The following is a 139,949-nucleotide window of genomic DNA, read 5'->3' as shown; positions in this document are numbered from 1 at the left end:
AGCAGGTCCAGCAGGTACCAAGGCTTGTGTTTCCACAGCTGTTTCTTGGCCTTTTAAGCTTTTAAGCTAACTGACTGCTGGCTGTACCTTTGTATTTACTGTGCACACATGAGGATTGAATCACTCTTCTCATTCAACTATGGGCAAAAAAGTGCATAAGGACAAAATGTGCAATCCTTTAACAAACTATCCAAAAATTCCATGCATAAATCAATATATTTAGGTGTGATGTCATTTTAGTTTTGCCTGGATAATATCTAAATCTTTTACTTAGAAAAAGATTAAATCAAATAGCTTAGAATAACTGTAGAGTTTAAATCCTTCTTTAATAGTCCTAGAGGTAGAGACCAGCCCAAATACTTTCCTCTTTATTGCTGTATTTTGTGTTTTTGTGCATTGCGCTAATGGGTACATTTAAATATATTTTATTTTAGCTTAACACACTCTTGAAAACCTGATTAAACACATGTGATTAGTGAAGCAACGTTTTTTTGTTTCTGTTGTTTTATAGGATGTGTTGTTTTATCCGGTCATCAATCCAACAGGCCAAAGATGTGATCGCTCATCCTTTCTTGAGTGTGCAGGGTTGTAGTGCTGATCAAGGGTCCTAAACACACACACACAAAGCAAACACACACAAGCATTTACAATCCATTTTTATACCTTTTTCATTGAACTGTTCAGTGGCACAAAATCCACAGCTGTCAAGTCAAAGTGCAACTACCACCCATTTGTATTCATATTTTACTTCAGCACTATGTTACAATGTCTTCACAGTTCTAAACAGAATAATCAACATGTACACATAAAACATTGGTCATGGATTTCGGCATGTTGGATATTGGAAAGATTTTATGGCTGATCAGATAAGCCTGTAATCTTCTTCAGAGAAACACTTCAGCTCTGCAATATTCAGGATGTCTGAGCATTTCTTGGCTTGAGGTCTGGGCTCTGGCTGCACCAGTCAGAGCCCAGATGGATTTGTTGAACAGAGCTTCATCGTGTGCCTGGGTTCTTTGACTTTGTTAGCACCAGTACCAGAACATTTCTTAAGATTGGGTGAGAGGCGGGGTTCTTCCTGGACAGTCTATCACAGGGCCAACAAAGAGAGACATACACAGACAACTATTCAGTCACATTCACACCTTACAAGCAAATTAGAGGCAACAATTAACCTAACATGCATGTTTAAGGCCTGTGGAAGGAAACCAGAGGAAGCCCGCACAAAATGGGGAGAACATGCAAACTCCATGCAGAAATGCAGCAGCTGGCTGGTGAATTTAAGCCAGTGACCTTCAAGTTGTGATGCAGGGCAAACAACTCCACCTGTGCTGCAAGAGATGAGCTTCACTTCATCCATGTTCTTTTCACTATTAAAATCCAAAACCCACCAATATATATGTTAAATAAATATCATACAATGACAAGTCGTCTCCTTGTAAAACATTAAAGAGCGGCTTCACCCGTTTTCAACCTGCTCTGTATGGCTTTAGTTTAAGATGTAAATGTACATTAATGCTTTTAAACTGCTCTCTGACTTTCCTGTATTAAAATGGTTCCATGTTTCTAGCGGAAAAACTCCAGATGACATCACCCAGGGGAGTTTTTCATCGTTAGTAGATCAGATGATCTCATCTGGAGGAGCGCTGGAAAGGCAGCGAGCAGATTGACCATGATTACAAACTCGTGACATAATCTAAATCGAAGGTTCCTCCAAGTGATATTTTAATATAGGGAAGTCACAGGGAAGTTTAATGGCATGAATTTATATCTACAACCCAAACCAGATCCAAATGAAGCAAGTTAAATATCAGTAAAGGCTTCCTTTAATACTTTCGAAAGTGCTTTTGCACCTTCAGCATCATCATTATCACATGAAAGTGTTGAATCTCACCTTCAAGTCCAAGTCAGACTTTCTGTGGTTTCCATGATTGTCTCTCTTCCTTGTTACAGCTTTGTCAGCCTTTGCTAAATAGAAAGGGAAACAGAAGAAACCAACATTGTTTATACAACCATTACTGCTAACAAATCCAGGGGGCCTGGTGGCTCAGTGGTAGAGCATTGGGATGGGATGCAGAAGGCCGCAGGCTCGAATCCCACCCCACGGGCCACCAAGGGCCACCCTGGTGCTGGGCCCCGAGCCCAAATAAAAGAAATGGGAGGGTTGCGGCAGGAATGGCATCCTGAGTAAAAAAATATGCCACATCAACATGTGTGAATGAATAAATATAAATCATTCGATGAAAATTGTTTTACTTTTTACACCAGACTGTCTTCTCTGTGCATTTGCCGTTAGGCTTTAGTTTGCTCATGTTGATAAAGTCATCACAGTGCAGTTGTGGAGTCAAGCAGAGATGGTTCTAGTTCTGTTTTTAGCACAGCATCACTGAAAACACGCTTTGCATTTGTTTATTCAAAGTCAACAAACAATGAGAGAGCATTATCCTGATCAACCTCTCTCTCTCGCTCTCTCTCACTAGCTATTACAGATATATATAGCCAGTGTCTAATTAAAACAAGGTGCAAAATACAACTTATTTAATGCTCATCACTGGGCATGTAGTTTTCACTTGCTGGTGTGTGTATTTGTCAAAGAACAAAGTGCTAACCTAGATGGTTCTTAGAGACCCACTTTAGCAACTCATCAACTACAAACATGTGCCGTTCTCCACACTGCTACACTGAGAAAAAGATGTGATGCAAGATTAATAAGTCACAATTTAACCATGCACACACATCAGAGGTGCGTTCTAGTACGAAACAAAGTGCATGGGAAACAAGGGAACCCCTGTTACTAATGCTGTGACATGCAATATAATGATGTTAAAAAAAAGTGTTACCTTTGACATCTACTGATTGTGTCAGAGGGGACGACTCAGGGTGGTCTGGTTGAGCATCGTCTGACTTCTTATAGTAATACTGTTCCTCAGGGGGCCCAAACCTCTATATGCAAACACATTCATGCACAAATGCACAGACATCGTGCAATTAGTAATTTAGCTGCCTCTAGAGAGCCAGACCAGATCACCTGTTGTAGTTCAAATCCACACAGACACTGAAGGAAAATGATTCTACCTTGTCAGGCCACATGAAGCTTATGAAGAGAATGATGGGAAGTCCAACAGTGAACACATAGACACTCCAGAGCCAGGGACGCTGATGGGCGGCCAATAGGAGGCTCTCTATTATTCCCAGCTAGAGTACATACAAATTATGTATTTCATTTGGTACATAATGATATCAACAGTATATCTAGCCAAAAAATGCTAACTAGCAAGTGGTATTAAGGTCAAAGATGAAAACTACTGTATAATATCACAAGCCGATCGTGTGAAAGGCAAACTAGGTATTATGAAGTCAGTGTGACGAAATAGTAAAAGCATGTTATCATGTTTTAGGTTATGCAGATTATGTCCGTCTGGGGAGTTTAAAAATACTTCACTTTAGTTTTTAACTCTATTCATTTCTAGAAATAGTACAAACATACTGAGCAGTAGGAGAAGACAATTTTATCCAGCTCTTTACCTCTGGTGCATTTGCTAATGAAACAAACCTTTAGCCAAGTAGCATTATTACATTTCAGAACTATAAAGAGAACAAACATCTATCCTACAAAACATCTATTTTTTACCCCTGCCCAATGTTCGCATGATAAAAAGGATTTTGTATTTGGTTTTAAGTCTATGCGAGCCTGTAGTGTTGTCAACAAAAACTTGAAAAAAACAGGTCTTACCTGTGGTGCAGCAGACACTGGTGTCACAGCAGCACCAAGCGTCATAAACAACACGAAGCTGATCTCCATTTCTGAAACACACACTTTCACGTGCACAAAGTCCCCACATGTCCACATACACATGATAACCAGTCACAATACTGCAGGTGTACACGTGCAAACTCAAGTCAAGTCCACTGATAAGACCATAATCAAAGCGTCTGAATGAGAAGTGAACAAAGAAATATTGTTTTTCTATTGTAATCAGGAGATCTAAACATAAGACCAACAAAAAAGAGAGAGGAATGGAAGGATAAAATCGGACCGACTGCTCATTATGGAAATGATGCACAGCAGCATGCAGACATGACAAGAAGAAGTAAAGTGGAAGAAAAGAAAGAGAGCATCAAAAACAGAACAAAAAAGAAGTGAAAGTAAAAAAAGAGAACAGAGGAAGCAAACAATGTGTTTCTACCTTTTGTAATACAGTGATTTCTCACTGTTTCTAATAGTTGCTTCCTGAAATGCTAAAGTCATGTGATGTTGGACTTTGGTCCCATGCAACTTGCTGACATGCTGCAGATGCAATGGGGAAGTGCACTAGTTAATAAGACACACACTCACTCCCACATACACACAGTGTGTCATTGTTAGGGTTAATGCAGTTTTTTAACAGTATTTTATTGAGGAAGCCGCTGATACATTAAACATAAACAGAAACTGGATGGAGGGTTTTTAGAAAAAAAATTACTTTCCAAGTTTGTCCACGTTGCAGAGAAAAAGAATTATTGTAATCCATGCTTTTGGCCAAAAAAAAAAGAGAATAGCTTCAAAGAAAACACAAATGACATCCTTGCAGAAGACATATAATCCGGACAATCCGGAAATGTCCATTAACAAAAAAATCCCCTTCATTTGCAGTGAATGTTTTATTGGATATGTATAAGAGGTTTATGAAAAAGTGTTGTGTTCTCTTGGATTAAACAAAACATCTATCAGATGGAGTACAAATATGTGCCAGTGTATACATTATGTTTGCCATCTTTAATTCTACAAATCTTTATAGCAGACAGGAAATCACAAACATTTATGTTGATCGTTTTCTGCCCTTTAATTAATAAGGCATAAATGAGGACATGTCCAAAAACAAATAAATTGGATAGTTGTCATTGTAAATCCCTGTATAAACCCTTGTCTGTGATCAAAATATTAAGAATAGTTTGTTTTGAGGTTTATTTATTTAATGTATATACTGTTCATATATATAAATACATGACAGGTACAATAAATATAAATGAATTCAGTGAACACTTGTAGGACATTAATGTCCTGAAAAATTTTAAAAAGATAAATGTACAGACATTAGGGAAGCTTCAAAACACAATACAAATACATTATGTTAAATACTGAGACTTAGACATCAAAGAAAGAGAAATATGTATAGTACTTTTTAATCTTTTTCCATACCATAAACAATGCTTTGTGCTGTGTGTCCATGGATGTCCATCAGAGCCGGATGTTGACCTCACTGCGAACTCCTTCACCACCAGAAACACTCTCGGTGCCGTCAGCGTCTGAAAGGAAGCCGCTGCCTGTTGCTACTGTGGTGATGTTGTGTTCGAGGGCTGTGATTCGCTGTTTCATTCGAAGCTGGGAAGAGTTGTACTCACTCTGTAGACGGGCTAAACTTGTCTGAAAACAGTGTCATCATTAGTTTAGAGGCTTTCTTGCAACGAATGTTTGGAACCAACGGCAGCAGTTGCGGAATACGATTCACCAACCTGCAGCCGATCCAGACCGGTTTCCAGCCTCTCCACCTTTTCCTCGAGATCTTCACCTGCAGACACGTTAACTTCCTCCAAAAGTCCCTCCTTCTGCAGTATGTCCCGTCCCCTCTGCTCCAGCTGGGCCCTGGCATCGGGAAACTCTTGAAGTGCCTCCATCAGGTCTTGTTTGGAAAGGCAGAAGAGGTCCGAGTACCCCAGACTGCGAATATTAGCCGTGCGTCTGTTTCCCATCTTGCTGCCGCTGATGTTCAAGATGCTGATCTCTCCGAAGCAGCTTCCTCCTGTCAGAACAGCTAACTGAGTTGCTCCGTCCTCACCCACCACTGCCAGTTGCCCATCTTTAATTATATACATCTCCTTACCTACATCTCCCTTGAACCCAAAAGGCAAAGAATATAAATTAGTTCTTCTAATGTTCTTTCAAGTGAACAGCAGAAAATGGCTAGATCTTTATGTGGTAAAGCCAATCATTTACCAAAATGTGGACAGCAATAAGCAATAATCGTTGGTGTTCTCTGATGGGTCAGTAGGGTGAGCTTCATTTAACAAAACTTTTGGAAGTGAATATCTCTCCACCACTGCCTGGGCTGCTGAGTGAGTCTGTGTCACAGAAGGTTTTCACCACACATATCCACATTTTAAAAACTGTCGCAGCATTTTTCTATTAAAATATATGAGAAAAGTGTGGCATGTGGGCTTGAAAGTGCAGTAAATTTATAGTTGTCAATTATAAAAGCAAGCTCAACTGGCACTGGAGATGTTGTTTGAAGAAGGAAATATTTGTCACCTTTGGACATCCTCATGGATACACAATATGTGGGCATAATGTAAAAATGGCCTTGTTTGATTACAAGAAAATTCCAAGGGAAGATTGAACTAGGAGTAGTAGGAATCACAAAATAGGCAGTGGATATTTTGTTATGTCACATTTCTGCGTTTATAGTGAAAAGGCAGACAGGAAACATGAGGAGAGAGAGAGAGAGAGAGGGAGTACGACATGCAACAATAGTCTCTAAAATATTATTTCCGTGGCATCAATGTGGGCATGGAGTTGGGCGGGTGGAACAAGCGAAATACATTAATGTGCACTCTGTGACTGAAATGTGCAGCATTTCAAGCAAGAGGCAGCACTTCACATTATGTTATCGATACAAGTAAATACAATACTGACCTTTCTACAGATATAGTCTCCAGGACTGAAAACCTGTGGTTGAAGTTTTAACACCAACTCCACAAGGAGGCCAGCCTCACAATCCTGGAAAATGCGCACCTATGTTCACACACACATACAAATGCAAACTATAAAGTTTAAAGTTAAAAAAAACACTTCCACCAGAAATAGAACCAAACATACTGTAACTCTGTGAAAAGTAAATAAAGTTGGGTCACATTGTATAAGGCTTCTTTACCTTCTTCAGTGTATCCAGGTGGACATTAATAGCAATCTCAGCTCTCAGTTTATTGGGAAGGTTCCTCAACACTTCCTGTTCATCTATTGTCTTCTGATTGGTCCAGAGGTAGTCGAACCAGCGGATTACACGATGCTCCAGCACCTTGCTGACATGTCGGAAATGCATGTAGTGTTTCAGGGCATCTACACGGCTCTGAAAGGCCGCTCTTGTAGCATTCATGTTAGAAATCATGGATCCAACGTTTCCCACAATGGATGCAAATATCAGAACACCAACCTAGGACAGAATATGAGAATAAGTTGTTTGGATAGACTGGGACAAGTGACCCACTGTGGATCCAGTCTACTGTTGGTTAAATGTGAGATCATTTTAACCAATGTTGCATCATTGCAAAGGACTTACTAAAAAGTCAAATATCAAGAACAAGTATTCCTCATCTCTAACAGGGGGAGGTGTCTCTCCAATAGTAGTCAGTGTCAGAGTGGACCAGTACAGACAATATATGTAACTTCTGGTCAGGGAGCCAAACTCAGGATCAGATGCATTGGGATAAACCCAAGAATCAGAGCCTAGTCCAAGAACCTTGGAGAAGCTGTAGTATCCACAGGCATTCCAGTGAATGATCACCAAGATGTACAGAACCAGTTTACAGATGCGGAAGGTGTTGGGGTAGCCTGTTCGTGTTTCGGTACGTTCAAAGAACTCAAAGAGGCGTGTCAGGCGCAGGAGCCGGTTAAAGCGAAGCAGAGGGGTGTAGCTGGCTCCAGTGGTCAAATAGAAAAGATCAGTGGGAAGGATGGAGCAGATGTCGAGTTTGCACTGCAAGGTTCGAACATAGGTTTCTCTCAGACGCCGCACGTCTTTGACCATCAAGCCTTGATCCAAGAAACCTTTATAAACATAAAGATAGGAATTAAAAATGTAGGCAAAATTCAGACAGATGGCTAAAAGAAAAAAAAGTATATTTAGTGTCATTGTTTTCAGTGCCTGTGTGGAGTCGAACGGCTATATCCAGGATGTAGACTCCATCACAGATGTAGTCCAGTACCAACCACACCAGCACAGTTCTCATTTGAAGCTCATCGAAACAGGCTCTAAAGAAACACATAGACTTTTGAACAGAAACTCTGGTGGCCCCTGTGATCTGTGTGATGCTGACACGTCACATTTTCTATTATCATTTAAAGGTTACAGCCCAAAATGTTTTTTCCACGAGGAATTACTAAACACATTTTTGCAAATGGGATGGAAATACTAAATAATGAACGGGCCATTCTGCATGCTCACGTTCAGCTTAATGCATAAAGAGTCATTCAGCACAGTACAAACTGAAAGGGAAGCTAAGCAATGAAATATTCTTTGATGTAATTGATAGAAAAGTGGAACAAGGAATAGGAATAGCGGCATGGCCACAAGTACTATTAGTGAAAATAATCATTTCCAACCTGGCAACTAACAGGGTCCAGTTGTAAAAAACAGCAGTAGCAATCACCATCAGCCAGTGGTAGTATGTGTCATCAGATGGGGATAAGACCACGACCTTAAACTTTCTTTTCCTGAGAGAAAGGGATAAGAGTTTTACAGGTGTATCTAGGTGGCAGGTGGGGTCATGTGCTTTTTGTTTGTGTTGCCTTACGTGCGTCTGGATTGTCTGACTTCATTATCTGCGTCTGAGCCAGTGTGGGTGTGGCTGAACCTGCTGGGCGGGGCCTGTATGTCCATGTTGGCGGGACCTCTGAAACGTTCCAAGAACGAATCGGGCCTCTCCGTCTCTTCGGCCAGGCTCTTCTGAGCCCATTCTCTAAGAGTCATCACCATACTTACTATCCTATAGACAGACAAAAAGCACATTTACATTCAGATCATCAGACTCCAATTTCCCTGATATTAAGCCATAGTGGGAAAAAAGTCACATTTAAATTCACACTTGAATACGTACACAAATGAAAAAAATATACGTTACACTAAGGAGGAGGTTATTTATCATCTACCATACCTGGACAGAGCTCCTCGCCCACGAAAGGAATTCTGGGAATTAATATCTTTCCTGTCATTGGCTGCCATTCTCTGCAGCTCTGAAGAACTGTCATCACACATCGACTGTGCTCTACACACATATTACCACACAGAGAAAACAAAATGATAAAAAATCTACAGAATAATTCACCAACAGCAGCTACTCTTCATTACATTGATTAGATTTAAATTGAGGTCTAAAACCATAAGATAGGTGCTAATTCTACTGTGTGTCTATTACAGAGGTTATTGTGGGGATGGGACACAGTGGAGTGCATTATTTTAAGAAGTGGTTTTAAGGTTTCATTTTAAATAGGAAACACAGATTTGTCATGGAGCATAAAAGAACACATATTGAACAAGACACCTTTAATGCTGCAGATAAAAAAGGAAATATACATATACAATATACAAATCTAATATTTACTTTTGTTTTTGTTCTGTTTTGGTCTCTAGCAGTCCCTGTGTCTTCCTGCCCTGGACTTTTATTTTGTTCCCCTTTTTCTCCACTCTCTGTCCCCCATTTATTTCTACAGCCTTACCACTCATCATCAGTCACAATTGTTTTCCTTTTTAAAACCAGCTCTCCCTCTTTTCCTGGTTGGATCATTGCCGTTGTTTGGTGCTGCCATTCATGCAACACACTGTCTTTCCTAATAACTCAAAGTTCTTGGACTCATGACCCTGGTCTAGTGGACTCTGTTTTCTGTTCCTTTGGTCTGAGGTTTGTTTCTGGTTTTTCGTTCTGCGACAGTCCTTCCCTGTTTGTGGGCTTTTTTCGAGTGTGGGTAGGATTTTGTTTTCTAGTGTTGGTTTAGTTTATGGGTTTCATGAAGGTTTCGTTTTCCAGTTTTCTGTTGTTCCTGGGGATTGTTGTTTTAGTTTCCCTTACTGACCTTATTTCAGCTTTGTCCTTTTACAGGAGTGAACTTATGTTAGTTGTTGGTTCTTGTCTTTTCCTATAATGGTTAATAAAGTCCTTTATTTACTCAACCCCTCTCACCTTGTTGCTCTTGAGTCCACCTTTAAAAACTAATCCTGACAGCCTGAATATCTGTCTCTTTATACACTATACAGTTCCAATGGGAAGGTTATATGCTAATATGCGAACTAATTTTTATTTTACGATAGAATTAGATTCAGAGGGTTAAATTATTTGGGGTTTTCTGACATTCAGTGAGCTCCACTTTATACATACAGGGTGACAATTGCACACAATGCAGAAGACACAATGCACACTCTTGGCAGAATTGGTGTAGATCAAGTCAAATTGTTGTTTGTCTGGCAAAGACCTGATGACTTTTTACTCTGGACAATTTTCAAGCTTACATAAATGTGGTGACATTGTTCTGTTATTTGTTCTGGCTCTCTCAGTGTTAAGGAATATAAGTTAATTAAAATGGCTTGACAAATGCGGCAGTAAAGTGATTGGAAATCGAGCAAGTCTATATGAGCTCCATAAAAAGAAGCTGCTTAGTCCTTCCTGTGTGGCAGCTCTCATCTCCTAAATCCACAATTCCATCTCTTGGCTTCTGGCTTTCTCTTAAGGAGGCCACCAGTCAGAACCAACAGATACAAGCATTCTTTTCTAACCTCTACAATCACCACAGTAAATTTACAGAGAATATGCTAATGTAAGTTATAGGGGACTTAGTGGTAGAGCATTGGGTTAGGATGCAGAAGGCCACGGGTTTGAAACCAACCCTACCAGGTGTGGCTCAGCTACCAAAGGGCCACCTTGGTGAAGGTCCTGAGCCAAAATTAAAAAAAAAAAAATGGGAGGGTTGCATCTGGAAGGGCATCTGGCATAAAAACTGCTTGTGTGTTTGGTGCCAGTGTCCTGATGAAACAATGTGACCGAGTTTTAACCATCTAGCTGACAGTTTAAGTTCATGCTGAAGAACTGACAAACTAAAATTAATTTGAGAACTCAGAGAAATCTGAGTGGATGTATGTGTAGTTCTGACCCTGCTTGTATAATTTGTAGCTTGCATTAGCACTAGTAAACCCCTGTACACCACAATCCTGGTGTTTTTGTTCACTGAAGATGTGGGTTGTAGCTTCTTGCTAAAAGGGTTAATGACAATTGTGAGACTGAACAATGTTGCAGGCTAGAAAAGTGAATCAATATGTAGAATTATGATTTGCTCTGTACAGGGTCTGGGATATTTCGTTCAACAGGATCGTTCACATTTTAAATTAACTTGCAATTGCTAATGTAAATATATGTATTAATGCTGCTTTTAATATGAAATGTAAATTATGTCCATGACCTAGCAAATTTCAAACACACATAACTAAAATAAGCTAATTGGCATAAAATAAAATACTTAAAAACATAACTGGTAAAGTTATGGGATGGAGTTTGAGCTGTACATCAGTGTGTGGGACTGAGGATGGACAGGGTAAGGAAGAAAAATTACATTTGATCAACTGTAACCATTTGACTTCCCATGTTACCAGGGAATCACCAATGACAATGTGGAAAAAAAAAATAGCATTTCATCTTAGGAAGATTGTAACACTTTCACTTTGTTGCCTCATCCTCCATTTCTAGTTTTTGTCCTTCTATTCCACTAGTGACTGTATTATTCATTTTTCCTGCTAAGATTCTTATGGCATTTTTGCAAAATTTACAATTTGTATCTCGCCTGGATGCTACTCTTAAACTAGATTGTTTCCAGCCTCGCAACCAGCACCAAGGAAAATCAGTTTTAAGACATTATTGGAAAATGTGTAATGCATTTTATCATCATTATGATGATAGTTGATTCTTAAATACTATAGACAAAAACCTTTTAAATATTACTAAGCTGTGACACAATGTGTACAGGACTTCAACACTGTGAAGTAGTTACATCTAGTTTAATGTTTCCTGAATCTTTTCTCTGCAAAACAGTGATTTGTAGTAATTTAACTCATTGTATGAATATGCAGGAAAACATACCCCCAACTGACACGATCAAGGTCTTAGGGTGGTCCTACTTTATTATCTGACCTTGAGACCATATCTTGTATCAAAATCTACTTTTAAAACCAGCATCATTTTAAAAACTAAAAATAATATTAATGGAAACTACCAGTCAATTTCAAGGAGAGACTTTTACAGGAAATTGTTAAGTTACCGCACAGTATTCACTCCAGATGCTGCATTTAATGTCTTAGCCTCATTGTGTCTTGTGTGTGTATTGTTTTAGGCCATCAACCTTCAGGACCCTGAGTTTTATCAAGGACGGAGAACCTCTGCAAACCAGGCAGAGAATGGAAGGAAGCCTGCAGTGTCCATGCTGCAGGGACAGCCAGGTTGGAAAAAGACTAATATGGTCCATATGGAGTAAAATGTAATTCCTGAATAACTAGAGAATAAAACAGCTTTAAAAAAAACATGTACCATTTGGACATTATACTGTAAATACTGCTTATTGCACTGCTTAGATCCCATGTTTATCAATTATCACCACTCTGTGAGAGCTTTTGTTATTGCAATTTCATGTTCACAATTATTGTATCCTATACTGAATCTTTCATCCAACTGAGTAACAACAAGATATTGTTTGTCTAAAATCAGAATCTATAAAAAGTTCACTGAAGCCTCATGTCCTCATGTGTTTCTGACACCCACCAGGTCCTGAATTACCAACCAAAGCACCAACAGGCTGTTTCGGTTGCCAACCCTTCCCGCAAGAGGAAGGGGGCCTCTGAGTCCTGTCCTTCTAAACTTCTTACTGAAGAACAAGGGGAGATAACTCTGGATACAACTTCTCAGACTTCCAGCCCAGCTCAGCACATTTCATGGTTGATGAATCTGGTCCCAGGCCTCCCTCCACCAACCCACACGCTGAGCTGCCAGTCCTCCCCACAGTTTCCCCTAGCTCCCAGCCCTCCACTGCCCTAGTGCAGCACAACAACGGCCCTCTAAAGATCCACAACCACTCAGTGGAGGAGTACCAGGACATCTACCATGAAGTGGAGGATGATATGGTGAAGTATGTTTGTGGGATTTGCCGCGTGTTAATTAATGAATCACATGTTTCATCCTGATTTAATTTGTGTTTTTTTCTGCCCCTCACAGGTATAACAGTGGTCGGGTTTGTCCCTACAGTCCTGACCTGCGAGACCGTGTTAAGTACAGGCTGTGTGAGAGACTGAACCGTCCCCACGGAAATACGCCAGGGTTGGAGTCTATCCTCCTCTTTATGGTGTTGATGTTTTACGGGCACCAACGCCTCAGCATTCAGAAAACAAAAGAGCAAAGAAGTGAAGCTGACATAAGGCTTTTTAGTTCCAAACATCACATTTGTAAATGGAGAGTTAGAGCAACAGTACATTGTACCTGCAGTACCACATCCATCCTCCTCCTACAACCCTTCTCTGCTGCATTTAACATCCACCATCTATCCACCATCTCTTGCCTCCACACTAGTTATACAATTCACGGAAAACTGGCTCTTCTCATAATTTTCTCATTTCTGTTGTTAACTTCCTTTTCCTGTTTTTTCTGCAGCTTAATGTAATGAGTCAATTTTATCTCAGGCTCTCTCTCTTATATTTTACATCATTTCAGTTAGATATGAGCCGGTACATCAGTGCAATTCCTGTGTAACCTGCTTGATGTGTCCTCTACAGAGCTGCTAGAATGTAACCAAGAACCACAAGAGTCCTTGAATCATTTGCATGTTTAATAGAAATGTACTTACTAAGCAAGATGATTTGATCGTGAATGCAACAGAGAAGATTCACTGCATGCCAAAAACATTGAAGAGGATCTGTCATTTTGACACGTCAACACATAAGTGGAGAAGCAGGGGGCAGAGATCCACTCAGTATTGTCACATTACCCTTCACATAATGTGTTAACAGGTAAATATTTATTTAGAACCTTTTACCCAATAAATTACATTTCTGTTTTAATTAAATCAAAACCATATTTTTTCAGACAGGTATATCCATGTTCTGCATGAATGAAGACCACACAGCTATCAACACGTATCTACATTATCTGAATACCAGGACTGAATTTCATCAAAATAACTTTTGCTTCTGCTACTCAGCCTTGCAGTTAACGTAATAATCAATGACATGTAGCATTAACCCTCTACATATTCATAATGGAAATGAGGATGCTACAGTAGACAGGAAATATATCTGTAGATTGGCAACATCCAACCAGCCACTAGCCAAAACTTCCAGATATTCCCAGAAGTGAACAACAATCACAAGGAAAAGTCCTTTTTCAGAACTGTGTATCACCCCTTATTTTCCTCCTCTCCATCCTCAGTGTTCAATGTTTGCTCCCAACTCCATCACCTCTCCAAAGTAAATCCCTCTATACATGGTCCCTGTCACACAGTTGTGAGAAAATACAAATATTCCCCACATCTCCTCTGATCTACGAGATTCTTTATTATCTGTGCTCAGTCCTCATCAACATCTGACACACAACAACTTTAAATTGAACCTTTCATATCCTATATTTAAATTGATTTTTTTTTTTTTTATGTTTGCCTGCAGTTCTCTGTTCCTGTTAGTTACATATTAAGAGAAGCTATGGTAATAGATATGTTTCCACCTACCGGGACTAATGTCAGACACTGTAAACTGCAATTTATATTCAGAGACATGAAAAACGGTTAGATGTTATTTAGTTATGAATATATTGACACAACAACATACTGTAATAGGGGCCATACTGTGATACAATCTAGGAATACAACCTGAAAATGATTTGCTATAGATAAATAAAGACACTTCTAGCAATTCTTTAGGGGACTGGTTGAAGATGTCTTTGGAAATGATGGGTACTGATGGGCCTGCACATATTTAAATGAAATGATGTAAACCTGAAAAAGACTAATCACATTAACCCGCGGGAAAAACAGTAAAAGCAGAGTTAAGAAATAAATTACACTAAATGAGAAAATTGAAGAATGTAAAGTTTGCAGCAGGAGATGGCAGCCTCCACTTGGACCCCACAGTTGTTTGTGGTAAATGGTCTTAGAGCACGTTCACTCTGTTCACATTGACCTCACATCTTGTTCAACACACAATCTGAACGTCTTCCACAAACGTCCTCATGAACCCATGTATGAACTAATTAAAATTTGGACAGACATCTAAACTGAACACAACCTTGAGTACAAATTCTACTGAAGTTTTTGTTTTCTCCCTGACAGCACTTTGTAGTATAAACTGGTATTTTCCACTACTTATAAGAAAATGAGAATCAGGGCACATCAGAGAGAAGAGTTTATTTTGCAAACTTTCTGCAGATTATATTTTACTGAATTTTCTAACCATATCAGAGTACAACTTAAGAATCTACTCCACTGTTTAAAAGCATAAAAACCCTGGAAAAGCTCTACACAGCATTGACCTGTATAATGTAGCATCAATTCGTGTGTTTATATGTTTCAGTGGTGGGTTCTGGTGCTGACCAACACTGCAATTTGATGAGCAGTTCAAAGTGAGCAAGCAGAATGTTTAAAACACGTGACCAAGCATTTATGTCAATGAAGGTTCTCACATAAAACAGTGCAAAGGTGTGTTTGTGTTTGTGTGTGTGTGTGTGTACCTGCTAAGTGCGCTGTCAGCCCGTTCGCTCTCCTCCTCTGCCCATGTTTTTACAGACAGCCTGTGTGAGTCCTGCATTAGACCTGCCATGCTAAACACATACCATGACTTAAGACTCTGTGCATTTTTTTATTTTGTTCGTGAAATAAAGCAACAAGCACATGACCATCATAAACACACAGACTAACACATTAGTTGAAAAGGAAGGTCATCCAGTGTGAGGTTATCCAACATCTCTATCAGCATTACCATGGAAACCAACAGGCCCAGCATAGAGCTATAGCATTAGATAGGCTCATAAAGCTATGACAACAGATCACAAGAGAGATAAACAAACCTGATAAATGTCCTGTTATCTCACGTCAGGTCATCTATCCACCACATCCGCTCACGTCTTCAGTTGAGTTTCATCTCTTGTGTTTAGGCACCTATATGTCGACCTCCACATTCGCATTTACAAGCTGAATGACAGCGAAAGACAGACAAACACTGATGTGAAGGGATGGATCAGTGAGTCGAGCCAATGTAACCGATAAAAGGAACGATCACATGGCACTGGACAAAAACGCTGTTTAAATTGCAAATTGTGTGTCTGTGTGCATCTGTGTTCCCTTTAACCACACGCTCATCTGAATTCAAGAACCTCGTTTCAAGTGGCCTCTGAACCACAAGTGTGTCTTGGTGTGTGTGTGCATTCTGCTGATTGCTGAGGGGGAAGTGTCTTTTACTCACACACCTGCACAAAATGACTTAGACATTATTTTTTAGATTCTAATCTAAATAGCTGGTCTGGTTTTCCACTGCTGTGTCATAATGAAGTGAAGCATACAGTAAATCGTTAAATGAAGTAGACACAAATGTGCTCTGTGTGTGTTCTGAATTTACTAAAAGGAAAAAACACCTTCTCTTGTACTCTGATGTTCACACATACACAAAAGATGAAAGCAAATTCAAGATAATGGCACGTTTGAATTGTTTTTCATTCATTGTCACATATTATTGGTTGAATGAGACCCAGGAAAACCTCCAACAAGCTCAATAGCTGCCTCTCAATATTAATTATAATTAGTCATACTATTATCCCGATGTGATGAAGTGAACCACACTGCTGACAACAGCAGCAAGGCATCAGTTTTTCCTTTTTAATCCAACTGATTCAGTCAATTCTGTTATTTTTATAGACTAACCACAGAACTTTCCATTAAAGAAAAGCATTTATTGGACTAATGCACTAGAGAGAAATGTTCCCTGACTTTGTTCTTCTCGTTATTGGTTTATGTTCATTGCTTTTTTTTTTGTGTATAGTTTATTCTAACCACTTTACCAACTTAAAGGAGGAGTTCACTTTTCTATGTGTGTCTTACACCAACATTCATGTTCCCATAGAAACACTGAAACAGGTTTACATCCATCTATGCATTTTAACTGCTTATGCTGTTCATGTTTGTGGGCTGCTGAAGCCTTTCCCAGAGGTGGGGTTACAGTCTGGACAGGCTACCAGTCTCTCTCAGGGCCAACACAGAGACATACACAGCCAGACAACCATTCAGACTCACATTCATCTTTTTGGAGTCACCAATAAACCTAACATGCATGTCTTTGGACTCTGGGAGGAAGCTGAAGTACCCACGCAAGCAGATGCAAACTCTTCATATCTAGTGATTCACACTCAGGATGGAAACAGACCAAAAACAAACAGTGACATCAAACATTACTGAAAATGCTTGTATTTACCATTGATTTGGTTTAACAAACTAAATTACGATAAGTATTGGCAGCATGTAAGGCAACATTTGGTTGCTTACATTGGAAATTCAAAGTTAAAAATAAAGTAACTAGAAAGTATCTTATGGGAAATATTTAGTTAACCGATGAAACATATTTACTGTGAATTGTTATCATCAACATACCTGAAGAACCTTTAAACTGTACTGGTTGTTGAAAGTTACTTCAAGACAAGTAACGGTGGCTTTTTCTAGAACTGGTTTCAAAAACAAACAGTTATTGAGATACATGTATACATCTACATCTGAGATACACTTAATCTAGCACAGCTTTTGCCATAAACATTATGGCTTAAGTACAATTAATACTCGTACTGTGAAATAACAGGCACATTACTGGAAACAGAGATGAAGTTTTATCTCATTAGACGGCATAAAAAAAGAAGAAAAACAAACATTACCACCTCGAGCTTTGCATAGGACTGAGAAATTGGTCGAGGTATGTGTCACTACTTTAACATAAAGAAACAAAACCTTTATACATCTTCTCCCTCAGCGTGCACTGGTCTCTTCCTCTACGCCCATGTGCAATGGTCGGACCCTGTGCTGATAACCAGATTAACACACTTAAGTTTATATCTAAATTGAAATTGTATTCTTTTTAAAATTGTATTTTTTAAATTCTAGGTTTTTACATTGAAACTGTCAGAAAGGTGACACTTCTGGGGCTAGTGGAGTCGTAGTGGAGTGCATTATAAGAAGAGGTGGTTATAATGTTTTGGCCACCACATTAATTTAAAATAGGGTGGAGGGTCATGGACACCACACTGCCTCTTTTGTTAAAGCCTGGGGCAATTCTAGACTCTGAGGTGTCCCAGGCTAAGAAATGAATTGACTTTTGACTTTTTCTCCTGCAGACCAGAAAGATATTCTTGTTCCATTGACATGGCAATTAGACCTAACTTTGTATGTTTGATAGTCACAGGTAGCTAAATGATTATCCAGCGGCCATACAGAGGCTAGATGGGGGTTTTGGGGCAGCTGCATTGCACTGCGGAGGAGAGATCACAGGGGGGAGCACCACTGGTTCATCAATGAGCTTCACCTGGATGATGGTCACTTTGTGGTTTTTTTTAGAATCATTCAGGAACAATTTTAAAATCTAATGTTAACTGCCAGGGCTCTAAATTCATTTGATAGGGAAAAAAACTGAAATAATTTCAGGCTCTAGTCTGCTCTGTGAACACAAGCTGATAGTCAAGTGGGAAACAGTCTGCACTTATTCGCGTGTCCAAGGTCTTCAATTACTTTTAATGTGTACTTGAGTATAAATGAGTTACAGTAAGTTCTAATGTTTTCTTAAATAAATTAAATCTGCTTTGTTCAGATGCAGTTTTGTGAAACTCAGTCATGCTTTTTATGTTATTTTTAGACGAAAGAGACTTTCTCATGGCAACCTGTCCAAACAAACTGTACTTGTTCAGTCTTTTTTTAATTGTGCCGTCATTGACTTTTGCCATTTAACATGCTAAAGGAGGCCTGTAGAGTCTCAGATGAGGCTCTCTTGCTTTTCCTGTATTTCTCTGAGCACTGCATGCTCTGACCTTAGGGTGGATTTATGTTTGTGTTGTTCATAATAGCTCCTAGCACTAAGAACCTTTTTTAAATGTCCTCCTTGATGTTTGACTCTGTGGTCTCAGTCCACTGGCCCTTTAAGCTTTTCATAAAGCTGTAGAATGACCATCCTTTACATCGCTGCATTAAAACACAAATCCCACGGACGTGAGCATTCACGTGTATATATTTAAACAGGAAATGTCCATTAGTGTGGCCTTACACACAGTGCAGCAAGTAAGAGAGAGAGACTGTGGTAAGGAACTGAACATCAGTCTGCAGCAATACCTCCATCCTCCACCTATAGTATTTAACATCCATCTGCAGCTCTGTGGCTCTGCCTACAGCTGTAATATCATTATGAAAGCAATTGCAAAACTCGTGTCATCTACGGTGGCACAAAAACATGTGCACAGAACATTACCTGGGAACACCTGAACATCTATAAACTTCTGGTACTCACTTGCTTTCCTGTTATATACTTGGACAATAGGCAGCTATGGGGGGGTTGTAGCTGAGTTGGTAAGGCACTTGACCATGGATCACAGGGTCAGTGGTTCAATCTCTGCTCCTGGCTACATGTCAAAGTGTCCTTGGGCAAGACCCAGAACCCCAAGTTGTTCCCAGTGGGTCAGGTGAGTACCTAGCATGGAAGCCACCAACATCAGTGTGTGAATGGGTGAATGGGAAGCAACATTGTAAAGCACTTTGGATAAAAGCGCTATATAAGCACAATTTACCATTTACCACGAGGAAGCTAATGGGTGATTGACTGAGGTGCCCGCATGCTGTAGACTTTCCACGTGCTGCACCCAGCGTCCAGCAATAGTTTCCATTTGATTAATAATTATTATATTATTTATTTAATGTAGTTAATTGTTTTTTTTATTTCCTTTACCAACACAAAAACTTTATTATACATTGAACATGAAGTTGACGCAGACAACCGATGACGTCATACACGAAAGCCGTACACCATGACGCATTAAAGCAAAAATCAAAAATGCCGTGTCACTATAAGTCAAATGTCAACAGACTTACAGAGGCCCGTCAGAAGTGAAAGTAATAGAACAGAAACACTACAGGCGGCGACATGGTGGCACCGGTTGAATACGTTGGAGAAGGTACCTTGGACACCACAATGGAGTACGAGGGACAGTACGACACCCAGGAACGATTCGGAATCATACAGGAGGCTCTAAACAGCCTGCTTAAAGAGACAGAAAGCGTCGCTGACAGGGTGGCTCGTCTCATCTCTTCGAGAAAGACAGAGAATGAAAATCTGTCCGCAGATGTTGATTATCTGCAGGAGGAAGTGGAGTTTCTGCAGAAGAAGAACTACGAGGACTGTAACAACCTGAACAAAGCTATAAAGAAGTTCCAGTACCAAGTGGAGGAAGCTCGCCAGGTAATTATGGAGAAAGAGGAGATAATAAAAGTTCAGCAGAGGTTTGTTGCTTCTAAACAGGAAGAGATAGAGGAGCAATATGTCTTTATTGATGATTTGAGACAAAACGTTCGTGATCTCAGAAACCAGCTGGAAATAAAGCAGATAGAGAAAATACTAGCTCAACAGAGTGTTGAGGAGGAATTTAGGGCTTTGGGTGAAATTGATGAACAACTGCACGCGGTGGACAAAGAGAATGTCCCAGAACGTCCTGCTTCTAAACTCAGGCCCAAAGGTTTCTTGGGTTGTCTTTCGAAAAGATTGCTTAAAGTAGGTTTGTGTGTCGCCATTTCCACTGTGAGCGCAGCTAACCAGGCCCGAACCTTCCTTTACAGCTGCGGTGCTTATCGGGACACGTGCCTGTGGAGCTGCGCCCACGAGCTGCTGGACACGTGCTGCAGCATCGCCTGCGCAGTGAGTGGTCACTTTTAAACCAATGTATTAATGGCACCCATTCACAGTTTGCTGGGGGGGAAAAGAAACGTATTTCAGACAAATTATGGTGATGCTGCAGAAGACGCAAAATAATAATAATTGTGTGGGAGTTTGCATGTAACAGGTAGAGGACCTGTTACTGTGGTTCCCTCCTTTACTCACAATTCATACACATGAGCTTAAATGTTGGTAATTCCTATGTGTCCATTATGAACATTGCAAAACTAATAAAATAATAAACGGTTAAACTTGAATAATAATAAGTTTCTTTGGTACTTTGTTATAATTTCTTTTAATGAAGTAATACAACAGGCCTTTTGTAGAAGCTTTCTTTGCAGATTCCCTCGGTGTGTGTGGCCGTATCACGTTTTTTATATTAATATTATTGTCTTTTGATTATACTTATCTTGCCCTTAGATTGACTGACTTATTTAGCCATTTATTTCCTTAGTCCTTATTACCTTATTCTGTTTGTTTCACTCAGTAAAGATTTTTAAGTAAGACCAGTAAACGAGCTGTCCAGTGACCAGCTCAATTAGACGAAATCTCTAAACCTAAACCACAACTATATGAAATGCTCCTAAACACTAATATTGATTCATTTACAACAGTTGGGCCTGTTCACCCTTGATCAATTAATTGTTGAACAAATCCAATCAAATTTAATAAACATTACAGCCAAAGACCACATGCAGGAGTCACTCGTGTTTTTGTTGTAGAGAGGCAAATGCAATTACTAAATAAAACACAGACTTATGTGTAAGTCTGTGTTTTATTACACATAATTATCACAATTATAATGCACATAATTATTTTAGACAAGCCTTAGTGCATTGAACATAAATATTTGAGATTAGAAAAGGAGATTATTAATCTGGGTTTTTAAAGTTCAACATGTTTCTGCCTAACAGTTGGGGAAAATGTATTGAAAAGAAGTAAAATAGTTTTGGCCAGGTGATGATCTGGATCTTCTGTTGGGGCGGAGGTTGAGTTAGTGGACCTCCAGTATTTATTACTGAATAGTCCTGGTCTAGACTCTTCTATCAGGATGGCTGGTTTTGAGAAGGTTGCTCCAAATGTTAAAATACTGCTACTATGTATCTGTGATAGACAGTAGTAGTAGCCCACTTCAAGCAAAGGGCGAGGGACGTCTATTCCTGTGATAGACACAAAAACCCAAGCAATTTCTAATACATCAATCCCACCAATATTTACAACAATAATAATTATAATTTAATAATTCACTTACTGCATGGACTGCATGTTCTCCTCTGCCTGCATGGGTTTACTCCAGGTGCTCTGGGTTCCTCCCACAGTCTAAAAATACAATTCAAATACAATTACTACAACCCCCCTTTTATTTCAGTGCATTTTGAACATTCCAAATCAAAACAAACGTGAATACCTGCAACATATGCAACCTGTAGGTAATATAACCTATACACCCACCATGTGCTACATGTGCTGATTTTATGCCATGTACAGTACCTGTTGTATCCTGAGGAGTATCTGAGGTTTGTGAAAGCACGCAGCTAAGAAGAAAGGATCATCACCGCTGGCCTGGCTCTTCAGTAACCTCACTGCCTCCTCTGTGCTGTCCAGGTCAGGGAGGGTTCCCCCAGGCTGCTCGGTCACATTCACTGCACAGAGCAAGTTGGCATGGAGCTTACCATCCTCTCACTTACAGGGATATTTTTTGCTTGGTTTGGTAAAGTGATGCCACATTGGAAATAGTTTAGATAAAGTCAAAATAAAAATATATTAATACATTCACTTACAAAGCATTGCAGAAAGATTTATCATGGACAATGCAGATATTTGTACGTCCTAGCTGATTTTTGGCCACTTGGGGGCAGCAGTTGTTTGAGTCTCTTGAAAATGTGGAGCTACAGGGAAAGAAGATGCTCCTGAGGGGAGTAAGAAAGGATAAAAGTTTTTACATCTTACTAAAAGAATGATACATCACTAAGCTGCAGTGGGGAAGATTATAAAAAGCCATCATCCAAAGACTCCTGCAAGAGATTTAGACATTCCAGGAGTTTAATAATGATTAAGCCATATCAGATTACATTAGTACCCATTTGAGGTACGTTGAGGATTTGTATATTTCCAAAAGAACATGAACACACTGGTAAATGTAATAGTGTTCGAGTACAGTTAATTCTATCAGTTTAATAACTGATTAACTGACAGACTGAAATGTGTGTATTTTGATAGTCATAATTCTTCACAAAATATTAAATGTTTCAAGCTTATCAAATGTTAGGACATTGATATTCTTTGTGCTTTGTGAATGTCATTCCGAATATCAGCTGATGAATGAGCTCCACACCAACAAACAAACGAGAAATGATTTTCACACATTATTGCATCAGTAATATTGATGTTGATGCACAAACCTATCAGACTTACAAAAGCTATTAGCTTGACCAGATTCCTAAAGCACTGGGACAAAGTGTTAACCTACAGTCTATTGTTGACCAACTGCATCTAGGATGTTGTGTGTACTATATCACTTTGCTGGGAGCAGTATAATGCATGAAAACAATGACACACAATGCCATAAATCAAAGCCTATTAGAGATTTGAAATTATTACCAAACCTGCTAGTAACTAAACTGACCAACTACACAAGCTATAAAATAGATTACGTGGCTATTGTTATGAAAAGAGTGAATATCACTGGAGCCAGACATTTTTTGAGGGGGTGGGCAGGCTGAGTATGTACTCCCCTTTGGCATGACACATATAATTTGCTATTAGTTTTTTTTTTTCCATTTTTTAATGCTTACCTACAAGCTTTGCTCTCAGTGAATATGTTTTATGTTTGCCGGGTTTTAAGTGCCATTACCCCCACCTCCAACTTCTGGCTCACTAGTTATACACTTCATGGAAAACTGGCTCCAGGGTAACACTTTTTCACATTTATCAATTTTCTCATTTCTGTTGTTAACTTCCTTTCACTCTTTTTCCTGCAGCATAATGTGATGAGACACGTTTTTCTCAGACTCTCTCTCTTATATTTTACCTCATTTCAGTTAGATATAAGCTGGTCCATCATTGCATTTCCAAAAGACATCCTAAAGTCCAGCTTGTGTAATCTGTCAACGTGTCCCGTAAAGAATTGCTACCATATTCTTCCACTCACAGATATGGAGTACGAAATGATGTAAAATACAAGAGACAGAGTCTGAAACGGACTTGTCTCATAACATTAACCTGCAGTAAAAACATTAAAAGAAATTTACCAAAAGACATGAGAAATGAGAAAATCCAGCATAATATTAAAATGGGTCTTGGTATGTGTTTAGTATGGCAGGTCTAATGCAGGATTCACACAGGCTGTCTGTAAAAACATAGGCAGAGGAGGAGAGCGAGCAGACTGACAGCGCACTTAGCAGGTACACACTCAAACAAACAAGCCTCTGCATAGCAACGTTTGTGAGCACATTCATTAACATAAGGCATTTAGGCTACTGTTCACGCAGTAATAAACTGTTTTATCAGGAACGTTAAATGCTTGATCACGTGTTTTAAACATTCTGCTTGCTCACTTTGAACTGCTCATCAAATTACAGTGTTGGTCAGCACCAGAACCCACCACTGAAACATAGAAACACAAGAACTGACGCTACATTTGACAGGTCAATAACAGGTCTTTAACACTGTGTTTGGCCAATGCTTTGTAGACCTTAACGAGTCTTTTACATGGTAAACGTCTGCTCTCTCACTAACATCCGCTCTCTCCATCTGCTCTTGCTGAGTATTAGCGTTTGCTTGAGTCTTTTTCTCACAGGGTCACCAGGGCAGAGACTGAATGCTACCAGGACAAGCTCAGCAACACCACGAACACCAGAAAGCTGTTCTCCACTTTCAAATCACTTATCTACCCACCTCCACCTTCGCCATCTACCTCTCTCACTGCCGACAACTTTGCCGGCTTCTTTACTAACAAGATGGCAGCCATCAGCTCATGGTTCTCTCCTCCAGATGATGACATCCAGCTAAATTCTTCCAACACTTTCTAAGACACTGTGGTGGCCTTGGAAAACACCTCCCACCCCCTGCACCAAACTCTGGAGGCTCTGGGTGTGTAACAGCACAAGACTGTTACACACCCAGTGTATGAAGGATCGTTATTGCAGGTAGTTCCTCCCCACAGCCATCAGACTATACCACACATCAACACAGTGAAACACAAACGGGAGAAGCTTTTTGCATTTTTGTTACGTGTATGGTTATTATGGGAGAACTGTTTGTCTGTGCATGTAACTTTTTTGTGCTCTTGTGCCATATTTGTTTAGATGTGAGGAAATATCTTTGATTTAATGTGTGGTGCAATATCTGGTGCTTGTGTTTTTGCTGCTGGAAAACTGGAATTTCCCCATCGTGGGATCAAAAAAGTATTTTTGGTTTATGTTTATTATTTTGTATAATTCAGGAGGAGTTGACATTTTTGTGTTTTAAACTAACAGTCAAGTTCCCATATGAACACTGAAACAGGTTTTCATCCATCTATTCATTCATATAACCACTTATTCTCTTCATAGTTGCGGAGCCCTCCTGCCCTGGAGCCCATCACAGAGGCAGGGATACACCCAGGAGGGGGGCACCAGTTTATTTCAAGCTCCACACAGAAAGACAACTACTCAGTTACATCTAAAGGCTATTTAGAGTTAACAATTAGCCTGACATATATGTCTTTGGATTGTGGAAGGAAACCCACGCAAGTAGAGGGAGAACATGCAAACTCTACATTTCTAGTGATTCACACTCAAGACTTCATATGTTACAGAAACGAACAGAACACAGAAACTAAACAGTACTGAAAATGCTTTTATTTAACATTGATTTGAATGAACAAACTTTCAATAAGTGTTTGCAGCTGATAAAGCAACATCTGGTTGCTCACAGTGTCAAAGTTAAAAATAAACTAACTAGAAAGTATCTATTGGGAAACATTTAGTGTAGTCAGTGACACAGATTGAATGCAAATTGTTAAACAAACCTGAAGATTATATTATTACCATTATACTTTGAATGTACTGGTTGTTAAAGGTTAGTTCAAGAGCAGTAACTGTACCTTTTTCAAGAACTGATTTCAGCTGTTTAATCAGCAAGAGTGAAGTAATCAAGTTTTCATGGGCTTTAATGGGCTTCAACTAAAGCCGTTTCTAAATGATACAATCCTAAACCTTTACACACCAATTAAGATATGACTTTTCATGTCATTCTGTTGATTTTGTTTTATTTTCCTTTAAAAGCCTCAAACTATGCAGATGATCAATTAAGATTCCTTAAACATTTGTATCTTTAAAATCCCAGAGAAAATACCTTAAGAGTAAGTTTCTGATTTATGATTTTTAGCATAAAGCCAGAAGACCTGGCTTTAATCTAGCACAGCTTTCGCCCCGAAGGTTATGGTTTAAGTACAATTAATGCTCATACTGTGAAATAACAGGCACATTACGAGACACAGCAAACTGAGTCTGTGCATCATAAGGTGATTGCATGGGAAACTGGAACCAGAGATGAAGTTATAATCTCATTAGTAACCAAAGGGAAAAACAAAACAAAACAAAAAAAAAGCCCAACTATCTTTGCACAGGGCTGAAAAATCGGTCGAGGTATGTGTCACAACCTTAACATAAAGAAACAAAACCTTTATACATCTTTATACAACACACAGACACATTTAAGATTATAGCTAAAGTATTAATGTTGAACAGTGTTTAAAAAGTGAAACTGCTAATTACTCAGCTACTTAACTGTCCCAAAGCAAAACTGAGACCAAGAAAAAAAACCCAGAATGCTAAACATTTATCATATAGATATTACAGACGTCCTACTTCACTGCAAACTTCCAAAATTTCTATTCCTTTAGAGCCCTCAGAGGCACTTCTATTTTGGCTAATGCTAAATAATTATTTTTTAAAAAAAGATCATATCACTATATTCATTCTCTTCTTGTTTCAACTTGTCAAACCGGCAGAATCAGTGAGCGGGTGTCTCTCTCTTTAAGCCTTCTTCATGCCTCTGCCCATCAGGCAGGCAAAGATGGTCATTACCATTTTGGGGTTGACTTCTACCAAGTCTTCAGGCAGGGCATAGACTTTCGCTCCAATCTTCCTCGACATGGAAATGGCATACCTGGTGAAGGGGGGGGGGGGGGGGGGGGGGTACATAGTTAGAGTCACTACAGTAACATATCCATTTCGTGTTATATGCAAGTTTCGATGAATTCTTTCATGATTATCTTAAAGTATATGCTGTACATCGCTGTTGCCTTTGACAGTCGGAGCTTTACCACAGAAAATATCTGCAAATCTTGAATCCATGTTCAGTTATATATTTTGTCTGAAGTTTTGATGGACAATTCTTTTCCTTTTTGACTTTTTTCTCCTAACTAATTTGTGTGTATGAGAGTTACAGGTTAGGTAGATGATTATATTATAAGTGTATCCACCGATCATACAGTAGCTAGAGGCTACTGCAGCTAGACCCACTTAATGAGTTTTGCACAGCATGGCTCATCAGTGAGCTTCACCTGGATGATGGTCGCTTCGTGAATCGTGAACAGATTTACAATCTATTGTTAACTGTCAGGGCTCTAAATTCATTTGACTGGGAAAAAAAAAAAAATAATTTCAGGCTCTGTTCTGCTCTGAGTTGAACTCAATCCTGAAAAAAAGTGAGGGGCTAGCTCATAGTTAAATGGGAAATGGTCTGCACTTATTTTAGGACTGGATGTTGTGGGTCTCATCTGTCACTATGATTGGTAGGTGTGTGTGTGAGTGCGTGCACATCAGTGAGGTGCATTAGGTAGATAGAATGTAATTACTTGGCGTTGTTTAGTTTGTCCTCATCTGACAGGGTTCCTGTTTTAACCACATCAAAGTTCACACTTTGTGGCTGGATGGCATCAATCAGTTCCAGCACTGGAATACTGCTGTTAATTGCTCTGTCCTGTGAGACACAGATAAATCCACACAATGAGACATAAGCCAGGTCCACAGCCAGCTGTTATCTGTTAATGGAATAGTATTATGCTGATATTTCCTTTAAAAAAAAAAGAAAAAGAACACCACATATGAAATGCTCTTACCTTAAAGCTTTTGATAGATGAACTCTTGCCAGCCTCAGCCAGGGTCTTATTGACCCATGAAATTATCAAATCATCTCCAGCAACATGTCCGTGTCCAAGGTCTTCAAGTACATTTAATGTGTACCTAAGTATAAATGAGTTACAGTAAGTTCTAATGTTTTACTAAATAAATACGATTTAACTAAATTTATACTGCATTTCCCATTAACTATACACAGGACTGATTTTCTAGTTTTTTCTGGATGCGTTTGTTTGAAACACGTTAGAAGTAGTGGGACGTTTTCAGATGCTCTGACAGAAATGCTGAGACAATAGCATCCTCTCCCTGTTTTGTCTCAAATAACAACCTTAACATGCAAAGGGTAAAAGGTCAATAGAACCTGACTTCTGTTTTTGTTGGTGGTAGTTTTCTTAAAATGTGTAAAGACTTTAAGTCCCAGTATAATGAATAAGTCACCTCCTCATCAGCTGCCAAACCAGTGCCAGGGTTAGAGTAGCATTCCCATCGTAGAGGTCCTGTCCAGCAATTCCCACCAGGGAAAAACCTGCTTTTTTCTTACCCAGCTCCACGGCATAGTTACAGTTTTCCACCTGTTGTAGATACACACATGCAGGTATGGTTTAGGCAGTTTTTATAAAATAAATTAAGGCTTGTAGTGTTCATAATAGTTCCTAGCACTGAGCACTGAGGCCAGACAACTCCACTTAATGTGCATCAACAACTGCTACTCTAAGACCACTGCTGATGTCTTTCCCTCTTGGCTTTGTTGTAACAAACACCTGATTCTCCAGACCAGCAAACTGCTAAAACTTCTGGTCTGCAGACCTGCTGATGATTAATTAATTAATGGCACCTGGCTCCAAATTACCCTCTTAAATCCCCATGGCAGCAGTACTTAGTATTGCCCCAGTATTTTTTTATTTTTAATTTTTTTTGGCTGGTATGCAGTAATTTTGCTCTTTGACTTCCATAACTTGATCTTGGCGTTGCCTACCTCTTCTTCTCATTCAACATGAGTAGTTTAGGAATAAAACTGGAAAAAGCATCAGATCTTTCTCATCATTTATGTCTATTAACATTAAGTATTTAATGCTCTCCCAAACATGAAGCGGTAGTGCTCCACAGAAAAGTATACAGAAAAAAAAGACAAGTACTTTTACTTTTAATACTCCAAGTAAAATATAAATTACGTACTTACTAACTTTTACTTTAGTACATTATTGTATGTTTATTTGTGCTTTTGCAGTTTTTGAGCACTTCATCCACCAATGGTCTGAGGTTGTATTTGCCTAATATTTAGACCCAGGTGTTTTTTTTTTACAAAACTTTTGCACATGACTGAACAGGATTTTAGATTATACTGCATATGAGAAATAGTGTGTAAAAGAAAATGTTTTGCTTCTTAAATTGTGGTTGGATTTTAAATTAAATTTCTTCCTTGTCTTGTTCACCTTTTTTAAATGTCCTCCTCCTACGCCCTTGAATGGAGGATGGTTGACTTTGTGGTCCCAGTCCACTGGCACTTTAATCTTTTCATAAAGCTGGAGAATGACCATGGCATCTTGCAGATCGCTGCAATAAAACACAAATCCCACAGACGTGAACATTCACATGTATCTATTTAAGCAGTAAATGTCCATCAGTGTGGCCTTACACACAGTGCAGCAAGTCATTTCACCGAAAGATACTGACCCGTAGATATGGTGAACACGTGGATTGACTCCGAGAGAGTTCATCCAGTTTCTGAAGGTTCTCTCCTCTCTGGTCTCACCTACAGAGACAATAAGCAACAGACGTTAAGCTCCCAGATACATGACGTCCAGAATTTTACATAAGATTTTGACTTAATATTATTTTACATAACATTTTTACTTTTATAAGCAACGCTATGCAAGCTTGTGTGTATGTGTGTGCACGAGAGAAGGGAATTACTAATGTCCATGCTTACTTTCTAGATGCCAGTCTTGGTTCTCTGGCTTGGTGAGAGCTGGGTGTTTGTTGAAGAGTGTGGCTACAAAGGCCATGTTGAGCTTGGCGTTACCTGACACCACATCAGTTGCAGTAACAAACTGTCGACAACCAAGTTGGTCAGCCTGTTTGAGCATACACTCCGCTCTCTTTGTAAGATCCTTGTCCTAGAAACAAACATAGAGGCAAATATACGTTTATAAATGCACAACTCCAGATTTAGCAGTGGAGCATTTATATGTGGTTTTCTAACAAGAAAATCATTCACTAAGAAACCTCTTCCATTTAATAGTAGTCTTAATTGTAGAGAAAATGTAACTTTAAACCAAAAATATGTACAGTATATACAGTAAACAGTGTACATTAAATGCACTACTGTATATGTGGCCTTTCACAAGGGGGTTTCTGTAAAAAAATAAAGCAAAATGTTTCTAAAGATGATTTGAAAATGGTCCATATTATCACTCCTTGTTGCATCTGCATGTAGTAGACTAACTCTTCATATAAGACAATAGGTGTGTTTTTTTTATTATTTAGAATCTAAAGCTTTTGTCCGTTATAGAGACGCAGCTGGCTGCTGTAGAGGGAAAAAAAGAAAAGGAAAAAAAAAAAACACAAGTCACAGGCTGATATCATGATCCCAGTATAAATCTACAGGAAGCAGAAAGAAGCTCAATAGGAAGTCAGCTTTAATTTGGCCTCTGATAGCCAAATGTGAAGCAACAAGTGAGTTTAGACTGGACGGCAAATTGAGTGTTTAGTCTGAATGACATGCTCAAGCGTGTGTGTGTGTTTAGCTTTAAAACATAGCTCTTGTTATTTTGTTTGTTGCTACTAAATGTGTTGATAAGTTGGGGCTCAAATTGATTGTAAAGCCAGACAGATATTAGACTCAATAAGTAAATGGTTATGCAACACGGAGCTTTATTGCCAGAAAATAAAAAGTTGAATATTATAGCTATAACGGTTGCTTTTGCAACTCACATATAGAGCAGTCATATCGATCTCAACCCGAGGAACACCCTCTTTGCTGCCATCTGGAGCAATCTGCTCCAGCAGGTGGAAATATGCCCTAGAATCCTGTATAGAGACAGAAAGGCATAAAACATAAAGCTGAGTGTAAGATTTATTTCTTCATTTGTCAAATATTATGCTGTGTTTTCCTATGGGAGTCATTAAATATTGCAGAAATGCAATGTGTAATATAAGTACTGTTTTGCTAAAAATTCTCTTTGAAACCCAGCTTTAAAGAGGATTGGTAGTGTGGAGCTCTGCTAAGTTACAGCAGAAGTTTTATTTTAACCATCACCCAAACATGCTGTAGTACCTCCAGGGATTTGTAATGTTTTGATCGCTACAATCCTTGCAGTTTAAAACATCATAAAAACAGTGTGACATGCATTGCAGTTTTTTTGAAATCAGACATTGTAGGTCGCCACAGGTCTGGGACTGATTTTGTTTCAGTTTACCTTAATATCTCCAGAAAAGTTTGAAATGGACATGCCAACTTTCTTTAAATGATGATTGGCCCAGCGCAGCAGTAGCTCCTCGGGACTGAGTTTCATCAACTCCTCCAGGGTCTCCCCTTCTTCTAGCAAGGCTGCAATGGCTGCACACGGAAAGACAAGAAATACTAAGGTAAGTACCATGTTACCTTTATGCCACTGTTTTGTGTTTCTGTGACAATCGTTCGGTGTTTCAAGCTGTACTAACGCTAAAGTTTTGACTCTGTGTGTGTTAACTACCTTCATTGCGGCTCAACTCTATAATAGCAAATAATCCAATCTTGATAATCTGCCACAGGAGTCCAAGCACCAGGTGAGGTTTTCCCTCCTTTAGATCTTGAGCTCCAATGTTGACAACCTGGCAGCCAATGGCTGAAGCTGAATTCAAAGCCAAGTTCAGATTTTCCTGTAGGGGCAACGAAGTTAAGAGAAGAACGAGAACGTCATCACTACAATATGGTGTTATGGATTGTTTTTAATTATGTGCAGCTGTGATATCACACTAAGTAAGTGGTAACTCACTAATTAGTTAAGCCACTAACACTAACCAACCTGTGTGGTGAAAGCAGTGAGCTTTTTTTTATTTATGGTTCTCTCATCAATGGTGTCAGGGACAGAGTGGTTGATGAGTTTACTGCAAAAGCACATGGGAGAAGAAACACACTGGCACAATGAATTGACACAGTGACCAAAACCAGACATGACAACGGCTTAAAGTTACGTAATAGATGAGCGTGAGGACCAGTGGAGCTGAATATACAGTAAAATTAGAGATGCATGTAAAAATCTCGGCAATAAATGGATGTAAAGTTAATAGATATTTAAAAAGTGACTGATCTATATGCTGAAAAACATAAAGATATAAGTTTAGAGTTTACCAAAGCAGGATGCCATCTGCCACTGCTTTAAACAGAGCTTCAGTGCTGGGGTTGATGGGAAGGACGTGTTTAAGATCTGGATCATTCTTCAAAGTAGTGTTGATATAGTTGGCAAAGGCAAAGCGTTCCTGCTCTACAATACAGTGGAGGTAAGTGTCACAACTTTTCCTTTGTCAGTCAACTCTGTCTTCTTTTAGTAGCATTGCAAACATTATGAATATCTTTAGTATTGGTGTTATATACAAGGCCTACGGAGTGATCTGGCTTTACTAACCAGAAATTGAATGCTGAGTTCCTTCACTAGAGATCTCACTGGTGCCCCCGATGGCAACAATGCCTTCTTTCTTGTTGAGAGCTTTCTTGAAACCCTGGGCCATGCGGTCATCCTTCAGTTCCTGGAAAATCTGGATGTGCGCAGAATAGTACACACCAAGGTTTAAAGTCTGTCACTCTGTGATTATCACATAGTTATCATGTAGGTTATTTTGCCCTTTTCCCAGTTAGTCCCTGGTCTCTTCAGTTAGTTTCAAAATGAACGGACGCTGCATAAACGATCAACTTGTTTTTATTAGTATTTAGTAGCAGGACTTTGTACAGTCAACACTAACAGTGGGTTTCCACTGTGGAAAAGTATTTTAACCATTATCTAACTTAATTTAGTACTAATTGTTGAGGTGTTGTGAAATTTATGTCTCACAACTTCTCCAAAGAAGTCAGAAGGCAGTGAAAAGAAGGACTGAGCCTAACCCAAGTGGATAAAATTCAGTTCTGGCTCACTAAGGTCATGAGACAGAAACCCACCGTTAGTCGACTGTAAGCACATTTTAGCAGAACTGTGAGTAGTTAGTTGGTTAGTTAGTTGGTTAGTGTTACCTACAGCCGTGAATTCATCTAAGCTGATGCGGCTGTCTTTGTCTCGGTCCAGCTTCTGAAGCAGTTCTCTGATCTGATACCCAGGCAAAGGGCAGCCCACCTCACGGAAGAGATTACTGAGCTCAGAGGCGCAAATGTACCCGTTACAATCAATATCTGGAGAGATGAGGTGGAGGTAGGACGGACAAAGATACAGAGGGAAAAGAGCAAAAATAATACTTAATTTTGGGAAATGTATTCAATCAAAGAAGGAGTTTGCCAGGAGGAGTGTGCCTTTGTCCAAAAGTAACAGAATCTAACTACCAGCACCTCCAAAAGTCCAAAACTAAATTCTCACTTATTAGATAAAAAAAAACAAAATTAGCAGTTTTAGCTGCAGTTAATTGGACTTTCTTATAGTGGCATCAATCTTCTCATTTGGTAAAGTTTCAGTAGGAAACCCAGTAACTATATTTTACAAACTCTCAGATGATTAGTTTGAGTGATAACTAAGATGTGCGTATTAAAGGTTTAAATTTGCTCCATAAGTTTCGAGAAAAACGTCTCTTTCTCATATGTAACAACATGTCATCCTACTTTACACAATGGCTAATCACGGCTATGTTATCATGGCTTATCTGCAATATCTCTACACAAACACACACACACACACACACATTTCTTACTTACCAACTTTACTGAAGGCCTCCCTGATCTCCTCCATCTGCTCAGTGCTCACCGTTTGTGACATACTGACAGCTATAAAATAGTTCAGCAGAACACACAAAGATACTGTTTTTATATACTAGAAAAAGGAAATGTATTTAATTTGTTCAATGCATGTCAACTTTTCTCATTAACAATCTTTTGGAAATGCCTCTTTGGCTGTGTGGATGCTTAATCTTTATCCTCAGAGTGACATTTCAACTATGGGTTCCCAGGTGAATAGACTGGTGCATTTCAACGTCTCAAATTTTAGCCACTTTGCATCATTGCAGGAAAATGATGATGTACCATAGTGCAGCTTTCATACAGCACAGCTTTGCTAAAATCACCTAGAAAAATGAATAGCAGCTGGATCTTCAGTAGAATCTGAAATTGCCTGTGGGTGTAAATGTGAATGGTTGTCTGTCTGTGTATGTCTCTCCTTGGACCTGCGATAGAGTGGCAATATGTCCTGGGTGTACCCCGCCTCTTGCCCGATGACACCTGGGATATGCTCCAGCCCCCTCGTGATCCATGTAGGATAAGCGTTGACAGATGATGGATGGATTAATCTATAATACTATAAGCCATTTCCTGTAGTATTATAACTACCAACATCAAATGTTTACTGTATGTACATTGTCTTGGTGTAATATGAGTCGACATGTTAACAATCGTCAGTGTAATGTCTCAATTAGTATTTGGTCAAAGCTTCCACAAGGCGAAACAAAGGAAGTATTTACTTATGCTCATCAGAGACATATGAGAAAATGATATATTAGATAGTTTTAGATAATTGACCCTTCATGTCCCCTTTAATGAAATGATGGAGCTGAATCCAGCCATTTTCACATGCAGTAACAAATGAATGGCTTTAGATGTTAGACTAGCATGATGCTTTCAGCAGCTCAGCAACAAGAGATGATTAGATTAAGATGAGAGAGAAGTTTCTGCTGCACAGAGCAGAGCCCTGCTGACTGGTGGTCGAACATCCACCACACATGCAGCCATTCAGACAAGCTTTATTAGAGTCAGATATCAGTTGCATCTAACTCCAAATATCATTTCGATAAGGAACTTGCGTTTGTCACGAAATTCCCTCTGTTCCCATCCAGTGTCTCGTCTCACACACATTCCGTGATCGTGTTACAACATAGAATAAACAAATAGGTTTCGCTTCAGGGAAAACATGCAAACACAGTGGCTGTGCAGCCTGGGCAGACACACACAGACACGCAAGCTGGCTTTCACAGGGCCATGAGTGCCTCCAAAAACACCTACATAAATATACACAGTTTGTTTCAGACCCTAAGTAAATACCAGCAATGGTCAGGTGACACATTATATATCAGTTATGTATTCCCAAGGTTATTTGAATAATGACAGATCACATCCCCCTCATGGCCACAGATGCTGTTCAATCCTAAACCAACAATTACTGAGTCTATGTCCTGTCCATTAGAAATGCAATATACTCAAACTATGTTTGTAATCTCTAAGGGACATGTCTGTGCTTGGTGTTGTGGCAGTTATCATAATTACATTAGTGAACGAAATAACCACTACTGCTGATTTATAGATGTCAGAAGTAAGGTTTAGTTTTACTGCCACCAGATGTCACTGCTCCAGGAAAGATCATCTCCACTGTACAGATTGTAATGTTAATTACTGCTGTTTTCTTTCTTAAGTGGAGGCAGCTTATAGCCTGTAGTACTGTTTATCCCAGTATGATAAGAAAACTAGTTTAAATTGATCTTTTGTTAAAATCAGCATGAAATCAAAAGTACATGATGTATTGAAAACAACACCCATCACCTGTAAATAAAAATCCAATCCCCCCCTAAGTGGTTTAACTCTGACTCAGTGACTCCGAAGTGTCTGGACACTGTTTGTCGTCCAGGTTTCCAATAAGTCTATTCATGCAACCCCACAAGTACCTGACTGGAGGAGTGTGTGTATGACCGACAAAGGTCCTGATGGACCCTCACACACATGCACACGTCTGTTTTCAGAATGACGGTGCATTTAATATCATATTCATCTGGACACACCTGCTGCTGCCCTGTCAGCCAACACGCCAACATTATTCATTTCCAGCATTTATCAAGAAGAAAAGCGACCTTCTGTTAAGTGCACATGAAAACAACAGAAAACATATCAAGCTGACCATGTTTGAAACTATTTTATAAATGAGGTTGTCAGCATTTATATATGTTTTTAATCTTTAAGGTTTAATAGCATACTCTCCATGATATAGCTAGCATATAAAATGCAAATTTGAAAAAAATATCAATAGTCTTACAACTGTGAGAAAAGTGTAAACGTTGATTCGATTTCAGTGATGACACTAACAGTGTTTTGTGTGGTAGGAAATCACATGCAAACTGTCCCAACCCGTCTTTTCTGCTACATACAACAATATTTTTGTGCTTTTCTTTTTGCATATTTTTGACTCACATTTGTAAACGTAAATGAATTGAATCTGTGATTTGTAAAATACGAATTTTTTTTCTCTATTATTAGAAGCTATTTTCTCTTCTGCCCAACTCAAGACTTCGAGCGAAAACGCCCTAACAGACGGTGCCTCCTCTTACCTGAACTCCGCTGGTGCAAGTCAGTAAAATCCCCTCGGGATGAGAGTCTCTGTGGCGGCGTGTCTCTGCCCCTCTGCCCGCTTTTCTTCAGCTGACACCGCCCGGTTAATGGACCGCTCCGCCCTTCCGCGGCACTCCTTCCCTAACCTACCCTCCTCCTCCTCATGTCTGCCCACCTAGTTAGCAAAAAAAAAAAAAACACAACAACGTCTGTTCACTGGTGTAGCACTGTCCTAACGTTTATTTGAGAGGTAAGAAAAAAAAAAGAAAGAAAGAAAAATACACTATATAAGTAGTCTGTATATAAGGGAGACAAAAATTGTAACAGTTATAAAAATGTGGCCAATTTTTAGTAACTTGCACTGCTAATGCTAACTAATTTGTATGTAGGTAAAAACTGTAGGCTCAGACAGTAGCATTCGAAGGTAATTAGCAAGATGCTAACAGTTTTGTTTAAAGGTCTGAAAGTACATTTACTCAACTAATGTACTTAAGTACACGTTTGTGGTACTTTACTGCAGTAAAAACTATGTCCATCTTAAACTACTTTAAATGTTATTGCGCTACAATTCAAATGTAAATCATTCAGATGTAAATATTGTATTTTAACTCCACTAAATTTATTTTACAGCTTTAATTATTAATTTGTTTTTGTTTGTTTTTTTACTTTTTCTCAATACAGAATCTGATTAACTAATAAATTATGATGTATTACTATGGATCCTCCGCAATAAAAACATAAAGTGGTTAAAATCACGTTGAACATTAACAGCCACATTCAATACTCATTGTTTCCTTAGTTGGGTACATATGTACTGTTGTACACTAGAATCTGAAGTGGTAGTAGAGTATTTGTTGAGTAAAACATTTGCACTTGAGTATTGAAATTGTGTACTTTTACCACCTCTGGTAAAAACAGAGAAGCTGGACACATATAGTCCACCTCTACGGGAAGCGTTGTAAATAAAATACCGTATTTAATGAAAAAGAAATAACAATTTAAATAGTTGATGCAAAGTTTCTAACATAATTTAAGGAACTGGAAAGATCGTCAGTTAGGGTTGACCATTCTGAACAGTGTACTTCAGATTGTAACACACAATTTGAACATTTGCAAAACATTTGCAAAACATTCATTGCCCCTCAGGGTCAGCCTCACCCATCTAGCATTTAATAAGCAAAATTACCCAATACCGAAATTAAAGCCCTTTGCAGTAAGACATTATCATGCTGAGCATCCTATTGCAACAGATTACTGATTATTCATGCTTTAGACAAACTTTGTGAGTGTAATTCTGTGTGTGTGTGTGTGTGTGTGTGAACTGTCAGAGCTCTGCTGCTGCCACCACCAGTCTCTACATGCAGGAATTCTTCTTTTTCCTTCCTCCTCCCCTCATTCCTACTCCTGTCATACCTCTCCTTCCTATCCCAACCCCGTTTTTTTCTCCTCTTTATCTCTCTGTTGTATCTCCCTCTGGAGTGATGTGATGTGCTGAATCTTGTCTGGGTAAATTTCTCCTCTGTGGCAGAAACCCAGGAAGACACTTCTAAAGGGGGCTCTGCTTTTTCTGTTTATCGTTGTTTTCTGGCGGTGGGCTTTAAAACATAGCGATTTATTCAGTGTCCTGCTGTATAAACGTATTGTTTAACGCATCGCATGATTTACAAAAGATTTATTCTATAGAAATAAAGACAAAAGGCAGAAGACTCTTTTCAGGCTGGTCGGAAATACAACGAACTAAAACGTGCCACGTGACCAAAATTACCCAATTTAAGTTATGAATTTGCATCCAACTATTAAAAAGAAGACTAGACAATGACGTTAGTGAATAGCAGAGCGTGAGTCTTGACACACAAAGGAAATAGTTTCTACATCTGTTGAAGAAACAGAAATTAATATACTGACATTCCCCGTCAAAGTCCACGTTCAGTAAAAGACCTCTAATTATAAAAGCATATTCTGCAGCTGCCACAGTGCTGAGCCAGCGCCGATATACGAAGCTTTAAGTATTTTTGTTCATTAAAATCTGTTGATGATTTATTTTTTTTGATTAACCATTTTATCTAGGAAATATTCAAAAGACAACATTCAATCCTCACATTTGAAAACCTGGAAACCTACGAATGTTCGGTATTTAACTTCATTCAATTTTCTGTTGGTTGAAAATGATGATAAGTTCCGCATGTCATGCAGTAGATTTGTTGTCATAATTTAAAAAAAAAACAAAAAAAAACATGGCCCCCTCGACCACTGCACAGATGCTGATAATGATGTATTTGAACAGACATTTGGTAGGAAAACTACCGTCAATGTGAGCGAGTGACGAAACAGGGAGAGACAGGCAACGCAGACAGAAAGAGTGAGAAACTGACCATTGTGCTGTTCTGGCAGGGTACAGTAAATGCTTTTAACACATGCTTCTGTGACTCATAAACCACTCACATACATAAACCACAGAACAGAATGGTGCGTGCAAAGTGTGGCTCCTATGCATTTGAATGGATGGATTTGAATATCCTATAGAGCGGCATTATCCTGGGAAACATTAGTTAACCATTAAGCTGTTTTGCACCGCCAGGAATCACTGAGGTAACATATGCGTGGCAAAAAGAAGTCAATGCCGGAAGGACAGTTCTGTTACCATAATAGGTCAAGCACATGTGGAACCGATAACAAAGGCGCTTTTCAATTCAGGTGTCTATACCAACAAGGCATCATGCGGAAAAAAGAATGTGAAGGTGACGTCACACCTTGTGAACCGATAGGGGATTTGGGAGCCATGGTGTCAGGATCCCCCCTCCTGTGTTTTGACTTGGTGTCATAATTCTGCAAAAGTGCTGCGTTACCTTGGCGGCCGGCTTGATCTGAATTAGCAGAGCCGTGGAAAAACTGTTCCAATTACCGTTGCTTGTTATTTAAATTGAATTTTTCCAGGTAGAGTCAATTTTCTTGCTTTTTATCGCTTCACATTTCCATCAAATTTAAATGATTCGGAGCTCCCAGATAGCCACCGACTTAGAGAGCATGTCACAAACCTCTAGTGTCTTCAGTCCAAGTCCTGCTCGGCATCTTAACTGAATGTCATGCTCCATCTGTCTCTCTCCATTTCATGTCTGCATTCTACTTTGAACTATCCAATAAAAAAGCAAAAATGAAAATGTGTTTGACTGATTTAAACCACTTTTTAGCCAAATAAAAGCTCTGCAGTAACCTAATGTGACCTGCAACAGTTAACACAGCATTGTGTAAGATCTCTATACCATGGTGCTTAAGAAAATATATATACCTAAATGGAATTCAGCTGCTTTGATGACTAAAAATGGCAGCTTATTAAACCCCTCAGTGTGATATGAGGTGTATTTAAACTTTACTAATGTTTTCATTAGCACTAGCACTGTGTATCATTTGATTAAGAAAAAAGGTTCCATCATTTCCTAAAACCCTTGTAGTTTTAACAAGAGTTACTGTAATATCGTTTAGTACTGAAGGGACTTTTTTCATCTGTGGATTGACTTTTAGTGCTCTGGTGGGTAAGTCTAAGACGAGGATGAGGACTCAGTCCTGTCACTACAGCTCGTAGCAAGGAACATATGTCCCAGTGACAATGAGGCTTTAGGGTGGAAGAGAAACACGTACTATATCACAATATAGAATATCACCACACTTAGCCCTTAAACATTTTTGAATGTTACATTTTTTCCATTCGAATACAGATATAGATAGTATTTATATATTAAAGAAAACTAAAAAGATATCAAATATTGAGATCAACGCTGCGTTTAAAAGTCTTATTTCAGACATAATTTTTATTCTCTCAAGACTGTGTTAGAGAATGTCAACAGCAACTACATATGTATGTTACATCTTAACAAACTTAGTCATAAATGATTAGCATAAAATATCCATGTGATCCTCTGGGATGGTGATGACTGTCTGAATAATCTAGCCGGCACATGTAGGATCCTAGATCCTAGCTCTTCTCGCCCTGATGATTGCTGAAAAGTTGCAGACTTAATTAAACGTCTCGGATGTAACACACTGTGTGCAGGTGAAGAAGAACTGTGGTATATTTTTATATAAAGTAAGGGTTTTTTGCAGGAATGCACGAAGCCATAAAATAGTGTTAGACATTACAGATAATGTGACTTGGCTTTTTCTCCTGTGTGGTATCGGCGGTAATTTTCTGGGGCTGCTTTGCTGCATCTGGCACTGGGCCCTTGAATCTGTGTAAAGCAAAATGAAATCTCAAGACTATCAAGAGTGAAGCGCACTGTCGAGTATCACAAAACTCTGTGTCAGTCGCATGTAGTGGGTCAAAACACGCAGCTCAAAGAACCAAAAAGGGATAAGAACTTTATATATTACCTTTCCAACACAGGGGAAATTCATGAGCTAATACTTTTGACTTGGGCCTTTTTTTCGCGGTGTATTCTGGGAAAGATGCTGTATTTCAGTAGCTAAACTTCCAAAAGGCAAATTAAGGAAATACCTACATTTGAATGTGCTTTGCATTTGAATGTCATCCTTAAACTTGAAAACACATGGTACACAGTTGAAATGTGGCTGATGCAGGCCATGATGGTGTGAATGGGAATAGCCATGTTTTAAAAACTTCCCGCTCTGGACCCGCATGTAATAAATTTGTATTTATTTTCTGTATTACGTGGGAAGTTACATTTGTAACAAACCTTTTTCTTGAAACTTGTTACATTTTTTATGTGATGTTTCGTCAGACATTTATCACAGACACAAGGACCCATTCAATTTTAAATTGTCCTCTTCAGTCATTGCTATCTTTTTCATCTTCTTCCTTCTGCCACTTGTTTAGTCTCCTCTCTTATCTTCCCTCTCTTCCTCTTGGCTCAGTAAACAACATTTAAGAGAAGAAAGCATTTACCGTTTTTAGTTGGAGTTGCTAGAGTTAATGCCAACCTTGGGTTAAGAAGTCACAGAGCTCCATGTCCCGTTAAGTAAGGAGTGGGGAGAAGAATGCTTGGACTGGTTACTTCCAGAGTGGTTTCTTGCAGGATGAATGCAAACTATTTTATGACAAATCAAACTCCCCCAACTCCCTGAGTTCCCCAGTTATTCTAGGGTCTTTGAGTTTCAGCATTTACAGAACTTCGACTGAAGGCAAGTTTACGTGTGATCATCCAAATCACTGCATTATTAATAATTATATTTGGTGAGAAAATGTGACATTTACAACAAATTTAAGGTGATTTTTTAAAGTGCCTGTGTATGAGCATGCGTGATTTAATAAATGTATGAAAAGCTTGTGCAGGTCAACGGAGATAAGAATACAGTGAGAGTGAGACTGTGTTGGGCCTGAAAGGTAACAGCGTTTATCAGTGTGCATCAGGGAATAGAATTCTCTGTGGCTTTCGGCAGGTTCTCTGGGGAACAATACACTCTGTTCACAAACCACACCCATTGCAAAGTGCCCCCTCCTCCACTCATTTTAGTCCATTTGTCCTTATTTGGTTGTGCTGGCAACTCGGCCGATGATTGGTTGAGGAGAAAAAGTATTTTGATTGAAGAATAATCACACCTGTGCAGGCTTGCACACACACACACACACACACACCCACTTTTGCTCCAGCATCTCCCATGAACACACACACACGTACAGACATGACACACATGCTTCCTCTATATTTAAGAGTGTCAATGCTGTTACACTGCATTATAGCTTGTATTCAACTGAAGTGTAAAATATTCTTTTCAAGCACTAGTTCAAAAGGCTGGGTGCTGTTGTCATTCCAAAAGAAATAAAAATAAAAAAAGAAACTTAGGTACTTATCTTATATAGACTATAAATACAGTAAACCGTTGTTTTCCATGCAAACTTGTACACATTTATATACTAATTTAAAACCTGTTTGAGGGAAATGATGGAAAAGACACTGAAAAGTTTAAAGCTGCAGTCCATATCCATTGATTATTGACATACATGCTGCATTTATAGGAAATAGCTTTTAAGTAAAATCAGGAAATTGGGTCACCAGGAGAAATTTGCATTTCTCTTTTCCTCCTGGCCACACATTTAATGGAATCAGACTGTGCAGTAAATATTAAAGGGCAATTTCACCAATTTTCAACTTGCTTTCTATGGCTTTAGTTTAGGCTGAAAAACTCCTCCAGACGACATCATCCAGAGACGTTTTACATCATTAGGAGTTCAGATAACGTCATCTGGAGTTGACCATGATTAGAAAGACCATAGTGTGATCAACAACGTGACAAAAACTGAACTGAGGGCTTCTCCAAGTGATGTCATCTGGAGAAGTTTTTCAGTTAGAAGTAAAGAGATATTTTAAGTCACAGGGAAGTTTATTGGCGTTCATTTAACATGTATACTACTCAAACCAGATCCAAAAGAAGCAAGATCCATAAGAGTGAAGGCGTCATTTAAATGGGATGTTTTGTCCTGGGATTAAATTTCATTTGATTTTGTAGAATTAATCAGGAAAACAATTACCCAGTGTGTAAAAAGTGTTAAATAAGCTGTTAAAAAAATAATTAAAGAACAAAGCATCAGGAGAGGTTTAGGTTGTATTCTTGACATGCAGTTTTATTACATATGTATATAAAGAGTTAAATGATGAATGTGCCGGATATTCCACCCGATGGATTTTATATTTAGTTAGGAGATATTACTGGTATATTAAATGTTCTTCCAGTGTGGACTCATTTAGTCAAAGGTCTCTCCGGCAGACTCCAGCTCAGATAAAATGGATCTGAAAAGAGAGAAACGAGGGCATTTAGAAAATGAAGCCACGTCGTACAGTAAGACATCATGAAACCAGAAACATTTCATCTGCTGTTTAAATTTAAATCGTTAATGTGATGTCAAGAGGATCCCTAACTTTTCTAAAAACATATTCATGAAAAAAGCTCTGATAACAAATGTATTTCCAGCTCCAATAACCCAAGGAAACTATAAGTACAAATATACTGTATATACCAAGTAATTCTAAACCTAACTGTAGATCAGTTGTTCACAGTGCTAAGTCCCTACCAGCACAAAAAAAAAACATTCTTTATATAGTCTTATTAAACAAATGTAGACAATTAGTTATTTGTTTCTTTCACGAAACAAACAAGACAGATTGTTCGGACTGTCCCAAAATAAAGATGAGCTGTACTGCTCCATAGCTCTCACCTTTGCTCCTCGGTCAGATCAAACTCGGCCAGCGTTCGCTTTGCCAGTTTTGATGTTGCTGGCAGACAAAAGGCTGCAGACAACTGAACCAGGTCCACTGCTCCACGGGCAGAGCCATTGTTGTGACACACTGACAGGAACTCGTTCATCAGCCCCTCACTAGACAAACAAACAGTAAAATCGAAACATTTATACCACATTTCTGTCAACGGAAAAACGGATAGAATTGATTATATTTTACTACTCTTTGGAACATATTTATTTGGGTTTGCCACAAAATACTAATGTAAACGTTCCCGATGTGAAATTTTAGGTTTCCCCAGTATATTAACTGACTGTGGTTGTCTTCTGGACACTTACGGAGGAACTCTGTTGTTGGATTGGAAGAGCTGTAGCATTGCCCTATAGAGAGAAGAATCGATGGAAGGAGTCAGATACTTTGCACTTTAACATCATTTGGCAGTGAGCATTAGTAGAGTCAGACTACGGTAAAAACTCTACTGTCAAAGCACCGGCAGACAGAAAGACAGACAGTCGGACATGCATCTGTCTCTCTTACCAGGCCTGCTGGGTCTTGTTTGCTCGCAGCAGCAGGGAGGTGATGTTTGAGAGGGTGGAAGTGCTCCACTCCAGACTGGGTCTTCCTCTGTTGCCATCAAACACGGTCTTTACATCCAGAGCACACTGGGCAAAAGACTCCTGAACCTGAAGACAAACAGTCAGCTTGACATATTCTTACATACTACACCCTACATTCATGTCTTCAGATCTTTACATGTGACATACATAAATAAATAATAAAATCAAATGCTGCCTCACTGACCTCTGGACTGTGTTTCTCTCTGGCCATCAGGGTGAGGACCTCCTCCACCACATCCAACTTATTATCATGACCTAGAGAGCGGATATCTAGAAAACACCGGATTCAGAAAATAGAAAGCAGATATGTGGCTCTTATCGTGATTTTTCTAGTAGCGTGTCTGGGGTTACTAGGACGTCACATTCACTGCGTGTTCAATCTCTCAAGATACATCCTAAAGTGACATTAGACTCCTTTAATAGTTGCAGCATCGTTGGACTCACCTTTCCATATTGCAGGGAGCAAATCGAGACGACTGTCTGTCTCCAGAGCCTGTAGCAAGTCCTTTAGCCCCTGTGGGTTCGGGTAGTATAACTACCAACACAGATCAGAGAACATTACTGTAGAATATCACCCATCACTTTAGTTTCACAAATCTCTACAAAGACTTCTAGCCTCTGAAACATGAGGACATTAGGTTTCTGATCTGCAAGCTCTGCCCATATCAAACTTGTTTCCAGGTAGACATGTTAGCAACGAGCTGGCAAACAATTTGAAGCATTTAGCAGGATGCCAATTCACTCCCTCCTGGTATTTACAATGTTGCAATTGCAACAACTGACAAACATTATACTAATTGTGCACAACCTTGCACTTATCTAAATCACTGCATATACACTCCATACTGTCCCAGAACCTCTCATACAAAGGGGGCACCACAGCTGCTGATCAGACCCTTTTAATGCTATGTGTTATTACCCACTTAAAAGTAAAGTCAACAAAAAGGGGCAATGCAAACATGTACTGACCGAGGGAATGAGTCGTCTGTACCACTTCATCACTACGTCAATGTGCTCCATCATACACAACAGGTTAAAAAAGCGACCGCTGGAGAGGAGAGAGGACATGTCCAGTTATAGACAATAACATGGAATTATTATTATTATTTAGCTTATTAGAGTTTTACTACTTACTAGTAAATACTGCACTGGTAGGAATCTCCCAGCATCCTCCAGTTCTCCCCCACTTCTACTAGACTCTGAACTTTATAACTCAGCTCCAGATCTTTATTGTCCAGACACTAATGACAAAAAGGAACAGAGAGAACAAAACGGTGCAATTCATTTTTTAACATTAATTCTATATAACTCTGATAATTGGCCATGACCGCATGATCTGAAATAACATCTTTTTTTATAACTTTTTTGGCCTTTGTCATACCTTATAAAACGAATAATAAACAAAACAAAAATTAACTTACTATCCGCATTGCGCTAGAGAAGAACAGAACTGGAAAGAAGACGAGAGAGGAAAATAAGTAAATGTTAAAGCCACCTCTTAATAAACAAATCTCTTTGCTTTGTTATGACAACTATAACTGCTAATGTTTTTTTTTTTTTTTAAACATATCCACTTTGAACATTAAAGAAAATCAGACATGTTAAATTAACGCATTATACACATCCACCCCAACATACCATCATCAGGGTCCTGACAGGTTAATGTGCCTCCATCCACCTCTGACATCACTTCCTGTAAAATGTCAGTGTCACTTTCCCCAGAGTTGGCTGGAGAGAAAAACAAACAAAAAAAAAAGACTTCCTTAGAATAATTTAGCAACAGCACAAAGGTTTGTACTCGTAATGTTCAAACTCCTGTTTACCTGCTCTGTAGAAGACTGCCAGGATGTGGTCGAAGGTAGCCAAGCTGGGCGCTGAAGAAAAATTATTTAATTAATTAATTAAAGAAACACACACGAAACAGTGTTATAGCACAAAATGAATGAGGAATTACATTTACAGTAAATGTTTGGGTTCGTGGTGCACAAAGTGCACGTGGGTGGGGGGCTAATAATTACCTATTCCCAAAGCCTTCATTTCATTCAGCGTTTGCAGAGATTGTGTTCTGGCCAAAGGGCCACAGCGTCTCAAAGCTTTCAGAACGCTGTTGAAGGTCAGCAGGTTGGGCTGAACTTTCTGTTGACTCATCTGTTTCAGCAACTCCTACAGACAAAGGAGGACACGCATGTCTTTACTTGTGTGTAGAAACGTCCACCTTTCTGCTGACACGGCTACAATGAAGCTGGGGACAGTTCTGCTCTGAGATACCATTGTGTTAGATGTCATCTTAACATTACTGCCACAGAGGCCTGACAAAAGTTCAAAAAGTTTGAACATTATACACAACTATACTTTAAGAAAATTGGAAATAAAATGCTTCATTTCTGAAAAATCAGTATGAGTATGTAACACTGTACGTTTATCAGTTCACATCATCGAGCTTTCACGTTTAGGCAATGTTTCCACATTTTATTTGTAACCATACAGTATACAGAGTCCAAACGTGCTCGGTTTAAAGAAAATATTAGAATATGAAATAATAACATGAAGAAATGTTGTGATATACATATATTAGACAAAAATAGGCTAATCTTTAAATGTATTTGTTATCTATCCATCCATCCAGCATCATACCCGCTTATCTTGTTGCGGAGCCTATTCCACCAGTCAATGGACAGGAGGTGGGGATTTGTAACGGGGACTTTCTGGCTGTGAGGTGGGAGCAATAACCCCTCCCCCACTGTGCTGCCTCTTTAGAATGTTTTCAAAAGAATGCTTTGGTTTTATAATGTGCTTTTAAAAATCATTTCACAATTAACTGTATTCAATTTTAAACAATATATTTGATTTTTTATGTCTTTCATGTCTTTATTTAGTTGATATAAAAAAAAAAAAAAAACTGTAAAGGTTCTTACAGCAACAAGGTCCCATCTCTCTGTGTATTTGTCTCTGACATCTGGAGCTGCTGAGATTAGAGCGTTGAAGATGTGGACATCAGCTGGAGATAAAGGGTGGGCTTATTAGTCATCTGCTTCCAAGTTACACAAAGAAAATACATTCAATATTAATATTAAAGAAAGACCAAATCTGCAGTACTTTTTGAGAATCAAGTTTAACACTATGACTTGAAATTTTGTGACGCCATCTAGTGGCACAGTTAAGAAAAGCCAACAGACAAAACACAATTGCAAAGCTAACATACTATATTTTTGAAATAAATATCTAGATTTATCAAGATCTTAATATATTAATATAAAAGCATTTGTATCATATTTGCTACGTGAGTTTCTGAAACCTCTATCAACATGATCAATACTTTCTTTAAGAACCTGTTGTATATGACCTGATACACGTACTCTGCCCCATAGTGGATTTTCATGCCACTGCAGGCAGTGAAAGTCTTTTTTTTTTTCAAAATGGCCACTCTCATTAAATCATCCCTCACTTTTGGCAAAAAAACCTTTATGTGTCTGATGATGCAAAGAAAGATAAACTGTGGAAGCTCAGGCCATGGTTACTTAAACTGTGATAAGAGTTTCGTTGCACATCTCCCAAAGAAAGTCATGCAATTGATGAAATTATGGTGCCACTCAAGGGGAAATGTCATCACCTGTCTACATGCTTGCAAAACCTCACAAATGAGGTTTCAGAATGTGAGGACGTGCTGGACAAAGCGGCTTTACTTAATAACTTTGGTGTTTGTCAAGATGCAAAAAATCTAGACAGAGAAATGTCTAAAGTTGGTGGCCAAAATCCACCATCCTCTCCAGAAGTGAGTCCTACAACACCCCATAAAAGGCCAAGCTGCAGTGTGCCGCTTGATTCAAGAAGAGATGCCTTGATCATTTTCTAACATGGGAAACGCAACAGAGATGCAAGCACTCGACTGGCAACATGAGGTGCAAGAACATGCTAAACTAACAGTAAAGAATCATGATCTATCACCCTGGTGCAGACCCTTTTCTACTGTGGGGACTCTTAAGGTGGGTTAGATACCTTTTGAGGGAAGCAGGGTCTAAATTTAGTTTGGTGGCCATAGTTTTAGTATTAGTATTAGTCTATTTAAGTATCAGCATTGGCATCAGCTTCTACCTTTCTGTCTTACAGCTAATGCTTCTTCTTCCATATAAACTCTCTTAAAACTCCATTTACCTCCTATTGATAGATTTTCACCTTAGGAGCTCTTTGAAGGGCCAACACGACAACTTTTTAGACTAGGGAAGCTTTGTGAATAAACTAACACCATTTTAATTATTTTACTGTTAAATAAATGGAACACAAATCGAAAAACTCCGTCTCAAAAATCTGTCTCCACTTTTATGAATTACATTAACTATGCAGCCCTGAAGCCATAAATGAAACATTTTACATTGTGTAAGGAAATTCAGAAAATTAATCCAAAATTTCACCTGCAAATGCTGTTGTAACAATCCTGTTAGTATATACAACTAAGGATCCACAACCCCAATTCAAAAAAGGCTTCAGTCAAGAATCAGGCAAGAATGGGACAGCATTCAATTCCTAAAACTCCGGCAACTGGTCTCCTCACTTCCCTACACATCACCCTCTTCCAAACCTTTTGAGATGTGGCTGCTATCAAATTAAAAATGGCTAATATTCTCCAAGAAATAGTAAAATGTCTCAGTTTCAACATCTGATACGTTGTTTATGTTCTATTGTGAATAAAACATGAGTTGACGATATTTGCAAATCTTTGCATTCTGTTTTTATTTACGTTTCACACATTGTCCCAATGTTTTTTTTTTTTTTTTTTTTTAAATGGGGTTGTATTTTCCTTCCTTTTGTCTTTTACAACTCACCAGTCAGCCTGTTGTTAAGCAGGTCTGTGTATACGTTGAAGGCCTTTGCATGGGCCCCATGCTAGGGACGAACAAAAAAAACAAAAACAAAGATAACATAAGGATAAAGGTTACCATTTTTCTTCCATTACAGTTCCTAAACAAAATAATAACCATGCAGTATTTCTGCATGGTTATTATAGTAATGAAAAAGAAGTAATGAAACTGTTACCTTCACCATCCCTCTTATCAGAGCAGAGTAACACCGTGTGTCTCTGTCAGGCAGCAGGTTAAAGATTCTTTCTGCATTGTTGCCATCTTTCCAAATGGACCTCAGGTAGTCTGTGGCCCGACGAACTCTACCTTTCCTCCTCTTCACCTCCTCTCCTGACTCCTCCTAAACACACACACGGACATGCAGTTCACACAAATAAAACACATGTGGACGCTAAGAGGACTCTTAAGACATAACTGAATGAGTCTGGTGTAGTAATTTCCCTGAGCTTTGAAAAAGGAATAACTCACTGAGTCCTCTGTCTGTGGTCCCCCGTCCTGGACAGGGTTTTTGTCACAGTAGAGAGAGATTAGATCCAGCAGGTCATGAATTGTTTCCATGGAGACTGCCGTGCCTAGAGGCATTAAATTGAAGAGAAATGTACAGTTTAGGGGTGTGCAACACAGACTTCAACTATCTCATGATATTTTAAAAATATTTTTGGAGTAGACAAGTAACACAATCCATGATCACAGAAATCTTGGGCATCATCATATACTCAGCAAAATAACACCAACTAAGTTGGTTAAACACAGCAGTGTACATGGTCCAAATGTCTCTTTCTGCCAAGTCTCTCCTTGTGAATAGGTTTGAGTGGCATGTCTTTACCATGCTTGTTCTACTTGTGGGATGTGAGACATATTATGGTACATATGCGGCTGTATCATCATATCTTCAACATCATGGGAGGAATTATATCATAAGCTTTAAAATATAACAAAGCTCTAGTACAATTTCAGTCACATTTGCGAGTGTGTGTGTTCTCACCAGCTTGCAGCAGCTGATCATACATGTCAACGGCAGCTGAAACTTTCCTCAAGTTTATTCGTTCCTTTAGTGCTTCCTCGCTCACCTCCTCAAGATGCAAGGACACTGTCTCTGGCATCAGACACTACACACACACACACACACACACACACAAAGCAGCATTTATGTAATGATTATTCAAAAGAAATATCAACTTTGAATGCCTTGATTATTCAACTTCAAAAAATTTCTAATGCCCGTCACTAGTGCCTCCTAATATTTAGACAGATGTACGTGTCTGTGTATTTGTGTGTTTCTTACTGGTATATGTGGTTCTGCAAAATCTTTGGTGAAGAACTTGGGATTGTTGTTGACAAAGTATTTGGCTGCAGCTCTTCCAGACTCTTGTGACAGAGAGTACAACTTCTGCAGAGTAAAAAAAGAATAATGTTACAAAACAATATTTCTACAGCATCTGTAAAAACATATATAGCAAATTAGTAATATATAATATATAAGATTAGATCTTTCTGACGGCATCTTTGAAATGTCAGTTGCCCAGAGACACTTCAACATATAGCCGGGACCGAGGAACCACTGACCCTGTGGTCCGTGGACGACTTCCTTAACAACTGAGCTACAGCCACCCCTTTCAAATTGACTTAACCATAAAACCTATATATCCCTAACACTCCAAAATATATTTATTTTAAGAAAAGAACAACAACTTACAACAAAATAAAATAGCGTAAGACAATTTAAAGTAATATTTGACGTACAAACTCAGATGAGGTCCTTGGGGAGAGGTAAGGATCATCCTGGAACTGGTAAGGATATGCTGTGGGGTCCTGGTAGGAAAGGAAAGCACAGGATGAGACAAACACTTTCATCTCCTCACTGACAGATAAATTAAAACATTTAAAAATCTCACCCTGCTGACAGTTGAAGCCAAAGCCTCCAGTACTGCTTCTTTGTTCCTGTTTATTAGGAAAAACCTATTAGTTTTATTGTTCAAAGTACACTTAATCCAAAGATAAACATTTTCTAAAAGATTTAAAAAGGAGCAGTTTGCCAGGTGTCAGAAGTACTGTTTGAAACAGCTCACAGCTTAAGCACATACCATGTTTTCTTCCGGGGGATAACAATAGTTTCTGTAGAGTCTGCAATGTCATTGGGAAAAGAGGTATAGATTTATGTAAGTTTATCAAGTTGAAGGAAAATGCTTTAATTTTAGTTGCAAACAAAAGCAATAATCATAGAGGCTTTAAAGAAAACGTACTTTAAATAAAAGGGTGAAGGCACTTGGATTGATTTCATATTCTCTGACAGTTTAGTTTTGGTAACACTGGTATTGTCGGTGCTGTTATTGTTTCAGTTGTGACCAAAAATCTTATTTCAGATTACCTTCATTAGCTTCAGCAGCTTGTTGTTGCAAAGCTGAAGTGCAACCAAAACCCCTGGGAAAAAAAAGAAACTTTAAACAATGCCAGTCATAGTCATATGGTAAAGACTAATTCAGCCCTTTGATAGGGTGTATGCATTCATAGATTCCCTTGGTGTCTAGTTATTTTAAGTTTATTAAAAGGTTAGGTCTAGGTGCTTAAAGGAGTCTTGACAAAGACGATCATACCATTATATACAGGTGCCGAGGTTTATTCAGTGTGATCAATGTATCAGTGCATTGAAGCTTGATGATAGACACCATTTGCCCTTTGGCAAAGTCACGTGTTCAACCCACTGACAAATTGTATAAAAACATGCAGGTAAAATAAATATTTTACAAATATGCCCACTCATTTAATATAAAACATTTAACAACATATGCTCCAGTGATAAGTAAGCGATTTATAACGTTAGAGAAATGACCTCCTGTCAAACGATGCTGGCTGCAGCGGCCTCACGTAACAACAACAACTGCATGACTACTACTACTTGCCAGAGTAACAATATGTTTTAAACACAGCTGTAAAACGTTTCTCACCTGCGACCCAACAACTGCTCTAAGCTGTTTAGCAAAAAACGGCTGTTTCTCGAGATGTAATGCCCTACATGCCTACCGGGCGCCGCCATGTTGGTTACAAACTGAAGGGTTCTGGGAGGAAGAAACCATGTATAATAAAATAGGGGAGATAAAATTGTAAGAGTCCGCCTTTTCAGACACAGTACAATTTTGACACACTTTGACATAAGACAACTCTAATATTGTCCAATATACATGACACCTATAAACGTAAATCTCTGACACATTTGTAAAAAAGAATAGTCACATGCATTTGTGTCTCCCCTGTAATGGGAAGTTTGGTGTGACGATCCCACGTGCGAAACGGGAGCCAGTTTGTGTCGCATGTGCTTAAACTGTACGCCATGAATTCATATCAGTAAATAGTAAAGTCTGGATAATTCCCTAAAATGTTGTTTGGAAAAGACGTGCCATGGCGGCGTTTGGAGGGCATGTCGTTTGGCATATATTCTTCGGAAGAGATAAGGTGAGAGATAGCTTGGCAACTTTTTGCTCAACGTTACTACCGTCGTTCAACAGTTCAAAAACATGTTTGCTCCTGGCAGCCCGCTACATCTTTATGTTTCAATAGGTTCATTAGCAGATCATACACACATTTTAGCTAGAAGTTGATGGATCATTGCTATTTTGCACCAAATATGATTCTCTTGGGGCAAGTGCGTATGCCAATGGAGTAAAGTAATAACGTTATATGTCATTTTGTCATGGTCATACTTTACAATCCAACCACATTAGCTTACTCTAAACACTATTGTGGTATAATAGAATATAATCAATACTATCAGGGGGATATAAATCATTCTAACCCATTGTGTTCCTTCGTTTTAAGTGTTCCATAATAACTGGGGTTCACATACTTGTACTTGTAGGCTGTACAGCTCTGGATTAATTGATGCTTTAGGGACTTATCCAATGGACAAACTTTCAGTGGTTTGTCTCTGTGGTCAAATGGCCTAAAAGATGCTCATAAATCAGAAAAACTAATATACTAATGCATTCATTTCATCCCGTCTAGGAAGTTGAGTGTGAAGGTAATCACCAACTCTAGGTTTCTTGATGCTGTTGGGAATGTGGCTCCAAACAGCCTGTACGATCTGGCACTGGGACCAGCAGACAGCAAAGAGGTACATTTCTGCTGGATCATATCCTATTACATACATTCAGGGTGTTGCACAATACAGTAATGAATGCCACATCTTTAAAATGACTTAAATCTGTTCCTCACTTGTTGTTGTACATTTGCGTCAGGTTTACTATTATTTGGCTGTTGTCATTTTCTGCAGGTCTGCTCAACCTGTTGTCAGGACTTCAACAACTGTCCGGGACACTTGGGGCATGTAGAGCTACCTCTTCCTGTTTACAACCCAATGTTCTTTGATGTAAGTCTGTCCACAAATACACTACACACGTACTCATACATGCACTTTAGTTCACAGTAGTTTATTACTAAATGTTATTGGATGTAACACTGGTAACGATCGATCAGCCTGAGGGATTAAGTTCTCGTAAATTTTACGACTTTTAAATTACTTCCTAAAACTTGCTACTTTATTTGTTTACTCCTGCATTAGAAACTCTACCTGTTGATTCGTGGATCGTGTTTGGCCTGTCACATGTTAACTTGTCCCAGAGCTGCCATGCACTTGCTGTTGAACCAGCTGAAGTTAATGGAACATGGAGCCCTGCAGGAGGTCTACCAAATAGAGCAAGTTCTCAATCAGGTGTGGTTGGATTTACTGTGAAAACCAATTTTCTCATGGTCAGGTAGACAAGGAACCCATAACTATTATCATTACAGTACTAACTGATTTATGTAGATGAAATATTGTTATGATATATTGAGTTTCTGAGTGGATGCATTGTATTGTCATTCACCTAATGATTGGCTCTGTTGAAACGTGGAATTTCATTGTTTAGTATTAATCACAGACCAATGTGCTCCGTTTTTACTTCATTCATGAATTTGTGTAAACATTGGATTTTTATATATTAGTATCTGGAGGAAAACCCTAAAGCCACTGGAGACGAGATTGAGCAGGTGCTTAAGGAGTTTACAGACACAGTAGTTGGAGTTAACACTGAAGGTTCAGAGAACCTCCGACCGGTGAGCATTCAAATTCACAGACTTAAAATGACTTGAATACTGGTTCACATGATTACAGACATACTGGTGGCACGCTGGCTTATTTTTGTGTCTGTGTGTTTTACAGATTAAACACCTTGTTGAAAAGAAGAGCAGTTTGATAAACGATTTCTGGAAGATCCACATGAAAACAAGGAAATGTCCTTACTGCAGGTAACTTGGTAAAATGATGATGAAGTGAACTTGTCTAAAATACTCCGTATGAAACCTTTACTCTCAACTAGTCCAGTCGAACAAGGTGTACAGTACTTGCATATTATCAGTAGGACAATGAATTAGCTACCAGAAGCATTTTTATGTATGACTATAACAATAACAGGCTTACCGATTATTATGTATCTAAAAATCTGACCAAAGTTTAAAAGTGTGTGTGTGTGTGTGTGTGTGTGTGTGTGTGTGTAGGAGTGGCAGATTTACAGTGCGTCGTGAACACAACAGCAAGCTGATTGTCACAATGCCGTCTGGAGCGCAGACCAGTGACAGTACTGATGGTGAGAAGTTATTTGGGGAAAGGAGCCTGTTTGGGTCTGTTGTTGTGGAAGCAGTGTATAATGTGTTGAACATTCTGGTTAAACCCTGCCTATACCAGTGTACAAAACCTAAATACATCTTGTCTGGTTGTGCTTTTTGTCTCCTTGTACAAGATTTGATGGCTGGAAAGAGAGTCTACCTGACTGCTAGTACTGCTAGAGAACACATCAACCAGCTGTGGGAAAAAGAAGGTAGGCCACTGGTAGCGTCCTCCTTATGACCAAAACCTTTTATGGATGCCTTTTATATATTCCACATGACATCACACTAAAAATGATGTTATTTGGTAAGATTGTACACTTTATAAAAATGGAGGTACAAATTAATACTTTAATTAATTCATTTGTAAAAGGCATCTTAATTGTTGCTTTGTGTTTTCCGTTACAACTTCTGCTTGACTCTTGCTTTGATTAATTAATTCATTAACAAGAACTCATGTAAAGGGATAGTTTTACAAACATAACCATTCGAGGCTTTATTTTCTTCTTTCTTTCTTTCTTTTTTTGCTGCAGGTTTCTTCCTTAAGTGTCTTTTCTCTGGGCTAGAGGAGGGCACAGAATCGCAGGAGGGAAAAAAAGCCTGCTGTCCTGACTTGTTCTTCCTGGAGTTGCTGGTGGTCCCACCTTGCAGGTAAAGGAGCTTAATGTAAAAATCAAAAGCATAATATGGCTGTGTGTTATCTTACATCTACCTCGTCCTGTCCCTGTCAGGTATCGGCCAATCAATCGACTGGGCGACCAGATGTTTACTAATGGCCAGACTGTCAATATGCAGGCCGTCATGAAGGACTGTGAAATCACAAGGAAACTACTGGCTCTGATAGCAGGGGAGAAAATGACCCAAGAAGAAGAGGTAGGATAATGTGTACATGTGGTAAATTGACAAATTCAGTTAAAGCATCTTTTTACAGTCCCTTCAGAGAAAACATCAACCTGTCCTCTGTCATCTTTGCTAGGCTCCTGATCAGACAGACCAGTCGTTTCTCTCTGGGCTCCCTGGGCAAACATTAACAGATAAACTCTACAACGTGTGGATCAGACTACAGACCCACGTCAACATTGTCTTTGACAGTGACATGGACAAAATGATGACTGAGAAGTACCCTGGAATTAGACAGGTATGACAACAGATATCACTGGTGAGATAATATTGAACTATACTTTAAGTACATTAGGATGACAACATCAAAGAAATAGTGTGACAATCTGTCACACTAAATAAATGTAAAAGTATTGTAGTTAGCACTTTTTTTTTAGGTAATTTTAAAGCAGTTTTACCTAATGTGGTTAATATCAGTGTAGAGGTGATCTGACTCGAATATGAAGCTCCAGCAGCTACAGAGATCGTTGAACATTGAACATTTATTGTACTCGCTTAGCCAATGACGGGTCAATTTTACATACAAGTTTAAGTACAGTAACCTCACAGTTTCATCAAAGAAGTTTTTCAAAGTATGGCTGAACTCGCTGAACTGCCTCCACAGCTACACACTGAACCGTTTTCTTCTACTATTCTTCTATGGTGTTCTCTCTTCTTTTTCCTGGTGCTAGAGGTTACCAGCACTTAACACACTGTAGAAGATCAGTCTTTACCATTGTCTCACTCTAATTCCTGGAGAAGACAGACCTTTGTTAACTCGTTGGCCCTTATCTTGACACAAACCTGACGGACTAGACCTTGAGGATCTTTAGCTAGAATAGCAGGGTGCTTGGATTCCTCGGGCATGGCAGCTTAGCTGTCCACCTAGGCGAAGAATTCCATCTTGATTCATTGGATTAAGTCTATGTATGTGGCTGCTCCATTTCACTGGTTCCTTTTTTTTAGCAGAGCTGAAATTTCAACTGGAAAGCTCTTCTGCTGGCAGTGATGAATTATTTCAACCGCTGCTTCCTGGAGCTTTTCCTTTACCAGCTGTTTGTGTTCCGAAAAGATGTTTGTTCTTACTTGGGCCTGAAGACACTTGTGATATTTGGACTATAAAATAGACCATTCCTCTTGATTTTAGCTTATAGAGTATTGCTATTACATTAGAAAGAGCAACTTTGTCCACTGAAAACACTTCCCTGTCCTGTCAGAAGATCTTAACAAGTCACATTGTTAACTATTGCATGACTGTCAAGGTCTGGAATTTCCCACATTATAAGTGCTAGATTTGTGGGAAGCATTAAAATTATGCACAGTTCCTGCAAACCTGAAGTGAAATTCAGGCCAAGAGACTTCCACATTTACGTTAATGAGAGCATCAAATTTATTGTTTAAATTATTTTCTTAGTGCAAAGGTTGTACTTTTGTATATAAAATACTACAGGTTAGAGGATGTACTTATGACTTCAACCCAAGTACTTCTATATATAATGGAGTATGTCTTTTTTATGTATTTTTTAAAGGCATAAGGTTTTACTTGTAGTACTGTACTTTTGTCCCTGATTGAAGATGATGCTTTACTGAACTGTCTCCTTTTCCCTGTTAGATCCTAGAGAAGAAGGATGGATTGTTCCGCAAACATATGATGGGCAAACGTGTGGACTATGCAGCACGATCTGTCATCTGTCCAGACATGTACATAGGAACCAATGAGATAGGAATACCAATGGTACACCTTTTTGTCTTTGCTTCATTTATACCTTACAGAGACAGTGATACGCTTTCTGTGAATCTGAATTACTCTTTTTTTTTTTTTTTTTCTTTTTTTTTATGATTTGAGAACTTTCTCGCAAATTGTCATTTTGAACCAAAATCAACCAAGCACTATCACTACTGTATTTTCTTGCAGGTGTTTGCCACCAAGCTGACCTACCCTCAGCCTGTCACTCCATGGAACGTGAAAGAGCTTCGCCAGGCTGTCCTTAATGGGCCCAATGTCCATCCTGGCGCTTCCATGGTTATAAATGAGGATGGCAGGAGAACCATTCTATCAGCTACTAACTATACACAAAGAGAAGCAGTTGCCAAGCAACTGCTCACGCCCTGTCCTGGACCACATAAGATGCCAATGAAGATAGTGAGCTAAATACTGTGGTTGTAAATGTAGCCATTTCCAGACATTTTCGAAACCATGTACTTTCAGTGGTAGAACTCTCCTCTCTTTGATTGTGTCCTCAGGTGAATCGTCATATAAAGAATGGAGATGTTTTACTACTCAACAGACAGCCAACTCTGCACAGACCCTCGATACAAGCCCACTGTGCTCGGATCCTTCCAGGAGAGAAGGTTAGATCTAATTGGTCCAGTTGTTGTTACAGAAGTTGGATGGAATTATATTAATTTTATAATATATTAATTTAGAAAATAACCTGTTTCTTTGACTGTATCTGCTGCACAATGCTGATTTGTTGCTGAGTCTTAGACATACGATGTGTAATACTTGATCTTTATTAATGCTACAGGTACTAAGGCTTCACTATGCCAACTGCAAGGCATACAATGCTGACTTTGATGGAGACGAAATGAATGCTCACTTCCCTCAGAGTGAGTTGGGCAGAGCGGAGGCCTACACATTGGTCAGCACTGACAAGCAGTATCTCGTCCCCAAGGTGGGTACATATACACTGTGGAGAGGGGCTTTTCTTTAATAGTTTTACTTATTTTTTACTTATTGTGTCTGGTCATTTTTAATTTTATAATGTTTTAAGTTATATTTGTTTCTTTCCATAATATTTAATCTTTTTTTATCTCTGGAGCAGTTGTAGCAGTAGGCAGCTGTCTTAGTTTTATAGTTCCTATACATATTCTTACATTCACACATACACAAACAGGTCAGTACTCAGGCTTTGCCCTCTTCTCATCTTCAGGATGGTAAACCTTTAGCAGGTCTGATCCAGGACCACATGGTGTCAGGAACAAAGATGACGATACGCGGCTGTTTCTTTACCAGAGACCAGTACACTGAGTTGGTGTACAGAGGACTGACTGATAAACCAGGCAGAGTTACACTGCTGCCACCAGCTGTATTCAAACCACAACAGCTATGGACAGGAAAACAGGTGAATACACTTCTTTTGTACAGTGTCTTTGGCCTTTGTGAGATCAATTTAGTCAGCTCAGTTTATATCTGGAAATGATGTTCACATTTTCTGTTTTTCTTAACACAGTTACAAATGACTGTCCATTTAAATTATATATATTTTATTGTCCTTTCGGCTTATATCCCGTGACCCGTGAGTTCAGGTTCGCCACAGCGAATCATTGTCTGCATGTTGATTTGGCACAGATTTTTTTTTGCCCTGGGGGCTCTTCCTTCCTTTTGTTTTTATTGCAACTGTATCTGTCTCATTAATCAATTTGTTTCTTTTGTTTTGTAGGTGGTGTCCACACTTCTGCTAAATGTCATCCCACAGAAGGCTGTGCCTCTTAACCTGGTTGGCAAATCCAAAATCCCCAGCAAGGCATGGGTCCAAGTCCCACCCCGTGCAGCTCCGGGATACAGACCTGACAGCATGTGTGACTCACAGGTATACACACACAGGGTGGCAGTATTGTACTTGACAATCCAAAACCTCAAGTGTCATGCACACACAGGAAGTTGGGTAAAGTAAGATGTGGAACTCTTTATAGTTTGGGCGCAGTCCAAAAGTGTTTTTTTTTTTTTTTTTTTTTTTTTTTTTTTTTTTTTTTATTAAAATGTGCTTTTCTCCTGTGCTCTTTGCTTCTCAGGTAGTGATACGTCAGGGGGAGCTTTTGGTGGGGGTTCTGGACAAGGCTCATTATGGCTCTTCAGCCTATGGCCTTGTACACTGCTGCTATGAGCTGTATGGAGGGGAGACCAGTGGTAAACTGCTCAGTTGTCTGGCCCGGCTTTTCACTGCTTACCTGCAGCTATACAAAGGCTTCACCCTTGGTATGGACTCAGATAGAGTAAACTAAACACTCCAAGCTATTTGTTTCTATCCTGATGACAATGTTTTTTTCATTTTGAAAAAGGTTGGTTGTCAAGTTTTGATCTTTAAAATGTGTTTTTTCCCTTTTCGTTTGTCTGTGTGTTTAGGTGTTGAGGACATTCTGGTTAAATCGGGTGCCAATAAGCACAGGAAAAAAATCATTAAAGAATCATTGAAGATTGGCACCAGAGTGAGTTGTAGCACCAGCTTTTCTGATTAAATCAACACTGAGAATGTCACTACTTATAAAATTCTTTGAGGCACATAAGAGGGGGACTTTCATAGATAATAGTTTTTGTGTTAACATCTGAGAAACTAATTAAAAAGACTGCAGCCTTGTCAAATTCAGTGCTTCCTCTTCAGTGGATGCCACTGGCCTAAATGGCTGCCACAGTCAAGGTGTAGTTCATGGGCCCCATTGTGCTTCAACATGGCCACTGGGGATAAATATGTACTACATACAATCACAAGCCAGATGTTAGCAGTGGTATAGATAGGAATAAATTTGGCGGGGTGGTTAGTTATTCAGTAATAGTAATTGAAAAGGAGGAAAACCATTGGTTAAAAATTAAAGAAAAATTTTAACTTATTAATAGAGAGGATGAAAACCTTTGTACTTAAATTTAATGATTTTACTGTAAGTTTGTTTTATACACTCCTTCACCATTTTTGCTACTTCTAATTATACAATAACATTTATTACTAGCTGAATGTGTATTGTTGTTATGCTTAGAGGTATGTTTGGGTATTCAGCTATTACAAATCTTGTATCCTCAGAAGTAACAAAAGTGTTCAAGCAGTGTAGATTAAAAAATAAAATAAATGAAACTTATTATCAGTTCAAATGTTTGCATCTTGCTTATTACAATATTTATTTTTTTTACTTTAATTACATTCTAATTATTTAATTTGCTTCATGAAAGCAATTTCATTTTAGACATTGCCCTCTGTCAGATTAAAACACAGCGCCAACCCAAAGTCCCTGGCTACAGTACTGGAGGTTACTGTGGTGCTGCCATGACTGTACCTAAATATGCCAGTAGGAATAAAAATAATTTACGCTAGGACTAGAGAACAACAGTCACAGTGGAAGTTTTTATTTTGTACTACAAAACCCTATTGCCTTTTTGTCACCAAGGCCCTTCGGGCAGCGTTCAACCTGGCCCCCAGCGTGGATCAAGCTGAGGCACAGAGCCTTTGGCAGGATGCTCACCTCAACCCAGACCAGAGAGACTTTATCATGGCTGATCACAAATTCAAAGAAGTGGCCAACCAAGTAAACAATGATATTAACAAGGTAACCTTTGTTATTGCTATTAACGGTACCACTTCTACTATTGACAGTTCCTCCACTGAATTATTCCACTTCAGTTTATAACCACTGTTGGCACATGTAATGCCAGCATCGAGGTGGCAAACACATACCAGGAACCTCCTCATGTAATCACAAACATTTTGAGGAACTCAGGATCTTGTTCACTGCATTTAATATGGTTCGTGTACTGTATATAAATTCCAGGAGTAAAAGTGTGTTTACTCTGTGTGTAGTTTTTTTTTTTTTAACTAGAACAACTGTTACATTCTGATTTGAGAACTGTATTGGGTCAATTGAGTGGACTGTAAGGTTAAGCACCAGTCCCCTGTTTGCACCTGGCAGGGGAGCTCTGTTTGATTTTAGTAGTAGTAATAGTAATTTTGTTTAAATACTGTTTATAGGTGTGTATGCCAATCGGGCTACACACTGCTTTTCCAGACAACAACCTTCAACTGATGGTCCAGTCAGGAGCCAAGGGATCTACTGTTAATACCATGCAGGTAAACAACCATCACCTTCCTCATCACCGCTTATTTACAGCTCCTGCATTCCAGGCTGCTATTATAAAAATACCCTGACCTGTGTGTGTGTGTTTCAGATTTCCTGTCTACTAGGTCAGATTGAGTTGGAGGGTCGTAGGCCTCCATTAATGCCTTCTGGGAAATTTTTGCCATGCTTCCAGCCATATGATCCTGCACTTGGTGCTGGGGGCTTCGTCTCCGGAAGGTTCCTCACTGGCATCAAACCACAGGTAGCTGAAGAAAGCTGTATGTGTGTTGAACAATGTAGTTCCTGTTGAGGACTGGAACTACAATGTAGAGATGGCACAGGCAAGCCATCCCTGTCTCACGGGAGTCCTTTTACAGCTGCTATGACTTTGTAACCTTAGCCCTTCCAGACATTTGTGGAAACTCATATTACTTTGTGATTGTGTGATTATGCTTATGTTCAGGAGTATTTCTTCCACTGTATGGCTGGCAGAGAGGGACTGGTTGACACAGCTGTTAAAACATCTAGATCAGGATACCTGCAGAGGTAAATCAAACATCACTGCTTAACAGAGCATCCACTTTTGTTCTGTCTACGAGAATAGTTTTTGAAACGGAAAACGCTTAGATCTTAGATCCAGAAAAGCCTTCATTTTTAGACTGCACTGCATGTTAGTCTAGGCACAGGTTACAAGTATATGTCATCTACATATGGAACCTGATTAGGTTGGCAAAGACAGTCAAGCCTTAGTGGGGGAAATGCAAATGCATTAATTTGTCACATACAAACACCAGCAATTTTTAGTCGATATTAAAGTACTTCATGACCAGCAGTCACAGGAAAGACGTATTTAAAACTCAGATGTTAAATCCCTGTCTTCTACTTATCTTGTCCCCCACCACACACACACACACACACACACACACACACACACACACACACACACACACACACACACACACACACACACACACACACACACACACAAATTTTCTCCTCTACAGGTGTGTCATTAAGCATCTGGAGGGTTTGGTAGTACAGTACGATCTGACAGTGAGGGACAGCGATGGATCAGTTGTTCAGTTCCTGTATGGTGAAGATGGGCTGGATATCCCCAAGACTCAGTTCCTGCAGCCAAGACAGTTCCCATTCATAGAGGACAACTATGAGGTAAAAAAGAGTAAAATGCAAATAGGGTGTTGTTGTAAAAATGTCCTCATTCAGCTAGGCTGGGTTTTTTTTTTACCTTCAATGAAGCTATCCTGTTCTTGTGCTTTAAATAAAAGAGACAAATGTTGGTTAGCATTTGTTTGAGTAGCTAAGTGTTGCAGGAAAATGAAGTGGGCATGTTAGTAACAATCAAATGGTGTCAGGTTTAGTCATTTAACTAAAATGCCATCCAACTATCCCAATATGTATGACCACAACTTTACATTTGCATAGATGTGTTTAAGCATGTTATGTTATTTTGTTCCACATCATGCTGTCTCCTTCATTGCCAGTGAGTGCAAGGAGCCCATCAGCATTTTAAGTAATACCAATAACAGGACGTCTTTCTTGTTGCTTAGAAACGTTTTGCTATTCATCCAAGCCGCTTCTTCAGTCTGTGGAGACTGAGACTGCAGACAACTCATGTTTTTTTACTCACATTATCTCAAGCTGCATATACTCTTTTTTACTAGTTATTACACTACAGATTCTTTGTTTAAATGTTGAGCAGTTTGCATTTAAAATTGGTTCATGTATTAGTCTAAAGGTCTTTGGACATTATCAGACTAATTGTCAATAACCAAAAAATATCAGAAGTAACATTGTATCTCTAGTATCCACATACAAAGAATGGGACCAAGGTTTAGCTAACAAATGATCAGTTAATTACTTTGACAATTAAAAAAAACTTGGAACAAGTTCTGGAGTTTTTACTTTTACATTCACAGTAGTTTGATCAAATTGTAAAATATTTGAACTTTGAAAGAAATAAAAACAACCTGAGCTGTAGAAATGATCTTTTATGTGCAATTCTGTGACCTTAAATGTCTAGTGAATATGTCTGTAGCAGCTTTAAGATAATCCTTGAATTCTGTGATTGTTGTTGCATGAAATTGAATTTTACATACACATATTATCTAGATTTAGTTTCAGTTTAAACCATAGCTTCCAAAGGGGGAAAAACAGTAAGATTCATACATGTGATTTTTATGTTTATTTTCCCTCCAATCTTTAATCCTAAACCGATGCTAACATGTAAAAGACTTCAGCAGCCTTGTCAAATTCAGTGCTTCCGCCTCAGTGGTTGCCACTGGCCAAAACGGCTGCCACAGCAACAGTGTAGTTCATGGGCCCCACTATGCTTCACCATGGCTGCTGGGGATAAACACGTACTACACACAAACACAAACATTAAGTGCCATTAGCGGAGTTGGTTAGGTACTAATTAATGTATTTAATTAATATGAGCCTCACTAAAATATGTCTTTTAACTGTGCAAATACTGCTTGTAATCTATATATTAAGAATTGGCAACAATTGGCCTCCTGGCTGTGTGCAAAAGCACGGAGAATATAGAGAGAGATCATAACGATTTAGTTTTTTCACAATCGCCTTACTACATTACTGTATTTCTTAAAGTGTTGAAATGAAACTCCCAAACTGTTTTTTATTTGTTTTTTATTTCTTTCTGTCTTTCACAACACAACTAACCATTGTTAACCTATGTTAACAATGGGGTTTTGGTTAGTTGGGTTGTGGTTAGTTGGAATGGGGTTAGTTGGGTTGTGGTTAGTTGTGTTGCGATTTGATCTTACTCGAATCTGATGCTTCAGCACATACCTACTCCGGAGATACACACAGACACTGGTTACATAAAACAAATTACTAAACTTTGGACCCTCGATTGGCTCATACAGGGCATATAGCAGAAAGCTGATTTGCAGCCTGTTGTTTCAGCTTTGTAGTGAAAACTGTGAGTTCTGATTTTGATTTTAAATCTAAAGGCATCATGTTGCATAATAATACAAAAAAGTTACATAAGCCAAAGTAATGCTCCTTTAAACTCTACAGTTCCCACTTACTGTTCCTCTTATTTTCACATCAACTGACTATTTTTATACACTTGTTTTTAATGAATGTTCTGGTTATGCAATTTTTATGTGCAAACCTCATAGTACCCAATAATTACAATAATAACTGTGTCATTGTTGTAGTACATGATTTGATTTCCCAGTAAGAAGTGGCTTCTGTAAACCATGTATAAATTGATGAACATTTTTCCGGAATTCAGTAAGTCACTATTGTAATTAAATCTGATGGACCTGAACATCTTTCCTGATCAACACTGTTTTTGATGTTAATAGAAACTTCTCTCTTTAGCTTCACTCAAAATTGCTTTTTATTTTATTTAGCGAAGAAGCTTTTTTGTTTGTTTTTCTTTTGTTAAATAATGTTGCCTCTTTCCTGTGTTTGACATGGATATATTTATATGCTGTCCTCTTCCTTCTAGGTCATCAAGAGGTCCCAGGGGCTGGACAAGGTTTTGTCATGTTTGGACCCTGAGTTGGCCAGTCAACACTTTGCAGCCATCCAGCGCTGGAAAGCCAAGAGAGATGTGGCCTGTCCACGAAGAGGTACATATAACAATATGCACACATGCAGTTAAACAATGTCACATCTTTAGTGCTCAAACCTGAGGGATATTATCATAAGATTGATTAAACTTAACATATATATAATTGTTTGTCTCCTAAAGGTACAGTATCTACTATGCAGCATTTTCAAATCTTTGTAATAGAAATATGCTCCATAACTTATTTTATTGTGGAGGTTTGCTATTGAAGCCTATGTTCAATTATAAAAGTGCTTAGATAATCACTTCTAAAACAGACACAAGCATCGGATCCTGCTTAATTTGTACGCTTTTTCTTATTTTTGCATTCTTATTTATACAATTCATAATGACGACTACCTCAAAGGCTGAGGAGAGCGTAAAGAGTGACTTTTAACTTTTATTATTTAAAACTGAAATGGGTACTGATCATCGATGTTTTTGCATTGTTACTAACAAAAGCACTATCGTTTGCTGCCTTGGTTTTAGTAGTTATGCCAAGATCTTTTGAAGAGATGTAAGAATTCACACACTGTCAAGTGCATCTAAATAAATGTTGTTTCTGAGAACCCAATTCTTTTCCACTTTGAGTGTCTGGTTTCAGGGTACCACCAAACCACATGTTAACGGAGGTAAACGTCAGTGCTAAAAGTAACTAAAACACTAAAATGCCTGTAGTGACTAAGTGACTGACAATTCAGTGAAATCTTTGACATGCTTTAACATGTTGTACGTGAAGCAATGCATGTGTTTAATTATGCGTGTTTTACGTTTTTGTTTTAGGAGCGTTCCTATTGTTTTCCCAGAAAAAGATGTCAAAACTAAAACAAACAGAAGAAAGAACAGAGTTGGATACTTTTTTCAGCGATGCTGAAAAAATGCAGGTACTGTATTCATGCTCAACAGAATTAAAGTCTACAGAAAATCTGTTAGCTAGATTTTTGGAGCTTTATTTGCAGCTAACCTAGTGTAACTAAATTATTAGTTATAGTATAGTTAAAGTATAAAAGTATTAAAGTATAAAAATTTGAACCATGCTTCTTTCACAGCTCATCAAGCAGTGGCAGTCTCTTGATGAAGCTAGCAGATCCAAATACAAGAGGAAGTCCTCCCCTTGCGCTGATCCCTCCTTGGGCTTGTTTAGGCCAGACGTCTGTTTTGGATCAGTTTCCGAAAACTTCCATGACATCACAGAGAAATACCTGCAGAACAGAGGCAAGATTAGTCAAGACAGCTTGGATACCCACAGGTACTGTTTTTCCAAATGGGTAAAAACACAATTCTGTCCCTACTATAAATGTAATACAACTTTTTGGGCATGTCTGGGCCTTAGCAAGGGAATAAGGTCGAACAAACGATGGAAGAAACCAGATTCCCCACTCAAATTAAGAAAAAGGCACCAGATCTATAAGCTGGTATTGAATTATATTAAATATATTCTGGAAGTCGTTTGGAATAAATTTACAATTTACACATAAACATATATACAAACAATATTCCATTTTATGTAGCTATACCATTGAGAAATAAACACAGAAACTAGTCAGACTAATACATATACAGCATTTGGTCAGGTGCACCAAGCTTAATGTTGTGCACTTCATGTAATAAATGATGGAACCTACCGATCAGCCCCAGCATTACAACCAGCATGGGCACTCTTAACCAGTATTTGGTGATGCAGTCCCATATGCCAAAAACTGAAACGTGGTTTCTGTTCTGACATCGGTTCATCATGGACAGAATCAAAATTTACAGCATTATGTTTTGTGAATGTACAAACAAAACAAGCTAACTTCCAAACAAGCTAAGACAGGTGCCATTGTATAAAGATAATCAATGTAGACTTGAGTTGCATTGTACTGACAGCTGTTTTTTTTTTTTTCTTCTTCCATATGACATAATATAGTTGAGCACATTGCAATACATAAATGATGACTAATGAATATTTAACCTAACACCTGATTTTTATTTATGAATGTGCTGCTAGTGTTTCTTTTCTGGATACATGACACTATGTATTCTTCTGTGTGGGTGTGTGGTGTTTGTATCTTCAGCCTTCGCCAGCTGTTGCACTATAAGTGGCAGCGTTCACTGTGTGATCCAGGTGAAGCAGTGGGGCTGCTGGCAGCTCAGTCCATAGGCGAGCCCTCCACCCAGATGACCCTCAACACATTCCACTTTGCTGGCAGAGGAGAAATGAATGTCACGTTGGGCATACCTCGGTAATGTAACATGGTCACTTGACCTCTGCCCCCTTTTCCTTAGCCTCCATGTACATTTTAACAAATTATCTTGGGGATACACGGGTATCTGTTGCAGTTGTCTTTGTATATTTCACAGAGTAAAAGTATGTAGAGTGAATCTACACACAGCACCAAGCACCTTTTCATTTATCAGAAGTTACTTACTTTGTTGTATAGCACAACTCAGGGTTGACATTGTGGTGTAGGGTAACAAACAGTTTAAGTTAAGTAACAAATGTTTAGGTCATCAAACTAAATCAAGTCTTTAATAAACACCTTTTAATTTTTGTCCCACTTTCTTGAAATGCCTCTAAATGTCCAGTATATTGTCTTGCGATGGTTTTGATTAACTTAAGATATTCGTCCTTTTAAAGTAAAAATTTTCTAAACCAGCCTCTGCAATGTGTAAATCGGAAAGTGTTGACTCGACATTGTAGTGTGTGCAAGAAAAAAGAAATGCTGTTAAAAAGGTAAACAAACAGGTTGAGGCAGTAGTGCAGAATTTTACTCTTCTAAGCAGTCAGACTTCTTTTCCTGGACAAATAAAGTTTGATTTGCTTGTTCCTCAATACTGTAATATGCGTGTTCTGGGACAAAGCCACAATGCAAACATTAGTAGTAGTAGTCTGCTCACTATAAACAATGGGCAGAGCAGAAGCAGAGGTGTTTTCTGAGTGCTCCATACATGCTCAGTGGGAGGAAAATCCCCTCTTTCCCTCTCTGTTGGTATTTTAATGTGGATAGAGGAAAATGCTCAAAAACCTGAACTGCTTCTGTGTGGGTTTAGTCTTTTGGATGCTGTGTAATAATGCGCTTGGTCATAAACATTTAACACTATTTTTATCGATGGTGCTTTAAGAAGAACACGTGATATTTTTCGACCTTTCCTATTCAGTCAAACCTTTTAAAAGAGTAAGAAGTTGTAATGTAAGGGTGTGTGATTACACTACAAATTGTGATACAAAAAAAATGTGACAATTGGGTTGTTTGTTACTTCCACAAATCTAGCAATATGTTCCATTCTACAATACTTTTCTTCTCATTCTTACATTCAGGATGAATTTTGTTTTTAGTTATTAAAAAGATTTAGAAAAAATAAAATATGAGGGGGAAAAAACATCTTGTTTAATCTCATCCAAAAGGAAAACCATATTATCTTAACAAAGTAATTTTTTTTCAAATGAAACCTCTATAGTTTTTGTGCTGCCTTTAATAAAAACAAAAAAAGCCCAAAGACCAGTTCAGTTCCCTCCAAAACTTTTAAAATAGCCAAAGCCAAATTTGTGTTTTCTGTACACATACAGAACCTAAAAGATACCAAGTCACTTTATTTCCCCCACTCCATCCTCATCTAAGAAGGTATCTTCAAGTTCCTATTTACCAAACATACCTGGTCCAGGTGATCTGCAGTAGGTACAATAGGGTAGGGGTCCTGGAGGCCCAGGGTAGAGAATTTAAATCATCTCACTATACTATACTCATAACTATGCTTTATTGATGACAAAACCCATGGTGATAGCGTCAAAGAGAATTGCATGAACAGGTTTTTGGAAGAGCTTATTCATGGGAGGACACATTTTTCAACTGGACAGGTCCATCACCTGACCTAAAGAGAAAACTAAGAGGAAGTTGCTTTTCCAGCAGGGGACTGTTTACATGTACATATTTAGCATACTGGTTAATTTACAGTATCACATTTCTTCTTTGCATGTGCAAAAGTCACAAAATGTGATCACGAAAGGTTGTATGAACCCTGTATACATATGCCTGACAGACTTAGGGAGATCCTGATGGTGGCCAGCTCTAACATTAAAACTCCCATGATGAGCGTTCCAGTGCTGAACAACAAGAAAGCCTTAAAGAGGGCCAAGATGCTTCGCAAAAAACTCACAAGGGTGTGTCTGGCTGAGGTAAGGATAGGTTCTGCTTGTGTGTTTCTTTTTTTTCCCCTTTCATTTAAATTTTGTAGTATGTTAGGTGTCATTGTCTTCTTGTTCTTCATGAGTGCTTCCCTTGGCTTTTTTCATTTCATCCTCATTTTCTCCCTTTTTTTGGGAGATGTTCTTAACAGTTTGCCTAAGTCTGATTTATTGATGGGAAGGTTGCATTTTGAGACTAGAACTTACGTGTGTGTGTGTGTGTGTGTGTGTGTGTGTGTGTGTGAGAGCAGGTACTGCACAAAGTAGATGTGGTCGAGACATTGCGGATTGAAAATAACCAAAAGCTGCGAATATTCAAAGTCACCTTCCACTTCCTGCCTCTTGAACGTTACTGTGATGATAAGCTGCTATCGCCCCCACAGATCCTCCAATACATGGAAACCAAGTTAGTGTCTCTGTGTGTTTGCCCAAGAGCTCATGAAACCCCCTTTATTAAAGTCCACTACAAAATAACATGATACTAACCTTTTATATCACCATGCAGATTTTTCCGTCTCCTCCTTGAAGCCATTAAGAAGCGCAGTGCCAAGCTGGCATCCATTGCTGTGGAGACAAGGAAGGCCACTTCCAAAGATAAAGATTATGATGGTGATGGACCAGCTGACACAGCAGGGGTGTGTTTTTAATTTGCTTGTTTTTAATTCTCTTGAGAAATTTTAGCATTCGTGTTTTGAATGGTTTTGTCTGAACTGTTCTTTGGTTCCTTGAAAATGAAACCGTTCTAAAGTTATCTTTTGCTCCACTGTGACTCACCAGTTAGATGATGGGGAGGAAGAGGACAGAGAGATTGTTGATGACCAGGGGAACGAAGGAGATGCTGACGCTTCAGACGCCAAGAGAAAGGATAAACAGGAAGAGGAGGTAGGAAGACAGATAAAACACTCAGCAGTAAACCCCACCCCATGGTGCAGCATGTAGTTAAAGTTGAATCCCTGGATGTTCCTGGAAAACCAAAGCCACTATGACTTGTTTGACCAGAAAATGTAGCTGTACTCAGGTGTCAAACTGTTTTGAGGTGACTGTTTTTGCAATAAGTATGACATTTTCAAATGCTTGTATTCATCTGTTTACCCCTGGATGGACTTTGATTGAAGTTAGTCATTTGGATTAGTTTGGCGCTTTTGTTGCTAATACAAACACAAACCTTGTTATGTTTATTACATACTTGTTTTTCATTTTAGTTTAGCATGTTAGAATGCAAATGTGTGCTTTTTATCTCTCCAGCTGTATTTTAAATAAGGGAAGCCATCTAATTATAAGAGATGCCTTGAATTTAAGTGTGACAGCCATGAAGTCAGAGATAAATTGCATTCAATGACTGCAATAACACCCGCCATTCCACCAAATGCCAGTGGTAACAGTCCCTCCCACTAGCTACATCAACAGGTTGAATTTAATATAGTTTTTAAATTGTAGTTTTAAAAGCTATCTGAAATAATTGCAGTGTGAGCACTACCTGCACACAGTGTTTGGCTTGCTTGCTTTCTTTGCTAGTGACCATGACCAAACTAGACCATGTGGTCACAATAATTACATTACTGACTTATTATACAATATATAGAGATGATTTTAATAGTTTTCGGTGCCCATTTGCTAACCTTATTGTATATATTGATATTGGGGTTTTTTTTGGTTTTTTTTTTTTTTTGGATCTTAAGCTGAATGCTGTGTGACACAAAACTACTAAAGTTACATTTTGAAAAGTACTAGCCACATTGGCTGGTGAGCAAAAAAGTTACTGTCAAGCCCTTCGTGCACTCCACTTTGCTGGCCTGTTTCTATTTTAAACACTTCAAAAACAACAAACTTTTAGATGAAGATGTGGTACAAGAAAGTGAGGAGTGCAGCTCCAATGCTTAGTAGATATGGCTATAACCAGCAGAGAAACATCACTCAAAGGTTTCATAAAGAATAATTAATTTCAAACATGCATTTTCCTTTTAACATTTTTGGCTGCAGGTTGACTATGAGAGCGAGGATGGGGACATAGGTGATGACGCAGAAGATAAAGAGGATCAAGGGGAGGAAGAGGAGGAGGAGAACGTAGAAAACAACACTCTGGAGGAGTCGTTGCCAGAATATGCAGGAGTGAGAGTGGAGAAAAAGAAGAAGAAGAAACGAGCAGAAAGGGGGGAGAGAAGAGAAGAGACGGTGAATCAGATGAGAGTGAACTCTGTTCTGGAATCCAACCCGGCAATAGAACGATACTGCTATGATCACCTGCATGAACTCTGGTGTGAGGTGAGTTCATTTGTGTTTCACAGGCATATTTAACAGATCATAGATAACAAACAGCTCTCATGCTAAAATAGATTTATCCTACTAACAAGTAACTAGATACTACAGGTGTAATGTAACTCTAGTAGAAGAAAAAGTAAAATGGTGACTGCTTAAATTTAGTGGAGTAAACATATGAAGAACATGAAAGTTTAAAATGAAATAAATAAATGAATATTTGTAGACCTAATTTCTGTGATAGATAATTTCATGAGGTTATTGGTGACACTCCTTGCCTTGAAAAAGGTTTTCTGCAGTTGCTGACACTGCCATATCGTCCACCTTTTGACAGGTTGACCTGGTCTTGCCAATGAGCAAGGTGCACTTTGACTTGACCTCAGTGCTGTCAACACTGGCCCAGAATGCCGTCATCATGGAAACAAAGGGCCTGACCCGCTGCCTGCTGAGTGAAAATACAACAAAGACAGGAGAAAAAGAGACAATTCTCAATACCGAAGGCATCAACATGCATGAAATGTTCAGGCACAGCGATGTACGTAGTGCAGGGCCTTTTGGCTCTGGTTTTACACTTACTTTAATCAGCATGCGACTACAATGCGGTTTTTCAAAGGTGAAAGACGGAATGCAATGTTACAAAATACAGAAGCAGTGTTATTAAATTAGAGCTACATAGTAAATCCCATAAACTCTTGCACAATGGTGGAAAAAGATTACATGATACCTCATTGCTGTTACAGTATGTCACAGATTCAGAATGACAGTTCTATATTGTCGGCTATCTGACTTAAACTTGTGACTTTTAAGACACATATTTTTGTCTTCAGATTTTAGACCTTAGCAGGTTGTACTCCAATGAGGTCCATGCGATGGCTAACACCTATGGGATTGAAGTGGCTCTGAAGGTCATTGAGAAGGAGATCAAAGATGTTTTTGCTGTCTACGGTACATGCACACACACAAACACACACACAGACACACTCAAACCCATGCAATTAAAACACAGGCCATATGGTTTTTAGCTTCATCTGTGTTTCTCTGTCTCCAGGTATTGAGGTTGACCCCAGACATCTGTCACTGGTAGCGGACTACATGTGTTTTGAAGGTGTATATAAGCCATTGAACCGGCACGCCATCAGGTCTAACTCCTCCCCTCTGCAGCAGATGACCTTTGAGACCAGCTACAAATTCCTCAAGCAGGCTACTATGCTTGGTGAGAAGTGGGGAAGATCATATTGAGCCTCTTCGGGTACTTGTTTTCTTTACATACTGGTTCATGCTTTTTTTTTTTTCCCCCTCCCTTTTTCAGGATCACATGATCAGCTGGTTTCACCCTCAGCCTGCCTGGTGGTAGGCAAGGTGGTCAAAGGTGGAACAGGACTGTTTGAACTTAAACAGCCTCTGCAGTAGAAGAACAGATTCTGCAGTCAAATTGGATGGACATGACAAATAAGGATTCCCTTTTAGGTCTCCTGATAAGGCCACACCTTAGTCCTCTGACCTATACTCTGATCAACGACATTAGGTCCAGCTGTGCAATCTTATGGAAGATTTAAAATGTTCATTCTTTATTAGAAGGTGGTTTTAATGTTTTGTTCTGAATATAATGCACTCCATTTTGGCTACCTAACTATTATGTCAGTAATAAACACAGTACAATCATCACTTAAAAATGATAACATTGTAAAAGAAGAATTTGTGGCAGAGCTGCCTTATTGGATTGCATTAGATTGTACAGGTGTACCTAATGTTTTGACTGACCTTTGTAAATAACTATTTATACCTTTGCTCCAACTTAAATGTGGTGGATGTGACACTGTATTTAAAAGCAAAGAGTCGGTTTAGAGGAAATAAAGAAAATCCTATAATCTATTCATATAAACATTAATTAAATGCATATGTAGTCAGATGGACATTTCACTTAGAAGAATATCACAGAGCAGTTCTTTGGAACCCATAAAGTTAGTTAATGTCTTTGCATTTAATATTGCAATAAAAATGTGACAAATTGTTTTTGACAGTGTGTTAAGTATTTTCTAATTTCAAATGTGGTGTTTGTTTCCTTGTGGCAATCATCGTAAGCGACTGCTACAGACAGTGGTGTGTGTGTGTGTGTGTGTGTGTGTGTGTGTGTGTGTGGGTGGAGACTAATCGCTTTCGTTGCAAAACAGCGGAAATGCTTTCTGATTGGCTGGATATATTTGGTCGGAGCCTTAAAGAGACTGTGATGAAAAGCGTCGCCTGGCTGCAGCAGCAATACTGGAATCAATTATTGCTACTGAAATCTTCGTCATGGCGCAACGAAGAGGAAGATGCCAACGGGACGGTAGGTAAATAAAGAAATAACGGATAGGAGGAAATGGATCTATGCAGAATAGAAAATAGTACAACCGAGTGTGGTTAACTCGCTGAGTGGTCCACTAATGGGGCTAACACCCAACAACCAGTGAGCGGAAAGTTATTAGAAAAACCTAATCGAAATTCCCATCTGGTTGTGCGCAGTTCAGAAACCCCCCCCCCAAGCTGGCACGAGAGAGCGGTGTGGGCTGGTTTGGTGGACCAGCGTTATCTAGCCTTGTGTAATGTGTAATAAGTCTTGTTTGACTCTCGGGCTTGATGAGCTGTTTGGGGGTTCAGTGTCTTGCCCACGGACACTTCGGCATTTGGTCGGGAAGAGCGATTCCCGAACCTCCGACCCTGTGATCAGAGGCTAAGCTACATACTGACCTACTGCCGCCCCCAGGTCGCTCACATCCGCTGTTAAACCAGTAAAGCAGCACAAACTATTCGCCTACGGGGAATTCACGATATGCCTGAGATGACAGTGTTGAACTAACGTTAAGTTAAGCAAATGTCTGCTTAAACATTAGCGCTGAAAGCTAACGTTATGGAGCCACTGGATTTATTATGTTGTCATAGCTAGTATGTATTGTTATGTCATAAACCAACGAGAAATAAATTCATAAGATATAGGTCTCGTTGCCATGGAAAAGAACGTGACAACGATAGAGAAGAGCGAATAGCTTTTCATCAACGCTCCAAATTGGATGCTTTGTGTTAGTAGCAGCCTCCCGTTCGAACAAGGGAACGTTTAGTGATGGGAGAGGTCGAGCTCTTTTGGCTCGGCTCCCTTTTAAGAAATCCGGCTCTTATGGCTCCAGAAAGGCTCCCAAATGGCTTCCAATTTAGTTTAACTTACAAAAAAACACCGTCGCTATTGTTTAACTAAACACAGGCCCACAGCAAACAAATAAATCAAGGCCGAAGACATTATCACAGGACTGCCACCATTATTTCACGCGGTGCTATAATCCCTGTGTCCACGGAGTCCGCAGAACTACGCAAAGAGTGGTGGAAGATTCGGCTCACACGCGACTAGTTTAGGTTTAAGGTAACGCAACACGATGGGGGAGCACGCGGGCAGATCTCCGATGTTTGGTACATATTGATTACACGCTTTATGTTTTACTTAGCGTACAGTATTTTTAATGCCAATGTTGTCCCTCATTTGATAACCTACCTTTAACTTTACATAGCTACTACATGGCGATGAGTTCTGTTTACTACATTTTTATGATTTGGGGTCAGGAAGTTTGTGTTGCAGATGTAAATGAAGACATTTTTTTGTTTGTTTTTGAATGTTTTGAAGGCATCATAGCTTTGATTATTTTGGGGGAAAGTTTGTGCAAGCTTTACACCCTTTTCTGACATTTTTACTGGCGTATTCTGTGTGAAAGAGAGAACTGTCATCTTTGATAGAACTGTCATCTTTGCGGCTTCCCAGGGTCGCTTATGTAAAAAACCGGTCGTGGAGCCACTCAAGCTTTTTGTGGTTGTATGGTGAAGTGGCACCCCAGTATTAACTTCTTGTTTTTTGGAGCTATTTTTTCCTGAGAGAGCTCTCTGCGTTCTTCATTCTCTTCCGTGGTTCTTGCGTTCTCACTGAGGAAACTGAAATATTGTACGCCACTGTGGTACAAATGTTTATAACTCTCTAAAACTAGGTCCTGAAAACTTGCGTATTGTCTCTTACCTGCATCTTTATATTTACTATGGTATCGAACACAAGTTATCATATTACAACATTTATTCAAATAACCAATTCGAATCCTTTTACACCCTTGCACATGGCTTTAACCTTATCATGTAAAGGCATTACCTCTAATGTAGCTACATTCCATTGACAGTACACCTTATTTACACAATACATTACCCAGCAACAGCATTGTGTGTCTGTGTGTGTAGTATATTCCATTGCCAGACTATGCATTGTAGTCATGTGTCTATTAGTATTACTCAGGTTTGTGGCATCATAAAACAGATGCACTTTGTCTATGCAATACTGCTGATGTCCTTAGTTCATGTCCTTATCTTACTATCCCTGTGTATCCAGGACAAGACTGTTAGGAGCATGTGGGCTTCAGGTTCTGCTGAGATACCAGAGGAGTTACCATAATCTATTTGTTCATGAGAACAGCATGAGATGTCCACGGCCAACACGCAGGTGATGTTCACACAACACAACATCTCTCCTTTTACTAACTTCTTCAGCAGGTAAAATGATCTGTAGTTATTATTTTATAAAGTCCCTTTGTGACATAGGATGTTTTTGCCAAATTAGCAGCACATAGAATTTAGGTTAAAAAAAGTCATCTTCAATCATTATTCTAAAGCAGTTGTAATCAGTTAAACATCAAAAGGATAGTTGTGTTGCTTCCTCAGACAATGCAGTGCATCTTTATTTTTCAAAGTTGAGGGCACACTTCTTTAAACTTTGATCTTTTCTTATCTTAACCTGCAAAAGTTTCTCATTACATTGTGTATGAAAAAGGACAAAATGTGCATGTAAATGTGGATAATCAGTTGAATAATCGGCCTACTTGTTTTTTTAGATCATCTTACTAAATTTTTCTCGTATTGCTGCAGCTAGTGCGCTGTGTGTTGAAACAGGAAAATCTCAAAGTGAAACAATAAAACCCCCTCCGCTGTCTTGAAGCAATTCAGCTTTTGCTGATATAGAAATTCAATATGGTGAATTTGCATAGTCTTAAAGAATGGTCTTCAATTACTCTAATACATATTAGATGGATTTCTGAGACGAGTTGCTAATATGAAGTCACCCTATCCCCAGACTAGATTACTTTGTAGAAGAGCGGTGTGAATATGTCCACTTTGACATCTGCTGACATATGAGGAAAAAACTTTGAGAAATGAAACTGTGCTTCTCATCCCTGTGCTTTAAGGCATTTGCTTATCGCAGGAGTGAGTTGCATGGTTGGTTTACACATTAACTTCTACTGGAGGCCGACTTAATAAGAAATTGACCCACGATTTAATATTGCTGTACACTGAATGTTAATTGTTTGTGATAAGTGCAAGGAAAAGGGCAAGAAAAATACATTTTTATTGATTCCCTCTCGATACATAAATTGATTGTCTGAATTCTGATGCAGAAAGAATTGAGCTGTATAATGTTGTTCCCTAATATAATATAATAACAAAACAACCACCTCTACCATAATGTATATAGCTCTGAGCTAGCAAAAGCTGAATAATTAAAAAACATTAATTTTGTCTAGACAAAATAGCTATTTTATTTGGATTAGGAAAATGTTAAACTATTATGTTCTTAATTTGACTTTACATTTGTATTACCATCGTAGAGTAACTTTTTCAATAGGTTGTCATGTATATGTACAGTTCATGTGAACATCGACCCCAAGAGTATTTCTTTTTAAATGCTCCTTTCACAGTTGATGAGTTATGTTATGGACAGCTTATTGTTTGTTTCTCCACATGAGATTGAAACTGAAAACAGTGGCTTTATATGCGGAAACTTTCCACAGCCATCTGTGTGACAGTATGTCGTGTCAGCTTATGCCAATAACATCTACCATGTGATTTTTATTACTGATTTATCAGCTTGTTTCCATAACTGTCGTATTAATACTTTCTTTGCTATTTCAACACATTGACGTACTCTTAAAGAAATTCTCTTTCCTATTTTGCTGTGCGTTTGTGTGTGTCTTCAGGTGTGTGTTGGTAGTAAGTGTGGTTTTAGGTTTCCTGGTTTTGGTGATTACCCATTACTCGATCATTAGTAAAAAGACAAACAAACCTCTAGCCTGGCACTTCAACCCTGCATTCAAAAAGGTGAGTATGTAAATGCTGTAGTTGACAGGGTGTTAAAGAAATTGTATTGAGAAAATCCAACCACATAATTCCAGACTACATGACCCAAATGTCCATTTTTATTCTTTTATTCTAATGTACAGTGGAGGTATGTTCAAATTTCATGTCACGACATTTAATGCATGCCAGTTTCCTTCTAGAAAAGGGGCTGGTACAGAGTCTGGCCTTTATTGGTGAGGAAAGACTAGTAATTCACACCCTACATCTCTTGAATTACCTCTTAAATAACTGTAAATATTCCACAAATGAATAGTGTAGCAATAGGAGGAGAATGATAGGTGGGTATGTCGAGTGTTTGACCTTTCTCCTAGTGGCACTAACTGATCAAAAACGTTCACATATCCAGTGTAATATATTAAATTTTACTTGGTGGATTGCAACCAAATTTTATTCAAAAATGTCTGGACGTTTAATCTTGCTGTTGACATGGGTGATTACTGACGTCCTCAGTAGCATCACATTAGTTTGGTTTGAAACGTCTCTATTAGACATGTTTCTGAAAGGCTTGTTACAGAAATTCGTGGTCACTTTGGGCAAAATTGTAACTCTGGTCATCTCTGTATTTCTTTTGCTCCATCATCAGCTCAAAATTTTTATCACTGGCTTGTGACCAAATACATGAAAACATATCGCATTCCCATCAGCCTAAACTGTGCTTTTGTTTACATTACATTTTCTTATCGAGTGCTAATTAGCAAATGTTAGCGGGACTGGTTTTGATAACCTCTTATTTAACTTGCAGCAGGTGCATAAGTATGTGCTTAGCGTTCTGGCAGACAAGTGTTATCCAAGCAGGATGAGGCAGAGCTTGTTGGCTCGACTCCCTGCCTCCAGTCGCGAGACCCAGCCCTTTCTGTCGAAGGATGCACCACTCTCCAAAGATCTTTTTCTTTATCCACCTCCTTTTGGATTCAGAGGTCTCGGGGGCATGGTGGATGACCTGCTGAAGCTGGTAAATCTAACTTCTTTTTGTTTCATTCAGTTATGTCTTAATTTTAATACTTTGTCTGCCATATAATGAGTCTGACCTCTCTGCCGTGCAGTAAACGTAAATATAGTACAGTTGGTTCAGTTGTTGCACTTTGAAAGGATTTACACATAGCATTCAGTAATTAAATTTAAAATCCACAAAGGTCTTTAAGGCTGTAGATTGTTAGTTTTTTTTTTATTTCACACACAAAAATTATAAGTCATGATTGAAAAGAAAAAAATGTAGATTAGAATACTATAGGACATTATGGGTCCAAAAGCTTGTAGCTCATCCAAAATGGACCCATTGAAAACAGACCTGAACCTGATGTGCTTGACCTAATGGAGGACTGACAACAGCTGGACCCAACCAGAACAGACCCAAAGATTATTAGACAAGATTATTAGACAACACAGAACAACCACCTTAATTCCAACTCATTTAGCGTAAACGGAGAGAGAACACAAAGTCTGGCAGTTAGCATGATGCGCTATGAATGAAAAAGGTTAATTAACAAGCAAAGAAACTGCACAGGAAAAGTGATATTATGATGTGTTAAAACTAAAGCAATCATCTCATCACAGTAAAGCTTTAAAAAGTTAAAAGTTAAATATCTTTCACATTTTCTTTTATCACAACATACCTGATACAGTTTCCACTTGACTGGGTGGCATATTATCAAATACAATTTCTACCTGTGGCAAAATTTGGACACAACTCAGTTCCTCAGCAATGATTTGAAGAACTCTATTGAGTATTTTTTTTAAGCTTCTGTAGATCAGTAGTCAAGCTTTTTTATGCTGCACATAGGTTGCGCCACCTGTAGTTGAAGGCTTGCCACGCTTGTCTTCCACATTAATGCTGCATGCGAAGTGAAATCAAAATTTTGTAAATGGAGAAAAAGATTTCTTTATTGTGCAAACTGTGTTCATCTGATAAAATTATCAAACAGGAATCGATGAATCATACAACATGAACAACAACATAGAACAACCACCTGGCATCCAACCATAACAGTCAGACATTTCACTGCCTTGATTAAATGGAATTGGATATTTTGCTTTACTTTTTTAAACACATTTTTATGCACAGATTGAAAATTGATAGAAACACCCTTAATGAGAGATGGAAAACTATATAAATTTGGGCTGTTGGGTCGCTGACAAATAAAAGGTTCAGATTAGGTTTAGCCTCATAGTAAAAGTTAAACATTTTAGCCAAATCCATGCCTTATTTTTTTGTAGCCATTGTTTTCATAAATGTACTTGGTTCAGCTGTGGGGAAATATAGTAGAAGTACATTTTCAAGTTTTCTTTTTTTTTGGACTGTCATGATTGTCTGTGAATTTTCCCTTAAAGCTGCCTGACTACATGCCACTGGCAGAAAAGACACCAGATAAATGTCGGCGCTGCGTGGTTGTGGGAAATGGAGGCATCCTCAGAGGTCTGGAGTTGGGATCACTGATAGATCGTTTTGACACCATTATCAGGTTAAAAACAGCTTGATTGCTGTTACTATAACAACCAAGTCTACACATAATTGTCAATGGTTTAAAAAAACCTTAGTCCACAAAAAATATATGTTGTGACTCCATGCTCGAGTTTCAGTTTTACTAAAATTCTGATCATCACTGTGCAGCGCCTAAAGTCAGTTTATTCCATTGAATGAGGCTCATCAGTAAAAGGGTGCTCTTGTCCTTCAGGCTAAACAGTGGTCCTCTGGGAGAGTTCTCTGTTGATGTTGGAAATCGAACCAGTATTAGGATGAGTTATCCCGAGGGCATGCCGAACCAGTGGCCCGACACAGACCCACAAACTCTTTTTGCAGGTGTGGTGTATAAAAGGGTTGACATAACCTGGATGTCTGCTATGATTCGCAAGAGCAATGTGGTGAGTAGTGGGAGTGTGTGTACCTGTTATATTATTGCTTTGAGCCATGCCAGTGCAGCTCGGACTGTATGTGTCCTGCTAGTCTCACCACCTGTACGATCTGAGCGTCCTTTACATAATTTATGAATTTCTTTTGACTTTGGGGTAGTCCAGCGTAACAGCTGTGTAGCTACCTGAATCTTAAACGTGTGCGGGGCCTCTCCTTTCACGTTGGCCTGTTCTACCTATAGCTTTTATTGTTTATGCCTTCAGGCAACGTAGTCATGTGCTCTTTATACAAAAGCTGGAACCTGTTCTTCCTCCATGGATTCAACCGGTTAGCTGGATAATATTGTTGACAATTTGACATTATTCCAGAGCTGTTGATTTTTGTAGTCGTTTTGAGCTGGTTGATATGTTTAGTAACATACAAAGAGAAAGGTGTTTATGACCATTTGCGCTTTTTGTTGCAGCCACTGTGGGACTGGTTTTTCTTCTGGCAGAAGGTCCCAAGTGAAATCCCTCTTGAACCCAAAATGTTCAAACTTTTAAACCCACGTGTGGTAAGAGAGACTGCATTAGACCTATTGAAATACCCTCCACCCAGGTCACCCATGTGGGGCTGGGATCAGGTAATATACCAAGTCTGTCAGACAGACACACTCTGCCTACCAGTCTGATAGTTTCCCATTACATGTATTTTAGCTGTGGCACACACACTTTAATGTGTGTAAAAAGCTTTCCCTTGTGTTTGGTCTTTGATACTGCCAGTATTTAAACCTACAATGTAATGTGTTGTACCCAGTATAATAGGGAACTCCTTTCATATTTTCAAAGCAGAGTTGGGAAGAATTTAAGATTATTATTGTGCATCGGATGGAAAATACTCAAATTCTTGTTTTAAGAGATTGTGCAACCACCTGTTTACACATTGTCCACAGTGCATTATTATTGGATCCACTTTTTTCATTTTTATTTGTTTTTTTTTTTGTGTGTGTAATTGAAAGTGTTAATTGGCGACTAAATCTAAATAAAAGATGGTATTTAGAGATGATGATGAAAACATTTTTATTCATTTTTTCCCTTCTTATAAATAATAATAGTGTTTGTTTGTCTGCAGAATGTGCCTACCCTGGGTGTGTGTGCACTGAATTTAGCCAGTCTACTGTGTGATGAGGTCAGCCTGGCAGGCTTTGGGTACAACCTCTCGCAGAAGAGGGCACCACTCCACTACTATGATGAACTGCACATGAGCGACATGTTGCAACAGAAGATGCACAATGTAGACCGAGAAACTGAACTCTTGAACAGCCTTGTCAAGGAGGGAACCATCACTGACTTGACAGCGGGGATTCACTGCTCCTTCTGCAACAGCTGATATGGGCATTTGAATACAAAATACTTTCGTCCATGATGTGGCCCATCACTGTATGGGTGGGTGAGTGCCCACCTCTGAATTTAAGTATTGCTTCAGTTGGTAGTACAGTATTGTCTTACAAGTATTATGATAGTTGCATTGCTGCTACTATTGCTACTAATAAAATAATAGCACCAGAATATGGGTGAGCCAGAAACTTTCTTCTGAAATTGATTTTTCTGACATTTTATCCACTTTGATTGACCGAGCCTGTAATTCGTGTAACATTTACGCATTATAATGGAGAAAATATATTATAATATTATTAATATTACACTGAAACCAAATGACCTGTATTTAATGTTACATGCCACTTCAATTGTAAAATGTAGTAATCAGCATACAGTGTAAATTGTTATTGTTTTCAGAGGTGTTGAAACAATGATTTTGGCATCAGAAAAGGCACAACTTGTTAAATGTTAGCAAAAATTTGGTTGTTTTATGTCTTTATTGCCATGTATTTATTCTTTAATTTGTGAACTGAAGCTTTAGTTTTCATCTTTTCTACTGTGTAATAGATATTTTGTAATTTATTATACAATTGTTAAGCTTTATTAAATATATAGAAACAAATACATGAAACTTTAATGATGATACATTTGTTATCTTTTGATTTGTCCTTTTTTCCCAACAATTAAGATTTAAGAATTTAAATTTTCCATTTTTAAGTCAGCATTTTTCAAACAAAATGTTCATGCTGCTTTCATCCAGAAGATGTAGCTATATATTTTAATGTACTTTTAGTTTAGAAAATGCTAATTATTGCTTCTTTCTTTGACAAATACACATGTGTGATGTGATTGCATGCAGAAGTTGATTTCTTTTGTAAATTTCCCTTTTCAAAGGGTGAAGAGTGTTCGCAGGACAGAGTCAATTTAAGACCAAAACAGAGACAGACTATGGCACTTGGGTGAATACTAATCACACTGACAAGACTGACAGGCTTTGTGAGGACATTTGTGCCAAGATTTGATCGCACAACAAAAGTTGAACTCAAGTGCCTGCTGGAGGTCCTTCATTTAAAGTTTTCAGATAACAAAAATTTCTCATAAGTTAGCGCTTAACTAAACTATCCATATTGGCAACTTGAAGCACAGCAAAGCCAGGGCCTCTCCCATTGCATCTCCCACAGCTTTTCCTGAAGGTACAACAGGAGCATCAGTTGTTATCTAATAACCGGAAACAAAGGAGTTTAAATGGCAAGGGTTTTATTTTGAAACGTTATTCCGGAAGTTCTTTTTTTTTTTTTCCCTCGGGTGCGCGTGGTCACAAAGAAGAAGCCGGGAAGAAAACGGAGACAACTGCCAACAGGTAGGAAACACTTAGTTGTTGGTTCATTAATACTCAACTAAACTACTAAAGTCTGTGTGGTAATTTTGTTCTCTATTGTAACACAAATATTTACATAGAGCGTAAAGATGAGCGTTATTGATAAGTAGTATTGGGAAAATACATGCAGAACTCCATTCAAAGATTTCAAAAATGAAAGGTAAAGATAGTCGTAAAACACACTCACGCGTGTGACAGACCAACCCGCGTGACTTTCTTCTTTGCTTTTACTCTAAACTCTGAGTGGTATAAGATATTAGAATGAACACATGAAAGTACCTTATACCGTGGAATGTCCAGGTTTAACCATATGTGTGTGTTGACATGTAAAGTGCTGCTCCGGGTGGCTGCACGTAAGTTAAACATTAGGTTTTATTAGCGATAAGTTAACTTTCTCCGATTAACTATTGACTTTGCTCAATTAAAATAATCTCTGATTAGGTGTGTGGAAGGGTATTCAGTGTTCAGTCTAGATAAAGCATCGAGTCTCTTTAAGTTTACAGTTTAAACGTAGCGATTACGGCAATTCTGTATGAGTTAGAGCCTGTAATTATTCAGATGGGGTTGTGGTTATAATTAAAACTAAAATGTGTATTAATTTGCTGCAGAAGCAGGAACATGCATAGCGAGCACCGGGCAAGTGAACAAGTGTTAAAGATGACTGGGGATCTGGTGGAGAGAGTGCAGGTTTTGAGGTGAAAGGTGACTTGTCTCTTGTTGGGTGGCATCTGTGAGCCCAGCCTAGAGTCATGGGTTGTGTAGCATGCGTCTTCCTCTATAGTAAAGCTCTGTAGATGTCAACAGCGAGGACATAAACACATAAAGGCTTCAAGATAACGCTGTTGTTATTTTATTTTTTTTTTGCATTTGCCTTGCAAATATGTGTAAATCACAATTGTATTTTACATTCATGTTCTACTGTGTGGTTGTACTGTGTGTGCATACTGAACTACAGCTTTCACATAACTGTAGTGTTGCACAGAAAGTACAGTATTTCTCTGTGGAATAGCAGTAAAAGATGGCTTAAATTGAAAATACTTGGACATCAAGTCAAGTCAAGTACAATACTTGAGTTGACCTGAAAGTTCAAAGTTCTTTTAAAGTTATGAGTTTGAAAAGATAAAGTGGTGCCAAGGGCAATTTAGTCTTTGTTTTTCCTTTGTGCCTCACTCAACCAGCTGATTGTGTTAAGCTGATCTCTCTTAATTGACTGATTAAGTTCAGATATGCATATAATAATGCAGAAGATTGTATTGTTTTACTGCACTGATCGTTGACAAAGTCTTAATGCTGTATCACTGTGTATGAGATGTGCAGCTTTTTTGATAATTGATCAATTTTATTCACTAGGTATGTGTCTTATTTAACAATAAATCAAACATATTTTGGTTTAGAATTTAGGAATTTATAGTGTAAATAATTTCAGATTTTTGAACATTCTATACAACAGAAACAACAGAACTTAACAATCCAAATGGGACCACTTTCTCTCCCTGTCCTGCTCGTCTTGAGTCCTTTGATCAGCTTCTATCTCAGTCTTGTCTAATCATCTCAGCTGAGCAGAGGGTCACAGATTACTGGGGGAAAGGTGAGGGGACAAGCAACTGCTTAAACCTTTTCGGTCTTGGAAAGCGCTTGGTTGGAGAAACCTTATTTCAGAATACGTCTGCAGTGTAGTTTTGTGAGATTTAAATTTGTAGTAAGTTAATAAGGCTGAAAACATTCTCGAAATCACAATAATATGTTGCCACAGCCTATGCTGTGTCCTCCATCTTAAATATGAATTAGTACATTGATTACTTCCATTGAGTCCTTACCATCTTGTCCATCCGAGCCTATCCGAGCACTATCTGGAGCAAGTGTGACCTTTGATTGATAGATTAGCTGAGGTTACATGTCACCTTGTACCCGATTCTGTGTAAGACTTTTGTGCCAGTGTTGTATCAGTACATCCTCCCTGTGGGAGCCGAATGTTTAGCTGTTGCTGTAGCTACAGTAAACACAGCAACTTCAGCATTGCTGCCATTGGATGCTCAGCTGAAAAAGAAACGCCACTGTCTCACCGGGCTGCTTACAGGTAAGTGGGAAAGGAATTCAGATGGACAGTAGAATGTAGAAATGGCTGTGTGGTGTCAATATAGAGTGTAGAGACTAGTTTTTAACGCTGTCTTCGCCCTGTGTACAGATTGTTGAAAGGTACAGATAACAAGTCTCGTATTTTACAGGTTTTTCCAGTGTGGTGATTGGCACAGTAATGGTTGAAGTGTGTCGTTATTATTACCTCAGTGACTGATTTAAGGCAATTTATATGCAATTGAACAAATGCTCATCTGAATTCAGGATTTCAAGATTTAACAACTTTATTGATCCCATAGAGAAATTGTATTACAGCTGCTCTCTGCGTAAAAAAATAGAAACAAAGGAAAAGCACTTCCACCAAACTACGACAAAAAACAAACTACCTATCAATAAGTGAGAAAACACCCAGCTAGAGGACTAAAAATAAATGAAATTAAAATAATAAATGCAATAAAAACAATACTGTTTATCCATTTGGATCCTTCAGTCCCCCCTCCTTTTTACAGAAGGGGGATGACTTGAACAGTTTAATGGCCACTGGGAGAAAGGATCTCTTGTGGTGTTTTGTGGAGCACTTGCTGTGATCAGTCTCTGGCTGAAAGTGCTCCTCTGTGCAGCCAGCACACAGTGCAGTGGGTGGGAGGGATTGTCCAGGATTGAGAGGAGTTTCGACAACATTCTCCTCTCAGTCACAACAGGCGGAGGTTCCAGCTCCTCCCCCGGAACAGAATGTGATTTATTCTTGTGATTTCCCCAAAATGAAAATATCTTTAGGAGCATTTCTCTTCCACGAAGAAGCCACTGTAGCCACTGTGTGCGTATGTTTGGTACCTTGAAAATTTTTCAAACTAACTTTTCTGAGTTGGTTAGCCAGCATGTTTTGCAGCGTGTGCTGTTGTTGGACTACATTTTTGACTGTCTCAAAATTGACACTTAAAAAGACCAGGCCACAGTTCCTGGTCTTCTGCAAAACTTGACTTTAAGACTTACTTAAATGCTATTGCTTTAAAGAAATATTATTTAAAAGCCATGTTCTTTCCCTCATAAAGTCATATCATAGGTAATGACATATCCAATGTAAACTGAGAAGGTATTCCAGCAAATTGATGACTGGTTTGTTTGATTTTTCTAAAACACATCAGTTCCATGTGTCCACTATCAGGACCATTTAATCCTGTTGCCATTAGTGCTGACAACAGTGAAATGTTAAGGTTGTTAGCTTCATTATCAGATGTTACATGGAAGTGGACTCATTCCTCTGTTTTCACTTAAAGAACTCACTTTGTATTCTGTGTTTGTGTGTGTTTTGCAATGCTGAGCACTTCATTTCCCGCCTGTTATACACAAAAACTCCTCATGGGAATCTAACACCTGATACCTACTAAACATGGCCAGATATAATCAGTTAAATATATGATATATGATCCAGTTATACTGCAGTGTGAACCCCAGTAGTTTAAGCAGCTTTTCTTTCCACAGTAGCAGCCATACAAAGCACACGAGGGCTGTGTGTGTAACATGTAGCCAAGATTTGATTTTGACAAGGCTGAAACATCCGAATCAGAGGAGGTTCATTGCCAAGTAGTTTTTTGTTTTTTTTATATACAAAGAGTTTGTTTCAATGAGTTGGTGCACACAGTCGAATAATACATTAGTGGATTCAACAATTTTCTACAATATGCAAATGCTTCATGTTTTTTTATATGAAGTGCACTTTAAACTGATTCAAAGTTGTATAAACAAATACATAATCATCACCTCATGTGCAACATTTCAAAACATTTCCCTTTTTTTTTTTTTTTTTTAAATTGCTGGTGACCAGCAGCACCGTCTATGATTCACATAATAGACTTCTGCATTTCTTTTTTTTCATTGCTTTTGTCGCTGTTTAGAAAAGGAGTGTGCAGTTATAAACAGTTGATATGAGTCACGTGATATACTCTAGTTTGTGGTGCACGTTTGAGCAAACAGTAGAAATGTAAGTGTATTTAAACCACACCCACATAGTCCTGATAAGGTAGATAAGCTTTGAAACTTAATGTATGAGCCAACCAAGGGTTTCCTCACTTTAGTTTTTGTTTATGTATTGTGAACTGTACTGTAGTGTGTGTTGTGTTATGTTTCTGCGTACAGATGATGTCATTAGTGACATCATATGGCTTTAATAGTTTGCCTTTGTAGTTCGCCTTTGTTGTGCGGTTGTCAACGGAACAATGCAGTGCAAAGGGTTTGTGGAAAGAGAGGCAGTTCAGCTCAGCTATTGAAGCGAGCAGACGTGACACGGTAGCTGGAGCAGAGGAACTGACTACGAGGTCCGCAACAAGGTAGAAGAAAAAGGCTCAGTGTGTAGCTGTGGAGGCACACGGTTAGTAAGTTCAACCCTACTTTGAGAAACCTGTTTTATAAAGCAGTTTGCGAATGTGCTAGTGGGATTACTGTACGTAAACTTCTACGTACAATTGATCTTTCATCGGCTAAGTGGAGAAGCAAGTACAATAAATGTTCAATGTTCGTCAATCAACGATCTCTGGAGTGAAGTTTTTTGCTGGAGCGTCAGATTCGAGTAAGGCCACCTCTACATTAGTAAGAAACCCAGATCTCACTGCATCCTTGAGACATATTAGAGAAACCTAAAGATCGCCTAAAGAGTCCTTCAGGTACCAAGTTAGGAAAGATGGGTAGTATTAAAAAGAGCTTTACCACTTCAGTAAGGCAAGTGACTACTCAGAACGGTGTGAGTGCAGAGCCTGGCCTTAGTACGACAGTCTCTTCCAGTACCATCAAAGCCTCACCAGAGTCTTGTCTGTTTTGCCAAGAGGGGCATACTTTTGTTTCTCAGGAAGGAAGGGTTAGGCTTCAGGTGCCTGAAATCAGGGCATATGAGCAGGCGCTGTCAGGAGGAGAACTGTTAGTTCTGCTCAGGGACACACCCTACTTTGCTGCACTTGACGATCAAGAAGGAGAGGAAGTCCGTGGATGAACCGGCAATGTTCAACAGATTCGTGGATAGCAGACGTAAATCCAAACTTGGGTGACAGGTCTGAGGGCACCGAGGGCATCCTTGCCATAATTCCCATCCGAGTGAAGGCAAAAAAGGGCAACAAAGTGATTACTTCGTATGCATTCTTGGATACTGGGAGCACAGCTACGTTTTGCACAGATAAGCTTCTTGACGAGCTGAATCTGCGTGGGAAAAAGGTTAGCCTTCTTTTTACAACCATGGGGGAAAACAAAGTTCTGACTAGTAACATGGTGACAGAGTTGGAGGTAGGTCACCTGGAATCGAATAACTTCACAGAGCTAAATGAGGTGTTTTCACAGAAGGGCACTCCAGTGAGCAAGAATAACATCCCACGACAGGAGGATGTGGATAAGTGGCCACATCCTAGTGCAGATACCTCTCATCAATGTAGATATAGGGTTGTTGATTGGAACTAATGTCGCCAGGGCAATGGAACCAGAGGAAGTCATTCCTAGCATCAACAATGGGCCACTAAAAGAGGGTGGTTGCAACGGAGCCAGGAACGAAATAATGCAAGTTGTGTCAAATCGTATATCCACAAGACAACACACATCTGTTTGACTCCTGTACAGTAAATACGGTGCTGCGACACTTTTACGTAGACAAGTGTACGAGTGTACGTAAAAGGACGAGTCTCTTTACCACGGTTTGAAGACTGTATGTCGGATGGGTGGCTTCAGGTTAAACAAGTGGATAAGCAACAGTCGGATGGTGTTAGCAGCCATTCCGGAGGAGGAGAAGGCGATAGAACTAATGGATCTGGATTTGGATCAAAATGCACTTCCAATGGAAAGGGTATTGGGGGTGCAAGATGCATTGAGTCAGATAAATTCAACTTCAGGGATATGTTATACATAGTAAGCCCCCCACCAGAAGAGGGATTTTATACATGTTAAGCTCAGAGTATGATCCATTGGGAATGCTTGCACCTGTGAATTTATATGCTAGGAAAATTATGCAGGCGCTTTGTAGGATGAAGTTGGGCTGGGATGAGACGCTGCCCGAACACCTTTCCCAAATGGGGTCCCATTGGGTGCAAAGTCTAAATCAGCTAAATGACTTTGGAATTGAGAAATGTTTCAAGCCAAAAGGCCGGTCAGATCATGTCTGCTTAACTGCATCACTTTGCAGATGCTAGCGAGGATGGCTATGGGACAGCGAAACATCAGCAACCAAGCTCACAGTGCTTTTGTCTTGGGCAAGGCAAGAGTTGCCCCCCTAAAGCCCATGACTATCCCTCTTTTGGAGCTTACTGCAGCAACCTTAGCAATTCTTGTGGACAAACTGCTAAGGAAGGAGTTGTAGCTTCCACTTGAGGACTCTGTGTATTGGACTGACTAAAATACATCAACAACGTGATATCCAGGTTTCGCACGTTTGTGGGTAATAGGGTGTCGGCGATTTAGTACACCTCAGCAGTTTCACAGTGGCAGCTTAATCCGGCAGATGGTGCATCAAAGAGACAGAATGTGAAAGCCTTTCTGCAAAATAAACTGTGGGTTTATGGACCTGACTTCCTTACTAGAGCGGTCGAGAAGTGGCCAAAAAATCCAGACTTGCAAGACGTTGATGTAGCCGATCCTGAGGTGAAAAGAGAGGCCACGGTGAATGTTCTCGGAGTTGAAGAAAGCACTGATATAATGCAAAGGTTGATCGAGTTGATCATCATGGACTTAAAGCAGGCTGTAGCATGGCTTTTTAAGTTGAAAGATATGCTCCTAATATAGTTCAGAAGGAAAAGGGAGTTGTTAGAAAATATTGTCCAAGATATTCAGCTTCAAGGAAAAATGCCGAACTATAAAAGAAGAAAGAAGACTAACTGTGGATGAGCTCTAGGAAGCAGTGGTAGACTTAATTCGTTACTGCCAGCGGAAGAGCTTTCCGGATGAAATTTTAGCTCTGCTAAAAAAGAAACTGATGAAATGGAGCAGCCACATATACATAGACATAAGCCAATGATACAGGATGGAATTCTTCGTGTAGGCAGACGGCTCAGCCGAGCTGCCGTGCCAGAGGAATCAAGGGACCCTGCTATTCTGGCTAAAGATCATCGGGTATCTCAGCTCATACTGCAGTACATCAATGAGCGGATAGGCCATGGTGGTCGCAACCATGTCTTATTAATTTTGCATCAGAGATACTGGATACCAAATGCAATCTCAGCAATCAGAAAGATTCTATTCAGGTGTCGGACCTGTCGAACATTACATGGAGCAAGCGGGCGGCAACAAATGGCCGACCTCCCACATAGTAGAGTTATACCTGATAAACCACCGTTTACTAGAGCAGCTGTCGATTGCTTTGGTCCCTTTAGTATTAAACGGGAGAGAACAATTGCGAAAAGGTATGGTGTTATATTCACGTCTGTTCCACCAGAGCTGTTCACATAGAGGTGGCAGCATCATTGGACACGGATTCATTCATTAATGCACTTCGACGCTTTATTGCAAGAAGACGTCAGGTTGTAGAAATACGCTCAGATAATGGAACAGACTTTGTTGGTGCTGAGCGGGAGCTCAGGAGGTCTTTGGAAGAATGGAACACGTCCAAAATAGAAGGTACGCTGACTCAGCGTGGCATCAGGTGGATGTTACATCCCCCATCTCCTTCTCATTATGGAGGGGTATAGGAGCGTTTAATACGATCTATTAGAAAGGTGCTTGGAGCTACATTGAAAGATCAACGTTTGGATGAAGAGGGTCTGCAGACATTGCTCTGCTAGGTGGAAGCCATATTAAATAGTCAGCCAATAACTACACCTTCTGATGATCCAAATGAGTTGGAGGCTTTGACACCAAATCACCTTCTTCTCTTAAAAACCCAGCCCTTTGGGAGTTTTACAGAAAGATGATCTTTACAACCGCCGTAGATGAAGACAGGCCCAGTATATCGCAGATTTCTTTTAGAAACATTGGGCTAAAGAGTATCTACCTGAGCTCCAACGGCGGTAAAAATTGACATATGCAAACCGCAATTTTGTTCCTGGGGACATTGTTTTAATTGTTGATGAGTCAGCGCCTCGTAAATATTGGCAGGATTATCCACACAAAAAAGGACGGGCGAGGTGTAGTCCGTCAGGTTTGTATCAAGACGAGGACCAACAAGTTCGATAGGCCCATAACCAAGGTCTGTCTACTCCAGGAATCAGAGTGAGACGGTGTTAAAGACTGATCTCCTACGGTGTGTTAAGTGCTGGTAACCTCTGGCACCAGAAGACAGAAGAGAGAACAACATAGAAGAATAGTCATGATGTTTGTAGGTTATTGTATGATTTGTTTGCGTTTGTGAAGTGATTTTCGTAATTGTTTCCAACATTAAATGTTTCTAATATTGGACCACAATTAGGGCCCAGGTATGTATGAGCCAACCAAGGGTTTCCTCAGTTTAGTTTTTGTTTATGTAGTGTTTATAGTAACTGTACTGTAATGTGTGTAGTCCACCTTTTAAGGTTGTTGTGCGGTTGTCAGCGGAACAATGCAGTGCAAAGGGTTTGTGGAAAGAGAGGCAGTTCAATTCAACTTTATTTATATAGCGCCAATTCACAACAAAGTCATCTCAGGGCACTTTACAGAATAAAGTCCAGATTATAAAGATTTATAAAGAGAACCCAACAATTCCCCCTGGAGCAAGCCATAGGCAACAGTGGAGAGGAAAAACTCCCTTTAAGGGAAGAAGCCTCCAGCAGAACCAGGCTCAGGGTGAGCGGCCATCTGCCTTGACCGGTTGGGGTGAGTGGAAAGGGGAGAGAGAAAAGAACAGAGCAACAAAAAGCAACAACAAAACATTGGGCAGATTGGTAGGACCAGTAGCTACACGCTAGAAGACACACAGCTTCAAAGCTAGGGACACCTGCAGAAAGGGACAGAGAGAGGGGGACAGAGAAGGACAAAGACAACTACGGGAGAGAACACAGTTAATGACATACAGTGGTGACAATTGGGGGGGTGAGAGGAGAGGAGAGATGGTCAAGAGGAAAGGAGCTCAGTGCATTGGGGGGTGGGTCCCCCAGCAGTCTAAGCCTATGGGAGCATAACTATAACTTAACTATATGCTTTATTAAAGAGGAAGGTTTTAAGCCTAGACTTAAAAGTAGAGAGGGTGTCTGCTTCCCAAATCTGAACTGGGGCTTGTTCCACAGGAGGGGAGCTTGATAGCTAAAGGCTGTACCTCCCATTCTACTTTTGGAAATTCTGGGAACCACAAGTAGGCCTGCATTCTGAGAGCGAAGTGGTCTACTGGGATGATATGGTGCTATGAGGTCTTCTATATATGATGGAGCCTGACCATTCAGAGCTTTATATGTAAGAAGAAGGGTTTTAAATTCTATTCTACATTTAATGGGAAGCCAATGGAGAGAAGCTAGTGAAGGTGAAATATGATCTCTCTTGCTAGTTCCAGTCAGCTAGTTCAGCACTCTGGCTGCAGCATTTTGGATTAATTGCAGGCTCTTTAGGGAGTTACTGGGGCATCCTGAAAGTAGGGAATTACAGTAGTCTAACCTAGAGGTAACAAATGCATGGAGCAGTTTTTCAGCATCACTTTGAGACAGGATGCTCCTAATTTTGGCAATGTTCCGGGTGGCAGTGTTTAGGTGGAAGAAGGCTGTTCTAGAGATTTGTTTTATATGTGAGTTAAAGGACAAATCCTGATCAAAAATAACTCCAAGGTTCCTTGCAGTAGTACTGGAGGCCAGACTTGTGCCATCTAGAGTAACAATATGGTTGGACATCATATCTCTGAGATTTTTGGGCCCAAATACTATGACTTCAGTTTTGTCTGAGTTTAAAAGTAAAAAATTGTGGGACATGATCAATGGTATCAAATGCAGCACTAAGATCTAACAGAACAAGTATAGAGACGAGTCCATTATCTGAGGCCAAGAGAAGATCGTTGGTGAATTTTACCAGTGACTGGTTGGTGACTTTTCTGTACTATGATGAACTCTAAATCCTGACTCAAAGTCTTCATACAAATTATTCCTATGAAGGTGATCACATAATTGTTTTGCAACTACTTTTTCAGTTATTTTAGAAATAAAGGGGAGATTAGATATTTGTAATTGTATTGTAATTGGCTAAAACACCTGGGTCAAGACGGGGTTTTTTAAGTAGTGGTTTAATTACAGCTACCTTATAGGCCTGTGGTACATAGCCTGTTTCTAAAGATAGATTGATGATATCTAATATGATAGTATCTATTAAGGGTAAAGCTTCCTTGAGTAGCTTAGTTGGAACAGGGTCTAGCAGACAGGTTGTTGGTTTAGATGAGGGAATAATTGAAGTTAGCTCAGAGAGATCTATGGATAAAAAGCAGTCTAACAGGGATTGGGACCTTATCGATAACTCTAGCACTGCTGTACATGAAGATCTATCTATAATATTTGGGGGGAGGATCTGGTGAATTCTTTCTCTAATACCTACAATTTTATTCATAAAGAAAGTCAAAGTCATTGCTGCTCAGAGTTAAGGGAAAACTAGGCTCAACATGGCTCTCAATCACCCTGGCTACAGTGCTGAACAGAAACCGGGGGTTGTTCTTGTTTTCCTCTATTAATGCGGAATAATATGCTGTTCTGGCATCATGGAGAGCTTTTTTTTTTTTTACACATTTTTAACTGTTTTTCCAGGCTAAATGAGATTCTTCTAAATTTCTGAAACGCCACTTCCTTTCTAACTTTCGTGTTGCCTGTTTTAAGTTGCGTGTTTGTGAACTATACCATGGAGATCACCTCTTCTGGTTTATTGCCTTCTTTTTCAGAGGGGCAACACTATCGAGTATTGTACGTAGTGAGGCTGCAGAATTGGCAACAAGATAATCTACTTGTGCAGGAGTAACATTAAGGTGGCTACTTTCCATTGTATTAACATATGGTGAAGCAAATGATGAAAAAATATTTCTTCAAATTTGTTGACAGCTTTTTCACTTAAGCATCTGCTATAGTGGAATTTTTCCCTAACTGCTATATAGTCCGTTATTGTAAATTCAAATGTTATTAAAAAAATGGTCAGACAGAAGAGAGTTGTGAGGAAATATGGTTAAATTATCCGCTTCAATTCCATACGTAAGGACAAGGTCTAACGTGTGACTAAAACAGTGAGTGGGTTTATTTACATTTTGGGAAAAAACAATTGAATCTAATAATGAATTAAACGCAGTGCTCAGACAGTTACTGTTAGCATCTACATGGATGTTAAAGTCACCCACTATAATGACTTTATCTGTACTAAGCACTAAATCAGATAGAAAATCAGAAAATTCAATCAATAACTCTGAGGGACTGGAGCACGGTACACGATAACAAATAATAGTGGTTTTTGAGTTTTCCAGTTTGGGTGTGAAAGGCTAAGAGTAAGGCTCTCAAATGAGTTATAACTATGTTTAGGTCTCAGGTTCAGCTCAGCTACTGATGGGAGCAGACGTGACACGGTAGCTTGAGCAGAGGAACTGACTACGAGGTGGTGATGACCGCAACAAGGTAGAAGGAAAAAGGTTCAGTGTGTAGCTGTGGAGGCACACGGTTTCTTACCGAGTTCTGTGAGTTCAGCCATACTTTGAGAAACTTGTTTGATAAAGCTGTTTGCGAATGTGCTAGTGGGATTACTGTACGTCATCAGCTAAGTGGAGAAGCAAGTACAATAAATGTTCAGTGTTCGTCAAACAACGATCTTTGGAGTGAAGTTTTTTGCTGGAGCGTCAGATTCGAGTGAGACCACCTCTACACTGTAAATATTTGACGGGAAGTTTGTATCAACTTTAACTTTTTCTTTATTAATTTTTTTTACTGTACTTGTAAAAAAATGTTTATTTTCTTTTGTAGATGGTAATTCCAATCCCATTGTATCTGTATTTATGATGTATTGATTCAGCCAGTACAATGGTGCTACCATGGCAATAATGCAGAACGATTTACCACCAGGATTACTATCAAATGTTGTTATCAAAAGTTTTTTCTTTTTTAGTTTGCATGCAAACCTAATGACAAATTCTGTTATCCACAACTATAGAAAGGAAGACAGCACTCAGATATCAAGCTCCTCTCCTGTAGAACCAGGTCCCAGTCAAGAGACAGTAGGCAGACTTCTACTTTTAAGACCAGGCCTAAAATGTTCCTTATTGATAAAGCTTATAGTTAGAGCTTAGTTATTCCGCTGTAGCTTGATAGGTGTATCCCATTTTGTATTCCCATGGTGTGTGTTTGATGGCCCTACCAACCTATCCGGGCTTTTTTTCTGTTGTTTCATTTTGCCTTTCATTTTTGTTTGTTTTCCGCTTTTCATTCGTCTCAACTGGCGGAGTCAGATGGGTGTTCACACTGAGCCTAGCTCTGCCAGAGGTTTCTTCCTTTAAACGGTGCTTGCTCATAGGAACTTTTGGTCATCACTCTATAAGAGTGTATAGCATATTTAGCCGGTAAACCAATTCTCAACTCAAGTATACCATTTTTTTAAAAAAGCAGAACATATGCTTTTTATTTGTAGAAGTTGGAAAGGACGTTTGCCATTTCAAGAAAGATTGGGACGCTGTGTAAAGTAAACAGAATGCATTGATTTCAAATCAACCTTGTAAAACAATGTGTTAATACTTGAAAGTAATCATCAGATTAATGATGTGTCTTCTCTTTCTTGCTCTAGGTCCCGTCTTGGCCAACACCAGTCAACACAGTCCTTCCTATAACACGCACTATTAACTTCTCAGCAATATCACTGTCACTCCGCATTGTCTCAGGGCCAGCCGCAGAGCGCTGTGTATTCAAACACAACTTATTGTCACCATTCCAGGATTGCATCCATCTAACACACACTCAAAACAAATTTACTGCTCCAGCCACACACACACGCACTCAAACACAAACTCCTCAGAGTCACCTTCTCCCTCATCAGCAGCATCATGCTGAACCAGGAGTTCTTTCACAGGCTAAGGCTGCCAGATCTGGATGACGTTAGTCAGTACATCAGGAATGCCTCCACCCCCATGTTAGTCAGCATGGGGGCGGTGGCTGCTGCAACAACCTACTACCTGGCAACACGGCCCAAGGCCATCCCTCCACTCTACGACCTCGACATGCAGTCAGTTGAGATTCCGGTGAGTTGAAATGCAAACTGTCTGTCAGAGGCAAGCATCTAAAGGGTTTTAGATTAAAATCTCTCTACTTTCTACCAAATCTTTATACTGTACTCTGTAGGCTTGATAAATTGTGTTTTAAAATAAATTGTTGCTTTGGACAGCAAACTGCTACATATACAATACTCCAAAGCAGTTTGACTTAAGAAGATCAGGCTTTTAATTCAAGTCCAAAAGCAGGACAATTCCCTACTCTGTCTCCTTCAATACCCAGTGGGCTAGACAAAGAGGAAGATCACAATGGCTTTAAAGTATTGTAACAAATATTTCACTCATCACTGAACTTAATAAGTTAATCTCTATCTAAGGTTTTTAGATGGAGAGACAACTATATTGTTGTGCAGTTAACCATTAATATTGATGGGTTTGCTCATTTACACTCACCCTTACAAAACTGGCAGGATTCAGACTCACTTTTTTGGTTGCTGGCTTCTCTGTTTAATGTGATCCAGATGTAAAACATGCATTTTACACCTGGGTACGTATTTAAAATACAGAGTATGCTGTTAAACTGTAGTACTGTAGTAAGAGTGATGAAACTGTAATGATGAGCTTCCTCTAGCACATTTGCACATTTACAAGCTGTTTTGGAAAAGCTGCTTGTTATGTTAAGCTGTGTTTGTGTGTGTCACATTAAAAATAATTGTGCACATCCAGTTTAGATGTCAACGTTGGGCCTGCAGTCTTCGCATGTGACATTGGCTGATGGCCAGTCAAATAAATTCTTAAGCATTAATCACTGACAGTTACTTCCTCATTCTATCCTAACTGAACAAACACAGTTCAAACATAGACACCTATGGCTGTGACATTAGAAGGTTCCAAAACTGAGAAACATCCATTTGTGTCTGAAGTTGAGATCATTGCTTGAGAATAAGAGAATAAACCATTGCATTAATATGTGCACCATGTTTAAGAACAGTTAAAAGTTATAGATTTACAATTTATGTTAACAATCAGCCACATTGTAAATAAATTAAATGTCCAAGTAAATGTTAAACGTGTGAATCTTATGTTGAAATTACTGCAAAATTAACATTCATAAGCCACATTTGTTTCTTTTATCAGGGCGGAGAATTGGCACGTCGATCTGTTCTGCAGAACGGAGACAGTCACATCACACATTTCTATGATGATGCCAGAACAATGTATGAGTTCTTCCTCAGGGGGGCCAGAGTATCCAGTAAGTCACATGTAATAATACAATCGTGAGTATTTGTATATTTTTGTGGTTGTTGCAGTCAAAAGGGGTCAATGCTTGATGCGCAAACACTACAACCAACTATTAGGATGTTGACCAAGCATGCACTCAAATTTATACCTTAACTTTTTGGGCTGTATGCTGTTGGACACAATAAATGCTTTCAACAGCCTTCACTCATTTTATCGTAGCGCTAATCTTGTCACTACTACAGGTTAATTGTAGTACATTTTATTTTTAAACTATTTTCCGGAAACATATCTTAGGAGACTATACAAAGTGTGAAGGCACATTATGTATGTATGTTTGACAGAGAGGCGTTTATGACATACCAAGCAATATTTACATGAAATTCTGTATTTTCCAGATGTATTTATGCTACTTTCACTTATCGTAAGTGTCACTCTTCTTTTATCCTCTAGATAATGGTCCGTTTCTTGGTTCCAGGAAACCAAAACAGTCCTATGAATGGATGACCTACAAAGAAGTAAGACCATCAGTTGCTCACCTTATTAAAAACATTAGATTGGGGATATATTTCCAGCATACATTGTTGTTATATATATGTATTTGAATTTCCTTTTTAAAATTTAATGAAGTATATTTACTCTTGTGCTTGACAACATTAAAGGGTCATTTCTCCAGTTTTGCTCTTCAAGTTACTATATGCGCTTGGTCTGAAGATACAGTCAAGTAATAGAAAAGACCACATGTGAATGTTTGTTGCTGTAAAATTAATTTGTGTGTGTGTCTCTCTCTTAGGTAATGGAACGAACAGAGTTTCTGGGTTCCGCATTTCTCCAGAAAGGTCACTCCAAGACCACAGACCCCCACATTGGCATTTTCTCTCAGAACAGACCTGAGGTAATAAACGCCCACAAACACAAACTTTCAGTTGTTTAATTGTATATAAAATATATAATATATAAAATTGAAACTTTTTCAAGGTCATTTAACCACATTTTTCTGTAGGTGGGCTGTAAGTGCAGTCTTGACAGTATAGTATAATGGCCAGTTTGTATTGATGGCAGAAAATCCCAAATTAATTAAACCCTTTGCACTAAATTATTAGGGTTTATGTGTTTTACGTACTATGTTGTACAAATATAGTGTCTCAGCAAAAATTTCCATGACAATTGTGTTCATTATGTGCAGAACTATATAAATGCCACAGAAGTGCATATTTGTTGTAGGATATTTATCATCATGCCAGTGTTTTATCTATTATTGCCTCTGACTTTAGTGGACCATCTGTGAGCTGGCATGTTACACCTATTCTCTGGTGTCAGTCCCTCTGTACGACACACTAGGAACAGAAGCCATCATCTACATTTTAGACAAAGGTAAACGCATAGCAGCAACAATATACATTAAATACACGCACTTGTTTTTTTGTTTTTTGTTTTTTGTTTTTTTTTGTTGGTGAAGTACTGCTAGTGACCTTGTTCACGAACATTTGTTTGGATGTTGTTTCTGCAGCTGCCATCTCGACTGTAGTGTGTGATGTGGTAGATAAAGTCATCCTGGTCCTGGATTGCATTAAAAACAGGAAACACTCGGTGACAACCATCATTGTTATGGAGACCCCCAGCAGCGACCTGGTCAACAGGGGGCAACAAGTTGGAATCCACATCCTGAGTCTACAGGAGATGGAGGTCTGCAAGTAGCTTTTATATGCATCTTTTCATTGTTGTTGTATTTTCCCTCTCTGTGCTGTAATTGCTTTAATATTTAGGAAATTACATTTTATTTATTATTACATTTATATATCTTTACATTTTATTTTTTTTATTTGTCTTTCTCTTAAGACATTAGAATTTTCCTTTTATTTTATTCCATTTTATTCCAGTTTTGTATAAGTTAGTTTTTCTTTATTGCTCTTTTTTCTTTCCATCTATACTGAGGTTTTAACATGCATTTGTGGTTGTGCAGGCTATTGGGAAGGCCAACCATCACCAACCTGTGGTAAGTAACCACTTACCTCCATTAGTTACTTTTTTCAGTCATTCATTCTGCATGATCAACGGCTTGTTCATAAATTGCTTACTCTGTCCCTGTTACTGTTGGATTTGTTGCACACAAAGTTAACAAGCATAATGGTCGACTTAAGTCAAATACAACCTGCTCTCTGACATGCTTCAGTTAAAATTATGATGTTATGTGTTGTGATACATTGTTTGACTGTTGACACCCATCCCTTCAGCCTCCAAGACCCGAGGACATGGCAGTCATCTGCTTCACCAGTGGAACAACCGGTGATGCACGCACGCACACACTCGCACGCACACACACACACAATTGCACTTAAAAAATTTTGTTTTATCTGAAATGTGTGCTTCTAAAGGTGTTTGTGTGTTTGTGTGTGTGTCCACTTTCAGGAGACCCAAAGGGAGCAATGTTGACACATGGGAATATTGTGTCCAACTGCTCAGCCTTCATCAAAAGCACACAGGTGAGTGGCTGAGTTAAACAGATACTGTAAGGAAAGGGAAGGTTTGATGCCTCTTCTTTTTCTCTCTCTCCTCCTTTCTCTTCCTCTTATTATTTGCAATGTTGGATGAAGAGGAGAAGGATAAAGACAAACCACATTGTTTTAGAAATATACATGGAGACAATTTTTGAGAGAGGTCTTATTAGTCTAGTTTGGTAAGTAGAGGGACTAGAATAGAGGGACTTTGATGAACCTTTTGCTCTCTTTCTTCAGTCTAATGCTCAGACTACCTCAAGAGATGTCATGCTGTCTTTTCTGCCACTGGCCCACATGTTTGAAAGGGTGGTGGAGGTACAAACATTTTAACTGACTGCTTCTCCTCCCTGTCTAAGTTGATCTTTTTATGTTTGGTTGGTTGGTTGTTTGGTTCATGCCCTTTCACATATGTTTGTATGCCTGTGTCCTTCCTGTGTGTTTGAATTCCTGTCTGTCTGTGTTTTAGCATAGCTGTCCCATGATGCCCAGTGATGTCCATATTTCCTTCCTTCCTTTGGCTCATATGTTTGAGAGAGTAGTACAGGTATGTTCCCTTGTTCCCAATAGTTACCCTCGGTTGAAATACCACAACATTTGTATTATGACAAACATTTTGTGTGTCAGCTTTTCTTTAACTATACAACACTACTTCTCTTATCTGCAAACCTCACTGACAGGGAGTCATTATGGTGCATGGAGCTAAGATCGGCTATTTCCAGGGAGATATCCGTTTGCTGTCAGATGATCTGAGCACACTAAGACCTACCGTGTTCCCTGTGGTGCCCCGACTCCTAAACAGAATGTATGATAAGGTAAATGGGCAAGGTGGCATTAGCCTTAAAACAGGAGCGTTAGCTCAGGCAGACATGCTTCTTAGTCTCTGATCCTGCTCTTATTAACATGTTCGATATGTCAGCTTATTTCTGTTTTGGCTGAATGTAGTCTAGAACTAAATGATGGTATCATCCTCATAATGATGATGTATATGTCTATATGTTTCTGTAGATCTTTGGGCAGGCCAACACATCTCTGAAGCGCTGGCTACTGGGATTTGCCTACAGGCGGAAGGAGGCAGAGATGATGAAAGGCATCGTGCGGAGAGACAGTATCTGGGACCGACTCCTCTTCAGGAAGGTCCAGGTACTTAGAGTTAGCACAGTTAAAACTCCTCTGTTTTGTTACTAAATAGCTGAGAGCTACATGAGCAGGAGGCCACAGGGATTCAAGTTTTAGTTTTACTACATACAGAGGAAAAAATATATAAAACAAAAATATCATATTGATGTTTTTTTTTAAACATTAATTTGTTGTAACTTAAGTATCTAGTGTGGTCTGCTGCCCCCTACAGGCCAGCCTTGGAGGCCGCGTGCGTCTCATGATCACAGGAGCTGCTCCCATCTCTCCTACTGTTTTCACTTTCCTCAGAGCTGCCATTGGCTGTCAGGTAACACACACACACACACACACACACACACACACACACACACACAAACAAACCAACATTGAGTGTAGTGGAACATTTTTATTATTGTGTCTCTTTCTGAGGACTAGCTTGAAATTCTGTATGTATTGTCTATAAAATCAGTTTATTATCCAGGAATGCTGCTGTCTTATCTGCAATTCTGATATTTTTTTCATCCATATATTTTCCATAATAATAATAATAATAATATAATAAAAGATTAAAAAAATAAAAATCTGATTTTTTTTTGGGGGGGGGGTCTCAGTTCTATGAAGGCTATGGACAAACAGAATGTACTGCAGGTTGCACCTTAACCATGTCTGGGGACTGGACTGCAGGTAAATAGCAAACAATAACATTGTGTGCTTGACTAATTTAAAACAGCTAGGAGCTTTGTAATCATTGAATGTGGCCACATGTGTGCATGTGATACAGTGCTGATTATTACTCAGTGTAACAAGAAATAAAATCAACCTCATGTTGCCAGGTCACGTTGGAGCGCCTCTGCCCTGTAACTCAATTAAATTGGTAGATGTCCCTGAGATGAACTACCGGGCTGTAAACGGAGAGGGGGAGGTGAGACACAAAGAAAAACAGACATCGCTTTAGTATTTTTTATGATGATATATCATTCAGTGTGTTTATGTATGTGTTTGTGGGGGAACTTTTCCTAGGTATGTGTGAAGGGTCCAAACGTCTTTCTGGGCTATCTGAAGGACCCAGAGAAGACAGCAGACACTATTGATGCAGATGGATGGGTTCACACTGGAGACATTGGAAAGTGGCTTCCGGTAGGTTTATGTTCCTTGGGTTTAACGTCACAAATTTAAATATCATCGATACTTGGTTTAGCCTAAGTTCACACACGTTTATTTTGAATTAATTTGCATAGAGCTAGATTTAAAAAACATTATCTCTGGCAGTATGTTGATGTGCCAATATGTAGCCAGAATTTTAATTGTGTGTGTGTGTGTGTGTATTTCTGTGCAGAATGGCACGCTGAAGATCATCGATAGAAAAAAGCACATCTTTAAGCTTGCACAAGGAGAGTACATTGCTCCTGAAAAAATAGAGGCTGTATACTTGAGAAGTGATGCAGTGGCACAGGTCTTTGTGCATGGAGACAGTCTGCAGGTGGGTTGAGGAAGGTCTTAATTTATTCAAAGTCTGTCCCATTTAAAACTTCCAATCTTTAAAATCAAGCTCCAATTAAACTTTGTAATACACCAGTTGACCTTGTACGCACTGTGTATATCTCCAGGCCTGTCTGGTAGGAATTGTGGTCCCTGACCCCGATTTCCTTTCGAGCTGGACCAAGAGGACTCTCGGACTCCAGGGCAGCTACCAGGAGCTATGTGACAGAGCGGTAACACTTTAGAGTTTAATTCGAGCAGAAAATTATTACAGACTGCATACATACAGTTTCCCTCACTACCACAATAAATATTGCTAGGGGGTATATGGAAATATTTTTAGATAAGTGAATTACAAAACGCCAGTTCCAGAATAGCTGAAGGACTGTGCGAAATGTAAATAAAATGTAAATAAAAAGAGAATCAAATGCCTCTTTTTGTAATTGAAATATTACAAAGACGACATATCAAATGTTTTGAATATTTACTTATTTTGAATTTAATGCTTTCTGGTAATGGTCTTTGTACTTTGTGGAAAGTAAAAGTAACGTATGATTGGTAAATGTTTACACTTGCAAAAAAAGGTATGGCACTGTTTGCAGTTTCCTGGTTTTCTGCATTGTTAATCTGAGGAGTGAGTGATCTGATATTCATGATCTCAGAAGACTAATGACCAAGAGTTGTTTATTATATCATATAGAAAGTGTTACAGAGTAATTTGAAAGACTTTAAATTAGACTTTAAAGTCCACAGTTAGATATAATTTCTATAAATGGTGACGATTTGGTACTGTGGCTACTCTCTAGCCAAGATCACTTTACAGAGACACTGCCGAATGCTCAGCGAGGTACAAAAGAGCCTTAGATTAACAACTAAAGTCTCCATCCATGGTATCCATGGCAGTACACCACAAAGGAAGCTAATGCTTTCTAAAAACAACATTGCACCATGCCTGAAGTTTGGCAAACCACCCCCCTGACACTCCACAACACTACTGGGAAAATGGCTTATGGACAGATGAAACCAAGGTAGAATTGTTTGGGAAGACTCTGGGTGATGCAGAAGGGCAATGAACATATAAATAAATCCATTACAGAATGGTTTCAGAGACAAAATACACCTTTTGGAGTGGCCCAGTCAGAGCCCAGACCTCAGCCCAATAGAGCTGCTGTAGAATGACCTCAAAATAAGACTGAGCTGAAGCAAATGTTTGTTAGACAGTTATTAAGACTGTTGCCTATACTTTCCCGACTATCACTTTATGGGTTTAATGGGTTTTATGTGTTTTATCAGCTGAGAATTATTGTTTTTGGAAAGGTTGAATTTGGTGACTTTTGGTGATTACACGAAAATCTGGAAATCGCAAACTGTGCCATTCCTTTTTTTCTGTGAATGTATTTTATTTTTTTATTATACACGTTACATATTTTTTGTGTGTGTGAATTCTATATGAGGGGTAAAGCGCAATAACTGAATACATGATAACTGCATCTACTACTCTGTAAAACGTAATTTTCCAAATAAGACAGGAAGATAACAATTTAGTGCAAATTTGAGACTGTATTGTTTGTTGTATTTTTTGTTTTCATTCAACATCATTATTCTGAGATGTCCTTATTTTTCTGCACAGGAAGTCAAGGCGGCCATCTTGGAGGACATGCTGCGCCTGGGCAAGCAAGGAGGGCTTAAGCCGTTTGAGCAGGTACAACAGTCATTATCATTCAGCTAAAATTTGAAATATCTTCCTCTGTATGCGATAAGGTACGTAGCTATATAGACTTTGTTCAGGCATGACATGCTGTTACCCTCTAAGTGAAACCTCCCAACTTGTGTGTGACCTTTAGGTAAAGGCCATCTACATACACAGTGACCTTTTCTCAGTTGAAAATGGCTTGCTCACCCCAACACTGAAGGCCAAGAGGAACGAAATACAACAACACTTTAGGCCCCAGATAAACAAGCTTTATGCTGGGATCAAAATGTAAAAAACACAGGAGAACAAAGTGAAAACATACAGAAGAGCTCCACCGAAGGAATTTTAAGGAAAAGAACGAGACAGACGTGGAAATACAAACTATAGGGTCCTATCAGACCATATGCTCTGTCCTTGTGGCCAGAAACACTAGAAACAAATGGAACAGGAGGTAAAGTAACTTTTAATGCTTTTAATGCGTATAGAACAAAATTAGAAATGTATAAAAGGACTATAAATATGTATTGATAAAATAATTTTACGTAAACTATGTGGAGTACAAAATTCTGCAATGTATTCATACAATTTGTCGTAGTATCTCCATTAGGACATGTCAAAGAGAAATGGTTCTCTTCTGTAGCATACGATATCTCAGGAATTCAGCATCATAAAGCACACACACTACCTCCTACACACAATTCTCAGGCTACTTAAATAGGTAAATTCAGGGTCACGCTAATTATTTTTATACTCCAAAAATCCTCACATACCACAACTCAAACATTTCAGTATCTGACGTTATTGTTTCTTTGATGAGGATTTATTTTACTGTTTGTTTGCTTTGGTCAATTAAAGTTGAAATCTACTCTGGAAATCAGGATTGTTGTTGGGAGTTGCAACATTTTTTTTAATGTGTTAGCTTGAGCCCAAACTTATTCCAGGACCCTGGGGACCAGCAGAGTGATTCTTTGAAAAAGACTCAACAAAGCCATCAGTAAATGAGAAATCCAGGTGATAAACACCAATTTGGTAAATGGCTGCTTATATAGCACTTCTATCCAAAGTGCTTTACAGTCTTGCTTCTCCTTCCCCCATTCACACACTCAACCACCAATGGCAGTGGCTGCCATGCAAGGTGCTCACCTGACCCACCGGGAGCAACTTGGCGTTTAGTGTCTTGATTAAAGACACTTTCACGCGCAGCCAGGACTGGGGATTGAACCACTGTCCAGGGACGACTGCCTTACAAAATGAGTCAATGTTTTAATGTATTTATGATGGTAAAAGTAAGGTTGATGATATTTAATTCATTATTTACATGTAACAATGTTCACAATCTCAGTGAAAATGTTTGGTTTTAGTTTCATAGTACTTTTAGGTGGTGATGTCATTTTACCTTTGCTTTGATAATCTTTCCATTAAAAGAAAACAGAAGAGCTTTTGGATCTCGTGTCTTGATTTGTTCTGCCTCTGGAAGCATTTGGGATGGTCTAGTTACATTTGTTTTGTTCCTTTATACAAATCCAAGAGCTTTGTACATTTTAGACTCATGGTGCTAAGATACATTTTATGTTTATATAGTGTGGATAATCTTATCGTGCAATGTACGGAAAAGTTAATTTTAAAAAAAACGTACAAGGCGAATTTAGGAAATTAATATTCTACACAAATGTCCTTTTCTAGTGAACTGCGATTTTACAACGACTTTACATTGAATCCTCTCGCTTGCCGTAGGGCCTAATTTACGGGAACCCGTTTGGGGATAAAATAGGTTCCTGTTTGTTATGTAGGCTTTGTATACAAAGTAAACGATATTCAAACTGTTTTCACTGTAAGGCTTAATTAAACTTATTGTCATTCTTTCCTGCATAAACCCTCGTTCAGATAAGTTAATTTTTCGTTCGTTAAAATTTCACGAACTAACACCCCTGTGTATCTGGAAAGGTACAGTCCGGAGCTTGAAACTATTTGCGGGAAAGTGTTTCCGTAGGGGCTTTGAGTTGTTTACACCAATTTTGTATTTAGGCTGCCGCTGTTCTTTACGGTAATGAGGTAAGAAATATAATAATATAACATAACATACATATTGTCAGTTGTTTAGTATACCCAACATACGAGTCCATATTTATAGTAACGTTACACGCTGCATTTCCTCACCAATTTAACTTAACGTTACACTCAGAAATCTAACGATAACGTTTGCAGTGCTCTACTTTAACGGTACTGTCATGTTAGCTAAACGTGCCTTAAGCTTAGCGTTAAGCTTTACAACGCAGATATTTAATATGATAATAATGAGAATGGCTTCGTGTTTTCACAGTGCCAAAAAGCGCAGAGGGGCCAAAGTGCCCACTCAGCCACAGGATGAGAGGGGAGTAAGTATTAGGTGTATGAACTGGAAACTTCCATGTTACTCTGCTCTGCTGAAGGTGTAGAGCTACAGCTTGGGTAAATGTAAATCCCGATCATTTGATTGCTCTCTGTTGTGTTCAAATCCAGAAAGCTCCACCTTTTGAGCAATCAGATTTGTCCAGCCTGTCTACTATAGACAAAGCCAGCTTCCTGGAAGGACTGCAGCAAAATTATGGTGGGTCTTTTGGCTTGTATGACTGTATACATGCCTTTGTTACTCTGTCTTTACCTATCTGTGTTTTTAAAAGTCAGAAACTTAACTCACGTTAATGTTAAATTGATCAAATATTAAATTTTTTTGTTCTACACATAATCATGGTTAACAGCTCTGATTATTTTACTGTATAACACATTCAGAGAAATCCATACGTGCCTGGCTTCCAGAGTGTAGTATATGTCAGACCACCAATATCTGCTGATCGGAATACCGTGTTGCATAGGTAACCCTCTGCACAGTACCGCCATGGAGGAAGACTTAAACGTTTTAGAGGAGGCCCAAAAAGCTGGGAGAAAAAACGTTCCTCTGATGGTGAAGTCTCCTGATAAACAGCGTGGAGCTGCTGCAAAGAGAAAACAGACCGAGACGGACTGTGACATTGTAAAGGGAGCGGAGAAGAGGAGGAGGAGTAGATGTACTGGAGAGACGGTCAAAAGCAGGTAAGGTCAAGGGACTTTGTTTGCTGCTATTACCATCATACTACTGTGTTGTGATCTTAAAAAGACGAAAGCAAGTCTCAGTGTCTCCATCTACTCCGCCATTCAATAGACCTGAAAAAGGAGGAATGACAAAGAAAGAGAAGGCACAAATTGGAGGGGTTAGAGCAGAGTTAAAGGTGGGCAAAAAGTCAGACACTAACTCCACATCCAGGCAGAGGGCTGAACCTACCCTAGCAGCCAACAGCCACAAATGTTTGGTGGGGAAGAAGTCGGCTAAAACAAGTAGTGCTGGACAGAAAGCTGCAGTGAGGTGAGGTCACAGATCACACTTTGTAATTAACACTTGCAGTATGTGTCTTTAATCAACTCTCATGCTGTTTAACCGTCTGCTGCTGGATCAATCATAGGTTATATTTAGAAATTACACGAGTAGAAACAAAGGCATAGGTGAACCTACTGAGTACAGAAATGTTAGAAACTCCAAAAAATATAAATAAATACAGTTTCTAGAAATACAGAATACAGAAACATGTATTTAAAAAATATAAAAACACACTTAATATCACAACTTTGTGATCCTCATAATTATCTGTCTGTACGTCCCAACAAGGCCAGTGAAAAATAAGCGAATGAAACAGGAGAAGAACAGAGAGACTAAATCAAGCAGTGGAAAGTCCAGCGACCCTCAGTCGCAGGTAAGTAGCAGAAGAATTTAAACAGAACTCATCAACTTTATTTAAAGGTGAATAACACTTGAAGAATTAATATTTTTATAATGCACAAGGAGGAAAGTGAACCTGATGCTGCACAGCAGAGACGTGGGATAGTCCTGTCCTCTGAGGAGGAGGGGGATGAAGATGCCAGTTGGGTATGGACTAACTGTAGCAAATGTCCACAGTCTTGGAAGCACAGGCATGTGGCCTACATTGCAACTTAGCGTTTGCCTTGATTTAATCCATTTTTGTGTAATTTATGTAGAACCCAAGTCCAAAGAAGGCCAAGGTTTACAGTTTGGGCAGAACTAGAAAGTCCTTGTCTAATAGATCCAAATCTAGAAAGTCATCATCAGGTAAGAAAACAGAACTGGAACTGTACAGTCAAATGTCATGATATATTTTTAAATCTGTGGTAACATTTAAGTTTAATCCCTTTACAAGAAATAATAATAATATTTTGGGAAATACACCTTTCATATTTGTTGTCTTTCTGAGATTGAATGTCCCATAGGGTTATCTAAGGGGATAAGAGACATAAACACTTTAAACAGGTATTATGACACAGTTAGGTTTAACTTTCCTCTCCTTACATGTCATCGTAAAATGAGGGGAAACAAAGTTTTGCACCCAACTGTACGCTGGCTGTGCAACAATGACAACTGATTTTTTTTTTTAATTTCAATTGTGATCAGGTTTTTAAATGTTATTCTACAGTTTTTCACTAAACCACTAAAACCCAGTTCCTCTGCAGGTTCATCTGCAGACCCAGACAACATCACTCAGCAGAGGATGATAGGGGTTAATAGACATGGTAATCGGGGAAGAACAGATTTAGAAGTGGTGCTGGATACATTCCTTGATTTCTGCGAGCAGTACAGGTACATTTCTATATGTATTGAATTATAATTACTTGATTAGGCACATGGCACTATACAACGGCTGCTCACATTTACTATTTTGATCAGTTTTATTGTTAGTTTTCCAATTACAGCTACGTGACTTATACGTATGTGTGTTTGTTTTCAGAGAGTCTGTGGAGTCTAAAGCCGTCAAACAGTCTATTGATTCTTTCTCCAACAATGTTAAAGAGCAGCTCTTGGAAAAGGTCGGAATTTCCAAGTTATGCTTATGTTACGGTCCTAAGGGGTTGAAGTAAAACAGTTTCCAGAGCCTTCCGGTTGACATTTTACAGACCGTTTTAAACTTGGTTTTGTTCAGGAGAAAAATTTCATATAATACTGCCACTTATTGATACAGTGCTTGGTTGCAACTTTGTCAGGAACTTACAGGAGGAGCATTTTTTAGGGCTTCATCACTGAGGTGATGACAAAACAATTTAAAACAATTTAGCATTACCAACGGGCAAATAAAACACTGTCAACGCAGAAAAACACTTGGTGGTTGGTTGGTTGGTTTTCATAAAACTATGCTTGTTGGCACTGAATGTTCTTGAATAGTTCAAAACTATTCAAGTATGTAACTGTTGCACAATGTGGTGGTGTGCAACAGCAGTAAGGTGACCAAAAATTCCCGAAATGTTCCCAAAGCTACAAAAATTTGCCGTATCCCCAAAAAGCCTATTAGCCAATAGGATGTCGATTAAGTCATATGTACTCGATCATATTCATCGAAATTGTAAATCTATGATGTTGTTTTGTCTCTTACAGATCTGCTCTTACAAGTCCTTTAGGGTTGTAAAGAGAGAAAACGCCAAGGTAAATATGGCAACCAGTTTCTAATCTAAAAATGTGAAATATTTTAAAAAGCTAGTGGATGGGACTAGCACAACATCTCCTGATTTTTCTTATCAAGCTATCGTGGAGTTGACATTTGAGGGATATATGCACCTCAGGAACAACTGACTTTGATGATCATCTGACTTTATTTACAGTACCACATTATGTCAACATTGTCAAGTACATTGATTTATGATTAAAATACCTGCAAAACTGACATTTCCACCACTGTTAGATATAAAATATGACAGTGAACATAGTAAAAACGTATACTTGCTAAATGTAGCTCTGTCATAATGCTGTCATTGGCATTTGACCCAAAGAAATGCTCTGTCACAGGGTAGCTATCATTTTTCTGTGTGTGTGTGTGTTTACCAGGTTGGTTCCTTGATCCGGAAAAAGTCACAGAAACTTGTGGATGCCAAGCATGAGCTAATGAAGTGAGATAGAATTACACACTACATCTTTCTAGTTGCAAAATTCTGCTGTATAGTCTGTGTCTGAAAAGTAAAAATATGACTTTTAAAAAAGAATCATTAAATTAGACACATATTTTTTTTTATTTTATTTTTTTCTTACTTTCCCTAAAACCTCTTTTAACCACTAAGTACTCATGATGATGTGTTTGGTCCAACAGGGCAGAGAGACAGGTGTGGTTGGCACAAAAGGAGAAAGCTGAACTTGAACTCCGACTAGCTGATCTTAGGCGAGGCCATGCTTTCCTTCATGGCATCAGAGAGCTCAACAGACAATACTTGGACTACAGAGAGAAACATCCCAAAGAGAAAGAGATGGCACGTTTGTTCTCTCACTCACTCACTCACTCACACAATAACGATAATAGACATAATTATCTAAATACTGTCTGGGTATTTGTCTCTCGTTCATCCATACTAACCTCAATTTACTGGTAGCTTATTAAACAGTTGATGCTTTGCTTTCCACTAAATAATTCCTGTCCTCCTCTTTCCATGTAGTACGGGACTTCCAGCTTACCAGCTCTGATAGTGGAGACAAAGTACCGTCAGACCCCAGAGCATCAGCTGAGGGGACTCAGCGACCAACTGGGAAAAGGCCTGAAGAGTAGTGGAGCTCCAAAATAAAGAGCACTGGCTTTCACACACTAAAATACCCAGAGGTTAAAGACTGTCAAAGGCCACATATTATGGGCAATAGTCGAAAGGTTACTGAGACATTTCAGCCCCGAATCTGCTTGGCATTTTTAATTGTACCTTATGGTTCAAATTTAATTTCCCACTCAGACTGTAAGCGTATAATGTGGGCCATTATGAGATAAAAACAATATTGTAAGTCCAGATAATAATTATGTGTTTTGTTTTTTTTGTTTTTTTTTTTAGCTGGGCAGGAAAATTGCATCAACAATATTTGTTTTCTTTTCTTGACACCCAACAAATTCTAATCTGAGCTGCCATTAAATTCCCACAGTCCAAAAACATTACACTGTGTTTACTGCTATTAGGATTTAAGTGTAGCATGTGTAAAATAAAGCGGTTGTGTTTTACGTCTTGTATGTTATTTTATTAAAAGCTGGACACACCCATGCAGCTCCCGATTAGTTTCGCTTGACTGATAATAGTGAGCTTTGCTTGGCTTCGACAGACGTTTGTTCCGCCCTCCGGTCGGAAAGTCTGAGGCTTCACGATAAAGAATTTCCTTAGTTACTTAATTGAGCTGGTAAAAGGTTTATTCCGCAAGCGTCTCACACATAAGGTGAGTTTACTGTGTTTAAAGCTGCCGAACATAGATATGATGTTATTTACTATTTAGAGTTAAACGAAACTGGAACATTCAGGTACTTTTATTTTTGGCCTAGTAATGTGTGGGAAGCACCTGGCGAAATGTTTCGAAAGTAACGTAAGTGTGTAACTTTATGACGCTACAGTTTCATTATATGTCGTCACTTGGAAAGTTTGAACGAAAAGTATGATTTTTGTTAACGGGTTCGCTTTTGCTGACTTAGCGTTAACATTTGCTGATAAGATATAAATAGTTACCTGATTTATCAACAGCTTCGTCATTAGCCTGTTATAAAACAGTATAAAAACACCTTTATATAGATGTTTTATGTGATACAGGCAATTTGAGCTGTTACTGACTTAGTATTAACAACTGACATAAAACGACCTTTTGGCTTTTTCGGTGATTTGAAGCAACCATTGCGGTTTCCTTTAGTGTGGTGAATTCCAACTTGAATTCACCACACAATTCTTAGTTCTTAGTAGAATTCTTAGTTTTTAGAACTGATGAGAACTGATGTCATGATTGTGCTGGATTTACTCCTCTATAGTCACAGTTCACTTACTTTTACTGTTGCTTTCTTTGTCTGGTTTACACTGGACACTAAGGTAGATGGAAACACAATAAAGTCAAAGGCTTATTTTCACTTTTGTTCTCTCATGATCTGTATGACCTGAATATGACCTGAAGGGAGGGAGGGGCATCTACATGTGCACATATTATTATTATTATTAAAATAGCAGTTTCGGTTTGGTTGGGGTTTTACTGCAAGGAGCTTTTTTTTATTTTTAACTTTACCTTGACGTCTCTAAATCTCGATTGTTTCTCTTTTTGAGTCTGTAGGAACATGGCTGAGTTTCACGACGGAGAGGAGCACAGTGAAGGGGACACCATCGATGCCTTAGCATTTTGGAAAAAGTAATTACAGTTAAAACAAATCTATCATCTTACACCTGCATCTCATGAAACAAATATTTCTTCTCATATCACCCTTGATTCATGTTTTCTTATAAAATAATATTTTGCTGCTTTTTGGATAAACGCGCCAGATGTCTAAATGTAAATGACTACTAAAGGTTAACTATTCTCAGGTAGTGCTGCTCACTTTACCTACTTAACATCCCTGCACACCTCAACAGGTATTTTCAAAGGGGTCAGATGCTATGCTGGGCTTCACATAAGGTCACAGGACCCTATGCTCCAATAAGACTGACATATGTTTTGTTGGTTTTTAATTAATTGCAACCATTTTCTTTATGTCTGTTTTAGATGGTCTTTCTGTTAATGAATTTGCTTTAAATAATTAATTTACCATAAAACAATTCTATGATAATTGCCTGCTCTGTTTGCTACAGTGTGGACTGTTCATCATTTCAATTTCTATTAAAAACTCATTTTGAAAATCCAATTTTGTCGCGGGACATTTGATCATATTTGCACTGCTTTGATTTAGGCTTGAGCAAACTGGTTGCAGACGATCTAGTTAAACATGTTTTTACCCCGAGTTGTCGAAACGTGTTTAAAAGGCCTCTGCAAGAGTGATAGTAAACAAGTTCTTCAGGTTTGAATGTAGGTCGACATGAGTCTGTGTAAATATGTGTACATTTCCAGGCCCAGTGCAGCAGCCACAGGCCGTAGTACGACTGCTGAGGAAGTGGACTCTGTTCACAAGAGCAGCACTAAAGTAGCGGACTCTGACTCTTACTGCTACAAGATGGACTACCCCCGGCTTGGCGTCTGTTTGATAATCAACAACAAGAACTTCCACAAAAGCACACGTAAATACATCCATTCACTTATTCATGTGCACTAATTCACACACACGCCTTCACGTCTTCATTTCATGGTCACACAGCTACTGTAAATGCATCTGTGGAGTCGGTTTTGGACATTTTTCTGTACTTTTGGTAAATCCAGCTTAAAAATGTTCAGGGTTCCACGCGTGTCCTGTTCTCCACATTTTTTACATTGCTGCTTTGACTGTTGCATGTTGAGAGGTTCCTTTCACTGACGCACTGACGTTTTCCCGCTCTGACAAGTTGAAGCCAAGTAGTTGTTTCAGCTCTGCAGTCAGCCATTAAAGACCCAGTTTGCCAGTTTCATGAATGCATTTTAATTCACAGGACCTGCAGCTACACCTCCTCTGCTTTTCCTTCGCGCTCTACTCCACGTAGAGAAATTAGCCTTTTTGTACTGATGGTTCTGAGCGAGTGAGGGTCCACACACTGCCTGAGCAACTGCGTTTTTCCTCTTATATTGAAGATGTGTGTTTTTCTACTTGCGTCTCTCTAGGCATGAGTACACGTGATGGGACTGATGTTGATGCCGCTTTAGCCAAAAAGACCTTCACTGATCTGGGATATGAAACTCGAGTCGTCAATGACCAGACTGTGAAACAGATGGTAAAACTGCTGTGGAATGGTAATAGAAACTACAAATAAACTACAACACACATAGTTTATTTGTAGAACCATGTAGAATCCGGTTAGCAACACTCATTCTTTCCCTGGTATTTGTGGTCCAGTTAAGAAGTCCATTTTCCAAACACAATTATCAGGTGTTGTCAACAATGTTCACTACACATGCAACAATTATATCAGTGAGGAAAAAGTATCTTTATTGATTGTGAAACCGTTTTCTCTTCCTATTCTTGTGTCTGTTTTTAGTATCTAAGGAGGACCACGGAAATAGTGCATCATTTGTGTGTGTGTTCCTAAGTCATGGAGATGAGGGGGTGATATATGGAACTGACGGCCCAGAAAAGTTTGAAAACCTGACCAAATTCTTTAAAGGACATTCCTGCAGAAGTCTGATTGGGAAACCAAAGCTTTTCTTCATACAGGTGAGTTATACGTTGCCACACACAGATACTCACGTACCATCAATTCTAATGGGCTTGTGTTGTACCGAGAAGTTTGCACAACCCTGTTTCTGTGAACATGTACATAAAAAAAGAATGCTATGATTTGTAAATCATTTCAAAGCTACGTTTGTTTCTAAATAGGGTAATTTAAAGATAGCACATCGTATAATTGAAACTGAAACATTTGATAAGTTTTAGAAAATATCTGCTCACATTATTCATGTATTTAATGCCAGCAACACGTTTTTAAAAAGTTAGGATGGGGGAACAAAAGACTTGAAAAGTTGTATATTGCTAAAATTAGCAAGGATTAGCTAATTAGCTAATTAGCAACAGGTTAGTGTCCTGATTGGGTTTAAAGAAAGAGAAGTCTCAGAGAAGCTGACGCTTTCAGCATATCCTGCCAGAGAATGCTTGGTTTATTTCAGCAACACAATGTCAAACAACATTCTGCTCTTACATGGTACAGTAGTAAAAAAAGGTAAAAAAAAAAAAAAAGTAGTAAAAAATAAAAACATCTGCAAAATTATGAAGTAAAAAAAAATAGGACCAACTGCTCAACCAATTTGTCACTTAGTGTTGTTAAAAGAAGAGGTGATGCGACGCAGTGTAGTATCAAATTTATGCCTTTTTTTCAACTATTCCCAGTTTCCACATTTGATATGTTGTTTTTGTACAACTAACAAAAATATGTTTTAAGCGATTTAGAAATCAAGGCATGCTGTCTTTTATTTAGTTTACACAGCCCAACTTTTTTGGAAACTGGGCGTATTAGTAATGTTTTTTGTCCCTATTTTAATAAAGGTCTGAAAGAGACTTCATCTTGATTTTGTAAGTACTTGATGGCAAGTTTGAAATACAAAAACCTCAACATTTTATGGGCAAGTTATGTGTCATTGCTTGGTATTTGTGAGACTGCAATCAAACTGAAATTGCTTCAGTTGCTATTAATGTTTCTGTTTTGGTTCACACACTCATAGTTAATGTAGATATATGTGAATTCCCTGTCCCCCTGCTTTGGTGTCCTGTTTAAAGGCATGTCGTGGTACAGAGCTGGATGCTGGGGCCTGCACTGAGACAGACTCTGTAGCAGAGGAAAAATCCGAGAGGATTCCTGTGGAGGCAGATTTCCTGTATGCTTATTCCACTGCTCCAGGTAAATGACACTGGGTTTTATACCAACACTGTCAAAAATATATATTCATTAACTGACATTAATAGCTGGACACTCAGGACTACACTTTGTCACTGTGTGCACATTACTATGGCGACCGTGGCGCAGGAAGGTAGAGCGGTTGTCCACCAATCTCGCAGGTGTTGGTTCAATCCCTGGCTCCTCCGGTCACATGTCACAGCTTCCTTGAGCAAGACACTGAACCCCAACTTCGTTGTTGGCCAACGCTCACTGGACCCCCATCGGTCCAAGAGTGTTTTGATTTTGAGTGAATGGGTGAATAAGAAGCAGTGTAAAGCGCTTTGAGTATCAATAGGTAGAAAAGCACTATATATAAGTGCAGACCATTTACCATTTACTATTCTAATAGTAGTAAAACTGTGAATTTTGCTGTAGGCTACTACTCATGGAGAAACACATTCAACGGTTCATGGTTCATCCAGTCATTGTGTCAGATCTTGGAGATGTACAAAGGAAAGCTGGATCTGATGCAGATCATGACCCGAGTCAACCACAGGGTGGCGCTGCAGTTTGAGTCTTCCTCCACTTTACCTGGATTTAGTGGCAAAAAGCAGATCCCTTGCATCATTTCGATGCTGACTAAAGATGTGTACCTTCCTGGCTAGATTAAAAAAAAAAATCCTTGTGCTATTGTTATTACTCTTTTCATATCTCTGTGTTTTACCTTTTAAAGGTATTTGTTAGATTTCTACTCTTTTTGGCCACATGACAGGTTTGTAGGGGTTGTGGTTTTGAGATTCACTATAAGTAAAATGTGCATCACCATAAAGATCAATTTTAGATTTATGTTAAAATGAAAACAATAAAATGTATTTTTAGGTGCTTGGTAATGAAGACCCGGCCCATTTTTTAAAATCGTGTCTTACAGAATAAATACTAAAGTATGTTGGGGTGATTTTTAAGGGATGTTTCTTCAATCAGACACTGCCATTTGTTTTCACTACATAAATAATGTGGTATATTGGCAATACCTAACAAACAATTACTTCACCAGACTTGTTTCTTTTTTTGACCATTTTGTAAATGCTCCATATCCACAAACAAAAACAGATCACTGATTGTGTCCTTAAATGTTCTGAAAGGAAACTGTCTTTTTCTGGAAGTGATATTTGTCTCTTCGAAGTTTTATATTATAGGAAGCATCTGATGATAAATGAACCTTATGTGAGCTGAGCAAGAAAAAATTATGCTTTAAATATTTGTATATGCAGAATATGAGTTTCCCTTTTTAAGTGATCAAAGATCTAATGTAGGTTTACTGTTTTTGTCTGGTCTTTATTTATTACAACTTTCAGTGACTCTGAGATAGATTGATTTTATTTTTACCTTAATATAAAAATATAACCAAATAATGAGAGCTTGCCTAAAAGCTGAACACAGTTGTTTATTGTGGGAAATGTTTTAGAAGTTGATACTTGTCTTTTTGTGATTTTCAATCCTCAATGTTTTTAAGAAAATAATTTTTATTTCAAAATCTGTTATTTCATGTATACTGGCATTTTTTTTAAGTCTTAGAGTAAAGTGATAGACGTTCTTCTCAAACATAAGTCTGATAAAAGTTGGTGTTATCAAGCCTGTATTTTATTTTTGGCTCTGAGTTATATTAAAGTTATTTAAAAAAAGAGAATGATTTTGTAATGCAGTGGTTGCACATGGATATGCAACCACTAGAGGAAGCCAGAGAAACACCCAAGTGTACTTCTGTGGTTCTTTAATGAATCAGCAGTCTGAGAATTGCTGTTCCAGGAACTGAACTTGTGGGAACTGAACCTTGACAGCACAGAACAGACCACTCTACAACTGTTAACATGCATAGAAATGAATAGAAGTTTTCTTTATGACTTTTGATTGCTGAGATAATCAACTGCTGGTCTCTTATTTCTGTTTAAGTCAATAATTATACTACACATGGCATGACATAGAATATGTGTGTGTGTGTGTGTGTGTGTGTGTGTGTTAAAAAGAAATAACCCTGACCTTATGCAGATGGCTGTAACCTGACCCAGTTAGCAGATAACCTTTAAAACGTCACATTTTCTGTCCCTGTAGTTTTAAAAACTCGGATCAGATCAGTAAAAATATAACTTTAGCTTTAGCAACACCAGTTTACAACAAATTGAATACTTTTGCATTATTATTAATAGCATCAAAAATGTAAATAGAATTGCATTTGTAACCAGGTGCACATTTATATCAGTGCACTTTTATTATTAAATCTCTTGTGATCAATATACAAGGCACTTTGGTGATTTTGTCTCATCTGCTCGACAATTCAGAGTAGGGTTATAAATAAAAACCCTGCACTTTCCAGCTACCTGCAGATGGGTAACACACAGAGACGTACACAAACGTTTTACCTAAAGTTTCTAGTTTCGTTTCCACCATCAGCCGCGCAGAAATGGCTGGATGGGGGGAGGAGGTGATGGAGGAAGTGAAAATGAAATCCAGCTCAAAGATCGTCTATGTTCACCAATAATTGGGTTCAAAAGCGGGGGGCTCATGATAGCGCCATGTGCTCTTCTTAATTAGTTCGCTCATCATGCAGTGACGATCGGCAGATCATTGCAGCAGTTGATCGCGATAATTTAGCTTTGCAGGGGTGAAACGTTAATTGTGTTTCTAAATCTGATAAGAGAAAGCCAACTGGCCTTCAGTGACCCCTACTCGTTCTCCATCTATCCCTGCACTACCCACTGCTGATCACCTGGATGAGGTGTGTTCAGTCAATGGGAAGCTGCAAGATACCATCTTAGTTGAAGGTGGAGTAGAGTAAGACTGAAGTGGTGTTTTCCAGCTTCCCATTGACTAAACACACCTGTTCCAGGTAATCAGCCATAGACGGGGCAGGGAGAGATTAAATGACAATAAAAACTATAAACTTTCCTAAATCCGCCATAAACACACTATAAAATAGATTGCTGCTGCCACTTTCTAAAAAGTAGTGTTTAGTGGGAACATATTTCAAAGACAAGTCCACCTCACAGAGCAACAAAGCAGAGATATTTACAGTTTTTAGTGTGAGCTTCTTGTAAACAGTCAGATGTTATTATATTCTTATTTATTTTAATTTCAAATTAACCAATAGGGTGGTTATAGGGGACCTAATGGATCCAGGAAAGGGCCACCTTGGTGCCCGAGCCCGTCTAAAATGGGAGGGTTACGGCAGGGACGTAAAAACACATGGCATTCCGCTGTGGAGACCCCCGAAGGGACAAGACCGAGAGCCGTTGATTTTTTAGAAACGTAGCAGATGATGGGAGAGCAGAGCAGGGCTTTTTGTAGTGTTGTAGCCTATGTAAATATTGGGATTTGTATTTATAATAACAAAGATGCTTTTTTTTTATGTGCATTTGCACAAAGTGCAGCATAATCAGATGAAGAAGCAGGTCAACCCCATCAGAGTTTTGCATTATAGCATTTGTATAATGCGACGGTTGTTTATCTCGGCCCCACCCACTGATCCCCTGTCGGGCAGGTGATCAGGACGCCTGCTCGGCTAGTTTCAAAATAAGCCGAGCAGGCGTCCTTAGAAGACCAGGCTTTGAGAACCACTGATGTAACACTAACATTGCTAAACAATGAAATTCCGTTGTAATGCTGCGTTGTTTTTAAAATTATTATGTAAGTATTGTCAAGGAACGATAATTAGAAATCAACGTTTTTGCTACTGCTGGTTTATTTACATACAGGTTTATTAGCGTGGAACTTAAAAAAAGAGAGAAGATATTTGGGTCTAAAAAACGAGAGCAGAGTGAGCCCTCTTCATGTCTGTGGTTTTTTTTCTGGGCCGCGCGCAGGCGGACAAGAGACTTCCGCGACTGCGTTCGAGATCCGCCCTGTGCGAGGGAGCACGAGAGCAGGAGGGGGATTTCCAGCTCGAGCCCCACTTCCCGAAGCAACCGTTGTTTTGCTTTCGGTCTGGACAGAAACAGAAATAAACGACGAACACACTTTCCATTTTCCTTCTTAAAACCACAAATAAGGCAACTTGTCCAAGTTGAGCCGCGCTCGTTATTCCGACAGCAGGACTGTGAAGGCGCAGGCCGTCCGAACTGAACAGGTAACATTTAATTTCCGCATATTAAGGCTGTTGACTTGCACTCGCGCTGACTTCCTACAGGTCGACGTGACGGGTCCCTAGCTCGCTCTGTTCTGTAAGTGAAAGTAGGACTGCAGTATTCTCTCCGTTTAATGAGTAGATATGGCATTTATTTTCACTTTTGGCTCAGTTGTTGGTGGACACCACGCAAGCAAACGGTGGATACACAAATCGCGCGTAACTTTTGACTTGGCCCCCATTTGCTAATTCGAACGCGACTCTCGTTAATAAAGCTGTTAGTAACATTTACTAATAGCCATTGGAAATATGGCGAGAGCTTGTTCTATTATTTGTTGCCAAGTAATACGGGAGGACTTTTAAAAAGTTTAAATCCTCTGTAATATTGGAACTGAAAAACTGCATTAACTTTTAGGTCTTTGGAAAGAAGAAACGAACCACGTTGGGAATCTGTGCTGTATTCGGCTGTTTGTGCATGAAGGGACTGCAGTGACTTACGTGGAATATATTACAGATAACTTACTTTGTTGGGGAACTTAGCAATTTGTTTTTAGTCATTCAGCAATTATTTTCACTTGTGGTTTTCAGTTCGAACTGAAATTCAAATTCCCTTTTAGACACTGTAAGGCTGTAATCATAATTTCAATGCTTAGCCATAATGTATTACTGTGTCCCCCCCCCCCCCCCCCCCCCCCTCACACAAAATTCTCAGCCTTACAAGCGTTTCCCAACTTGACTACTGAGACAGTTTATTTCCATCTTTCTAAATCAGGTATATTCGGTATCTCTTATTGTGCAACCAGGCACTAACCAACACTTTTTATACAGGGTGTAATATGTGGCAGTGTTGGTTCGAAACATGTTACGTTAATGTCATAAAAGCATAATCTTATCAGAGCAGGTTTTTCTACTGCAGTGACTTTGTAACTGTGTTTGAGTGAGCAGTAAGCCGGATGCAGCTGGATGTTTCAACTCAAAAGGGATGATGTTGAGTGTCTGACACTGTGCCATGTCACCTTGTTTGACCTGTTAGGGAGCTCATTCCTGTCAGTATGCAGCGTGTTGGCATGTTGTAATGTGTGCGGGGAGTGTCAGGCACTCTCTCTTCTTGCCCATCACACTTTGGTCAGGGATCATAACCCTCCTCCTAAATCCAGTAATCTGGGTCGGGGAGGCCAAAGTTGAACGTGCAATGTTCGTTATCTTTTATCTTTTATCTCCATGTCGTTTCATTTTTCTTTGTTTGAAATATTATGTTGTTGTGGGGTTGTGTCTTGGAGTGGGCTACATGGCTTTCAGTTACAGGCATGATTTGACAATTTTGTGGTGACTCTAATGTTTTGTTTTTTTTACAACACAAATTAAGGAGTGAACCTAGGCAGGAATTTTATCTTTACAACCACAGACAGGTTTGATTTAACACTTTCCTTTTGTTTTGCTCACTAAGATTAATTGTTTGAATAGAAAAGGTGTTTACTTCCTCTTACAGCCTTTATAGCCATTATGTGGTGGCCTTTGCATTGTTTTCTTTATTTGTCTTATTACACATTTCCCTATTCTATTAAAATAATATATGATATGTTCATCTCTTAAAAAAACCACCGTCCTGCTGTCATCATAGAATCACGTGTTATTGTACACTGTATGACATAAATTATTTTGTGTCTTCACAGGCAACAATGCCAGTGGAGCGAATGAGGATGCGGCCGTGGCTGGAGGAACAAATAAACTCTTCTCAGATACCAGGACTCAAATGGGTTAACAAAGTAAGAATATGCTCCAGTGTGAACACATAGACTCATACAATTAGTATAATTTAATAGCTGACAATATGTGCATGTTTCTAGGAAAAACGAATCTTCCAGATCCCATGGATGCATGCTGCACGCCATGGCTGGGACCTGGAGAAAGATGCACCACTCTTCATGAGATGGGCCATACACACGGGTAACACACAGATTCAACTATAATTAAAACGTTCTGATTCTCCTTTTCAGTGGGTTTCATTTTCACTTCTCTGTCTCAAATCAAATAATCTCTCGGTTTACTTAACAATTCTGGGTAAGAAATCAAAGTTCTCAAGCTGTAGGAATGTCCCATTTGGTTCAGCCACAGGAAGCTTTCTTCATGCTTTGTATGCCTTTGTAAGTAAGCATGCAGTGGCTCTGTAAAAGATGGAAATACCTCAAGTCTTTGCCTCATCAGAGAAATAAAATTCTTTAAAATCAGTTGAATTGTAAAAATAAAGATTTTATAAACCAATTTTTTTTGTATCCTAAATGTGGCAGTGTAAAATACTCCTCATTTTCATCACATGTGTGTATAAAGCAGCCAGAATCAGCAGATTATTATTAATTTTTGAAGTGTCCACCATGGATTCTATTAAGTAATTATGAAATGAAAAACGATCCACAATTCAGATTTGTTAACCGTGTGTTTTTTTTTTTTTGTTTTTTTTTAATGTGTAGGTAAGTACCAGCCAGGTATAGACCGTCCAGACCCCAAAACGTGGAAGGCTAATTTCCGCTGTGCCATGAACAGCCTACCAGACATTGAGGAGGTGAAGGATAAAAGCATCAAAAAGGGAACTAATGCCTTCAGAGTTTATAAGATGCTGTCTTCCACAGAAAGAAGCTTGAAAAAAGGTCAGTGCTGCTGCAGCTGATACTGAGCTCAGTTGGATTACAGAGAAATACCTAATCTACATTTTTTGCACTATACACATGTTTACAGATTAATCTTGTTTTTTCCCCAGCATTTTTTATACTACATAAAATAACTTTTTGTTCAAATTTAGCTGGCTTCTGTCTGCTTGCATTAGAAAATGTTGTTAGCATAATAGGCGTGACTACAAAGTGTATTTTGTATATTGACCCGAGCACCTGTAATAGCAGCTGCTGTACAAAGCAGAAGAAGCAGATCACGGGCTAACTGTAACCTCAGTTTGTACCTATCCAGTGAGCTGCTGGTCAGCAATAGCACATCTCACAGCAAAATTTAGAGTTTGTGGTTCACTTTACAAGCTATGAAAGCTGGAAATTCTTTTTTTTTGTTCCTGTGTGTCCATTTAGGAAAGAAGAAAACAGACAAGGACGGGAGGCCTAAGGGAAATAAAGAGGTAGACAAAGAAAAGTCTTCTCACACATGAAATACACAACACTTTGCAGGAGACAGGATTGGTCTTTAGGGACATGTAACATTCACATTTCGTCTAACATAACAGCTTTTAAATACATGAAATATTGTGCTTTGAGTAGTTTCCTTAACAAACAGCAGCATGATTGGAGTCATTAAAACTGCAGTAGAGGTAATTCTAATGTAGTTTCTAAAAGTATCTTTTTTTTCTGGCTAGTTTTCAGCCAAACTATCAAAATATTTTCTTTACCAAGAAATGGTGCTGCCTTTTGTTCCTGGCAAAGCAGTGCAGAGCAATTCTGTAAATATTACTCACTCGTGATCTGGCAAAGTCTCCAGAGTATCTAACATGAACAATCAGCTTTGGCTGTGGTTCCCAAATTACACAGACGTTTGTCAAAGAATTTTGCCAGTAACCAAGTTTTCCTCTCCCATTTGGTTCTGTCTCTTCAAGCAGCATACGCAAAACCAGTAGCTGCTTGTTCTACTGGTAAATTAATAATGATGTGGGATTGGCAGCTGTATTTTCAGAGTAAGCAAAGTAATAGAAAACATAGACTGAATTAGAAAAGCCATCTAAAATATAAAATGGTACAATTGGCATCAATACAAATATACAATTCTAAAAACTCTATTGCACTCTAGGCCTTTAATATTCATTTGACCTCTTGTACCTTTTTTGTTTTAACTTTCATCATTCATTTATTCATCATTATTATTTATTATTTCTTTAAAATAAAATCAAGTCTACAATCAGACTCAGAAAAATTGAAGTCTCCTAAACAGAAGGGTTTATTAGAAATCAAGATAATCTTTGTAACCTGTGGTTATGAAAAGATTATGAAAGCTAAATAGACTAGTTCTGTATATTTTGTCAGTTTTACCTTGTCAGAAAATCGTCAGCTGTTGCTTTACCACTGCAAAACCATCTGCACTTGGTCACTACATTTCAGCTGCTTTGAGTTTCAGTAAAATACGAGAACGCTATGTTTATGTGTGAATGAGTGTGTGTGTGCATGTAAGTGGTCAAATACTTGTTTGTAGAAGTTTGATTGAAATGTCTTCTGGTCTGAGTGTAGTGATGACACAGTGGTTTACCACAGGCACACATGTTTTCTGTTTTTTTTTTTTTTTTTTTTCTTTTGGACACAAACACAAATGTCTAATATTCCATAACTCTGATTTTTCATTCTCCTTTTTCTACTCTCTGGCCTTCTCAACTTCAGGGAGCTTCTCCATCTCCAGACAAGACTGTTGCTCCTCCTCATGGTGGACCCGTTGACTTAAGCAAACAGGAATTGATCAAACAGGAAGCAGTAGAACTGACCGTAGCAGCCCCAGGTACCACTTCAGTATCTTCTTAAGTTTGTGAACTTTCCCTGGTTCTCTCCTGTATTTAAGAACACAACCCACTTCTGTTTAATTTTTAATTGTGTTATTTTGTAAGAAAACAGGCAGCAATTTTTTTATTTTGGTACATATAGCACAAGGAAAATTCAACTTAAATGACATGTAGAAATGCATTTGAACAAAGCAAGCAAAATAAACATATATTGAAACTGAAATCACATTTAAATGGGAGTCAAATAAGTAAGAAGCCAAATGAAAAAAAATTGCACAATGCAGCTGTGCTGCTGTTACAATGTTGATTCAAAAATGTGCAAACTGAATTTCCAGAAAAGATTAGATGTTTCGTAAATGGTACAAAAGAAGGTAGAAAACATGGCAGACGAAGAATTTCTGTAGGTTTTTTTTTTTTTTATAATTACTTTGAATTATATAGCAGCAACACATTTCAAACTTGGGACAGGGTTTCATCATCTATGGGGCCTAATGAATTACAATATTTATAGAACAGAAGGACATGGTGAAAAGCCTGTATTGAATGACCATGGTCTGGAGGCCCTTGGGTGTCACTACATTAAAAACAGACAAAACAGTGCTTCCAAATTAAAAGCACTTGTTCTTAGTTTGTTGTTGAATGAAGAAGTGATGTATCATAATGGTAAACATGTTCCTGTCCCAATATTTCTGAGAGGTGCTGCTGGCTAATTTAAAATGAGCAATATGTGTTAGTTTGCTTTGAAGTTTCAGATTTTTTGCAAATGACTGGGAGATTACTAATTTTAACATTGCATTTTTATTTAGCAACCTTCCTGCAAATGGGATTTCTAAATTGCCACAAATTCAAAGAACAAAAGAGGAGGAAAACCAAACCAGTATATGCATGTCTTCATGTTCTTATAACATGTCCTGTGTGTCCACTCACAGCCATCAATAGTTCGGTAGAAGACCACGTTATCACGAGTGAGCAGCTGCCATTTGTCTGTCAGACAATTGAGGTGACCACTGAGAACGAAGAGCAGATGGTTAGCTCATCCCACTCGTATCCGCTGCAAATCTCTCCTGTATCTTCATGCTGCGGTGAGAATTCACACACACTTAGTCATGTGGTAAAACTTTCAGCTTCACCTCGCCGTCAGGCTGAAGTAAATTTATTGTTTTCTGGTTTGTATGTGTTGCTGTTCATGTTGAATAGCCAACAGAATTGTGGTTCAGATAGTGACCAGATAAGTCAGTGCTATTACTCATTACATCATCCTGTATTACTAAATCAAACTAAAGTAAAGAATCTTGTGGATTACAATCACCAGATTTTATCTCATGCGGTGAACAGTGTGGGCAAATCAGCTGAAAGTGAAAAAGATAATCTTTTCCAGTTCACATCTATGACTCTTTAACAAGGCTGCTAGGGGTTTTAATTGTCCAAGCTGTATGTGATTCTGCCATCGGAAAGGACATTTTCCTCTTACACTAGCAAAATGTACTTATTTTAATATAGAGAAATCTTACTGGAAACTGAACAAGGTGCTTAAATTTCTTTGTTTAGAGCTTGCAACTTTTAAGTCTGAGGCCGGACAAAAATGGGAGGGTTGCAGCAGGAAGGGCATCTGGCATAAAAACACATGCCAAATCAACGTGCGGAACACGTTCCGCTGTGGTGACCCCTGAAGGGACAAGTCGAAAGCCCACGATCTTGACTTTTAAGTGTTATTAAGTGATTCATCAACACTGTGAGATCTGTTAATGTCACGTAGTTACCTGTATGAAGTCACTTTTCCTTCCTAACCAGTCATTCAGGCAGAGCTGGCTCTATCAGTTAACAGTTGCTCGCATTCTGTCTTTTATTCTTCTCTGTATGTTTTAGCTTTTCGGACCTTTTACATTTCAGGCATAGTCGTAGTTTAGATTATTATCACTCCCTTTCTTGTCACTCCCTTTCTTTTCTTTTTTTTTTAAATCTTTTTTTGTAATGTGTCTTCACTGATTTGGAAGTGTACATGCATTTGTTGGAATGTAGAAAATGTTCTCCTGACGCTATGTGTGCATTGTTATTATAGTTGTTTTTATCTGTTTTCCTTATCTTACTGTATTTTTTTTATAGCTTTCCCCCTGATGTATAGTTTATATAAAGTTTCACAATTATTTCAGTGGGATAATGTCAAAACCTTTGGCCTGTACTGTAGGTAATCTAACAATTTCTCATCCCTGAATACAGTTTAGTGAACTTTATGTCTGTTTTTCTACAGGTAGTGACACAGACAGTGATACAGAAGAAACCAAAGAGGTAAGTCTCCAGTTGTACACACTTATTGAGGACAGATTGATGAATGATTTATTAACTAATCTGGTCTTTAGAAAAACAGGTTTTTACCTGTTTAAGCCTTACTGCTCAGTGTGTGTATATGTGTGTGTGTGTGTGTGTGTGTGTGTGTGTGTTCCTTCCTGTAATGTTGCGAGAGACTGAGAAAGGGGAGGGCTTTGTCAGGAACTGTCAAACATTAAACAGTTTGATCTATGGTTGTCCTTTGTAGTACATTGTACCCACAGTGAATACACACACAATAATCTATTACCAGTGCTCAGAGTACGGACATGTTTGTAATAACTTTAAATGTAAACAATGCTTGTCTTTTCATAGTCAGACATTTTAATTGTAATAATATAGTCCTTAAAAACATGTTACATGTTCAGATATTTTTCCTGAGTTTTTCTAACTCGGCTGCCTTTGTCTAACTGTTGAATCAGCTCCCTGACCATTTTTACAGTGACGTTATTAGTGCATTTGTGGTGTATTTACAGCGTAATCCAGCAAAGATTTCACCACAGCAGAAATTAGCCACAGCCACTCTACCTTCCTCTTCTTGATCTTCTCTTTTTAAATTGTTTTGATGGGCAGGGTGTTGGTGCAATTTGGAAACGGGACTACAGCACAACAGTTCTCAGGGTTCCCAGTTGTTCTCTTCCGGGCATGGCCACATTTGTCAGCGCCAACAAACCAAACTTCAGGGTCACCAGCGTGCGAGACCCAGCCCCCCTCATCAGCTACCACACTGATGGCTGGACGCCGACCTACAGCCAGAACTCTAACACGTCTCCCGGGTCCAACCACACCCATGAGATGCGTGCAAGTGTCATAATGAAAACTTCTGATGTCACTTCTTCCTGACCTCTGAAGGAGTATCGTTGCTGCCTCAAAGGCATAGGAACGACAGAGAATGTCGCTTTTTTTTCCATCAGGGCCATGTGGGGCCTCAAAGGGACAAACTTCACAACCTAAGAATTTACTGCAGGTTCTCTTTGAGCCATGACTGTCCTCCTTTGTTGTTTATTTTTATTTTTTTTTTTTAATTGGAAAAATTGCTGACATTATTCATGGCTTCATTTGACCATAAAATGGATTGGGTCCAGTTTATGGTCGGCATTTGTATGGCTGTCTCTGCATGATGTAAACTTGATCATCTTCCCATGTCTGAGAGTTCCCGAACCTTGCACGAATGCAGATATGCGATGTAAATGGAATCGCATCTTTTGTACTAAGTACGGCCCACTTAGACACTTTTGCATCTGTGTGTCAGTAGGAGATGTTTTTCCTGCTCCTTTGTGCTAACACTTGAACATGCACCATGCTGTGGAGGAATACATGTAAATGTCATAATGATCCACCGTTTAATCATCGACTGTCTAGTGGTTTTATACTGCAAACAGTCTACAATTACATACAATATTTTTTTTCCAACTAGTTCATTATAGGAAGTAACGTATGGAGATCACTTGCGTCCTATTACAAAAGAGTGTAAACTCAAGTGTTATGACACAACATAAAAACATTTCCTGGGGACACATGGATCGAGCGAAGATTGTGTAGTTGAAAAATTCTATTCATTGATTACAAAATGTGGGAAATTACATCTGTGGTGACAAACCAGCTTCACTAGCAGCAGGACACACATCTTTGCTGCCATCAAGGTAAAGAATAACAATCATAAAGCCCCATTAATCTGCCCCACGGTGGAAAGTGTGTTTGTTTTTGTGTGTGTGTGTGTGTGTGTGTGTGTGTGTGATGAACTGACAAGAAGACCAGTTCACTGACACACAGACTGACAGACTGTGAACCGTCTTTATGGCTTCTCCTTTCTCCTGCCACCTAATGTTAATATTGTACATAGCTCATGTATGTATGGCTGCAAGCTGCTTCAGCACCTTACGGACAGGGTGTGTTTGTGTGGGAGAGCGAGTGAGACGAGGGGGAGGAAGGGCCTTTTTGAAGTTGTGTGCCTTCTTGACAATGTGTGGCTGAGTTCAAACTAATTGTGCTTTAGTCTGCTAGTGACAGTTGAGATCTGTAGGTAATGTTTAGTTCCATGAGTAAAACAAGAAGACGCGAATCCCTGCGGTGTTAACTGGCACTTGGGTTTTATCCCAGAGGACTGTGTGACGCTCTGAGACTGAAGCACTTGTTTTCTTTTCCAGGCCTAGTCTCCCTGGGCCACGACCTGCCATTTCTCAGACGAGTTGGTGTACAGATGTTCCAAAATGAAATGCAACAGCATACCAAGTTATTCCTTGTATTATTGTATAGTTTTTCTTTTCTTTTTTTTTTTTTAATTTCACCGTCAGGCTCTGATTAAATAGAATTTCTTAAAAGAAAATGCAGTAAGAAAATTTTAGTAGGTGAAAACTTCTAAATCATGCACAGTGAGCAGTACAGCAGGAAGCTGTGTCTGTTAGCAGCTAGCAGGCTAAAGCACATACTTCATTTCCCAGCTTGCCTTTAGCAACGCTCGAGTGGGAACAGCTCTGAAAGTTCCCACTGGAAACAATAAAGAACCTGCAATGTTTTCAAGCCAGACTCCTGGAGATTTTAACACTGGACGAACATAATTATCATTGAATCTCACCGAATCCCAGGGGTTTGACTGTACTTGACAGCAAACATAGAAACGGTATTGCTTTTACCAAAAGTTTCATTCATGTGCCTTTTCTTTTTTTTTTTGGTTGTTTTAATTGTTAAACTCTCATCACATACTCAGACGTAGGCTAATTATTCGTGTGCTTCCGTGCTGTGGTTCCTGATAGTTCTCTGTGGAAACGCTACTCAACAGGCTGCAATATTTAAAGCAATCTATGTTTTGTTTTTTTGTTTTTTGTTTTTTTTAACTGGTGAAAAATGCTTGCTTTTTAAAAAAAAAAATCATGCATATTCAGTGATGTCAGCAGAGTGATCACAACCTCTGAGTGCCATATTGAAAATTTTATAAAGCATTGTAGTTATAATTATTAAATCAGAACATGTCTGTTTAGACTTTAATGCCATAACTATGTGTCACCTGGCAGGTAAACAGACGAGGCCTTCACATCAGTGTATTGAATACAATTGAATGTTGTGTCTTACGTGTTAAATCTTTAAAGCTTTTGGTCTAAGGATCAAAAATTCATTTCATATAATATAAAAAGAGCTCTAGAAATAACTGAAGTGCACTTAGTCTACAGAGTCTAATTTATGCTGGTTTGTGTGTATTAAAGACATGACATGACGGCCTAAAGGCAGCACTGACAGTGGATGTTGGCAGGTTGAAACACTGTTTTCAAAACCACGACGTTTCTCTCATACCATAAGATGACTCTACCAGTCGGCTCACAGAAAAGGAAAAAAATGCTCAGCTAATTGCGTCGTGTCACCACTGTTTTTTTGTTTTTCTTTTTTCTACAGAAACTACATGTGAATGAACATGTAAACCTGAATAAAAACGTTTTGTTTTTTTTTCTATTTATTTAGAGTTGTTTATCATGCTTTTGTGAACCTAAAGAGTTAGAGTTGCTGACAGGTTTACGTGCAGATCCTGAGGATCAGAGTCCAGCTTCGTGGGTTATGAGTGACAGAACTTTATGTGTTACTGCTGAGATAAACACGCCTGGTAAAAACAAAGTTAAGGACAAGTTTTTGTGTATGTGGAAGAGGTCAGTGTGAAGTTACAGCACAGGTTTGAGATAACAATGCGAAGTTTGGTGCTGTGATATGCAAGTTAGTACATGTAAGGTTGGCACAAAACTAAGCTGTGTGTATGTGGAAGTGGAAAATAGTTTTTACGTGTCTGTGGTCTAGCTCTTTGTCAGAGCAGCAGATGTCTCCTCACAAACATACGCACACATCATATTCAGCTGAAACAGAACACTTAACTGCTGTTTCAGTTTCAGTTGCTGTTCTCAGTTCTCACTCTACTTCCTGTTTGTCCCCAGCTCCTCAGTTTAGGGCCGATCAGTTGCCTTGACAACTGCTAACCACATGACATTAGTCATAGTAAACAGTTTGTACTTTACATGGTTTATCTATGTTGTGCTGTCTTTCACAACATTTTTTGCGTCATCTGTCCCCTCTCCTTGACTTTAATCGTCTGGGTCAGCAACAGCAGTCACATCAGAAAGTCCCTACTCAACTTTCTATTCCCTCTAACATTGCAAAACACCAAAGAAATTATTCCTTTATGGAAACAATTACATGCACAATATTTAAGCAATTACACACATTTAAAAAACAATTAAAGCCATAGTTATCATTTTTAGGTTTACTCAGGTTTTTTTTTTTTTTACTACTGTCCACATGTATGACACTTTTTTTTCACTGCTTGGAGTCAAAAGGGAAATAAACGGTAAACCGTTAAAAATCAGATCACTCAGTTAGGTTTGCAGCTTCCCCTAGTGTTGAAAAACAGAATTGGTGCTTTCAACAGCCACATTTTTCTGAAGGAAAATTATAAAGTGGGAAAAAAACAACAACTTGGTTTTATGCATGTTGGGTTTCAAATGCTGCTGTGTAAAGTGTAATGACAATCAGCACAGCAAAAGTTATTCAGTTCAAAGGTTCAAAAACGTTACTGACTCTTCAAATACTTGTGTTATCAAAATCATCACAGTATAGTTGGTGTTAAAAGTAATCATTGTGCAGTGTGACGCATTTAGAAAAATCTGTTCTTCTACTGAAATATAATGGGTTTTAGCTGAGAAATACTTCATACACTGCGGTTAACCTCTCAGATTACTCCCCACATCCTGAAATTCTTATCTTGTACTTGTTTATATTTTGCATAATATAAATTAATGATTCACGATTTGCGGCATGATAGCTAACACTCTACACTATATACTATATTTGGTCTTTTGCGCCAAAAAAACCACACAAAACTTCTTTTATTAGAAATAATCAGATAATCAAATTTGCTCATAAAAAAAGTCTCCACATTTTAGATTCTTTTTGTTAAAAACCGATATGTCAGCGCATCTTAATCTGCAAAGTAACTAAAGTGAGCCAGTAATTGTAGAGTTGCCCCATATTTTCCTCCAAGATCTACTAGAATAGCAGCAGAAATGCAAACATCCAAATTCACTTACATTTGAATCCAGTTGTGTTTAGTGTCATATTAATGAAATACAAACGTTTTGACAGATGAATTTATTGTTTTAAATATGTCCCACACTCTGCAGCTTCACTGTCCACAGCTGCTCTGCCTGCTCTTGCTTAAAGGACACGGCAAAATTGATATTCAACCAAACATAATCTTGCTGTGTCCTGGAATGCAGCTGAGGCTGAAGCTGAACCGATGTAACGTTTCCCTTCGCTGGTCAAAGCCAGAAGCTCATCTATAGCTCTGACGTCCTCTCTGGGTGTCTGCACCTGAGTCCTCCGAGCTGTCATTTGCTGTCAGCCATTCCTCAGTGTCTGTCACAGGATTTGATCTCCCTGGCTTTCTTTTGGTGGCAGAGCCAGGCCATTTTCGGAGCAGTTTAGTAGAAGTGCCTCCATTTTTTTCCTTTTTCTCAAGACAATTACTTCCCCCCTCTTTGCTATCTACAGACTCATGCTCCTGTTCTACTCCTTATGTTCAGAGCACAGGATGGTCTCTTAAGCTGCTTCTAAACTCTCACAGCTTGTGAGCTTTCACTGCCCCTGTGTGTCCTGAAGATCTGCGATGATCATTTGCAGACGTCCAGAGAGCTGCGTTTCTGTGTTTCTGCTTTGACAATATTAACTGATGTCTCATCTTTTACACTATTTTCCCTCTTTGTGTCCTTTCCCACACTTTTTCTTTCCAGCACATAATGGAATTGAGACTGTTCAGTTTCTTTCTGTAACAAAAGCAAAAGCAACTTTGTCCTCTCTCTCTGTCTTTATCCACTTCACATCCAGTTTATAAAACCTCCCATCTGGAAAAGGTGAATTTGTTAGCGTCTGCAGGATGATGGGTAACAGTTGTGGAGCTATTACAGAGAACAGAAAATAACATTTTCTCCAGGTCTCTGCAGCGGTCGAATGAAATGTTTTCAGTCACTTCCTCTTCACTCTTCGTGACTCCGCTGGCCCTGATTCACAGCAGGGAGACAGAGGTGCTGCTGCTGCAAAGGAAAGACAGCACGTGGACACGAAAGCCTACTGTAAAATTCGGACTAAAAACACAATATCCTTTGAACCGATGTAATGCAACATGGATTTGATGTGCCTCCTCATGTGGGGCTGATTTTTCGACAAACTGTTGGTCGAATGAGAGCGACAAACAAACATATGAGTAAATGTTCTGCACTTATATAGCACTTTTCTACCTACTGGCACTTAAAGTGCTTTACACTGCTTCTTATTCACCCATTCACACACACACTCACACGCACAATCACAGACCGATGGTGGAGCTGCTATGCAGCTGGCCAACGCTCATCGGGAGCAACTAAGTTGGGGTTCAGTGTCTTGCTCAAGGACACTTCGACATGTGACTGGAGGAGCCGGGGAATCGAACCAACAACTGCTAGACTGGTGGACGACCAATCTACCCTTCTGCACACAGTGAGGCTTCCCCTGTGTCTTTAGACTTCACTTCCTCAGAAGACTTGTTAATTAGGTTCAGTAGTGTGCTGCTTGCCCACTCGGGGTCAGCAGCTCTCACAGATCCTCCTTGATTGCTTGTGTGCCCCAGCGGCTTCTCAGACTTTGTGATGCTGTGGGGGAATAATAAATGATCATTTGTGGAATCAATTATCCAGCAAATCAGCTCATATTAGAGAATATCTCATGACAGGTCAAACACGACAGGTCAGTCCGAGTAGTGATTGGTAATTAATCAGGAGGAAGTCTCTTCAGTAATGTGTGCAGCCTAGAGGAGTCGTCTTCAGAGTTGAGGGATTTATAGGGACTGGCTGGTCCTTTTTGTTTACATTTTACACAGCGTCTGTAACACTGCCTTCTTTTCTACTGTGAACGGAGAAGACTACACACTGCGGCTTTATTTGATGCCCAAAGGTCGCGTGTTAAGTGTTCGTTTCATGATTTACTTTCATGACTAGCGCGATATAAGTTAAAATAACGACTGTTCTTAAAACTATTTATTGAAGTGAGCTTGGATGAAACAGATTCTTCGAGAACGAATCTTCTGTTTCCTCATTTGTCACAACCTTGACAAGCAATAAACAAGGGACCTTGTACAAGGGTCCTGCAGTACAATGTACAACAGCAAGGAGAGGTTAAAGGAGAAATGAGCATGCATAATTAAATCATAAAACAGGCAGGGCTTTACTAGGATTTATTAACTGCAGCTTTGGAACTTGGTTCCGGGTTTATAAAAATTTATGGAGTAGGAAAATGGTCCTTTCAACCGCTCTAATGTTTGTACTGCTTGTATCCAGGAGATGACACTGTTACTCCACGTATCCTTCACGTTTGTCCTTTAGTCAGATACACCTTCCGGGTTTTCCAGGGAAATGTGCATCTACTGACTTTGTTATGTTGAGCAAAGTGTCAAACTGGTAAAAATGTACAAAATCTTAAGCAGATAACTGCTCAATTATTTACTTACTACTAAATGCTTGTTAAATGACAGATGTTTGAACTATAACCACAGCAGAAAATCCTCTCGAAAGAAGGAATCCACTATCCAAGTCATGAGTTTTGTGATATAATAATTAGACTTTTACACATTGCATCACTGCATCAGTGTTTGTTGCAACTCACACCCATTAATATAATATTAACAAAGATAAAAAGAAAAAGTCAGTCAGAGAGGTGCAGAAGCTCTGCAGGAAGGCAGTTGAAAGCGTAAAATGTTGGAATATTTAACATACTGTGCTCATTTATGTCTAAGAATAAATGCGTAAGTCTAGTAGCAATGTGCTGCAGTGAAGGTGTTGCACACGGAGTAAAGTAAATGTCGAAATGTCAGTGATTAGCCTTCCCAGTGATTCTGGTACAGCTTCACACTGCAGCTGTGCTGCTATGAGGCAGCAAGATATGGCCTGGCATACACAAATGCGCGTGCACGCACACACACACACACACACACACACACACACACACACACACACACACACTGTAGTAACCAGGTATTGTGAGTCATCAGCAAAGCTCCGTCTAAAAACCTGACTCAGAGAGAGAGAGAGAAAGAGATGGGGTGAGACAGATGGGTGAAAGAATTGCGAATCCTGGGAGGAGGACTGGGGGTGGGGGTGGGGGGAGAACCAGGAGGTGGAGGGGGTGAAAAGAAAGTGGGTGAGACAGGGAGCGAAAGAAGAAAACAGAAGGAGAGATGGGAAGTGTCACAGAGGGGCGAGTTAAATGACATTAATGATGCGTTGGTGTGAAGTGGCTGTGAATCTCAACATTTTCTCTCTCTCTCTCTCTCTCTCTCTCTCTCTGCTCGTTACCATGGTTGCTGCTGCTGACATCCTGATCGCAGAGCGCAGATAATGAAGTCAGGTGTGTGTGTGTGCTGCTGTGTGTGGAGAAGAGAAGCGAGGAGCAGAGTAGGGGAGTGTGTGTATGTGTTTGTGTGTGTGTGTGTGCGTGCGCTGTATCATCTACCAGCACGTATGTACAGTGGTTTCGTCAGAAAGAGCAGAAGTGTCCTCCTCACATGTTCTCTGGAGCTGTGGCTACGTTGCATTGTGATGTTCCTTACACAACACAATCAAAAACCCCTCTGACAGTGTGAGAAAATGTACGACGGCCACCTCACACTGCTGCTACAACCTCCATCCACTAACCAGCCAATGGGAATTCAGCATGAAATGATGCACTGATCTGAGGCTCTACCATCAATAACAAGTTCACATTCTCCTCCTCCTTTTCTTCTTCTTGGGACTTTTTCCACACTCTCAACCTCTGCTTGGCATCATTGTTCACAAGTTCGGCGCAGCAGATGGATGCCGCACGCCGATGTCTACATGCATCACAGTTGATGGAGGACCCTTGTGTGGTAGATGTGGCCTTACAATAATCGTATAAGGATGCCAGAATCTCTTTAGTTGGAGCTTTAGCTCGGCGATTCGACAACAGTCCAGCAAACTGTGTCGTCTTTGCTGGTTGCTTTTGGTCATTGCTGTGCACCACAGCCTCAGGTCTCACGCTCTCTGGAGCTCATTACCCCCAAAGGCCTCTCAGTATTCAGGTGCGTTCATTATTCCCTCACCTCTGGCTGCCTCTGTGACGCTGCTGCTGCTCCTTACCAGCAGGTTTTCCCATCTCCCCAGACAACTTCTGCAGCTCTGTTACAGTGACCGTTGGGCTCTTGACCAAGACTCTTCCAAACGTCTTCTATTTCACAGTTATTGAGGCTGCCGAGCTCCTGGAAAAGCTCTGAGCCTATGAAACAGTTTATACCATTACCCTTATCTGTGCTCTACCACAATTTCGTAGAATTATGTGGACGTCATGCTTTAGATTTCGCTCTGACATGCAGTGTGAACTGTGGGGCTTTGCATACAGCGTTGTGTCTTTCTAAACGATGTCCAATCGATTCCCTCCAATCACGGCGTGCTCGGTGTAGGTTGATTGGCAAAAAATAGCGGTTGTTTCCATATCAAATTCCATTTAAACACAGTAAAACTTGCAAAGAGTGAAGGGTCCCGAATAGTTTCTGAAAGGACTGCAGTCGAACAGTGTGCATAGTGCACAAAGTGTGTGTGCCCCTGTTGTTCTCAGAGACAGTTAAGCTCCCAGAACACACACACACACACACAAGCACACAGATGGAAACTATCTTGGAAAGTTTGCGTGTAGAAGAACTCGACACACAAGATATGGAGCCAGACACTAATAAAAGTCGACAACATTTGCATAGAAACGCAGACGAGCCCTCACACACAGATAATACAATCTAAGCAAGCGTCTGGCTCACAAACACGCTGAGTCTTGTGTTGGTAAACTGTAATAAGTACAGCATTGAATCGATGGCCGTATGAATTAATGCCAGTTACCTTGGCAACCACAGCCTGTGAAATAAGATACAAAGAAAGCAAAGGATGAGAGGAAAAGGAGAGAATGACGACGAAGAAACAACAGACCCGAGCCGGGAAACACAAAAGAAATTCAAAGTATAAAAGAATAAAGCTGAACGGTGTGTTTCTCCCTCTCTCTGCTGTGGTCTGAGCTGCGAGCTTCCGTTTTGCAAACACGATTATGCATCTCCGCTCAAACTGAGTTGGTGCTGTGTGGCAGGAAAGTTAGGAGTTTGCGAACATAAAACGGGGATTTGATGGATGTGTAGGTGCAGCAGCAGCAGCAGCAGCAGTGCTGATCTGTGATTCAGCATCTATGGTGGGTCGTCCATTAATTGCGAGGTGGGTTGTTTGATCCCTGGCTGCTGCTGTCCTCACTTCGAGTGTGTGTGCGAATGAATTTAGCCACCTGAAAATCCCTCTGGATCTAAGTGTCACCTAATTGCACAACACAAAGCTGATCTGAAGAAGTGCTCTCACGTGTTTTCTCAAGTGATGATTACCATCACTCTGATGCACACTGAGAACGATGAGGAGATTCTTTTCAAACATGTGGCTGTTTATGTCATCTTCAATTTTAGCATTTTCCACAGCCAAATCGTGCTACTAATGTTTGAAATTCAGGGCAATAAATATTAATATTATTATGAAAAGGAATTGAAACGCTTGAGTTTCTATGTGGTAAATGTTCTGCAGTTATATAGCACTTTTCTCCCTGTTGGCACTCGAAGCACTTTACACTGCTTCTTATTCACCCATTCACACTCACACACACACTGATGGGGGAGTTGCTTTACAGTGGGCCAACACTCACATGGGTTCAGTGTCTCGCTCAAGGACCCTTCGACACGGAGCAGTCGGGATCGAACCAACAACTGCGGAATTGGTGGGCGACTACTTTACGCCACTTTGCGCCACAGTCGCCCAGGAAAATTAGCTGACCACACAACACAGTTACAGACAAAAAGGGAGTGGGGCTTTCACGTGTCCACACACACACACACACACAGTTACACAACGTAACCTTTAATTGCTTTAAAGAAAACAGTTGAACAGCAGCAGACATTTTTAGAGACACAACACAACAGCATGGTTAGAATCTAACAGACCATAGACTCTCTCTGTAGTTTCCCCCCCACAGACACACACACACAAAAACAAGAGCACGTCTTAGCAGAATAACCTGTTTTTAAATGCCACTACCACGTGACCGAAGTTGAGAATGGCACGTCGACACTTCTGAGCATTTTTTCAGAACTGACAAAACATATAGATAAATAAATAAATTCTATTTTTCACTCATCCACATTTGATAACATGGAAAAAACAAAACTTATTCATGTATGTGTGTTAGTGGAAATAGGCTGTAATACACAAGGTGTGTGTGTGTGTGTGTGTGTGTGTGTGTGTGTGGTAATGGCAGGTCACGAGCACAGGGCTCAGTGCTGCATCATGTCATTATAACCCAGACTGTTGTTTACCATCCATCCATCCTCTCTCCTTCCCTTTTATTCAGCCTCTCCCCTCCTTCTGCCTTTCTTCTGTCTATTTTTACCTCATTCTCCTTGTTTCTCCTACTTTCGATCCCCGTTGTTCAACCCATTCGTTTCCTCTTCTCCTTGCAAATCATCCACTCTCCCTGCTGTGTCTCCTACCTGTCTTTCCTCACCCCCTTCTTCCTCGCATTTGTCCTGAGCTCTCCAGCCTTTTCTTTTCTTTATCCTCCATTTTGTCCCCATCTTAGTGCTCCTCCACTTTACATTGACATTTTAAGATACTTTCAGTTTCATACAACAGCTTACAAAAAAGAAAAAAGAAAGCACCTCAAACCTTTAATCTCCTTTCACCATCTGAAAGATGTATCAAGCACACCTGAACTTTCTGAAACACTGCAAATGATAGAAACTTGCATAAAATAATCCGCCATCAAGCCCTATTTTCTCTCTTCTAGTTGGAAATGACCTTAGTGTTATTTTGACATGGACGATAAAACATGAGCGCATGTCCTGTTTACATGGGTTCAGCAGTAATCAGTAAAAAGGTGAACATAAAAGTGGAAATACTCTCTCAGACATGATTGTCAGAGCAATAAACCTTGATATTAACAAAATATTTGGCTCTTACACTGTGATTCTTTTGAAAGCTGAAAATCGCTTCATAGACTTTTAAATGACATATTTTTTCCCATTAAATCTTAAGGCTGCAGATCTAAAAAAAAATATATCTAAAAACGATGTGATAAACCTTCAAAACTCCGTTGCTTCAATATTTGAACACCCGACACAGACACAGTACAGCTAAAAGATATGGTTAGCAAAAGAATAATTAAAAAAAAAACCTCCATCCACTTATTGTTTTCTCCTTCGCCTATAAGTCAGTGTTTTACAGCCCCAACACTGTTTTCTTATTAATGTATCTACTGGACACTGCTGCCAGCCTAATTTATGTTATTGAGTCAATAATGAAATAGTGGTGGACAAAGAATAAAGAAGGTTGTTTTATGTTGTTTTATTCAGTAAGAGATCATCATTAGTTGCAAACTAGTCAGACATGCAAAGTAAGTTGTTTCCTGGCTGTGGCAAACGGAGATATTACCATCGCACACCTGTAACATTCGTAACCAGTTAAAACGAGGATTAAAACTGATCCAGCAGAACGAGAGACGTTGTATTTTTCTTCCTCCGTGGAAATTCCTGGCTGGTGCCCCCACATTTCCTGTCCATTATCCACTGAACAGTGTAACCATGTAAATGCATTGGAGATGTGGGGAGTGATTCAGAGGTCTGGGAGTGATCTTTTCCGATTGATTACAATGGGATTTCTTTGGCTCTCCATACCCTGTGTGTGTCATTCCAGGGCCTTTTCTTTTCACTGAAACACTGAAGAAGCACTTTATAACAAAGTCTGATTAGTAATATACTGAAGCTGCACTTTGCTACTTTGCAAATTATCCATCTGAAACATAATAAAAGATGAAGTCAACGTTTTAAATGAAACGGCCTCCATATGGACATTGCTGTCTCATTTAACACAATTATTGATAACCTACTCACTACATATTCATCTCTAACAGCCTCTCTGTGATCCCACTCTTTAGTATTGATTCGTCATTTCCAGTGCAGAATGAGTTCCACAGACTGCAGTGTCCCCAGGCCTGCTGGGCCATCAGAAAACCCTGTGTTCAAATATAGTTTTGGACAGGACTGGTGCCATCAATTACACTAATGCCACTGAGCTAAAGTTGGTTCCAGTCCTGTTCAACCCACTGTGTGTTCAGCCAATGACATCTGGCACATTACACACCCAGCTGTGTGTGTGTGTGTGTGTGTGTGTTCTCAGATGTCTGAATGCTTAGGCAGTAAATGCAGTTGCCTCATTAACTCACATTACTGTCTTACTGGCACTGGATGTAATGACTTAGGTGTTTGTGTATGTGTGTGTGTGTGTGGATGTGAATAGAGATCATGACTGCTATTGTTGGGTCATAAAGCGTTTGTTATGACTTTTACACTCAAATGAATTT

The 139,949-nt window shown here is 39.1% G+C and overlaps 10 protein-coding genes and 2 non-coding genes across 29 annotated transcripts in view; 8 read left to right on the top strand and 4 right to left on the bottom strand.

Moving 5' to 3' along the window:
* LOC137134125 (calmegin-like) overlaps positions 1–4,289 on the bottom strand; it is a 4,675-nt gene extending 386 nt beyond the window's left edge. The window contains exons 1-6 of one of the 5 annotated variants that reach the window (XM_067518632.1): positions 4,188–4,289; positions 3,734–3,816; positions 3,076–3,195; positions 2,841–2,943; positions 1,895–1,968; positions 680–1,087 (exon numbers count right to left, since the gene is read on the bottom strand). In XM_067518632.1, coding sequence (XP_067374733.1) covers positions 965–1,087; positions 1,895–1,968; positions 2,841–2,943; positions 3,076–3,195; positions 3,734–3,802 — 489 coding nt within the window. In that variant the 5' untranslated portion in view covers positions 3,803–3,816; positions 4,188–4,289 and the 3' untranslated portion in view covers positions 680–964. Of the gene's footprint in view, positions 608–679; positions 1,088–1,118; positions 1,371–1,894; positions 1,969–2,840; positions 2,944–3,075; positions 3,196–3,733 lie in introns of those variants that run through there. The other 4 variants (XM_067518631.1, XM_067518633.1, XM_067518630.1 and 1 more) reach the window with 4 other exon arrangements.
* A 207-nt stretch (positions 4,290–4,496) lies between these two features.
* cnga2a (cyclic nucleotide gated channel subunit alpha 2a) lies at positions 4,497–16,052 on the bottom strand. The gene is made up of 11 exons (XM_067518679.1): positions 15,835–16,052; positions 15,499–15,588; positions 8,908–9,018; positions 8,548–8,739; positions 8,357–8,467; positions 7,899–8,005; positions 7,314–7,801; positions 6,909–7,187; positions 6,671–6,769; positions 5,494–5,871; positions 4,497–5,404 (listed from the first exon to the last, which is right to left on the bottom strand). Exons 2-11 carry the CDS (start codon positions 15,585–15,587, stop codon positions 5,219–5,221), a joined length of 2,040 nt encoding a protein of 679 aa, XP_067374780.1. The 5' UTR covers position 15,588; positions 15,835–16,052; the 3' UTR covers positions 4,497–5,218.
* Positions 16,053–25,540: 9,488 nt separating this feature from the next.
* LOC137134351 (plastin-3-like) lies at positions 25,541–36,466 on the bottom strand. The gene is made up of 16 exons (XM_067519087.1): positions 36,326–36,466; positions 33,717–33,785; positions 33,052–33,203; positions 32,449–32,578; positions 32,175–32,307; positions 31,849–31,930; positions 31,537–31,702; positions 31,261–31,400; positions 30,776–30,871; positions 29,772–29,958; positions 29,516–29,594; positions 29,275–29,395; positions 28,280–28,413; positions 27,823–27,946; positions 27,559–27,683; positions 25,541–26,867 (listed from the first exon to the last, which is right to left on the bottom strand). The coding sequence occupies exons 2-16, from the start codon at positions 33,775–33,777 to the stop codon at positions 26,735–26,737; spliced, it is 1,863 nt and encodes a 620-aa protein (XP_067375188.1). The 5' UTR covers positions 33,778–33,785; positions 36,326–36,466; the 3' UTR covers positions 25,541–26,734.
* A 6,413-nt stretch (positions 36,467–42,879) lies between these two features.
* ptcd3 (pentatricopeptide repeat domain 3) lies at positions 42,880–52,078 on the bottom strand. Its single transcript, XM_067517509.1, has 23 exons — positions 51,932–52,078; positions 51,355–51,407; positions 51,071–51,110; positions 50,882–50,927; positions 50,730–50,798; positions 50,272–50,376; positions 49,972–50,095; positions 49,455–49,558; positions 49,162–49,326; positions 48,951–49,011; positions 47,046–47,128; positions 46,149–46,293; positions 45,954–46,004; positions 45,769–45,858; positions 45,552–45,580; positions 45,265–45,371; positions 45,100–45,178; positions 44,575–44,665; positions 44,315–44,400; positions 44,051–44,196; positions 43,852–43,893; positions 43,492–43,650; positions 42,880–43,066 (listed from the first exon to the last, which is right to left on the bottom strand). Exons 1-23 carry the CDS (start codon positions 52,018–52,020, stop codon positions 43,021–43,023), a joined length of 2,010 nt encoding a protein of 669 aa, XP_067373610.1. The 5' UTR covers positions 52,021–52,078; the 3' UTR covers positions 42,880–43,020.
* Positions 52,079–52,245: 167 nt separating this feature from the next.
* Positions 52,246–73,360, top strand: polr1a (RNA polymerase I subunit A). The gene is made up of 37 exons (XM_067517503.1): positions 52,246–52,436; positions 52,986–53,094; positions 53,254–53,349; positions 53,542–53,691; positions 53,964–54,074; positions 54,181–54,266; positions 54,516–54,604; positions 54,758–54,835; positions 55,157–55,274; positions 55,355–55,496; positions 55,600–55,761; positions 57,115–57,237; positions 57,418–57,645; positions 57,747–57,854; positions 58,031–58,177; positions 58,436–58,627; positions 58,946–59,095; positions 59,298–59,481; positions 59,629–59,711; positions 60,660–60,818; positions 61,238–61,336; positions 61,435–61,587; positions 61,789–61,871; positions 62,330–62,495; positions 64,825–64,948; positions 65,710–65,810; positions 65,976–66,175; positions 66,984–67,151; positions 68,947–69,082; positions 69,343–69,497; positions 69,597–69,726; positions 69,869–69,973; positions 71,072–71,353; positions 71,682–71,882; positions 72,175–72,292; positions 72,396–72,560; positions 72,657–73,360. The coding sequence occupies exons 1-37, from the start codon at positions 52,360–52,362 to the stop codon at positions 72,755–72,757; spliced, it is 5,079 nt and encodes a 1,692-aa protein (XP_067373604.1). The 5' UTR covers positions 52,246–52,359; the 3' UTR covers positions 72,758–73,360.
* LOC137134672 (small nucleolar RNA SNORA5) lies at positions 59,851–59,987 on the top strand. The gene has a single exon (XR_010915460.1). It is a non-coding gene; the product is annotated as a small nucleolar RNA SNORA5 (small nucleolar RNA).
* Positions 63,582–63,718, top strand: LOC137134673 (small nucleolar RNA SNORA5). Its single transcript, XR_010915461.1, has one exon. It is a non-coding gene; the product is annotated as a small nucleolar RNA SNORA5 (small nucleolar RNA).
* A 157-nt stretch (positions 73,361–73,517) lies between the features above and the next one.
* st3gal5 (ST3 beta-galactoside alpha-2,3-sialyltransferase 5) lies at positions 73,518–82,599 on the top strand. 4 transcript variants are annotated; one of them, XM_067517511.1, is made up of 8 exons: positions 73,518–73,673; positions 75,741–75,851; positions 77,380–77,500; positions 78,282–78,491; positions 79,868–79,998; positions 80,212–80,398; positions 80,851–81,009; positions 81,498–82,599. In XM_067517511.1, exons 1-8 carry the CDS (start codon positions 73,660–73,662, stop codon positions 81,753–81,755), a joined length of 1,191 nt encoding a protein of 396 aa, XP_067373612.1. In that variant the 5' UTR covers positions 73,518–73,659; the 3' UTR covers positions 81,756–82,599. The 4 variants fall into 4 exon arrangements, with proteins under 4 accessions (XP_067373612.1, XP_067373613.1, XP_067373614.1 ...); XM_067517512.1 differs by having other exon boundaries at positions 73,521–73,677; positions 80,851–80,940; XM_067517510.1 differs by having other exon boundaries at positions 73,523–73,677.
* A 387-nt stretch (positions 82,600–82,986) lies between these two features.
* LOC137133688 (long-chain-fatty-acid--CoA ligase 1-like) lies at positions 82,987–105,737 on the top strand. Of its 4 annotated transcripts, none has more exons than XM_067517504.1 (22): positions 82,987–83,105; positions 95,856–96,306; positions 97,414–97,528; positions 97,969–98,033; positions 98,309–98,410; positions 98,790–98,889; positions 99,026–99,201; positions 99,479–99,511; positions 99,750–99,801; positions 99,925–99,998; positions 100,251–100,328; positions 100,480–100,557; positions 100,691–100,825; positions 101,019–101,153; positions 101,362–101,457; positions 101,741–101,813; positions 101,963–102,051; positions 102,150–102,266; positions 102,466–102,609; positions 102,737–102,841; positions 104,239–104,310; positions 104,453–105,737. In XM_067517504.1, the coding sequence occupies exons 2-22, from the start codon at positions 96,112–96,114 to the stop codon at positions 104,591–104,593; spliced, it is 2,175 nt and encodes a 724-aa protein (XP_067373605.1). In that variant the 5' UTR covers positions 82,987–83,105; positions 95,856–96,111; the 3' UTR covers positions 104,594–105,737. The 4 variants fall into 4 exon arrangements, with proteins under 4 accessions (XP_067373605.1, XP_067373609.1, XP_067373608.1 ...); XM_067517507.1 differs by lacking the exon at positions 82,987–83,105 and adding an exon at positions 85,297–85,319; XM_067517505.1 differs by lacking the exon at positions 82,987–83,105 and adding an exon at positions 94,607–94,758.
* A 311-nt stretch (positions 105,738–106,048) lies between these two features.
* cenpu (centromere protein U) lies at positions 106,049–111,344 on the top strand. Of its 4 annotated transcripts, none has more exons than XM_067518952.1 (14): positions 106,050–106,353; positions 106,622–106,676; positions 106,801–106,888; positions 107,154–107,370; positions 107,480–107,680; positions 107,981–108,065; positions 108,158–108,238; positions 108,349–108,439; positions 108,838–108,964; positions 109,113–109,191; positions 109,754–109,801; positions 110,201–110,262; positions 110,460–110,616; positions 110,800–111,193. In XM_067518952.1, the coding sequence occupies exons 1-14, from the start codon at positions 106,349–106,351 to the stop codon at positions 110,923–110,925; spliced, it is 1,422 nt and encodes a 473-aa protein (XP_067375053.1). In that variant the 5' UTR covers positions 106,050–106,348; the 3' UTR covers positions 110,926–111,193. The 4 variants fall into 4 exon arrangements, with proteins under 4 accessions (XP_067375055.1, XP_067375053.1, XP_067375054.1 ...); XM_067518951.1 differs by having other exon boundaries at positions 106,051–106,353; positions 108,155–108,238; XM_067518954.1 differs by lacking the exon at positions 107,480–107,680 and having other exon boundaries at positions 106,049–106,353; positions 110,800–111,344.
* A 69-nt stretch (positions 111,345–111,413) lies between these two features.
* Positions 111,414–117,589, top strand: LOC137134290 (caspase-3-like). Of its 2 annotated transcripts, none has more exons than XM_067518957.1 (7): positions 111,414–111,553; positions 112,417–112,498; positions 113,192–113,358; positions 113,873–114,001; positions 114,247–114,422; positions 115,479–115,599; positions 116,014–117,589. In XM_067518957.1, the coding sequence occupies exons 2-7, from the start codon at positions 112,428–112,430 to the stop codon at positions 116,241–116,243; spliced, it is 894 nt and encodes a 297-aa protein (XP_067375058.1). In that variant the 5' UTR covers positions 111,414–111,553; positions 112,417–112,427; the 3' UTR covers positions 116,244–117,589. The 2 variants fall into 2 exon arrangements, with proteins under 2 accessions (XP_067375058.1, XP_067375056.1); XM_067518955.1 differs by having other exon boundaries at positions 111,419–111,553; positions 112,424–112,498.
* A 1,861-nt stretch (positions 117,590–119,450) lies between these two features.
* On the top strand, positions 119,451–129,945 carry irf2b (interferon regulatory factor 2b). 4 transcript variants are annotated; one of them, XR_010915380.1, is made up of 10 exons: positions 119,451–119,698; positions 121,369–121,461; positions 121,543–121,642; positions 122,164–122,340; positions 122,767–122,813; positions 124,057–124,171; positions 125,102–125,254; positions 125,721–125,874; positions 126,421–126,458; positions 127,071–127,173. XR_010915380.1 is itself a non-coding variant. In XM_067518617.1 (9 exons), the coding sequence occupies exons 2-9, from the start codon at positions 121,375–121,377 to the stop codon at positions 127,338–127,340; spliced, it is 987 nt and encodes a 328-aa protein (XP_067374718.1). In that variant the 5' UTR covers positions 119,455–119,698; positions 121,369–121,374; the 3' UTR covers positions 127,341–129,945. The 4 variants fall into 4 exon arrangements, 2 of the variants coding, with proteins under 2 accessions (XP_067374718.1, XP_067374719.1); XR_010915379.1 differs by having other exon boundaries at positions 125,721–125,904; positions 127,071–127,167; XM_067518617.1 differs by lacking the exon at positions 125,721–125,874 and having other exon boundaries at positions 119,455–119,698; positions 127,071–129,945.
* The last annotated feature ends 10,004 nt before the right edge of the window (positions 129,946–139,949 follow it).

This window comes from Channa argus, chromosome 10 (genome assembly GCF_033026475.1).
Source record: "Channa argus isolate prfri chromosome 10, Channa argus male v1.0, whole genome shotgun sequence".
NCBI classification, from domain to species: Eukaryota; Metazoa; Chordata; class Actinopteri; order Anabantiformes; family Channidae; genus Channa; species Channa argus.
Note: the sequence above shows the minus strand (reverse complement) of the source record. Positions and strands in the feature narration are given on the sequence as shown.

Excerpts from the sequence above, each read along its gene's own strand:
- cnga2a (XM_067518679.1), bottom strand. The coding sequence starts at position 15,587 with ATGGCAGGTCTAATGCAGGACTCACACAGGCTGTCTGTAAAAACATGG. Across the intron at positions 9,019-15,498 it reads GCTGACAGCGCACTTAGCAG|AGCACAGTCGATGTGTGATG; the intron begins GTACACACACAC and ends ATATGTGTGTAG. Across the intron at positions 7,802-7,898 it reads AGCCGTTCGACTCCACACAG|GTTTCTTGGATCAAGGCTTG; the intron begins GCACTGAAAACA and ends ATGTTTATAAAG.
- LOC137134351 (XM_067519087.1), bottom strand. The coding sequence starts at position 33,777 with ATGTCACAAACGGTGAGCACTGAGCAGATGGAGGAGATCAGGGAGGCC. Across the intron at positions 31,931-32,174 it reads GCAGATGGCATCCTGCTTTG|TAAACTCATCAACCACTCTG; the intron begins GTAAACTCTAAA and ends GTGCTTTTGCAG. Across the intron at positions 30,872-31,260 it reads ACTTTTCTGGAGATATTAAG|GATTCTAGGGCATATTTCCA; the intron begins GTAAACTGAAAC and ends GTCTCTATACAG.
- ptcd3 (XM_067517509.1), bottom strand. The coding sequence starts at position 52,020 with ATGGCGGCGCCCGGTAGGCATGTAGGGCATTACATCTCGAGAAACAGC. Across the intron at positions 49,327-49,454 it reads GACCACAGACAGAGGACTCA|GAGGAGTCAGGAGAGGAGGT; the intron begins GTGAGTTATTCC and ends GTGTGTGTTTAG. Across the intron at positions 49,012-49,161 it reads TGATAAGAGGGATGGTGAAG|CATGGGGCCCATGCAAAGGC; the intron begins GTAACAGTTTCA and ends GTTCGTCCCTAG.
- polr1a (XM_067517503.1), top strand. The coding sequence starts at position 52,360 with ATGTTGTTTGGAAAAGACGTGCCATGGCGGCGTTTGGAGGGCATGTCG. Across the intron at positions 52,437-52,985 it reads TATTCTTCGGAAGAGATAAG|GAAGTTGAGTGTGAAGGTAA; the intron begins GTGAGAGATAGC and ends CATCCCGTCTAG. Across the intron at positions 65,811-65,975 it reads GCGATGCTGAAAAAATGCAG|CTCATCAAGCAGTGGCAGTC; the intron begins GTACTGTATTCA and ends CTTCTTTCACAG.
- st3gal5 (XM_067517510.1), top strand. The coding sequence starts at position 73,640 with ATGGCGCAACGAAGAGGAAGATGCCAACGGGACGGTAG. Across the intron at positions 79,999-80,211 it reads CGTTTTGACACCATTATCAG|GCTAAACAGTGGTCCTCTGG; the intron begins GTTAAAAACAGC and ends CTTGTCCTTCAG. Across the intron at positions 80,399-80,850 it reads TGATTCGCAAGAGCAATGTG|CCACTGTGGGACTGGTTTTT; the intron begins GTGAGTAGTGGG and ends TTTTTGTTGCAG.
- LOC137133688 (XM_067517504.1), top strand. The coding sequence starts at position 96,112 with ATGCTGAACCAGGAGTTCTTTCACAGGCTAAGGCTGCCAGATCTGGAT. Across the intron at positions 99,802-99,924 it reads CTTCACCAGTGGAACAACCG|GAGACCCAAAGGGAGCAATG; the intron begins GTGATGCACGCA and ends GTCCACTTTCAG. Across the intron at positions 104,311-104,452 it reads GGCTTAAGCCGTTTGAGCAG|GTAAAGGCCATCTACATACA; the intron begins GTACAACAGTCA and ends TGTGACCTTTAG.
- cenpu (XM_067518951.1), top strand. Across the intron at positions 108,066-108,154 it reads CCAGCGACCCTCAGTCGCAG|GAGGAAAGTGAACCTGATGC; the intron begins GTAAGTAGCAGA and ends ATAATGCACAAG. Across the intron at positions 108,239-108,348 it reads GGGATGAAGATGCCAGTTGG|AACCCAAGTCCAAAGAAGGC; the intron begins GTATGGACTAAC and ends TAATTTATGTAG.
- LOC137134290 (XM_067518957.1), top strand. The coding sequence starts at position 112,428 with ATGGCTGAGTTTCACGACGGAGAGGAGCACAGTGAAGGGGACACCATC. Across the intron at positions 114,002-114,246 it reads GGTAAAACTGCTGTGGAATG|TATCTAAGGAGGACCACGGA; the intron begins GTAATAGAAACT and ends GTCTGTTTTTAG. Across the intron at positions 114,423-115,478 it reads CAAAGCTTTTCTTCATACAG|GCATGTCGTGGTACAGAGCT; the intron begins GTGAGTTATACG and ends TCCTGTTTAAAG.
- irf2b (XM_067518617.1), top strand. The coding sequence starts at position 121,375 with ATGCCAGTGGAGCGAATGAGGATGCGGCCGTGGCTGGAGGAACAAATA. Across the intron at positions 125,255-126,420 it reads TCCTGTATCTTCATGCTGCG|GTAGTGACACAGACAGTGAT; the intron begins GTGAGAATTCAC and ends GTTTTTCTACAG. Across the intron at positions 126,459-127,070 it reads ATACAGAAGAAACCAAAGAG|GGTGTTGGTGCAATTTGGAA; the intron begins GTAAGTCTCCAG and ends TTTGATGGGCAG.